This window comes from Anas acuta, chromosome 2, assembly GCF_963932015.1.
Source record: "Anas acuta chromosome 2, bAnaAcu1.1, whole genome shotgun sequence".
Classification (NCBI taxonomy): Eukaryota; Metazoa; Chordata; class Aves; order Anseriformes; family Anatidae; genus Anas; species Anas acuta.
Genome location: NC_088980.1, coordinates 26,582,832 through 26,726,683, shown reverse-complemented (window position 1 = coordinate 26,726,683; position 143,852 = coordinate 26,582,832). Strand labels below are relative to the sequence as shown.

General features: G+C 45.0%; 3 protein-coding genes and 2 long non-coding RNA genes across 6 annotated transcripts; 2 read left to right on the top strand and 3 right to left on the bottom strand.

The window, feature by feature from the left end:
- Nucleotides 1–20,370: 20,370 nt before the first annotated feature.
- SDHAF3 (succinate dehydrogenase complex assembly factor 3) lies at nucleotides 20,371–45,443 on the bottom strand. The gene is made up of 2 exons (XM_068674010.1): nucleotides 45,222–45,443; nucleotides 20,371–21,144 (listed from the first exon to the last, which is right to left on the bottom strand). The coding sequence occupies exons 1-2, from the start codon at nucleotides 45,390–45,392 to the stop codon at nucleotides 20,941–20,943; spliced, it is 375 nt and encodes a 124-aa protein (XP_068530111.1). The 5' UTR covers nucleotides 45,393–45,443; the 3' UTR covers nucleotides 20,371–20,940.
- Nucleotides 45,444–70,797: 25,354 nt separating this feature from the next.
- DLX5 (distal-less homeobox 5) lies at nucleotides 70,798–74,492 on the top strand. 2 transcript variants are annotated; one of them, XM_068674009.1, is made up of 4 exons: nucleotides 70,798–70,970; nucleotides 71,528–72,131; nucleotides 73,385–73,569; nucleotides 73,782–74,492. In XM_068674009.1, the coding sequence occupies exons 2-4, from the start codon at nucleotides 71,777–71,779 to the stop codon at nucleotides 74,112–74,114; spliced, it is 873 nt and encodes a 290-aa protein (XP_068530110.1). In that variant the 5' UTR covers nucleotides 70,798–70,970; nucleotides 71,528–71,776; the 3' UTR covers nucleotides 74,115–74,492. The 2 variants fall into 2 exon arrangements, with proteins under 2 accessions (XP_068530110.1, XP_068530109.1); XM_068674008.1 differs by lacking the exon at nucleotides 70,798–70,970 and having other exon boundaries at nucleotides 71,126–72,131.
- Nucleotides 74,493–80,528: 6,036 nt separating this feature from the next.
- Nucleotides 80,529–86,059, bottom strand: DLX6 (distal-less homeobox 6). Its single transcript, XM_068674007.1, has 3 exons — nucleotides 85,182–86,059; nucleotides 84,162–84,355; nucleotides 80,529–82,326 (listed from the first exon to the last, which is right to left on the bottom strand). The coding sequence occupies exons 1-3, from the start codon at nucleotides 85,537–85,539 to the stop codon at nucleotides 82,075–82,077; spliced, it is 804 nt and encodes a 267-aa protein (XP_068530108.1). The 5' UTR covers nucleotides 85,540–86,059; the 3' UTR covers nucleotides 80,529–82,074.
- A 606-nt stretch (nucleotides 86,060–86,665) lies between these two features.
- LOC137852355 (uncharacterized) lies at nucleotides 86,666–118,259 on the top strand. Its single transcript, XR_011093780.1, has 2 exons — nucleotides 86,666–87,080; nucleotides 114,654–118,259. It is a non-coding gene; the product is annotated as an uncharacterized lncRNA (long non-coding RNA).
- On the bottom strand, nucleotides 89,399–93,886 carry LOC137852356 (uncharacterized). The gene is made up of 3 exons (XR_011093781.1): nucleotides 93,182–93,886; nucleotides 92,811–92,891; nucleotides 89,399–92,452 (listed from the first exon to the last, which is right to left on the bottom strand). It is a non-coding gene; the product is annotated as an uncharacterized lncRNA (long non-coding RNA).
- Nucleotides 118,260–143,852: the final 25,593 nt, after the last annotated feature.

The following is a 143,852-nucleotide window of genomic DNA, read 5'->3' as shown; positions in this document are numbered from 1 at the left end:
GTTACATTTCTCATGTTCATCAAGGCAAGTAAGAAAACCAGACGTGAGACAACAAAAGTTGTACAAAAGGCAAGTGTTTAGTATTTTGCAACTGAATATATTTTATGGAAGGCATTAATTTATGGTGTAGGAGATGCAAAACTCTATGACTTATAAAGGAAATTAAGAGAAATACATTTCCAGGGCAGAACAGAGAACTCAGAACCCTTTATTCTTTGCTTAAATTGTGAAGAATGAGAAGATATCAAGAGATTTGTGTTAAATATAAAGAACAATCTACATTCCTTTAACTAATGGGGGAGAAAAATAATAAAATGTAAACACATTTCAAAGGAGATATCCTCAGTCAGGTTTCTTTTCCATCTAAAGGCTTCATCTACAAACCTTTGAAGGCACAGAAGTCTCAATTCATTGCCATTAAGAAACACTAGAAACTTGAGAAAGACATGAAGGTAAATAATAACTCATTCTGTGGCTGAGGATAAACTTTTTTATTTAATATCAAATTTGAGTGTTTACATTTGTTCTCATCAAAATGCATGGCATAGTACTGAACAACTCGTTATACTCTGAAACAGTGGGATTTTTTTTCTCTTGATTTATATAATTTGTTGCAGTTCTCCTAAACTTTCTGAAAAGAGAAGCCTTTCATCGAGTTTTTTTTGTTTTGTTCTTTTAAATTTGGGTGACTTCTGCAAGGTTTAAAAGCCTAGACATGACCTTGTCACTTTGTATATCAGTCCTGATGTTGCACTGGGTGCTTTTCAGGACCCATGGGAACCAAACTCCAGCCCACACTGAGGACACTGCTATGACATCCAGCTCTGGCAGACAGCTGGGAAGAGGTCTTATTTCTGACTTTCCACAGAATGCTCACATTTGGATGCTACCAGGTCTATTGGCTCTGCACACATAATCTTATAACCTCTTACAGCACACAACTCACTGTCTTTTCAATAGTTATCTTCTCTGTGTTGTTCAGCAGTGAGGTTAAGATCCCACATCTTTGTTATTATTCTCCATTCCATCACCAAAGGGAGTTGTCTTCCTTATTCATGGGCTTTCCATCCCACACTCAGTTGCCACAGCTCTGTCTGTTGGGAGCTACCCTTATAAAAGCTGGCGAGTTGTAATGTTACTTTTCAAGAGGAACAAAATTTTTCATATATGGAAATGACAACACAGTCTAACTTCATTTCAACCCAAGCTTGTTCTGATGTGTGAAAGGGTTGGATTCATTTTCTTTCTTGCAAAATATTTTCATTCCTGAATTTTCAAGTTCAAATTAAGCCAGAAACGATATAATCCTTCAAGACAAGCTGTTCTTTCTGGATTTCTGATGTTTTCCAAATGACCAAAAATCTGGAGACAGTGTGGGTAAGGCTTACCTGCTCAAAAAAAAAAAAAAAACACATTTTTTGTCCATGTCTTCGCTTATTTGCATTCTAAAGTTTCTTGCCAGGAGAAGGCAGGAGAAAAAAAATATTTTTATTTTTGGCTCTCAAAGAACCAAAATTTCATTTTCTTCCTCAGTCAGAAAGCTCTTACCCTATTGTATGGAGACACTTCTGTCACGTGAAGATAGTTGTCAGAGGCTGCCTTAACCCACCAGGACACTGTGCTTGACAGGGAAGGCTAGACTCTCAGGTTTCAGTCAAGAAGAAAAAAAAATAAATAAACAAAACTCATGGAAACCATTGCCACCACTTAAAAGAAAAAAAAAATGTAGAAGAATGTAGAAGAGTGTCTGTCTCATACCGTTAGGTAGGCAGCAATGCTGAAGAAGACTTCATCACATCCCTCACTGATGTAATTACTTCACTTGGGGATGTCATCCACATGCCTCATGATTAAAATATCTCATAGGTGATTTAACTGAAACTTTACTTGTGTACAGCACAAAGAGAACAAATTAATTTGCCCACACACAATACAATGATGCTTATTAGCTGTAATCACAACTACTTACAAATACAAACTATAGTGCACAATGAATACTAAGGGAAAATACTAAAAGCCAAACAATTTGCTGTAACAGAAACATCTTATTTTATAGCAAGGCCTTAACAATTCATACAGTACACACATACTTTAAAGTAGAAAGTGGCAGTGTTATTCCACTGATGTGCAATCGCAAATGAACTGTATTTTTTTGACTATGTTAGGTGCATTCCTGGTGTCTACTACCAAAACACCAAAATATCTCCCACATTTTCCTAAGCCTATCTCCCAGTATCAAGTAGTGTCCTAATTTAACAGTTAGACACAGAGAGGAAATGCAACTTGGCCAAGCTCATACAGGAAGTTCATAACAGGACAAGAACCTGACACGGGTATCTTGACCGGTCAATTAAAATTTTAACAATTTCTGAAATATTGTAGAGTAAGTAATTTGGACTGTGTGATGAAGGCAGGGTAGTGCAGTTTTAACAGTGTTGACTACAGCAAAACTTGTCATGCAGCATGGAAGATACCCTTATCTGTTTATATCGGAGATCACAGATGCCCTATGCTGGTGAATAGAGGTGTACCCCAGTCAGCCCCCCAGGCACCAGTAGGATGATTTGCAGAGGAAAAGAGAGCAGAAGGCTTCATTTAAAAAACATCTTTTTTTTTTTTTTTTTAATAATCTTTTTGTTCTTTTTTGAAAACAAGTTCATTTTGAAGTGAGAAACAGAAGAGTACTTCATACCCCCGTACTTGTAAGCTGAGCATAATTTATTTCATCGTGCACTGCCTGCGTGCTGGTTTTCTCAGTGCTAGATGTTTCCCCTCGGAGTTTTAGGTTGCTGTTCTCACTAATCTCATTCATACAAAGGTAGACTTCAACACCTGCTGTCATGCCATTAGTGTTACTATTTGATTTTTTCTCTCTGCTGGTCTATACCTTGCAAAGTAATAATTACAGACATCCTTCCTGTGAGTCCTGGTCTATAAGGGCTTTCTCCCTAAAGGCAGTTCTGTTTTCATCAAGCTTCTTGTGCCTCACTAGAAGAAAAGCTTCTTGTCACAGTACAGGGGACAAAAGTGAAAAATGCCTGTAAATCTGCTTAAATGATCTGCTTAAAAACTTGTTCACACCTCTAAGTTTGCAATGTAAGTAATTCCCACAGACTGTAAATTAGGCTTTCCAATATAATTTAACTGCTTCTTATATTATTTTTAAAGGCAGTTGAATTTGCTGCTTTGAAAGATCTTTAAAAATAAATCTTCTTAAAGACTCAAACTGATGCCTGGTCAGTGTCTAATGATCTGGAAAATTGCTGGTTCAGAACAACTGACTTCATGCATACAAGTGCAGTGGAAGCTTGTCCAGGCTGGTGAAAGAAAGGCTATAAAATAGTTACATGGTTAGGCTGCAATCCATACCTATTCAGATGTAAACGCATTTTTAACATGAGGCACAGATTTTAATCCCACTTAATTCAGTGGGTCTATCTGAATGAGATCTTATTGTCAGAAAATTGCAATTTCCAGTGATTAATATCCAGTGCTTATTGATATCAGCTTAAGGATGTGCAATTAAGAATCCTAATACATAGCAGTATCCTGTTCATGTCTGTGAATCTTGCCTGGAGCCATACTAAAGGTAGATGTCTCTTAAAGACTAAAGCAATATTGTTTCTCATAATCACATAAATCACCATTTCCCATGAAAATCTGAGTTGAAGAGGTTGGGTGCAGGTATAACAGTCACAAAATACCAGAAAGACTGTATTAATAAGACCCAGGTTATATCAAATCATTATTTTTTTTTTTATTAAAGCCTCTTTCATATTGTTTTTACATCAATTATATAGCACTCTCTGGCAGTAGAAAACATAACACTGTCCTGTTTGTAAAGTATAGAAATGCATTAGGTTAAAAGGATGTGTTCCAATTTCAATAGCTACCATTTGTTTAGAAATTAAATAAAGAAATCATTTTAATATCTGTTCTTTACTCAAGAGTAACCTCTCATAAAAGGTCTATTATTTATTCCTTCAGACTTTATTAAATATACAGCATTTCTTGCATCCTGCAGGTTACTTACTTCAACTCATGATTAGAGAAAAATGCAATTACCTTAAAACAAATTTGATACATATATACATTTTTGGAGGACATAGCCATTGTCATTGTGCTGGAAAATAGAATTAATACCAGGTTCTTCAAAACAGAAATGCTCAGAGATAATGACCTTAAAAACTAATGGCAGCTTGGCTTCATTTACTGACTTTCAATAAGAAAATAAATGCAGTTAGTGCTGCCTGTCTAAATACACGTTTGGGCAGTGGGCATGAATAGCTATGTTGCAAAAGCTTTAATATTTTTGGCCTCTGTTCTTGTCATAGAAAGGAAAAAAAAAAAAAAAAAAAGATTTCTAAATATTGTTTAAACAATCAGCATGTAATACTGTAGGTAACAGACACATCTCTCTAGATCAGAGCAAGGATGTCCTTGAGCAGCTCCATTCCAATATCCAGTACCCGACTCCACAAATCAGTTTTCCAGAGACCATTACATGTATACGCCTGCAACTGCTACAAGTAATTTACTCCCTGGCATATGGTTTTTTTAACTTTTATGTCAGTGACGTATTTCCTGAAATATCTGTTCCCATAAAACTTTAATTTAGTGAGCCATTTATCAATGACAGAGTCACCATAGTTGAACATGGACCCTGTGCATTGCAGTTCACCAAAACAAATCAAGACTTTCCACCTGCTTCAGGGCAGGCAAATATCTATATCAGCCTTTGCTATGAGCAAGTTCCCCTGTGCACAGTTATCTTTCAGCTTTATTTCACACAATTTATTTTAGAGTAACCATAACCATTTCACAGAATCACAAAATCATTGAATTTCTAGGTTGCAAGAGACCTCAAGATCATCGAGTCCAACCTCTGACCTAACACTAACAGTCCCCACTAAACCATATCCCTAAGCTCTACGTCTAAACATCTTTTAAAGACCTCCAGGGATGGTGACTCCACCACCTCCCTGGGCAGCCTGTTCCAATGTCTAACAACCCTTTCAGTAAAGAAATTCTTCCTAACATCTAACCTAAAACTCCCCTGGCGCAACTTTAGCCCATTCCCCCTCGTCCTGTCACCAGGCACGTGGGAAAATAGACCAATCCCCACCTCGATACAGCTTCCTTTAAGGTACCTGTAGAGTGTGATAAGGTCACCCCAGAGCCTCCTTTTCTCCAGGCTGAACAAACCCAGCTCCCTCAGCTGCTCCTTGTAGGACTTGTTCTCCAGACCCCTCACCAGCTTCATCGCCCTTCTCTGGACTCACTTGAGCACCTCGATGTCCTTCTTGTAGCCAGGGGCCCAAAACTGAACACAGTACTCGAGGTGCGGCCTCACCAGAGCCGAGTACAGGGGGACAATCACCTCCCTAGCCCTGCTGGTCACACTGTTTCTGATACAAGCCAGGATGCCGTTGGCCTTCTTGGCCACCTGAGCACACTGCTGGCTCATATTCAGCCGACTGTCCACCATCACTCCCAGGTCCTTCTCTGCCTGGCAGCTTTCCAACCATTCTTCTCCCAGCCTGTAGCTCTGCTTGGGGTTATTGCGCCCCAGGTGCAGGACCCAGCACTTGGCCTTGTTAAACTTCATGCAGTTGACCTCAGCCCATCAGTGCAGCCTATCCAGATCCTCCTGCAGAGCCTTCCTACCCTCGAGCAGATTGACACACGCACCTAGCTTGGTGTCATCTGTGAACTTACTGAGGGTGCACTCAATGCCCTCGTCCAGATCATCGATGAAGATATTAAAGAGGACCGGCCCCAGCACCAAGCCCTGGGGAATGCCACTAGTGACAGGCCTCCAACTGGATTTGACTCCATTCACCACGACTCTTTGGGCCCAGCTATCCAGCCAGTTTTTAATCCAACGAAGCGTGCGCCAGTCCAAGCCAAGAGCAGCCAGTTTCTTGAGGAGAATGCTGTGGGAAACGGTGTCAAAAGCCTTGCTGAAGTCAAGGTAGACCAAATCCACAGCCTTTCCCTCATCCACCTTTCATAAACCCATGCTGACTGGGCCCGATCGCCTGCTTGCCCTGCAAGTGCCGCATGATGACTCTCAAGACAATCTGCTCCATGAGCTTCCCTGGCACTGAGGTCAAACTGACAGGCCTGTAGTTTCCCGGGTCTGCCCTCCGGCCCTTCTTGTAGATGGGCATCACATTTGCTAGCCGCCAGTCAACTGGGACCTCCCCCAATAGCCAGGACTGTTGATAAACGATGGAAAGCGGCTTGGCCAGCTCTTCTGCCAGTTCTCTCAGTACCCTCGGGTGGATCCCATCCGGCCCCCTCGACTTGTGCACATCCAAGTGCCGTAGCAGGTTGCCAACCATTTCTTCGTGGATAGTGAGGGTCACATTCTGCTCCCCATCCCCTTTTAAGATTGAACAACAGGCTGTATGGAAAAGGTGCCTTACTGTGAATTCAGACCTTGCTTTGTGGTAAGAAGAAACAGATTTGGGTAGATACTGGTGGCATTATCATTACTTTTGCAAAGTGTTAATTGTGAGAATGTGCTTTTCATAAAAGAAATGCTGTTCTCACAATACACAAGTCAAAAGCCTTTAAACTACTAGAAGTTACAGTTCCAAGGAGATAACTTGAAAGAAATTATTGTTGGCCATCTCCCCCTGACCCCTCCATAGACCAGCTACCTGAAGAAAGTGTGAAAGGTGTCATTGTAAATAGTTTCTGAGGTAGGGTCAGGGGAAGACGTGTTTTCCTACTTGTTCATTCTCCCTTTCTTCTCCTCCAGGAGAGTTATGGCAGCCTTCCAAAGCTTCAGCAATCCTTGGGATGTTCAGATGAGCACGTTCTCCTCGGTATATCTTCAGAATGCACTTGAGGTTTTCTATAATGTTAAAGAAATCCTTAGGAGTGTAATCCAGAAATGTGTCAAGAGGCAGGATAGTTATGAGTGGCAGGGAGAGTGGGAGAATATATGGTCCTTGATCTGCAGTCCTGGTCCCCGGTCCCAAGTGACTGTTTTCAAAGATTTTTTTCATTATTTATTTGAATTTCATCACTGATCCATTAACTTATCAACGATAATAGGGAACATGTTGCTTCTTGTGTTACAGTGCTAATGTATAGCAGTTGTCAGATTTGGTAATTTTCTGTTTCCAGGAAGTCCACATTTATCAGTCATTAGTCTTTATCCTTTTCATCCTTTTGCAGCAAGGAGTGAACTGCATTTTCTCCAGTGGAGTCACTGAGATTTGTAAGGCATATAGCCTTGAATCTGATATTATTTACAATGGGAACACTCTCTCAAATTAACTTATTGGAGAGAAATGTAAATCAATTATGTTTACAGCTCTCAACAAACAGAATTAAAACCTTCCACCAGTCTGCTTCGAGCTCTTAATCATCTGAGTGATTAACCCAGTGTCTGGGATTTGCAAGGGAGCATGAGATGAATTGGCTTATCTTCGTTATCTGATGTGGTTCGGTTATTCCTGGTGTCCTGAAAGAAACAGGCAAACAAGCAACCCCCCTTAAAACAATTATCTTCAAGAAATGGATAACACCCACTGCCATACCTCAGGACCAGTGCACAGGGTATATGCATGTCCAAACGCTGCTCTCTCGAGACTGCAGATGAAGCAAAATGAATCATGGGCCAAGAACAAACGTATGGCTCTGGTCAGGGTGCTCACTGGGGAGTGTGGGTGAAGGAAAGAGGATAATATAGAGAAATTATATATAATGATGATATATAGAAATGCGGCTCTTAGAAATAAGGAGCAGTCGCCATGCAGGTGAAGCTCTCAGTACTGTTACCTCCCCATTGCAACACTTTAATATTACCCCCTGAAGCAATCCCTGTCAATCTCTCCTTGCTTGGACCCATGTGATAGGCGACTCCAATGATCCCCAGGGTGTCAGCTTTTGCAGCAGTGTCCCACACCAGCCCCATGCCCAGCGTGGTTCCTGGCCACGAGGAGCTCCTTGGGGTTGGGAGCGTGCCCGTGGACAGAGCCCGCTGCCCTCAGCAGCCCATGCCCACCTCTGAATTTCAAGAGCTCAGATCCTCTACATCCTTATTGAAACCTCTGCTCATTCATGAGTTTGAGAAAATGTATACCCTATGTGCAGTCTGTACTGACATCTACAAATACAGCACTTACTGGTTTGGCACACTGATAAAATATCACCTATTATTTATTTCAACCTTATAATCAGAAAGTCAGAATTACAGTAAGTGGAATCTTTTCTATCTTCTGTTTTAAAAGGTCTAATTATTTTATTACTCAATGTATGTACATGTGGATAAGTAATAATTATTCTGAGTATTATCCTGCATAGTAGAGCCAGTTAATGCTCAGAGATAATAGCACAGAGACAGCTCATTATACCAATTTGTACTAAAATAACAGATTTTTTTCTTCTGAACAAACTTGATCTGGTTTGATAATAGCAAGTTTCAATCACTTCTTTATTTGCTGGAAGATTAAACTGTGTGCAGCCAGTATAGTGATTATTATTTCAGAGATGAATCACTGCATGCTTCCATATCAGTTTCAGAGAAGAATTAGCTGTCCAAAAGATGTGAAGACAAATTCATATAAAGCTACACTGAAATAAGGATGATCCTGGAATTATTGCACACCTATTTGTAAACAGCCTGCTTGCAGGAAACATCATTTATGCTTTTGTGTTACTAACAATTGAGAAAACTGTGATATGAGTGGGGAGGAGGAAAGGGTGATGTCTTCCAGCATCACAAACCACACAAGGCTGAGATGCAGACAACCAGTAAGGGCACCAAACAGGTTTGGTTTCAACAAGGCTAAGGTTATACCACAAAGCAGGAGAATGGCAACCCACAAGGTGACTTTTCTTCACTCAGCAGAAAAATGACAGCCTTATTCCTTGATAATCCAGATGCTCAAAGTATTCCACCCTCCAGCCTGCTGCCCTCGACCTGCATAAGGAAGGAAGTCCTGCAACAGGGCAAGAGACCAATTTCATCTGCCCAAAGCTGGAAATCCAGACTAAATTTTTTGTCCAGGCTCCTGTCAAAAGTGCAGATGAGGGGGATGGGATGGGATGGGATGGGATGGGATGGGATGGGATGGGATGGGATGGGATGGGATGGGATGGGATGGGATGTCTCACCCTCAGCAAACACCTTGCTGTTGCATGCACTGTGGCATGAGTCTAGATGGCCAAGGTATTTAGGATTTGCAGTCATTCTCCTTTTTCTAATTAAAATGTAGGGGAATTCTGAACAATGGAAAACTGACTTTCTTTTTCTAAAACCCCACACATTTTTCTGCATTTGTGTTGCTTTGAGATGAACAAACTGATGATGCCAGGTGCTGACTCCCAAGAACCCCCCACCTGCGAGCTGGCTGTCACAGACTGGTGAGGGCAGAAGATTGATACGACAAAAAAATAAGAAGTTGTCCTTTTCTGGGTGTGCTGGAGCCCTTTGCTGAGCAAAACCCCTTTCCTGGAGGAAAGCCACTGTGACATCTCTTGTTTTGGCCCAGGGACAAGAGAAAATGCAAGTGCCCAAAGGTTAAAAAGAGCAAGCCCCTGGAGGTTTCCCAGCTTGCTGTTAATCCTCAGTACGCAAAGTGTAAACACATCAGAGGGCTTAGCATGAGTAATAGGTTTGGCTTCCAATTGAAACTCCCTCTCTGAATCAATTTAGTATTAAAGAAGGAACAACTGCCTCAGTAATTAGTTAAAATTACCAGTGATTATAATCTTATACAATTAGTATGATAAAGGAGTTGCTCAAGGAAAGCAGCAATGGCTTTGGAAAGGATTCAGAGCTCCTCCTAAAGACGTTAACGGGGACAAGGTGGTGGCTAACGAGGAGACGGAGGCACCTCACCTCTCAGCAGACAGATGAGGGTGCTCACCAGAAGTAGGTGTCTGCTGCCCCAGATCTTGTCTGGTCAGGACCTTCAGCCATTCAGCTGTTTTTTTTCCCTACAGGTCTCATCGGCTCCTCTGAAGCCTCCTGGTAGCAATTTAACCCTGTTGGTCCACAGGTGTGTGTCCTACAGCAGCAGAAGGACTTGGCAAGGTGGCCAAGGGATGGCCGCCCCTTGGCCTCAGATCCACACTTAGAGCACTGGAGGGAGCTGGGCCCACCTGTCCCCTCCAGATGATGAATGGTTTCTAACTTGGGTATTTACATCAGAAACGGGGTGAACTTGACTGTTTGAGACTTCTGACATGTACCTGCTTGATTTATTTTCAGTTTACATCAAAATGTTTTGAAAAACCTCCAGACTAAGGAAACCTACCTATGGCAAGAGCCTGGAGCCTGCAGCCTGTGCCTTTCCCTAAGAGGGAGCGTGCCAGGGGCTCCTGGCTGCGCACTGACTTTCAAGGAAGGAAAATAACTCACAGAGGAAGAACAAAAATAAAACCTCCATAGGCAAGGAGGACTTTCATTCGGAGACTTTCTATCTTGCATCCCTTGGAGTCCTGTTCTGCAGAGAAAAGAGAAAATCAGTACTATAATGAACACAGCCTCATGGCTCGATTCTGTTTTTGATGAGAACTCATTCATTTGTGTATTTTTCTGCACCAGCATTTATCTGTGTGACCAGGGAATGGAAAGGGCTCCTTTAAACAAATGAAATATTGTTCCTGCCTCTGGACAGACATTACAGATTTTGTGATTTCTATCTCTCACCAGGGAGGGTTGTGAAGTTATTTGCCTATGGCTTTGCTTTTTTTCTCCATCAGCCACTGCCCTTGCTTTGGCTGGCCCTGCAGCACTGACCCATTTTCCTCGCTGGCACGACCAACACCAGCCCAGCTCCACATGCACAGATGAACTTTGCCATCGCCTTCACTGCACCAGGGATTTATTGGAGGAAAGATGATTTCCTATTTCCTGGATTCCAGATAGTGATGGTGCTGGTTACAAATCTTATTTCCATGGTGCTGATGAGTTCCTTTTCTGCAGATTACAATGGACTTTTTTATCATCCAAGTTGCATGGGCCAGCAGTAAAATTCACTGGAATATATTGCCTCTATAAATATTTCATAGGAAGATGCCAAGCACTATAAATTGCTAGTACGGCCACTTTTAAATGCTTCAAAGTATGTTGCACACCAAAAGAATCACAAGATCTTTGCTCTGCAGCCAAAAAGGAGGTGGTGTCTGTCCCACCCACTGGCAAAGGGATACCCAGGAATTTTTTGTTTATACAGAGACTACATCTCTAGTGACCAGCTCCCTTCCTCAGGCTTGATCCTATTCCTCTGTGCTGTCCGAAAGAGGCAGATTGGGGATGTCACACAGCTGGAGGGGCACCCTGAAAAGCACCAGTCAGCAGGAGCCACCAGGCTTGTCTCAACATAGCCTGGGACCAGCAGAGTCCAGAAGGTTCACTTGCAGCCCAGGACAAAGAGGTGAGAAAAAATCTCCGTTCTGTTGCCCTCTACATTATGTTAAAAATATCAGGAAAAAAAAAAAAAAAAAACACACACACACACACAACCCTTGGAGGTCCCTGCTCGTTTGGATGGAGGTGATCTTTTACGTGGTGTGCTGGGCACTGAGTTTCCTGAATTTTCAGGTATGGTAGTAAAACTGTATCAGTTTTAAAACTCTAAATCTGTGCTGGTTCAGCCCTCACTATATGGGAAGGGGAGAGGGATCAGCCTTCCCCAAATGTCCCAAAGAGGACAGTGTGGCACTGGCTCCCTGTGCCATGGAGCAGAAGGTTTGCAGGCTCTCCGCAGTGGTGTGTGGTGGCAAGACAAGAAATGGCAGACAGAAATTTAACCAGAGAGGTTCCGGTTCTGTATAAAGCAAGAAATGTTCATTATGTGGGTGGAAGAAGTTGTGGGGGCTCCATCTGGGGAGGTTTTCAAGACTGACCAGGTACAGAGCAGGAGGTTGGAGGGGAGACCTCCCCAGGTCCCTTCCATCCTGAGTGGCTCTGTTATGCTGTGACACCTGCCCTGACCACATCAAGCTGATCACCTTCACTGAGTACTTTCAAAAGGGTTTTCCGAGGGGAAGATAAATGCTGACTGCGGGTATATCACGGAGGTGGAGAAGAGGCAAACCTTTTGCAGTCCAAACCTCAGCCGTCTGAGGACAAAGCCTGTCCAGGCTGAGCAGCTTCAGCCCCAGCAGATAACACTGTGATTTCTGCCAGTGGCTTTCTGTGCTGTGCCAGGAGTTCCCTTCCCCACAACATGGGACGGGTCCCTTCTCCCATATGGGGATGCACCCTTTGGGCCATGGAGGTGCTACAGGGGTGTGACATCCCAATGAAATCTGCTTTAGAAGGAAGCCAGAGCGTGTGGTTTAGCTTTTAATCATGGCTAAGCATCATGCCTTGCATTCCCAAAGCATCCATGCTGCAGAAATACGCTGTATAGCATCCTGTTAATCATATCAAGCTACTGCAGAACAGCAGCTGAATCCCACTGGTAGCACTGGTATTTCATCTTTATAGCTCTCCCCGGTTCCCTTTCATCAGGAAACAAAGTTTTGCTCTTACAAGTGATTACATCATAGCCAATTACAGGGTGATCTGTTTGTTTTAGTAGAAGGGGCTATGTGGCAGTGGTTAGACCCAGAAGAGATTACAAATCACACGCAGCGTCCCTGTGACACAGCCACAGAACTGTGCACGCATCTTGTTCCGCACGCTCTCTTTAGGAACAAGCAGTGACATTATTCACTAAGTCTTTTTCTTTTTTTTTTTTTTTTTTTCTGCGGTATAGCCCAGGCACTGATTTCTAGCACCTCAGGTTCTTACAGGAACTTTTTTATGGTTATCTTAGTAGCCCAGGTGGGGTTGGTGACCCTGGCTGATGCCCACCCAGCCGCTTGCTCACTCCCCCTCCTCAGCAGGACAGGGGGAGAAATAGGATGAAAAATGCCCGTGGGTTAACATACAGACAGGGCTATCACTCACTGGTTACCAACACGGGCAAAACAGACTCAGCTTGGGGAAGGCTAATTTAATTTACTGCCAGTTGATAGGAGAGTAGGGCAATGAGAGCTAAAAAAGAAACAGAGGGAAAGACCTGCTGGAAATTGGCTTTGAGAGAACATCACAGGGTGTCAGTAACATGTGGTCAGCTTTTACAGGATTTCCTCCAACTCCAAATACCCCCTGGCATTCCAGGTCAATATTCCTTGTTTGTTTTGCCTTACTGCATAGATTTTACTAAGCTACACAATGAGCTCAGAAGTGAGCTTTTATACCGATATCTTATAAAATCACTATCGCAGTTTGAGACTAGGGTTCAAATTAGTAAATTCCTATAGTGTGATTCCTGTCACTCAATTCTGTTTATTTTTCACTCCGAGAGTCCTTTAAATCAGTGCCAGTCAGCGCAAAAGGCAGGACGTGGTCAGCCTGACTGCCCTCAATGCATGGTGGTTATAGTACATGTTTACAAATAGCCAGGAGGACAGCACTGTCCAGGACAGCCTACGGCACTTTGCAGAGCCAATGTGAGCAAATGAAAATTAGAGAAAACCCAAAGAGTAATTCCATATGATTTGCTTATCCTGGAGCATCCTCATTTGGCGGATTGCTTCTTCTGGGCTCACACAGACTGGTGGGACAGCACGGTGATTCAGCTATGTCCTGTGATGGGGTCACGGTGACAGCCATGGATCTGAAAGGTCAGGGATGGGGCCACACAGCCCTCCCGTGTGTTCCTCCAGCACAGGACTTCAACACTTGTCAAACAAAAGGGGTGATTCTCCATGCTGCTCTGAAACCTCTTTGATCACTGTGTCAGCGACGTCTTGTGCCTCTGCTCCAGGCTTTGGATCCCGTGACATCAACATAGCTTTAGTCTGGCAGGGTCTCACTCAGTGGTGTAGATGTAATATTTTTTGAAGGGGCAATCTGTTGTGCTTAAGATGTGTCTTTTTTTTTTTTAAGTTTCCAAGCTGCTTTTGAAACTGTGCCTAAGCAAATACTGCAATGATCTACTTAGTGTAGCAACGTGATCAGGCACACTTCACACTTTGATCTGCAATACAGAAGGGTACGGACTTCATGCACTGTCATTGTATCGTACTGATCATGTACCCAAAAGGAACAGATATATACTTGTGCCTTACTACGCAGCCATGTAGTTTCTGCAGTAGGTTTTGCCTCAGGTAGTGGGCTAGCATGGGAAGACTCTTCCATAGCCATTTAGAAGGTAAAGTCCCAGAATTCATAGCCAAGTTGTTTTAAAAATGGATTATAGAGAAAATACATGTAGGTCTCAATGTTATAAAGCATCACACAGCTATCTGTAGGCATCTGATCACGACCTGTGCATGATCTGAGGGGCCCGGAGCAGTGGCCAACACTACACATCCTCCAGCCTCTGCAGCAACAATGGGAAGGGCTGCCCAAAGTGATGGAGATGCGAAAGCATGCAAGGACTGTCTTCATTACACTGACTGCCCCACCTCTCTACAGGAAAGTACCTACAGGTGCTTGGAAGACCTTTCTGTTTGTAAACCAGCTCTTCCTAAATCTTTTTTCCTTAAAAGGTGCTGAGGATCAGCAGTTGCATACACTGTGTTCCTGCCCGGGGTATGAGCTAGTCGTGTGTCATGAGGGCATCTAGCCATTTGTATAAAAGGTGTTAATCTCCTGCCTCACACAATCTGAGCAGAGTCCCACCAGCAATCAACAGTGCAACACGGACAACAAAAACAGGCTGAAATACAGATGCATCCAAACAAACTTTATTGTACTTCAAAGCATGTGAAAATGAAGTCAATTTATTTTTCAAGCTGATCTTCCAGTATGCAAACTTGGAATAGCTGAGTTGACAGGCATGGCATAGTTTAACTCAAAAGAAAGAATGCAACAGAAGAGTTGACATTCCTTGTTTCTAAACAAAATCCCCAAATGAGTTTTCCTTTTTACTGTCCCTTAAGGACAGATCCGGCAGCACCTTGGGAGTACTTTAAAATATCATCTTAACTTGATGAAGTTTTTCAGTGATAAAGGATTGCAAGATTTGTCCTAGGAGGCTAAGAAATTCTCATTTAAAGATGTTTAGGTCAGATCCATTTTCCTACCACTTGGTAGCATGCACTTGCATTAGAAAAATCAATAGAAAGAAATACAAATTCTCAAATCAGCTTTAAATAGATCTTTGAAAAACAGCATTTTTTTTTTCTGCTTTGAAAAGTTTAACTTACTGGAGCATAATCAAAGGTAACAGCACTGATGACAGACAGCATGATCCCGTTAATCTGCACTCAAACAGTAGAAAGAATGTCCTGGGAAAGAACCCCTCTCTGAATAGGAAACGTGGACTGTGATAAATGGGATCAGGCTACAGCTCCTTATGCTTTTCTGCAGTACCAAGAGAGAATTCAGGCTCTTTCAGCAGCCCTCTCAACCCAGAACAGGGACACATACCACAGACTTTAAGGTGCTGACAGAGCCGTGGGCAAGTTAAATCTCAGTCTGGTTGGCAGAGCCTGGTGGAAGGTCCTGCCCCAGGCTGTCACCCACTTGGGTTACTCACCGGTTCCTCCACCTCACCATCCATTTCTGATGTGGGTCTCCTGTACAATGGTTGAGCAAAGGGAGCTTTCATTGCCTTGTTGGACTTTCTGTGCTATAGGTTCTGTGCATTATTCCTCCACAGCAAAGCGATACCCTACCTTTCTACAACCTCAACAGCGTACTTGGCTGTATACATTTTACCACTTTTGCTGTTGATCTACCATGATAAATGCGTACCGCCATTTAGATTTTGTCCTGGATGTTTTACCAGTCAAAACAGAAATAGTAACCTTCCGGAAAACGAAAAAAGTTAAATATGTTAGCTCTCTTAAAAGAGGATTTAGCAATTTAGCTATCACTTCAACCCTCCACAAGTGTAATTGGCATAAAACAGAAGGCTCGGCTTTGCTGGAAATGGTGTTGCAAATGGCAGTGTTTCAACAAACTACTTATTAAGGGCTTTACAGTAATAACGCACACTTGTTTCTATGTTCCTCAGCATTTATAACACGTTGGCAGACACTGAGTAACTCAAGGTCAGCTTATTAAATAAGGGATTCTTGTTTTACAGTCTCAAGTACTGGCTTTGAAATTGGTAGGGAGCAGATAACGGAGTGAACTCCCCAGGCACAAGGACGGGCTTGGCTGGATCATCTATCACCTAATGGGGCTTGCTGAAACACCCGGCATTTACTTGTAACACTGCTACAAGCAGCAAAATCTCATTTCAATTCTTGGTCATTCGGAAGTTGACTTACAGCTCGATTTTGATGAACAAATACTTTGTGTTATTTTTGTATAATGGTTGCATCCAAATGAATTTCAATTCTGTGACCTTCCGGAGCTTTAATCAATAGGCACAAATCACTGGAAAAGTTGGAAGAACTCAGCACTGCCGAGGCTGTTCCCAGGGCAGAGCTGTACCCACCGAAATGCTGAATAAATTCCTACCAAAGCCATGGTTTTGCAGCAGGTATGTAATCCGTGAACATGGGCAGATCTTTTTCAAATGCCATTATTGTCACTTCTAACACCAGCCATGTAAAAATATTGTCAGCTTCTGGTGGCAGTAAACACAAACCACCTGGTCAAAAAAGGCTCAATTTGAAATTCCTCATATTATCCTAACGGATTGTTTGGAAGCACTGTGAAGCAGCAGCTTTGCTGGCACTTTAATGATGAAAAGGGTTACTTTCCCTCGGGAGGCTGCACCTTTGAAAGTATTTCTGTTACCCAGATTCCATCGTTGGGCAAATGTAAATGGAAAGACGATTCCAGAAGTGTAAAGCCCCTTACCCGGCAGAGAAATGAAAACTGCTTTCTTTTATAAGCGCACATTCGGTGAATTGCATCACCCATTGAAAAATGCAGGGGTGGCATGAGAAATGTATAATGCTCTAAGGATACACAGTGTACGGGAAGAAGTCAAATCATTTGATTTGTGCCAGGCTTTACTGAGAACTTCCCGACGTGGTTCAAAACGCCTGGATTTCCAGCACCAGAACTCCTCGTCGTGGGGCTGCTTGGTACCAAACACTGCCAGGGCTGGGTCCAGCACAGCGACGTGAATGGGGAGGAGGTGGATCAGGTTTTGAGGCTCAAACCGCTTTCAGTTTCTGAAATGGGTAGAAAGTATCTAAGGGAAAGGCAATGTCTGCTGTGTGAATTCCTTTAAATGAAAGGTACGTATGAGGGCTTTCAGGAATCTGTGGAGAACCAGCCCTAAACACAGCTATTGCTAGGGCAGGTGACTGAATTGGGCACAAATTGGAGTCTGCACCCTCTGGTATATTCAAAAGCCACAGGGATGAGATCAATCTGCTCTAGCCGATCCAGCTGTATTAAATCACATTCCTGTCAAGAGCAGATCTCATAGTTGCTTCTCTGAAAGAAGTAGCTAGCAAGCCATTCATCAAATATATGCTAAAAATTATGTTCTTGGGATGTCTATGGGCATTAAAACTGTAGTCCCTAAGACATGTTACAGGCAACAGCATGCCTGAGAGATCCTCCACTATTACCTTGGCTAATAGAGTAAAAAATAGACTAGATTACAACAGGCAGGGTAAGATCTAATTATTACTCCTTCACTCACTGTTCAACATCGTTACTTAGAAGACAGTGAAAACTTGGCCGCTAAATCATCCGTGGAGAACCAGCCTCTCATAAATACATATCCAAGATGAAGAAATGGAAAGCCCACTACTAATTCAAGAAGATTAAAGTAACTCCAAGTAGCTGAGAAATGTAACTCCTTCATAAATTCTCTCTTTAATGTTATTTATTTATTTTCAGGAAAGAAAAGTCGTGTTTTAACAGTTCTTGCTGTGCAGCCAGTTAATAAATGGATAAGTTCACATCACTGAAATAATAAAACATTGGAGGAATGACAATATTTTGTTGTTCTTTTTGAGATATATAGCTGTATTTTGCACATCAAAAGTGTGGTAATTTTCAATAAGACATATTTCTCAAGACTGTTTGCCTGTTGGCATGACCTCAGCCCATGTGTCTTTCTCAGCTCTCACAACCTTCCCTTCATTTTCATCTCCTGCCAGCTCCTACCAGTTGCCAGGCCATCACGTCTTACTACAGACAAGGTTTAGCCAACTTAACCAATGAATTTTGTCACTCTTTTAACTCGAGAGAGCCAATGACTTTAAGATCACCAAAATTCAAAGGATCTTCCTTAAGGGATAAGTTGAATGGCCTTTTAAAAAAGTGCTAGCAGCTTTTCAATGTTCAGCTGCATAAAAGCAATCCATCCCACTACACATGCAGCACAGCTTAAAACTTTGTACTAATTTCTAATGTGGCTGTAACTATTCTTCATCATCTTTTTTCAATACACTTAATTATATTTTTCAGAAGGTGATTGATAGCTTTTTCCTAAGCAAATATTTTGCCACTCGAAACCACAAGCTGCTAGTAGTTTGGGGGTAATTTTGACGGATGCCTTCCATTGTGTAAAATTCCCCAAATTTATAATTTACACAAATAAAAAATTAAATTCCCCACAAAAAATATCCTATACCTTAAAAAAAAAAATAAACAATCATCTTTGTCACTCTCTATGGACATCATAAGATGTCCATTGCCTGCCTCAACTGACAACCATTAATACATACACTTACAAATCAAATAATTTCACTAATCCTTGGTGTTGCTTGGCAGGCCATCCATGCCTGGTGTTTGTCTGAGTGCTGCTTGGATCATAGCATGCCTTACTGTTAGCACTGGCCGTCTTAAAGCCAGCAATCTTAAAAAACATTTTGTTCCCTCGTGAAATTCTGGCTTTTCTAAGAGTCGTTTGAAACAAGAAAAACACAAACACTATACAAAATATTGGCTTCTATTGGGAATGAAAGAAAAAACTTGTCAGATTTATTAGAAAAGGGGCTGTGAGCTTGCAGATGTTTACCTTATCAACTCGCTTTAGATCTCATTAGAAGCTTAAATTTCTCATACCAAAGAACAATTTTCATTATAAATTAATTTAGCCTCTAGAAATGTGCATTATCTAGGTACAAAGGTACCTAGCAGATACAAAAGTTGTAGTTTCTATTTCTGTATTTTCTAACTGGCTTCATTAAACATTAATCATGGTCCTCCCTATTGCAGTATTCTAAAGAAATCTGAAAGTCTGAATACTTACATGAAAGTAGGGTCATGGACTAGCAATCGAGGAACAGAACCAAACTATGTTGCCAAACACATGAACACTATTTCTGATAGTAAAATTCAGTAGATCTACTGTGGAAAACTACTAGTTACTGTAAACCTGAAGATAAGTGCAACAGAATATATCTTTCTGCCCTAAATTCTGGAGATGGATTAGAGTCTTACAGCCTTTGATATATTAAAAAAAAAAAAAAAAAAAAAGCTTCAGTTACGTGTAAATGGCAGTATCAGAGACAATTTTCAAGCTTCCTGCACACATATCCCATCATCTTCCCACTTTGCTACTGGGCAAGATCTCAGCAGGCAGCAGGCCAGAAGGGAGCTGCACTTCTCCCCAGGAATCTGCCTGAAACACCAACACCTGAGACTTGTGAGCCCCAGCCCTACAGTCTGGGTGTCATCTCACCTCTTTAATCTCTGTTTGGATTAGGAACTCTACAGCCTGTCCGTTATGCTAGAGAATGTTCCTACAGCACAAACTGCCACAGGAAGATGTAGTCTGTAAGCGTACCTTATACAAGAGTCGTGCAATTGATCTTTTAATAGATACGAGCCACCTGCAAGCTAAAATCCCAGCAACGGCTTCAGAACTGGGAAGAGAGGTACGGGAAACCGAAGCAGACTGCTCCCCGTATTTGCCCCCTGTTGGGATCCAGGAGTGTAGCTTTGGCAAACAGCATGTTGTTACAACTTGAGACAGATGGAAATGTGCTTACTTGTCAAAGCTGTTATCCCCAACGAAGCAAGAAATTATGTTGTCTCGAACACTCCACGGGTAAGGAGACAGTGAAAGGTCCAGAAATAGAACAAAACTAATAATATAAAACTAGGTTTGGAATATGAAATGAAAACTGTCTTTTGAACAGGGGGTTGTTTCTTCTTAGCAGATAAAGTAGGATTTTTGTTATTTTTTTTTAGTTACAATAATATGAGTATTACAATAGATATGCATTGTCCTGATGAAGACTTACCCATTACCCCCAAAAAGATGATGTCTGTTATACATTATTATGAACCAGGTGATTTTAGTGATTGAGGACTTCATAAACTTGGTCAATATATTATATATGATAATATAATAATATTGGATGCAGAGCTTATAAAGATTATTTGAACTCTAAACCAACCAATGTATGTGTTTAAAAAAAAGTTCAGATATGAATAATAGCTTTCAAAAATAATTTTCTTCATAAACCAGCAACTCCTTACAAGTCAATTTAATAATGAATCATACCTTTTATTTTAAAGCAAATTTCACAATACAGCTCAAGAAAAAACCAACTTTCAATTTCAACAGCTCTATGTGTTTCTAATACTGCTCATTTCCTTCTGTTGAAATAAACACACTTTAGCACCACACTTTTGTTCATTGTCTACTGAATTCACATCAGAAAACAAATGTTAATTGCATCTTTTCCATCATGGCAGAGGATGATGTACAAATGGAAAGAAGTTTTGCTCTATGGGTGCTTAAATTAAAAATAAAACTTTCTATTTTTTAAAATGTCAATTTAATGTTACCAAATTCTTTAAGTCTGCACCTTCCATTAGGAGAAAAAAATGAAAAAAAAAAACAAAAACCTGCAATTAACATAAAAGTGTTATGATTCCATTTTAGCAGTCATTCTTGCACAAAAAGCCAGAGACATCAGCTTCAGCTAAGTTATAGCAACAGCAGCATCCGTCATTCCACAAAAATCACATTCTAGCCCAGCTGGAAAGGGAAGTTGCAAAATGCTTCCATATGAATTAAAAGAATCTTTAAAACCTTTTTAGCTTTTGTGTTCTGAGTCCTTAGAAACTGTTATTTCTTTATGAGGTTTGGTAGCCTCATCCATCAGTTCCTTCAGCTGCCCAATCTGCTCATCGCGGAAGTCATTAAGTTTTTCTTCTGTGAGCTGGATGCCAAATACAGTCTTTTCTCTTGAATTTTGTTTGTCCTCATTAATTTGTTGCCGTATCAGTGCTGCATAGTTCTAACAAAGAAAGAACACAAAGGTCACAAAAATGACAAATGCAGGATGTCAACTTTTTAAATACCATTTTACTATAGTATCATACTCTTACATAACCTCCTATAATAGTCTATTTACACCAAATGACAAAAAAAGTACACTTTCTGTTGAAAAGTTAAGAAATCTCTAACATCTATGATCAATTTTAAGTAGATAGTTTAAAATATATATAATAAAAGTACTGCCCCTGATGATGGGCTCTGCTTTGCAGCACTCCAAAGTGGCTCCCATCTGGACCTGTCACCCCTGGCTCTTCTTCCCCGCTCATTCTCTAGCTGAACAAAATTTCTGTACATGCCAGAAAGCCACAGTAGTTACGGTTTCACTTCGATTTAAAGTGTAAAAAACAAAAATTCAAAACTGGACCCTGAAAAATGCTGGGGTTTTGTTTGCTCATTACAGAAAATGGTTCTCACCTCATGTTACCAAAAGGCAATGATGCCCCCATGAAAATATCTTTCCGCCTTTACAGGAAGGCTGGAAGTAGAACAAATACACAGTATAGTTCATTTTCTCCGTCTATGAATCCAGCTGAGGAACAAACAAATCTCGGGATGCTTCAATGTTTACACATTATTGTGCTCTGAGAAATTCATAGTTTTTTCTGGTATCAGTGATCTGTGGAAAGGTACTACAAAATTTGCTGGTATGTAGTTCTGTAATTTAAGATTCAGCTTCTGTATAGAAGATGCACCATTTTTCTAACTGCACATGAACTTTAATTCAGATGAAGTTCAGAAATAAGCTGAAAAACATAAAAAAAAAAAAAAAAACAGCCTGCAGACACAGCAGAGCCACACTTAGTACAAGCACAGCACCAGAGGTGTTCTCCCTTGCATGGATGGCAAAGAGTGACAGTCAGGGACTATTTCTGCACCTCAGGATTTTTTTTTAGGTTGGTTGGTTGTCTGTTTGTTTGTGTAAGAAGCTCTGGTAGTCACGATACCTTGTCTGAACCTGCTGTACCCTATCAGGCATCTACATGAAAAAAACAAACAAATGAAACCAAGCCAAACCAAAAACACACCAGGTGAAAGGTAGAAGCCTTTGCCCCTTGTATATGACTGCCGCCAGAAACAAAGACAACCAAGACAAATCAACCTCTCCTGCTGGTTTCACTCAAAAGACAACTACTTATCCCACGGTATGTGGCCATCGGTGTCACAGACACTTGGAGTCCCTCTCCTTGCAGCAAATGCCCCAGGCTGAGAGCAGGTTGTGAGCAGCACAGGGTGCAGGCAGCCAGGTCCCTGCACTGCCATGACACACGCGAGGACGTGGAAGCTCTCCTTGCAGGCAACAAAGCAAGGCAGATGCCCAACCATTAGTCTGCTTTAAAATCCTATATCACTGTTAAATACATAAACTTGTGTTTGCTACGCAAACTCAGAAAGCAAGTATTTGCTGTAATCAATAACCTTTCTTTCTGAAAATAAATTAATTTCCTGAAGTGAATAAGCGGTGTTCCTCTTCTGATTCATAAACTTTCACAGAATGCACAAATTCATCAAAAGGGCATGGGACGGGCAACATCAGAAGTTTTAAAATACCACACATTACAGAAACGGTGTAAGCCTTGCTGTTTCCAAAGTTTAGAAAGAATTAGATACAAAAATAAAAGCGACAACCACACAAAAAATAAGCCCCGTTCCTGACTGCCATCTTGCCCAGTACCTGCTGGTAGATCTGATATGTTGACAGGAAATGTTGATAGAAATTTGTGATTTAATTGTAAATTAATTAATTAAATGGGTTAAGAGCTTGTTTGCATTGGGAAGAATGGCAATCGTCTTTCCTATCTTCTTCAGCATCCTCCTCAAGGGTAGGCATAGCATGTAGTATGTTACATCTTAAACCACTCCCAAAATCTCTGAAAGGCTTTCATTAAGATAGAAACATTCAGGATGGATGTGCCTATTCACAGTAACTACCGGTATGGTTCATTTGGCTGCCAGATTTTCTCTTAAAAAGGTCTAAAGATTTTTAATCTCCCTTCTACGTGATAAGCAGTTAAAGTATAAAGCTGATGTTTTTGTTTCATCCAGACGACCATCTTCACTTGCAGCCGAATTAATGACAGCACTGATCAAACAACAACATTACTGGGGCCAGGTAGGAAGCAGCTGCTCTGTGCCCTGTTTGTTTAACATCTCAGCCAGGCACTGAAAAATGGTATCATCTTATTTTAAACTGATTTCCCAAGGTGACATCGAAAAACAAGCATGGCCTGGCAGGCCACCCTCATCAGTCACCATGAGTTAACTCAAAATCACAGCATTTCCAATTCTCGTTCTGCTGCTAGGAGCGAAACCAAACACATGCTGACAGGACTGTGGCATGAAGAAATGAGGATGCGAACGAACAGCACAGCAAGGAACGAGCTGTTCTTATCTTAACAGAGAGATGCTGAATGCATGATTATATGCACAGATTGCTGCAGGTGATTTACTGTATTTTTACTTTAAAAAAATAATGTATTTGTTTTGTATTCTGTTAAAGTAATTAATTAACAGTAAAAGAAAGTCTTCACAGAAGTGAATTTTAAACGGGGAACATACCTCGTGAAATTCCAAAGCATTTTCCTATGATTTTACTTGAAGCTGTAAATATAGTTAGAAATGTAATAGCAATCCCAGAAAAAAAATTTACCACACATTAGCTCAGCTTAATGCCTTATTTCAATGGATTTTCATACGCTCATGTACACATAAAACCGGAACAACCTACACTTCACCCTTTAAAACCACTTAAAATATCCCATTAAACTTTTAGAAACTGTATACAGTTACTCATTCAAATACAATTACTCATTCAAATAAGTTAGTCGATCTGAATAAACAGCTATTTTAAGTTACACGTCCTCTAACAGGAATATATTAGACAACTTCACATCACCTGTCTTTGTGTAAAGGACACGCCGTGATGACTTCATACAAAGTGAGAATCTACTAGAAAAGTTGGTGAGTAAGCCCTCCTCCTGCTTTTTAAAATACTCAGTTGTATTTGAATGATACCAGAAAGTGACATATTCCCTGCAGCACTCAGAGTTTTTTTATGTGGAGATTCAAAGCAGTAATTGCTGTGAGAAGGGCACAGAGCGAAGGCAGGCGGGTACCCAGCGCAGCCCAGGACCCCTGTGGCACAGCGTGGTCGTGGGCAGATGCCCAGCTCCGGCTGGAAGCCTTCACTGAAGGTGGGAAACCCTTTCTTCTGGAAATGTCAGGCATTTAAACCACCTGAGCAGCCACTATCTTCGTAACACCAGGCCAGAGGCAACCCCTAGCAAAGGGAGCTGTTCACCAGCATTCAGCACTGGCTTAACGCTGCTCCTGCTGGGTGATGCCGTGGGATTTCACACGTAACGTGGAAAACAGCAACATCCAAAAGGTTCGAGGCCAAATATTTTCAGTCCTATTGCCACAGACAGTGCTTACATTCAGAGGCTAAAATAAAGCCTCTAAAATCACATTTAAATGAAGCACTAGAAGCAAGCTGATCTTTATAAAATATAGCTGAGTATATACCTGTTACATTTATAACAGGTCAGAACTACTGGCAAGCTTATTTATGACAGAAATCAGCATTTCGCCTTATGTTTTCTTGTTTTGGCATCTCCTTTATTACACTGCAAAATCCATCAACAAAATGCTTAATATCTACTAGAAAAGGAAGAGTTGTGTTAAGTTACACTAAGTTCTCCGGTTTCCAAATCAGGAAGAGCTTCCCACATCCCAAAACCCCAGCACAGCCCTTCATCAGCAGGGCTGGGCTGAAGCAGATGGAGCTGCAGACCTGACACAGCACCGAGGCTAGCACAGGCTGCAGCAGGTAAGCAATAGGATGTTCCTCAAGTGCCGTCTTCACACAGGTCCTAAATAATATGCTTACCCTCCCTGCATTCATACATAGACCTCTGCTGCTTGAATTCAGCAACACCATGAAGCACATGACAAAAATTGCAGTTCCTTTTTATCTTTACAGAACTTTGGATTCCGTGGTATTTTAGTTTCTGAGGATGAAAGACCATGTCACCATTTCTGATGCACAGGGATAAAACAGTTTTCTCCAGTACAAAGTTACAGTTGTAACGACTGGAAACAGCCAGAAAAAAAGTGTCCTAAAAATTGAGCTGGAAAAAAAAAGCCATGAGAACTTTAAAAACACCAAGTTTTCCCTGGAGACTCGGGAATGATGCTAGAATATGTGATTATCAACCAAAAGTTAAGGGTGGTGAGCACAGCAACACAATGATGCACACACTGCAACTACACTGAACTGTCTTGGGGTTGGTTGGGGTTTTTTTTGATTGCTTGTTTGCAGTTAGGAAGGAGTAAATTAAAAAATGTTCAGCTAAAATGGATCCAGATAACATAATTATGCAATACCTAGTAATCAGCATGGAGAATTACTATTTGATCAGGAAGGTACAAATAGACTCTTTTTTGAACAGAGTTTACTAATGTTAAACTGGAAGAAATGACATTTGTTGAGAGGAATGTGAAACAAGATCAAGGACTAACTCAGCTTTGCTTATAGCTTAAATAATATGTAATTTTAACATCCTTTTCACATGTAAGACTTATGAGATCATAATTTGAGGTAAAAGCGGAAAGCCCATGGCTTGAGCATCAAGGTAAACATACGTGTATACCAATTCTATTCAGGCAAAAGAAAAAGGAATGCAACACCGTTACAGTTCATCAGAGTGACTCTACTGTCACTTGTGGGAAAACAAGCTGTGATTAATCATTTCTTTCTGGATGTACAATACCGATGTAAGTACTGTGCCTCAGGGCCAAAATCTAGGTCACTAAAAGCTTTTTGCATCATCTGGTCACAACCACAGCCTTTGAGATCCATTCCACTTACATTAATAAGCTTCATCGCAGGCCTTAAATAGAAAGCTCGAGCTCATTCTAGTGAAGGAGAGAGGAAAATTCAGCACATACTGGATAGGAAAAAACATCTCTTTAGAAAAAAATGAATTGACCGATTAAGTTCTGAGAAGAGCTCAAGCTGCAATGTAGATACAGCACAAGAAGTGGAGCAGAAACAAGAGATGGGAGGTAAGCCAAAAGAGATGGTCGCATGAATGGGTTCCAACAGCTCACCAAGCTCCTGCAGTGGTCTTCTTTCCTTGGACAGGCTGCAAAATTCAAACTCTAAGCTCCTACTAAGCCAAAAAAAAATTCGCTTACGAAATAAAACTCTTCTCTGAAGCATAAACCAGTGTTTGAGAAGCTTTTAAGTTGGTACAGGAGAGAAAAATACTTGAAGAGAAATACGCTAAAATGCCATTGAACTGAAGGACAAAACACAACAAATTATTCAGTCTAGACCTTATCTGTAAGAATTACGATGAAATTACAGTGCTACATATGACAAGCCCTAAGGCTGTTGTGACTGGACAAATAAGCAACAGACCAGAAATGTCAACCTTCTTTCAAGAACATGGTTTCATATTTTTAAACAAATCCTAATAAATCCTCAACTATTTGAAAGATGGTTATTCCCTGACTCAGTTTATATTTTGATTTATTTTTTAATGCTGCGTGTGGCAGCTCTCAGGCTCATTAAACAGAGCTGTCCTGTGCACTTTTTTCTACTCCTGATGTTTTGTCTGGCAGATCTCATGCTACAAACTCACAGGAAAGTCGAGGATTTATCACATGCAGCTAATTTAAAGCAGGGTAAAGGAAAAGACCTGAAGTGATAGTCTCAGTACATACTTTAGGAACATAACTTGTTCAATACATCCATTATACTGTAATATTACTATTTTAATATTGACCTAGAAAATCCTGGCAGAGTGGTTTACAGCAGGTAATTCCAAGACAAACATCAGCTTAACAAGTGAGTAGAGACATTTTACGTTTTTAAAAAATAAGGCTGTTTTAGCAACATAATCACACTACAATTAAAGCACACAATACAAACCATCACCTACAGACTTCCATACCAATTCTTTAAACAGGAGACAAACACCTGATTTTTATTTTTTTATTTCTTTGAAGAAGAAATATTTATTTCTGGAAGTATAACTTCCAGATTTTCAAGGAAGACAATGATTTCACATCTAGATATTTGCAAAAGGAAAATAAAGCCTGTTTCCAAGACAACCACATTAGCTTCTAGACTGCTAGATACTAACCAAGAACACGTAGAAGATTACATATCCCAACTGATGACACTTGAAAGACTCACCATGCATGTTCTTCTACTCCGTTTATACCCAGTGAAGCACTTCAGTCATACAGACACATACAAAAGATACTCAGCATTCTTATTTTTTCCATTGCTCATAGTCTTGCACACTCATTAGAGCCAAAGTTTTCAATAAACTAACGATGAAAAACTCAGATATAAACAAAATTTTAATCCACAAATAGGAAATCTTGTACTGATTTCAATGACACCACAAATAACCTTCCTGCTGAAAGTGCACTGAATTTTTCACTGTAATGGACCTGCAGAAAAATAATGTGATTGAACGAATTATGTAAAAAACCATGGGTGCTATTTAATAAGCAAACCAGAAGGTCATTAGCATAAAAGTCAGATCCATTCTTCACAACAGACAGAAGCATACCCAGTTTCAACAGAACATTTTTTATGTTCCCTGTTCCCATGCAATACACCGGTCTCTCTCCTAATTTAGCAAAGCAAATTTGGCAACAGATAATCCTGAGTCAAAGTCTGTCCCAGAGGCTCATTTCCTTGGCCAGCCCTGCCGTGGTCCCTCTGATAACTACGGACAGACACAAGCCCAGCCTGGCTGGAACCACCACCCTGCAGTGGCACTTAAAGCAGAGTCCTTCAAGTTTATCTACCTGCTTCTTCACCAGAAATGTACACTCACATTCCAAGGAGTGCTCTTCACAGAGCCTTCAATAAAAGAAAGCCTGTGTACACAAGCTTTCAGGAATAAGAAATATATTGCCACTAGGAAATGCAGGTGAGTTCTTATAAGGGTGCTACTTCGACAAGCTGGACATCCAGTCTAGTCATTTTTAAAATCCTACTCTATGGAAATAACTCTGTGTAGTTAATCACAATGATTTGGTTAAAGTTCAGTCCTTCTTGTTTTCAAATAGCACTAATACAGCACTTACATTAAATTAAATGCATACTGATATAAGTGACATTCTTTAAGACAACTACAACATAGTTTTATTTGTAAACTCATTCTTCTGGTAAAAAAAGGCTGATAAATGCCATTAGCATGTATTTAATAAAAGGCAAAAAGATTAACTCACTAGTCTCTCTGCTAGACCTGAGGCATATTCTTTTAAAGTTCTTGCTGCTGAGCAACAAAAGATGCTAAACGACGTTCACATTTTAGACCAGAAATACATTTTGTATATATATAAACTTACCACCATTTAATGAAATTAATAAAACTGTTTACAAAACCTTCTATGCTCTCCACACAATAGAACAAATCACAGCACTTTTTTTTTTTTTTTTAACTGTACTGCTCTCAAAATTGCAATAAAAGATTATTTACTCTGTTTTGCTTTTCTTAGAACAGGTTGATATAATGCAGCCAGAAAACCTCCTGATATGAAGGTGCAGACAAAAAGATCAAAGAAATTAAAAGTTGCCTTTCTGAAATTAAAAGTTGCCTTTCTAAACATAATTTTAAGATAGTGATGATTTTATTTTTTTTCTGGTTTCTTGAGGTCAAGAAATTCTAAAGCCGGCAAATCTATGCAACCTACCCAGGTTTTTAACTCGCAGTCTGCAGATTTCAATACAACCTCTGAACTGCTTCAGAAGTAGCCATAGAAGTTAACTGATGGAAGCAAGTGTGCTATGGCTGTGTTCAAGAGTAGCTATAAATGAGTACGCATCTCTACTGACTACATCAGAGCCCCAAATATGGAAAATGAAAAAAACCTCTGTAATCATCTGCAATCCACTATCTATTTATCCCTCTACCCAATGGCTCTGATTAGGAGGATTTTTATAGCATCTCTCACTTTATAGCAAGTATGGGCTGAGCTGTCACGGAAGAGCAAAAGACTGGAAGGATTACATACAAAAGGAAAAAGGAAAATTCACTTATCGTGGAATCATAGAATAATATTCCGAGTTGGAAGGGACCCACAAGGATTACAGTCTAACTCCTGATCTGTTGAACAAGTTTCAAAATTCAATAAAGTACTGTAGGGAGAGCTAATTTAAAAGTGCTTCTGAAAAACTCTATAAAATATTCTGCACTTTTCTTCCATAAAATATTTCTGTACTGTTCATCTGAAAATCAAATACATATATCAAATTCAAGCCTGAACACATTCTCCAATAATTTCTCATACAACAAATACTTCAACTCATCTAAATCTTCTCTTATTGCTTCTTTCTTGTTTCTGCCACTGTAAAAGGCTTTTCTACTATTAAAGGGAGCTTGCTTTGAATTATCAGATGAGAGGGAAAACAGGGTGGGGAGTAAGAAAGGTATGGAAATCAAGGAAGTCAAATCATTCAGAGTTGTATTTACTTTGAAATTAACACTCAGATACTAAACCTTAATCCTTCACGACAAAAATTCAGGCTGCCTGCTTATTCCTAAAAATTCTCACGCACTTGGTATTCCTCCTTTCCTCTGTGCAACCAAAGGCTGTCCCCTACCAAGCCAAAATACCCGTCCAACTGGAAAACAAAGCAATTTGCTTCTATCATTTAAAGGAAAGGACAATAAGAAGAACGTGAAAACACTAAAGTCAAGAAAACATCAGGGCAACCTTTCAGGAAAGCAAATACACCCTGCGGAGATTGGTCACACTGGCTTAATCCTGCTCTCTGGTGCTTTCCCAGTGGTACGCTCTCCAGCTTCAGGTGAAGAAGTATTAATGTTTGGAGCAGGAAAGGGCTGCCTGTACGTAAGACAGAAAGAATGGAAAGTGAGGTGTATTAGTTCTACTTGTGGGTCAAAGACTCCTGAGATGAACTACCCCTGCTCTGAGTTAAGTGGTAGCATTTACTCATTTTGGTGTGGCATATCTGCATCCCTTCAAATTTCTCTCTGCACTGATACCAAGACACTTTTATCATTAGTGTCAATGACAAACTGCTGCATTGTTTTATTTGTACTGTATTAGGAAACATGTCCTTCTTCTGTTGTGTATGATGACCTGGAAGAGAAGAGTTTTCAAACTGACTACACAGTAAGTCTACAAAAAAAATCTCTAGTTGTCATACAGTGATAATATGAATAAATAGCTTGCCTCAAGATTTCTACCAGGTAGAGAGTATTTAAAATAGTGAGAGGTCCCAGTTTGTGTTTCAAGACTTCTCAATATTAAAGAATTATCTCAACTCGTATTAGCACAGCTTTAAAATTACTCCAAAGTTGCTTAAAACAATTCAATGCTGTTTTAACATTAAAAACTTGAATTATTTTTGATCTGTTTATACATCAATGATTTCTATTTACTAATCAAGAAAAAAGTGGAGAAGAAGGCCTGATGTGCATCTCAAGCTCACAAGCAGGTAGTTCTCACTCTCCACTCTGTAGGGTGGCTTTTGGACAACTAAATGTGTCTGCTTTGTAATTTCGGCACAGGATTCCTACAGCGCTAGACCAAGACCTAGACCTAACACAAAAAAAACTCAAACAAGTTACCTACAGACACCAGCAAGGTAATCGTGGATAACACTTACATCACCTACCAGAGATGCTTACCCTTGAACCACACTGATGGTAACTTACGGGTTTTTTCCATAACATGGCTTAACATGTACTTTTAATGTCCTAAAGCAGGGCGACACTGAAAACAAAACAGAACACTGGTATGAAAAAGAGACACTAGGAGACCGATTGCTTTCGTGTTTCTTCTACACCCTGCTTACCTCTAAATGAACTTCAGGAACGTACGTATCAGAAATCAAATCGCATCACTACAACAACACAGGCTCAGTCAGGAGGATTTGCCTAATACCCTACCAAAAAAAAAAAAAGTGCCAAGCTCTCCTAAAATAAAGCTTAAGAGAGATGGTAGGGGGTGGAAGAAGCAACGACAACACATCTTTTAAGGCCTTTTGTTTTGGTTTGGTTTTGGTTTAATAGATTGCACTTCAACAACTTGTTTTGGGGTGAGGATAAAGACTGGCTAACTTCTGAATTTCAGCCGGAGTGAATGAACAGACACACTGTCAATGCTGTTTTGAGAGACCAATTTGAGACATGGTTATAAAACCCAAACATTTTATTTAGTTAAATATGATTTCAGCTATAGAAATGTAAAATCCCTATAAAGTTAATATATAGGTTTGTAGGCATATCCTTGTACATATTTTCCTTTTCTTTTTTTCCTTTGGCAGAAAAGCAATGGGATCATTTGTATTCTACTGTATTCATTTATGAGAAAAAACACCAAACAGATCTCCTCATCTTCACTAAACTGCTTGTTATACCTGCTATAGGAGTGATTTTAAAAATAATAGCTTTGCAAAACACCTTTCTTCGCAGAACCCAGCACCACAATGTTTTATTTCCTCAGGTGGGTGTTGAATTTCCCTAGGAAAGTTCTGCCACTAGTGCTGTCAAAATTATCACATGTATTTGAAATAGCTTTAGGATCTTATCTTCCCTCACAAACACTGCCTACAAGCACCTAGTCACAAACGAAAACAAACAAAAAATACTCAGGAGAAAGGAAATCTTTGGCAAATAACTAGGTAACATGCACTGATCCTTTGCTGTACCAAAAGCTTTAATCAGGAAATGGGATATGCTGAATAGCACAAGGGGCTTGAGAAGTCACCTAACCCAACAGATTGGGAACATCTGAAGGTGAAAAGAAAAGACAAAGCCAAATACAACAAGTTCAAAGTGCTCGTCCATACTGCAATTAAACCCATTACACGCTGTTGCTTGCTTTCTGTTAGACTACTGAATGCGTTCAAGTGAAGCCCTGGTAGATACCAATTTAGCTAATGCATCCTCAAACTGTAATGCCATGAAAGACATTAACTGGAACCAGGTCTCTGATATCAGGGAATTGATATTCAAACCAAAAAAAAAAAAAATCTACACAGACTTGTACACCTAATTTAATCCTACCTATACCTGTTGCTGTGCTCTGAAAGTTTGAATTTGTGCAAATAAGTGCACAAACGATACATGGAAAACAAAATAAAAGTTAACAGCGATGAAGACAGCACTTGCATCCTGTGTAACACTGTTTTCCAAGTCCTTGCTAACTGCCATAAAGATTTTTCATCAGAGCTGTGCTTCATAATAACACTGTAACCCTCATTGTTTGTATGTTGAAAACCCACATAATTTGTATGGCTGATTTTGGTGTCATAATATGAAATGTCACATACTAGCGCATACCAAACATCATTGAAACACACAGCCAACACACATCTACATCATCACATTACACATAAACTAAACAAATGATTAAGCAAAAATTAACACAGCACGATTTCAGTTCTTAGGGACGTTGTTCTTGGACTGCAAACAAGCAATTAGCTGCCCCACAAAGGATGCTGATGTGTGCCAGTGACCACATACCTTGAGAGTACCAAGTTCATGCTTGTACTTCAGCACTACTTTGTTGTGAATGTTGATTTAAATTACGACTTTCTGATTGCTATCATTGCAATTTATTTTGCTTAAACTCTGGAAACTTCAGCAATTTTCCCAGCTAACATCAGAAAACTATGCTTTAAGTCAAATCTCTTCTCCATGTCCTCTAAACCAAACTAAAATCACAGGGATAGATATAATAGTATGGTTTGTATGTCAAAAAACAAGTGCTATAAGCACCACAACAACATGCATTTCCAAAAGTAAACTCTTCAGATAAGAAAACACAGGTTTAAATTGTAATCTTACCAGAATGAAATTACACCAAGGTTGTGTCACACACACACAAAAAAAAAATAAAACATTTCAAAATTCTATCAAAGATTTGAATGCTATGAAGCAAAAGCAGAAATGACTTCCTGCTGTTAAGTGCTTAAATATTACGTGCAATTAATCTCATTAAATATGTGAATATTCTTTTCAGTTAATGGATAAATATGACAGATTTCACTAAAACAATTTTTTTTAAAAAGTTGGAAACTAAAGCTACTTTCCAAGGCCTTCCCAAACTCTTATCCAATTGTTTATTCCTTACCAGAAGCAGGATCTTCCAAGTGCCAATGGCAACATGACAACAAAATTCCTCAGGTTTGCTCTCTAGGCGGCATTGTTGCGAAAAGTACCCTCAGTCTTCAAAACAGGCAAATTATTGAGTCAAGCACACATTCGGTAACTGAGACTGGAAGTTTGGAGCAATTCCATTTAGCAAAGTTAAAATGAAACAGCAAGAAAGCTAGGAAGCACTTAACAGATCCCATCCCAACTTCTGTCCCTATTTCAGCCAGCAGTGTCAGAAACCACAGCACACTGGAAAGGTGCTTGTTTTATCCAACATACGTAACAAAACTACAGTAATTTCAAGACTGTTTTCCTTACTAGCCTAAAAGCTCTTCAGACAAATCAGCTTCCTCCAGGTACTGCTGCATACCAGCAGTAATTCCCCGGCAGCCACTAACCTGGTGCACTTTATTTGTCCCTCGGACTTCACTCACCACCCTGGCATCACCGCTGACCCGGCCATCTTCCAGCCTGAGCGACCCACAGTGTCCTCAATGCCAGACAGCTCTGCCATGGTGAACTCGGGGAAAGAGAAGACAAAATTGGCCAATATTTTGTGACTGAACTTACCGATCAGATACCACTGAAATCATCGCCTGATTTCCACATGCTTTGCTGCTGAGCATGACTGTGAAAACTCAGAGAAGTAAGGCACCAAGCCCCTGAAATATACCACACAAACACACGAATACAGAGGGGGGAAATCCTTAAGGGAAGGAATAAGTTAACATCTAGAAATTCAGCGTGTAAAACACCCACTAGCATGGAATAGTCAACACTGGGTCATGCTGCAGGAAGTATCTTCAAAAGGAGAAGCAAGGTGGTTCCAGTGCCAAATGAGGTCAGACAAAAATCTTTGTCCTGAAGACAATGTGAACTAAACAAAATGCAGAATGGAAAATTTGGAAAAATTTAAACAAATTCAAGAGCAAGGTTTAGAACCCTAACCAAGCCCATGTTGTCCTTTACGAAAACAGGTTATTGGTGAAGTAATTGTTAAATGAATGCTGATAAAAAAACTTGAATGGGTCTTCAAACTACACACACACAAAGCATCGCAGAGTATCACTTTAAATACAGTCAGTGGTCCCATTCCTGCCTCATCAATTTGTTAAATCCTATTTCAGACCTTGAATTTTGATATAGAGCCAACCTCTACAGCTTGATGGACACATCGGTCACAGAGTACCTCAGAAACACTATTCCTGATCTCCCCATCTCTTATGAAACATCTTCATAGCTGTTCATCCAGAATCAGACAACATACACTCAGGAGAAGGACCTGTAGTTGTCAATACTGACCTTTCACTTAATCCATCATCTTATCAAAGAAGAATCCCTTTCCAAAATTAGAAAGGACAAGAGTACTCTCGCCTAGGATTCCTTATTTTTAGGGCACTGCTTCCTAGTACTTTCTTGGCAGATACACTAACAACTTGGCCTGTTTTTTTTTTTTTTCAATATGCCTCTTAAAGTTTTATACAGACATGTCCTGCTGAAATTCATTGAGACTTGGGCTTCTAAGTCACCTGCCTTGCTACAGGCTTTCAGCAATCTTGGCACAGGCACCTTTGTACCACAGAGAACCCCTCCATAAATATGCTCCTGGAGTCCCAGGACTCCTGGGTCACCACCTACTCAACCAAAACAGTGCTCTACACCTCCGCACTGAAGACCAAAAGCAACTTATTCTGTGTATTTCCATCTCCCCTGCCACGGGATTTAATGCATCAGCAGGAAACAAAACTTTAACCAGCTCCTTCCTAAAAGATAAATATTTAATTGTTTACAGCATAAGCTGTTCTTATCAAGGAAAACAAGGGCAGCACCAGGCAAACTGCCATCAACATTTCTAAGAAAAAATAAGGTCCACCACAACTACTTTCCTCTATCTGATCCATGTTGGGAAACTGGTCTCCTGCTTTGGAGTGGCATCTGCTGGCAGACAGGCACTCAAGAGAAATCAGATTCACCAAGGACAAAGTAAATAAATCAGCATTCACATTATTCACAAAGTATCTTTCATTTCCTTCTTGACTGCGGACAGGATGTTTCTTCTTAACAACGTAACTTCTTTCAGTTATAATGTAATGATGGTGGAATTGCCATGAACCAGAGTGACACCCTTAACACTACCCATGAAATTTCTTTTCACTAGTCAATTAGCAGCAGAACCGGTGGGGAAAAAAAAAAAACACAGCTACACAAGATCTCATCCTTGTAAAACCACTAAGGACATAATACGTATTTGTTATTTAATTAGAACTCTTCACATCACAGCTCTCAAATCCTTACAATGACTCACCACAACGGGTGTTAGAAACCTTGCCACTATGCTTCACTGAGAACAATCAACTGGATTTAAAAATTCAAGAGGTCAAGAAAACAACTGGATATCGTGTTTTGCTGTACACCTTATATTGAATTCTAAGCATTAAACCAAACTTAAACTCCTGTAAATAAAGTACATACACAGAGCAAGATAAGTCATTTCCACATGAACCAGAAAATACAAATGTGCTTGTAGCACAGCCTAAACCTGATCCACACTTTTCTTGTAAGCCACAGTTCCTCTATCTGTGTCAGACTACAGCTCCTTGGTCTAAAATATCACGGTGTTTCACTGACACATGCCTGTATGCATTCTAGAATGGACAAGAAAAAAGTCCAATATTCAGTTTAAACATTTAAGCCATTCCCAGGAATGAAAGCAGGAATAAATATATATATATATATTATTGTATTTGCCTTTTGAATAAAACATCCTACTCTTAAAAACACCATGCAATACCAACGTACTTTGCAACAGAATCTAAAATTTGGTGTTTTTTTTTTTGTTGTTGTTGTTGTTAGGTTGTTTTTTTTGGTTGGTTGGTTGATTTTTTCGGTGAAGACCATACCCATAATGGGCTACACTTCCAGAGACATAATCAATTTAACACTCAGTGGATCCTTTAAATAAACTAGACTAATTAAAAAAGATTTGTGCCTACATACTGAGGCTCCATCTCCTCCAGGCACACTATGCTGTGGCCCACTGTGGCTGATGAGAATTTTTAATGACTCTTCTCAGCTGCCAGATCAGTCAGATGGAAGCAGTTCAGGAAGCTACAGTGTTAGTCCATCTCCTTCCTGACACCCCAGGAGCAAGAAAAGGTGTGCTTTGATGTCACTGAAGTAGGACATCTGACACCACATCCGCAGGCCAAGAACAGGATGGTTATCCTGCAGAGGACACCTGCTGGAGAACCTAGTAGTGGTCTAGATTACAAGGTGAGAACTTGGAAATACTGACTGGCAAGGGAATAAAATAAACAAAATGCTACAGAGCGTACAAAAAAGAAAACATATCTATGAAAGAGTACAGGAAAATGTAAGTATCTAAGGTAATAAATGTGCCGTCAAGGCTTAAAGAGGAACAACAGAAGCAAACCTATTATGTTGGAGCATTCAGTCACAAAATGATGAGGAAAAAATAGTTCGAAGAACTCCAAGAACTTTCCAACTCCAGGAAAAAAGGGACTCTTACCACGTCAATGTCTGCTGTAAAAGTATTACGTTGTCACACGCTGACAGGTTTTTTTGTTGGTTTTTTTTTGCATAAAGGCTAGCTCAGGGTGCTTATGTCAGGCTGGTTTTCTGTAGCAGGTTTGGCTCAACTGCAAATCCAATTGTGAAAAGCAATCTGAGTGAAAATCCTACCAAAATGAGAGACCAATGGGAGAGTAAAAGAGGGTGAGTAGGAGCACATTACATGGGATATCACTGCAGAGAGGTAAGACATTTCTCAAGTAGAGAAAAACAACCACGGGCTCCAGAAAAGCAAACTACAGCACCAACAGGGAGCCAGAGGACAGCATGCCAGACAAATACTTTGAAGCATAAAAGGGTGCTATAGGTCCCCTTTTCTGTGACAAGGGACCAGAGAGTCACTAAATATTGCAAACTACTCAGGTAACAGCTTTTGCTGCTGGGGAAGCAAACTACCCCAATGCAAGTCAAAACCAGAAAGCACCAAAAGAGACAATTATAGCTACAACAGGTGGAAGGCACGGAACATTTTTAAAATAAAAAAGCCTTCTCAAGATCTGCAGCAGCAGTTTAGTGAATTACAATACGTATTTCAAAACACATTTTATCAAGAAATGAATCTGTGAAAATTCAACTTTGTATCAGAAGATTCAAAGCCCTCCTTGTTCCTGGTATGGGAAGGCGCCTTATAAATTTGAGTATTTGCTGCCATCACGCGCACACTTCAAGAACTGCAGTCTTATGAAGGGTACTCCTGATGTATCAACAAAGTCAAAAATCAGCTGACTACATTATAAGGGCACTGTAGCCTGAAGCTTGAAAGCGCCAAACCCTGAAAAATTGTAAATTTAATATTACAATATTTATTATATTTTTATTTAATATTTAAACTCAATTCAAATCCACTATGCAACTGCAAAAGGCAAGAGACCAATTATGTGCTAAGTGATATTTGGTGGTCTACAGAAAATAACCCAATTACTCTGATTCACTCCATGCAGACATTAATACCACCAACACAGTTCCATACCTCCAGTCAAGCCATCTCAAAAGAAACAATGGTGATGGGGAGATATCTCAAGCCTCACCCTCCTACCAGGCCTCAGAAAAACGGGAAAACAAATTAGAGAACGCTGCAGTGACCTAATCATCTGCCCATTTCCTCTAAATTATAGAACAGAATAATTCAGGAAGAAAAAAAAAAAAAAAAAGCATAAAACTCGTGTATCCATTTCATATTGTTCAGGAATTCCCATGTAGCAAGAGAATAAGCATCTACATTTTATGGATCAGTTGCTAGTCATTCTTGGAAGATGGGTGCAAGATCAATCTTAGAAGGTATTCTACAGCTTTACCTAGTTAAGAGAAAAAAAAAAAAAAAAAAGCCTTAAGATATAAAACTTAGTTAAGTCTACTTGCAAGATTGCTTGCAACTTACTTCTACTATAATTATCATTTCATTACAAAAAAAATCCCATTAACATTACGTCTGGAATTAACCTTTAAAAACCAGCAAGTCCAACATTTTGTCAGACTTAAGTAAGATTTTCAAATCACAGCCTTCAAAAAACGTAGTTTTTAATTAACAGGCATGGAAATAAAAATATTTCAAGATATTTTTTCTGCTCAGTTTATTCCAAGGAGTGAGTTGCAGTATAAACACTAGGTTATCAATTAGGAGATATGTAACTGTAGACAGAATCAGCTTCAGCATTAAAACAGCCAAAGCTTTCAGCATCATGAAAGCCAGTAAAAAATAAATAAACAAATAAATAAAAGATAAAAATGGTGCTAAATACAAGATTATGAAGTTGAAATTTGAGGTTGAGCTTCTTGCAAAAACACAGTTGATTAACTCACACTACTATTAGTGAACTGTATAAAAGAGCCTTGACCCTTTAATGGGTTCAAACACATTAGCTGTATATTCAGACATGCTATATACAAATCTGGGGCTTTAAAAATCCTCCAATTTGTGTATCACTTGTGCAGATACCTCAGTATGATGCTGAAAGGTAAAAAAAAAAAAAAACAGTTCTGCAACAATTATTTAGATGTGCTCCAGATTCTGTTTTAACTCACAGAAAAATACCAATTTTGTGTCTACACAGAACAGAAAAGCACATCCATACAGTATAGGCAATTACAGCACTCATAATATTATTGCAGTAATTACAAAATATGGTACTTGACAGCACTTGTGGAAAGTTGGCAGTGTTTATAGTGTTGATAGTGGAAACGCATTGAAAACACAGTAACACCTACCATGCTTACAAAACACTACAAGCTGACAATATTCACACAAGCACCAAACAAATGCTGCAAGGAAGGTCTCAGTGAAATACAAACAAGCAGAAATCCTGATAAATTTGCAATTCCAATTTATAGCCAGTTTGTCTGTTTGACCCACTACAAAGTCATCTGTCGATCAATTGTCCTGTTATCATCTCCATCTGAAAGCCTACACTGATAAGGATTTTTTAATTCTACTGTAAAACACTTATGTAAGAAAAACAGACACTGCTAGAAGAGCAAAATGAGGACAAAATAATCTGAATACCCATCTCCTCTTCTCTCCTTTTAAGTCACAGAGGAAACAAGAAATCTAGCAAGACTTGTACACATCCAACTTACAGACAACTTTTAAGACTTTTTTTTTTTTCTGTAGACCTGTACTGAGTTAAACTTTTTGAAATGGCTGCCAAGGAACACTGAAAAAGCAGAATGAGGTTAATTTACAGCAATGAAATAAACTGTTAGATTAAAAACTACTCAGGGATCTGAGTGCACACCACTAAAATCACTGATTCCTGACCACTACAATTTTATTTTAAAAATAAGGAGACCCTCAGAGGTATGTGCTATTATGCATGTAATTTTTGTCCTTAGGCTATTTCCTGATTTTTAACCACATACACAAGTACTACGATACGCTACATAGCATGGTTATGCATATGCTGTGCCTCGCATAGCTTGGACAGAATTTTATACAGCCACTAGATGGAAACCTGAATTACTTTTTAAAAACAGCAATTCTGTAAATGTCATTGCTGGTTGTGTTTCTACTGGGTCTGACATTATTGCTAGTTTCTTATTTAGAAATCTAATCACATGCTGACTGTCACAAAGCTGTGTTCATTTTAGAAGTGTCCATGAGCAGGCACACACAGAATTTCCTCTGATGTCCTTGAATCTGAAAGCATTAACGTAAACGTGCCTTGCTGATTTCTCAAGGAGTGAACTGTCAATGCATGTTAGCGATTCAATCTACTTAGACAGCAATTTCAACTCTTCAGCCTAAGTTACAATTAATAAAAATTGCTGTACAGTTTGGGTTTAATAAATACCACTCTTTAAATACCAAAGGCAAGCTATATGCTTTATAAATGGTAAAATCATCCGCAGTTTATAGAACTACTTGCATACCGTGTGTTTCCATGAAGTTCCATCACTTCAGTGGCATTTACCTCACAATTAATTTATTATAACCTGAGGTGACTGGCGTACACAAGGGGTACAACCTGAAGCGACTGGCAGCCATGGCTGTCTGATGAGACCCCAAGGGCTCAGATGTTGCTTCTGGATGTGTCCAGCTCCCAGGCCGTCTGCAGCTTCCATGGAAGAGGAGCAGGTCCCCACTCCTGCTTCTAAACCTGTATTGGAAGGAGCACTGAAAGGATGAGAGTAAAGCCACAATATCAAAAGGATGCTTCATCGTGAAATTCTGTTATAGGGATTTTTGGGTTTGGTTGTGGCCAAAGGGAGCTTTATACATGAAAGATGGCTCAAGGCACTCACCAAATCACGGGTGCTGCACCCAAGGGGCATCTGACAGAGGCAGGCTTCACATCTGACACCAGAGCAGGACACCCCTGGCAGTAAGGCAGAGCAGGGCTGATTCCCTGTGTCCAGCCATACCCAAATCCCACATCAGCCATAACTACCCAGCTCTCAGAAAAGTGAGAAGTTCCTTCCTGCTTTTTGAGAAATATCAGAGAGAATCAAGGAAATTGTCTCCAATTTTGTGCTTACAAATTAAGACCCAGTGAACACCCTAAGTGGGGGCTAAATACGTAAGTCTCAGTAGGAATTTACTCTTAATAAGAAGGTTTTCATCCAGATAGCCATAAAAATCACTAAAAGCAAATTCCAATGTATCCGGTAATGTTACAATGAAATACTACTCTTAAATCCTATTTCACAGTTTTTATTAAAGTCATAAAATGGGAAAAACCTTAAAGTCATATTTCACTTCCCCCAAAAAATGTATTTCTTTGTCAGGCAAAGAAAAGATCACTTATATAATGTACTTCATGGAAACTCAGAATACAGAAAGTTAGCAGCAGTTTCAGACTTATGCAACCTATAAATTTGCTGAAAAGGCAACCCACATGTCCCACTCCTATCCCTGTCTGATTCCTGTACTGGCCACAGCTTCCTCGTCCACCCACCCAACTTTGGATATTTGCTCTTCAAATTCTCTTTTCAACTTCTCAATGTATTTTTCAGTGCCAGAGGCTTAACACAGACCAAAAAGGGGGAGGGAGGATCACACCAGCTGAAAGAATTAAGATGCAAAACATTCAGTACACCCAACCACCAACAGAAAGAGATGCAGCATGACAGCTGTGTCCTGGGAGACATTATGGGTCCATGCCACAAATCATCCAAGCAAACCAAACACTGCAAGCGACAAGGTTGAAAACAAATTTGATGAATGATAATTATTTTTATCACACCTGATATCATACTGACTAGAAAAATTAGCCATTATTGAGAGGCTAAGTGACCAGCTCCCCAGGTGGAAAGATGCAGTTCCACCTTCATTTTGCCAATACAATGCCTGGACACATTACTAGGAATGAAAAATGGTCACCTTCCTTCCAAGCGTACAACAGCAGATGCCAGCTCCCAAATCAGTCGCAGTTAATTTGAAAGCTTATAAAAAGGCTTTCTGAGTCAAGAGAGGCCAAAGCATTTCAAAGGCAATTTATTCAATCTCTCTGATGTGAGAAAATGTCATGTAATTCTGCAGGATGATTCTGCTCATCTCAAGAAAGTCCAGACCTTCCAGCCTACAGGGTCAGACTTTTTAAACAAGGTAAGTAAGAAATGACCTATTTCCAACTCAAAAGAAGAATTAACCTAAATGATATAAAACAAATGATTACCTGAATTACTTAGCTGAATATTCTACACCATTATCATTTGTAACCCGGAATGAAGTAATCAATATTATCTTAATATTACCTATTCTTAAGTACGCGTTCTCATCAGCTACCACACAATTTAGACGACTTGAATGAATTCACTTACCATATCTGTCAACATTAATTCAATAGCATTCCAAGGTAATAATCACTATCAATCTAATTATATCAGCCACCTCCTGTAAATGAGTACCAATTATTTTAATTAAAATATTAAATATTTAGAAAATAGAAAGGAACGTATATTAATAATTTATATACTTAATTTCAATCTACCTGAACAACCATGATTCCTGAAAAACAAAGCTTGCTTTCTTTGCATCTCCCCTTCCTACTTCTCAGCGGGTTTCAAGAGGCAAGGCATTAATCTAACAGCAACGACAGGAAAAATGCAATTTTTGTATTGTTCTATTATTTTTATAACTTTTTATGTACCTGCCTATTTCTACCAGTCTTATTTAAGAACTATTCCAAGAATATTCAAAGAATAGTTTCCCCATTTTGTAATTTCAAACCGGTCAATTTAGATTCCCCATAAAAAATGTCATTTGTGACCTGCCCAAACTGGGACAGAACAATAAATCCCTCACTTTTTCTACGTACAAAACAAGGAGATCCTTTCTCATCTCCTTTAATGGAAACTGACACTGCAGCAACATTAGGGCATAGACAAGTTGTTCTAGAATCATTCACACACCAAGGCAATTATTAATTGGGTGTCTTTTCACCTCTTTTTTTCCATTTCTGTTTAAACTTCATCTCAGAAATCTCTCTTTAACATTCTACTTGTGTTTCTGTGCCCTGCACATATACTCAAAATGACTGTACCCCTGTTAAGACTACACATCATATTGGAGTCCTCATTCAAAGTCAAGAAATGTCAGTGCAATCATCCTATCCACAACTTTTGGTCTATCCTATGAAGAATATACATTAGGATGCACTATCGTTACACAAATTCCTGAATACTATTTTTCTGTAACATCAGACAACGTGCCACTTTGCACCAGATAGCATGCACGCAAAAAAAGAGATGTAAGGAAAGAACTTTTCCCATTGAAGTTGAATATTTATAACACTGAACTGCATCCATTAAGGTACATGAGTACTTTAATGAACAAGCTAATCAGAAAGAAAAAAAGCTTTGCATGCAATACGCCAAAATACTGTTATCTGAGCAGTAACTTTGTTTTTCCCAAAAAAAATGGTTAACCCTGGACATGAAATATAAACATTTTGCATTAATGTGGCAGTGATTTAAGTTTTTTTTTTTTTTTGTGGTGCTTTACTCTTTTTTTTTTTTTTTTTTTAATAAAAATAGATATGTAGACAAGAAATACAAAAATGGTTCATCTATATGAAGTAGCATGTCACAGCTTCAGCATCAATGAGTGAGCAACACACACACCCTTCAAGAACTGGGCCTTCACAGGTACGCTGCTGTGTTTTGCAAGAACTGTTCTGGAGCCTCCAGTCTATTTCTGATCAAAATTTAAAAAGAGTGTCCTGGTGCCCAAGAAAGGCAGAAAGAGGACTCCAAAATGAAGTGGAGCATCTTTCTCTTACCTAAAGCAAGTCTTCTACAGGCTACCTTCCTCAGCTTCCTAGTTCAAGTCTTCAAGGTACTGCAAACCACAGCATGTTGTGAGAGGCAGAGACTCCTACAGGCCAAAAATCTGGAAGTCTGATTTACAGATTCCCCCCATGAAGTAGATAACGATTTAAGGGAGAAAAAATCCAAGAACAAAACAAAAGATTAAAGGAAAGATAAGAGCCACATTAACTACATGCTAGCATCTCCCAGCATCTTGCTAAAAGAGAGACATACTTGTAAAGTTCTTTACACTGACACACTCAAAATAGTTATTAAATTAGCTTCCTTTCTTTGAACATATCATAACTAATAGCACTGCATGCCAGGTTTCAAAATTCAACTTCTGTTCCTTGTAATCTATTTTTTCCCAGTTTTCCCTGTAACCTACTTTTAAAATACTTTTGAGAAACACATTCACAGAAATGGCTAATGCTTTTATGCTTTTTCAATTTAAACATTGTCTTCCTTTAAAAAAAAAAAAAAAAAAAAACTATTTCAAAGAAGATTTTAGCACTGAAAATAGTAACGTACAACTTGTTTTTTTAGCTCATTAAAATTGGAGGCAGTGATGCAGAAACATTTTGGCAATATCAAATAAACTGCAACTGAGAATTATAATAGCGTCAGGCATTTGAGAAAATGATACAAAATTTCCGATTTCAGCATCTATCACTTGGAAAGAGGCAATTAAAATATATTTATTCATTTCCCCTGGAGAGAAAACCAGGCAGCGTTCTCCCTGCCTGCTCGTGACACCCCAGTGCAAGGCTAACGGAGCTGCTTTGCCCCTTGTATTTTAGCTACCCCTGTAGCTAAAAGCAGAAGAGATGGCTGGGCCAGGTGTCTCCCTGTTACTCTTCAGCTGCTCAGTCTGAAGCCCTGCACGATGCCCATTCCAACCAGCTCCCAGGATGGAGTAGAAGAGAGGTCTATTGGGGTCTTAGTGCGCTAGCACCTGCTAGAGCTGAGGAACGTGGGGGGAGCACCTCGAGAGCCTCCCTCCTGTCCCATGAAGCCTGTCCCATCCCAATTACTTGGGCATTATCTGCCTGTCTTGTCCCAATTACTCGTGCATTATCTGCCCTGCCATCACTGCCATCCAGGTCATGGGGGGAAGCGCTCACTTAGGACTTGCTTCCTTATGAACTGCTCTGCAAAGCGAAGAACATTGCTCAAAAATGACCTGAAAGCTCACGTGGGAGCTATTTACACATACATATTAACTGTATTTATACGATTAGCTGCATGTGGAGCTATGCATACACATCTGTAATAACACATTATATGCAAATCACACGTGCGGCTGCCTGGCTGCCGTTTATAATGCATATATAGCTGGTCATATGCTTATAAACATATCGTCAGCTATATGCATATGTGCATACATAGCTGGTTATATGTTTATATGCACACAGCTGCTACGTTTACCCACACATATAGCTGACGATACGTTTATATGCACACAGCTGAGGGCACAGCACACGGGACGAGGAGCGCAGCCCCCCGGGGCCGCCCCCTGCCCACGGGGCGCCCCTCAGGCACTTGCCTCCCATTCCCGCAGGAAGCGCTGGGCCTCAGCCGGCCCCACGGCCCTGTGCCTCCTGAACTCCTCCCTCACGTAGCGGTCACCCAGCTCCCGCAGGGCGGGCGGCAGCGCCCGGTGCAGCCGCAGCAGCCGGCGGTAGAGGCCCCGCGGGCCGCCCGGCCCTCCCGGCATGGCGGCGGCGGCCGGGCCGTGAGGCGGAGCCGCTGCCGGCCTCCCACCGGGCGGGGCCCGGCCGCCCGAGCAAGCGCCGCTGGTGCAAGGGGGCGGAGGGCGGGTGAATAAATGGGGCTGGAGGGGTGGAGGGGATGTGGTGTGAGTCAGAAGTCACTGGAAGGGGCACACGAGGATCGCCTGGTCCCTTCAGGGCGGACCGCAAGCTGAAGCGTGTCACCGAGGGCATCGCCCAAACGTCCCCATGGCACCCACAGGCACAGGGCACCCACAGGCACAGGGCACCCACCGCATTCCTCTCCAGGAGGCCCATCCCAGTGTGTGACCACCCTCACGGCACTGACATTCCTCCTCACGCCCAGCCTGGCACAGCTCTGAGCCCTTCCCTCCCCTCATATTCGAGCTCTGCTACCATCAGAAGAAAACTGTGTTTTACACCCGGGCAGAATTCAGAAGCAATAAAGCAGTCCACTAAAACCAAACTTCATCAGCTTAAATCTACCTGTGTTATTAAGCTTGTATCAGAGGGAACTATGGGGCTGCTGAGGGTTCACGCCGCCGCGCTGTTATCTCCCAGCTCCCGCTTTCTGCTGCCTCCCACATGCAGAGCAAGCTCCATCTCTGCAGCTCGCAATAAGGTTTTTTCAGCTGTTTAACATCATATCCAACCCACCCACGTGGAAAAATCTTCAACAGTCACAGATATTTTGACAAAAGAAAAAAAGGGGTTGAAAATCAGGCAGTAACAGCAGTGACAGAAGTCCAGCCTAATCACACCGTCCTGTTAAGCTCCTTCCAGCCGCTCGAATAATTGACTCTTCAAAACAAAAAGGAAACATTTCCATAGGCCCAGGGAGCATTAAGCTTTCCCCAGGATACCGAGAAATGTAATAAAAATATACTGCCTTGTCAAAAGCCCGGGTCATTACGTCCAAGCAATACAGAAAAGAGTGAACTACAAACTATTACTCCTTACTATTTTTTGATGTTTATTTATTCTCCCAGGCACTTCAGTGAAGGGAAACTGAAGTTCCCAGTAACTAACTGAAAAGTGGCTGAAGCAGCAGAAAGCTCTCACAGATCCAGTTTTCCTCACTGGCAGTTTCCAGTTCTCTTAGTGCCCCTGATGTACCCCGGGCAGACCTAATCCTCAGTCAGTTTTGCTATATTCTCAAACTGCATTTTCTGCAGATATTTCTGTTAGGAAGGATTTCTAAACTTAATGCATTTCATTCACACCCGAGTCCGTCAGGATTTTCACATTTTTGAAAGACCGGAGTTAAAAAACTTGTAATATCATTTGTATTTGCAATGGTGCAGTTCCTCTGAGTTACCTCGGGGTGCATTCATTTGCAGAAGTCATTTAAGTATTTTTCATGTAATGACCCCGGCACTCACACTGCACACACTGACAGCGGTCTTGCTACATTCATCTCATGGGAGTTTAGGAGTCCTTGTCCTTCAGTGGCCTACTTAAGCCCTCTGCTGGACACTTGCTTTGTGGCTCAGATATTAACAAGGATACTTCAGCCAAATCTGTAATCTGCATATTTATTTATTTATTTTTACATTTTGTCTTTCTGTCCACAAGGACCAAAAGACATCTTGCCCATCTTTTGTATTATATTCGTGACATCTCCATGTGGTGAACTCTCAGCCATCTGTACATAGCACACCCATGCCATAAACAGCTTGGGTCCAGCTGCAGTTTCAGCTAACATGAAGGAGAGGAGTGAGAGTAGTCCTGCCTCACTGTGAGCACTGGGACATCTGCATTGCCTTCCCCAGGGCTCCAGCACCTCCTGGCACCAAAGGATGGGCACCTCAGGGAGGCGATACATCCTGCCCCTCCTAAGCAAGTGGAGGCAATTTTTCCCTACTGCGGTTTGTGATTTAGATAAGCCATAAAGAATTCTTCAGTGTCCAGTTGGGCTCATGAGCACTGGCTCGGTGTTAGTTATGCTAAAACTGGAGCAGATCCTACAAAGATAACAGCATATCTCTGTGCTGTAGTGCCTTTGTTTTTGGGGAGGTGATACCAGCTCTGCTACAGGGCAGCACAAAGCCAGGCAAAGTGGTTTAGCCAATATACCGAATATTTATTTCCATGGCTAGGACTGCATGAGTAGCATCTCAGCCTTTTCCCAAGGATGCACAAAAGAGTTGTAGTACAGCATAGCTGCAAAGTCCCAGCCCATTGCTCCAGGTGCTGAGCTGCTTCTGTACCAGCAGCCAGTAATAAAAAGTGGAAGGCAGATTTTGAGCCTCTGAATCTGACAGAGTAGCAATGTTGTTTGCTACAGTCCCAACTCCAAGGGTAGGAAGACTGGAGGAACTTTTCCATGTTTATTTTTTGCTTTTATCAGTAATGTGTTGACTAGAGAAGATGAAGCTGAACTATTTATTGAGCTCTTATAATTGCTGTAATTTTAAAAATTAACAAGACCGTCCCGAGAAGAGTTCTCTTTGTGAATCAAAATAAGTGATTAAATATAGAGTGTAATGACATGATATGCCTTTCCAGAAACTCTGGTAATCTGGATGAAACAAAACTATATTGTCATCTGTTAAAATAACAGGATAATCTGCAATCTTCTTTTCTAGACTGTAGGTTAAATGTCAAAGTACAGAACCCTGGGGTGTTTAATTTCCTGCCATGATCAAAAATAACCATACAGTCCTGTCCTATGCATCCTATCTTTTCATTGTGCAGGTCACAACCAAATTCCACCTCTTACTTCAGAGCTGTGAAGTTTGTAATAAGCCCTCTAAATATTCAAATAAATTCAAGACAGTTCCTTTTTGCATACTATTGCAGACCAAGACAGACTTTTCTGATTCAGAAGCCAAGCCAAAGATCTGTTATGACAGCTAAATGCCTGCTAGATATTTTGTGGCATCTTCCAGCGTGCCTCATAAAGATGCAAAATTATCTCTTTGTGGGAATCAACTACAAAATGAATAGTTTCATAAATGACTTAGAAAAAGCTCCTGATAATTGGAGTTCCGCAGAATGACTCTGCCCCTGTCAAAGTCGAGTAGAGCTTTGTCCTTGATTCAGCAGGAGTGAGATGAGTCCTAGCATGGGATAGCCTGCTTCAAAATTGTACGTGCAGGTGGGTATACATGGAAAACGTATATTTTCCAATGGGCTGTTTCCCCGGGACTTGGAGAAACCCCAGCTGGTGAAGATACCAGCTGTGGTTGCAGTTTGCAGGGGAGATAACTGCCTGTCCGCTGTGAGTCTGGCCTGGGTGAGACCAGGGTTCCTCAAACAGGCTGGGCACAACAAAGGGAGTGGGACAGAGATGGTTTGCATTCAAAAGCTCCATTTCAAGGAGGAAAAAAGGTGCCGTAATAAATGCTGCTTGATGTAACTCGTCAGGATGGCCTCGGGTACTCAGGTATGTGTCTCACAGTGGGATGAAAACAAATAATAGAAATTATTTCTTACGAAATAAATAAACTACTCTATGATTGTCAAAGGGAGACAGAGCCAGCTGTTTCTGGGCTTCCGTCAATTGAATAACTGGTGTGTTGATGTTAAAAGGAGATTCTGTCTTGGTTAAGCTTCTGCCTGAGCTGCTCATTCATTGCAGGATTTCTTGTTCCTTTACCCAAAGCACGTGATTGGTATCATCCAAAACACATTTTTTGACAGTCAAAGCAGAATTTCCAGAGCTCTGCTTGCCTCCTGCAGACCTGAGAGATGCCAAGTGTATTGGAAATCTTTAGAGAATTTAGCTGCCAAACTCCACCAAGTTTCTACTTGAACGTGTGTGAACAGAGCTTTGCAGTGAGACAAATTTAGGCACCTTTAAGCCCAAGGAGGAGTGCTAGGCTCAAACACAGACCCTCAAGCTCTCCATCTCCCCATTTTCCACTCTGCAGCTCTCCTCTCTGAAGTCCAGAGCCAGGCCTCAAGTCCTGCCCATGAGCACAGAGCCACTAATGTTTCTGAGATAAGCACTTCTGGAAGAGTGACGGACTGCGAAGAACCTGTGTTTTCATCTTTTTTTGTCCTTAAACTATTACTGTTTTCAACATTCAAGGTATACACGCAAAAGATTGCCTGGGTTATAAAACAACCTTTCTACTTTTGAAAATTCAAACAGAAATTTAAAATGTCAATATTTAGAATCGCTCGTGTGTCTTTTCCTTTTATGAAGAGTCTTTATGGCAAACATACTATTAATCCATTTGGTTATTCTACCACGTGTATTGTTTTGTTCAACTGCATTAAAATTCTATGAAATATGCAATATTCTCCTGTTAATTCACATAATTACAGTTTGAAATAGCATGTTTTGTTATTCCAACGACAATACGAAGAGTGCACCATTCATTGGCAAAGCTTTGTTTTCCTGGGCTCCTTAATAAGTCATTGTAAAACTTCAAGCCCTGCAAAGATGCTTCCACAAATACATTAAAATTCCTTCCAGAAAAGCACAAAAAGAGCACAGAAATTGTTATGTTGATGGTTGTAATGGGGGAGGGAACAGAGCAAGGGAGGAGATGGCCAAAGCAAATAAATAACTGTTTTGGAAATCTGCAGGGAAAGACCATGCGTGTGAACACAAAACAAGAGTTTAACCTCCTAAAGTCAGGAGGGGAGGGCCGGTGCCCCCCGTTGGTACTGCTGCTTCCGTGGGTGCTGAGAGCCCCAGGTGGTGCTCGGTCAGGGCCCCCCAAGTCCAAACTCAGGAAATAAAACTTGCCAGCCGACATCACTCGTAAGCTTTTAGCCCAGCTCCACATTAACCCAAGGGGAATTTAAAACACAACATAAACATGTGTTTAAACAAAGCTAGAAGAAAGCTTGTTGTCCTGTCTCCTGGTTTAATTAAATGTATTTTATATGAGAAGCACAGCTTACAAATGCAAGCTATGTGGTTTCTCTGGCAGCACTGCAGCTCTAAGTAAATACACTATAGTATTATTTTGTTTGCTTTCTTCCCTAATTAAGTTTTAAAAGTTTCCTCAGCACTCTGTGTGGCTGCTGCAGTTTTGGCAGCGGTACTGTGGCAAAGGGGACTGGGAGGAACATGTGTTCTCTTTCCTCCCTCTCCCCACCGAGTAAAACAACCTCGGCTGAAAATCCCATATCTTTCGGAAGGATCTGCACTCCAGGGGTGAAGCAGGAGCCCTGTCACACAAGCATGAGAGCCCGAGCCCTCCTGCTGCGAGCAGCCCGCATCGGCAAGGGGCGGCGCACAGGGCTGCACACACGCTTTGCAGCAGGAATGAGAGCTGAGATGCTAAATTGCAACCCAAACATGCGTTTTGTTGCACTTTGAGGGTGTTTGGATTTGTCGCTTTACTTCAGCGTGAAAGCAAGGGTTCAGATGTGAGCTTCCCTTAGAGGCTGCGGGTTTTCAGCTTCAAGGCTTTCTTACAAAAAGCTCTTAGCATTTGCTTATAAAATGCTCTTAGCATTAGCTTATAAAATGCTCTTAGCATCTGAAGAATCCCCATCGTTGTCTGCCGTTTAAAATGAAATATGCATAACCCAACACCATTCAGCATTTGGGCATAAACAATATGCTATTGGCAAAACATTTTTCATATCTCAGACTCTTCCTAGCCCTTTGATAGAGCTCCGCATGCATCCGGTTTGTGCAGGGCAATTTGGCCAAGCATTGACCAAGCACTGGAAACATTGACCAAAGTGACAAGCACCAAACATTGACCAACCTAAAAGTCATTACCGTGCTGCAGACTGAGGGGTATCACCATGGTCATTCACCCCGTTTTTGTTCTTTGCTGGATCAGGCAATATTTGGAGATTAATTTCTTGGTAGCCAGGATTTTCCTTTGTGGCTTGTTGATTTAACATCAGGTATTAATGGTTGGGATTCAGGAGGGAGCTGTAGGATACCACATGAAAAAAAGCATCTTTAGCATAAATAGTCAGGGTTCCTTGAACCTGTTTCATGTAACAGCACTATCACTGTTCATCAGTTCCTCCCTCCACCCCCCTCCCAAATCACCTGAGGGCAGGATTGGTAGTGATCAAAAGACACGCTGCATTTCTTGCTATTGAAATGATCACATCTGTGAAATATGGATTTTAATAATGACTTTATTGCTGTTTGCTTTGTGAGTTACGGCTTTGCGCTCCTCCTAAACCAAAACAAAAGTTATTTACAGGGTGCCACAAGAGCAGCTTTTGGCCTGAGAAACAAGTTAGCAATCACAAACTCCCCACTGTTTGGTGAGAGTTGTATTTGCTTTCTACTTCTCTGAGATTTTATTTTACGCTGAGGGGTTGAATGTTGGCTTCTTCTTATATGTTGTGGAGCAGCTCTAGGTGCTACGGAAAGAACAAAGTCTTTCAACTGCAAAAGCAAGGGCAGAAAAAAAAAAGGTTTGACTATTTCAGGCTGACATGTTCGATGGTAAGATGGCCACAGTCTCTTCAGAAGAAAAAATGAGGAGACTTTCCACCAACAGGGGAAAGCAGCTACAAAGTGTCACAGCATCCTTTATTTTCCTGATCCTTTTATTGAGCAGATATCCACTACAACACTTTTACAATAATTAATGGAATAGATTAAAATAATATATATATTTGAAAACCCTCGACAATGAGTATTCCAAGCAGAGTGTTTTATGATGCAGTGATGTGCTGCTGAGGTTTCTGCTGAAAATAGCATTCTGTAGACTGCCAATTTGTCTGTGAGCGCTGAAATTCAAACATTTCCCAGGTCAGGCTGGGAAATCAGAGGATGCCATCCAGGTCTAGGGTACAGTCTGTGTTTCACATGTCAGGTCATCTAAGAAATGGATACCCAGAATGAAACTCACCTTTAAAAATATTCCAGAATTAATATCTAGCAAGTCTCACTGTGTTCAAGGGATCCTTTTTTATTTGTTTTTATGCATGGAGGAACACAAGCACACCATGAGTTGTACTGGAGGGGATCAATATTTCAGAAATTCTTTAAAGGAGTTGTATCCTTTCTGTTGTTTAGTTTCACATATCAAATGGTGCTCCTCACAGCTTCCAGAGGGCTTTGCTCTGACTCATTTACTGTCTTCCTGCATTCTGTTTTCAAAGTTATGCCCTGGGAGCAAAGCTGCTCATTTAAGAGCTGGATTTCAAAGTTCTCTAAAATCCACAGGCATCTCCAACATGTTTTGAAAATTGTTATACCTCATCAGAGCCCGGGGCAAAATTATCCATGCAAGTCTGAAGTCCTTTGGTTTAGCAGGTCTTTGGATAATACCCCTTCTTTACAGCCTTCATGGGAAGGACTGCGTTTAGTACACAAGTTGCTCTGAAATCCACTGGGATATGACTGTCCTAAAAACTCAGTCATGGCAATGACTGCAGGACAGTTTGCAACTGTCCTGTGTATATATGTCGTGTATATACATGTATATATACACGATGGTCTCATCCTGAGCTCAGCTCTTCTGCTTACTGAACTAGGAAATACTTAACACTACTGATTAATTGGAAAAAGAAAAAGTATAAAGCAAAGTCCAGATTTGCTTTTGTGATTCTAGAACACAAATCCCTTTTTCTGATACCCGAAAGTGCTGTAGATTCCTCTCAGCTATTGCCTGTATGATACATGGCTGTTGTGCAAGCAAAAGAGATGCACCATGAACCGTTAGCGTGTGCCTATATGTGCATACACCTATTTTTATATACATACACCCCCACACCCCTCCAAGCACACACACATTTGCCCACACACACACACGCACACGCACGCATGAATGCCCATAAAACTGTTTAAAACTGTTGTGTTATTGTAGCGGTCTGAAGTAACGCCCCGAAACCATACTTCCCTGTTCTACTTTGTAATCAGATTTTTGTAAGGTTTATAATTTGGTGATTTTTTTTTCTTCCTTTCTTTCTGGTAACTCATGCCAGTAGTTCCCACAATATAAACTGTACCCTGTACTTGTATACTCGATGCTCACCGAGTGCTTTACATGCTTGCATTTCAAAATGCGCCTTCAGCTACATGAGGATTGCCTGCCGGTCCTACATCCCCGTTCAACGGATGGGAAACTTGAGAAACCGAGACGTACTGCACGCCCATCATCCAGTAAGACAGTGGCAGAGACAGGACAATAACTTCAGGCATTCCTGGTTCTCAGTTCAGTGCTCTAGCCAATAGCTCGTATTGTTTTTGAGGTTTTGCATAACTTTGTATTAATCCACGCTGTGTCAATGTGATGGCTTTTTATTAAAAACTTTTCGGACAATGCCTTGTCATCGCGTGATAAGTTACCCATGAGACCAGTGTAAAGTATATGGCAAGCTTCGTAAAATCTATGTACAGACACTCTCGAGGTTCTCCCAATGAAGAGAGCACGTAGTTATTGAGGTTTGAAGTCTTAACCCTAAAATGGATTGAAAGAAGTTCCAGCAGCAGAGCCCCAGCAGCGAAAAGACTTGAAAGATGCTGATTGTCTCTGACTGACGTTGAGTAACAGAAATATGTCTTAAGGCAAGATTAAAACATTTATTAAAAGGGGGGAAATAAAACAGCATTACAAAAAATGAGGTTTCCCTCTTACACTCTAGCAGTTACAAACTATACTTCTGCATCTTTAATAGCAGCTTGCAAAGGCTCTATAGCAAGTCATTTAGTTTCTGTAAGTAAAAACCCTGTCCTAGACTTCTTATTGGCATTTACTCCTATGCCACCCACATTGAACTCCAAATCTGGATCCAAGGATTGCTGAGCTGTGAACGCTGTATTTGTATAATTCTGCCAGTAACCACCCATTTAACCTCAGAAGAATCAAAGAGAACTAAAGATATGCTGAAACAGTCAAAAGCCATTTGAACACCACCTACCGGGAGATGCTTACAGGTCTGGGGATATTTTACATGCATCGTATTCCTTTCTCTGGTTGGTCTTTTCAGGGTGGAGGAGGACGAGAAAGGGTCAAAGATGGCTGTTTGTGGTCGGTCATTTAGCAAAAAAGCTTTGTTTTCCATCCGTTTCAACTCCAGACAGTGGTAAATCACATCTCGGCACTGCGCCACGCTGCAGGACCAGAGGAAGACAGCCGAGCATTGCCACAGGGTGAAAAAGCATGTTTAAGGACTAAAAGCTGCTAAGAATAATTAGCATGGCTGTGCTGTTTACCCATTCCACAGTTTGTTCATTCACTACCTAGTAATCTTCCCTTCCTCAGCGGGTAAGTGTCTCCGTTTTGCCTGCTTGCTGAAGAAAATGAAGACATTTACCCAGGGCCAAGGAGAGGTCAGTTGCAAAAGCAGAGCTCTCAGTTCCCATGGTTTGTCTGTCCAAGAGGAGTTTTGTCTTCGCTCTTCCCAGAAGTTGCTGTAAGGCTGGAAAGAGGATGCTCATCGCTTCTGCTGGCTGAGTTCAGCGTCCTAAAGGCTCTGTGCTCCTGAAAAGTGGGTTCTTCCAGGGTGTCTCAAAGTGGGCACCCAGAGGTGAAGAACCAAAACTTGCCTGTAAAACGTCTCCAGATGGAGACTGCAGCTCTGCACATGCAGAGCTCTCTGGCTCAGCTGTACACACGTATGTGAAGAAAATGCCAATTTATACAGCCACATATGCAAGCAGACCTCCATACTGAAAACAAGAAGAAAAAAAAAAATAATAATAATGTAAAGGTCTCTTCCCCACTCTGTTTAACTACCCATAGCGTCATCTGGCACACCTGAGGACAAATACTTTTCCATCTGTATTTTTAACCAGGGTGCTTAGCCCTTCCACCTTATTTTCTGAGAATTCATGAACATTTTTTGAGTATTAATCTGCTTTTCCATATTTCATCATTCTCACAACACAGGCACAACTCAGATAAGAAATGAATTTCTCATCATTTTCTCACCCTACTCCCATGCACTAGCATAAGGCTGCATTGTCTGAGATGCACTGGCCTAAAGGAAGATGTTTATTTGTAATAAAGAGACACCAAAATCCCCTCTGTCCACCAAAAATGATAAACATAGACATATCTCCACAAGTCTTTGGTTTGTTAAAAAACTGTGTTTACGATTACTATCTTTAGCTCCCAGCTTGACGTCACAGCATCCCTTTAAACAAATAACCCGGGCACTGCAATGCATCTCAGAGGGAGAATGAAAGTTACCGCTAACTGGCCTTTTGCTGGTCAAGAGATTCAGCAGACTTTATTTTTTGTTTGTTTGGGTGGAAAAAAAAAAAAAAAAAAAACTTTATTCTCTGAACAGATATTTTTTTCTTAATAGTTTGTATGTAGCCAAGTACATGGGAAATGCAAGTAGAGGTCAAACACTGGAAGACAATAATCAGGTGGACCTCAGAGACATACAGATGTACGCCCACCTGCAAACGTAAAAGGCAGAAGCCATCTTAAGGTTTGTGTTAGCACCAACCCGGGACACCAGTGTCACATTTTCAGGCCACATCTTGGTTACTGCAGCAAGAAAATCAGTAACATGCATGAACACTTACAGAGGGCATGGGTGCCGTGGTAGCTTAGGACAGCAGACCAGAAATCTGCATCTGATTTATTGTTTTATTCATTATTAGGTGTCACTGTGCTTAACACAAAAGTTCGCCGACCATAATAGCTCTGTTTAAAGAACTTACACATATCAGAAAATATGGAAAACATTTTCTTGCTCTTGATTTTTTTTCTCTCAGTACAATATCGCCATTCAGAACCGAGACCCAGGATGGCATATTCAGACGAGCAGCCTAGCAGATACACGCATTCCTGTTTCGTCCTGCACCCTGAATGCTGCTTGTCAGGGACCAAATGCCACATTCTGACACTGAAATTGTCTGAGGAGGGAAATTCAGCCCACAGTTGTCCCATTACAAGCAGCCCTGTAATGGGACAAGCAGGGGATATCTAATTCTGATGTACAGAGGGATAAATATGCTGTATATGGTCTGGTAAGAACTTTCTGTCATATCTGAAATGTCAGATTTTTATTTTATCATTGATTTTTTTTTTTTATTGCTCAGAGGAATACCAAATCTTTATAACAACAGAGTGGACTACTTACACCTTATCATTTTTTTCCTTTCTGAATTTTGGCTTTTATTCTCACACCCCCTTGTCTTTTCTTCCACTTCCCCTTCTCTTTTTTTTTTTTTTTTTTTTTCCTTGAAAACAGCACTGTGAAAAGCTCATTGTTGAGCTGTAGGGTTGTGACATTAGGGTCAGTTCCCTACCCCTTTGCTCACATTCCCTTTTCTGCTCTGTAAGGGATATAAGTGAGAGAAAAACATACAAAATTGTAGAGCTTTAGACTTCTTGCCTGTATCATAAATGGAGCCAACAAGGTGATGCTCCATTTTGAGCCTGTTCTTGTTTCCTGGTGAAATCTATATGTAACTTGTCCTCCAGTCATCCTGGGTTAGGGTGGCTGCTTTTAATGCAGAGCTTTATAACAGCTCATCTTTGTTGACCTTGCTCCAGGGTACAATATTTGGCCATTTTTTGGACAGCTTAGATTTTCTTCTCACCACCTAGAAGCCTGTACAGCCCTGGACTGAGTCTAGTCCATGCTGCACCCCTCAACTCTGGATTGATTTGCCTACTTCAAGTGGAGCCAAAGCTTCCTTTCTGCACAGTATGCTCCTCTTCTGGATGCTATGCCGATTCCCTAGCTGTGTCACATTTCCACCCTAGTGCCTCTCGCTGGGTAAATTGGCACAGCCTACCAGTTTTAGAAAGCAAATATGATGATTTTCTAAGGTGCCGGTTCTGCTGAACTGCATCATCTTGGTGAGGCAACAGAACTAAAATTATAGGAGCAGGGCTGATGGAAGACAAGGGATTTCAAAATAATACACTTCGAACATACAAAGTGTGTGCTGGTGGGAAATCTGTTCCCTCTCCTATCATTAGCATTCACGTTTTCAGAAACAGACATGTTTTGGTTGCCTCCTTTATTTATTTTAATAACATTATTTGCAAGAGAAACACCTTACTGCTGGAGAACCATATGTTTGTGGTATATTATGTATAATTTTCTGCACAAGACTTACAAAGATTGCATCATGGTAAGAGAAAAACACGGTAATAGCAGTGCGGTGCAGAAACCAGGACTGTGTCATTTGGGGATATCAGAGACCTGTGCTTGCACGTATCTCTTGTTCAACAGCAGTGGAGGAGGTGCGTGTGTGCATTTTGGACGTTCTTGGTGGATTTCTTGTGGTTACACCCAGTGTAAGTTGCTTTAACTCCTTTTTTTCATCTGACAGCCAATTCCAAAGACAATAGAGAAACCCTGCACCATCTGAGGATTTGGCCAATGTTTTGTTTGTTTGGTGGTTGTTGTTTTTAAATAACAGTAAACAAACAATGCATGAGTAAAATACCTTGTATTTTATGTCTTGCACAGTTTCCATTGTTTTACTTGGAGTATTTACAGATATTCTTCTGATTTATTATCCTGCCTCCCAGAGTGATGACATCCCCTTTCCTCGCAGAGGCGAATCTGCACAGATTGTTTTGTAAGCCTCATGCAAGCACTCCTACAGCCATCCGAAGCTGCCAGCAGATGTCATTGTGTTTCCACCACAAGAGCACGTCAGGCATATTCGTCTGGCTGCAAATGCGTGTCCAGTCCTGCAAACAATGCTGTTGACTATTTAGGACTTTTTCTAGCCCGAGGCAAAATATTTGTTAAAGATGCTTAGCCAGAAAAGAGTGAAAATGAAGTTCAAGCATTTGATAGCTGTGACTAACTAGCCAGAACACCCTTGGTCTCAGCCAAGATAGTGCCAATGGCATTATACAAACACAGCTTTCTCAGCAGGACACAAATCATTGTTAATAGATTATGACAAAAGATGCCAGCAGAGGAGGGCAGAAATTATGTCTCCTGGATGAGCCAGCTTCTTTAAGTAATCAGCTTTCTTTGCTGTGGGGAATCTGCTCTTCGGTATTTGAAGAGATGGGATTGAGGAGTTACACTTCAAAACTTTTCAGACTTTCCGAAAAGTCGCTGCGGCCTTTTATTTTTCAGCTATTTCATCCTGGACTACATCAACAGCTTCCTAATTTGCATGATATAATAATATTTGTGATGTAATTAGAAAGTTCCATCCAAGGTCAAAATATGGTAGCAATCGAGCCTCTCTTGGCATCCATCCCAGAGGTAGGGTTTCCCGGAAAGTCTGACATATTTTTTATCAGCAAAAGCTCCTGAGACACCATTTTAGGTGCTATTTTTAACCATCTTTTCACAAACTTAATTAATTTAAACTGCCTTTGGTATCTACAAAGCTACAGTCTCAATTACAGAATCTCATTTTTCCAGTTAGAGAACAAGCCCAAGATGAACCGGGGGTGAATTCAGCTCACGGCATCGCACCCGAAACTGCACAGAGGGCCTGGATCCTCGCTGGTGGCAACCAGCAACGTGACACCAGTCCTGGTGACATGGGACACCCTGGAGAGCTTCAGCAGAGACCTGGCCTTTGGCAGCGTGCTCCGAGTCCCTGAGGCCGGCCTCTGAGGGAGTGAAGTCAATGGAAATCTTGTGCTTGCTGGCAGCAGGCTGTGGGTAAAGCCATGAATCAGGTTTTCTGGAGGCTGGGCGCTGCACAGCTGCATTGGGGTGAGGCAGCTGAGAGGAGCCTGCGTGGGGTGGAAAGGATGGGCTCCATCCCGTGAATCTCTCCTTGCTCAAGCTTTGCTACCACAGGAAAACCCTGAGATTATGCCGTGATGAATGATGTTCTTCCCTCGCCTAAGGGAGATGCAAGAAGAGAGGTTTGCCCACTTGTTTGCTTCTGGAAACACCAAAACCCCTTAGGCCTGAGGACCTATTTGGCTGTCCAGACCACCAAGCCTTCACCCTGGGCAAACAGAAGGATGCTCAACATGAGACACGTGAGACAAAATTTGTGATTGCCCATCAGCCAAGTGGCAGGGGATGTTATATTCCCCTGCATCTGCCACGTTCCTGTCACACATGGGTGCCTCTTGCTGTCTGAAGCCATGTGCCACCCAGCTGAGACCGGGCCCGGTCTGCTGCACCTCCAGACCCACACATTTAGCTGGGATTGCTCATCTCAGCGAGAGGATTTAGAGTTGCCCTCAGATGACTTTTTGATTCACGAAAATATGAAAAGAAATATGCAGCCACAGTCTTGAGATGCCGTATTCCAGCTCCCTGCTTCCCCACCTGATTCCTCTCGCTCCTGCTCCCTGACCCACCCGCCAGGGCTGCCTGCCACATCAGGAACTTTTTGACTCTCAATTACACCCTATTTTCAGGCCACCTGCAAAGGGAAGATGTGGACACCCACAAAGAGGCAGAGGCACTGGTGGGATGGGTGAGGGAGCCCAGGGAGCTGACATGCATCTGGACTCCAAGTCTGCTCTGTTTCATCCCTCCATCTCAGTCAGGGGAGGTAATACTATTCATTACCTCATTTAACCCAAGGAAAAATGCTACCAAGGTATTTACATACTACATATATCAGGCAGTTCACACTCCTGCAAAAGATTGTGAAGAAGTGACCAAGCCTACTTGTACCAAATGCAGTAACCAAGGCAGAGGATGGCTGTTTTAAAATGGCAGGGAGTACGCTGATCTATCTCACTTCTTAAGCATGCTCTGGATATTCTTGCCAACACAAATGTTCCAATTAGAAAAAAAAATTGTGTGCAATGATGTTTATAAAAGTGTGATGATGGAATTAAAGCATCTCCCTTATGGAAGTATGATCTAACACATGGAGACTTTCTGAACTCTGTACATTTTGATACACCCAAGGTTCGCTGCATTGGGAGCTGGATGTCACTGCAAGAGCACAGCAGGTGGGACTGGTGTCCCCACATCATATCATGACTTGCAAGGTGATCAATCTGTAAGCTACAGCACTGAGAGGCATAAAAAGAGATGTGCTGGTTTGTGGATTTTTTGGTTTGGGATTTTTGCTTCTTTTTTTTTTTTTTTTTCTTTCCCCATGGTATTTCCCCCTGTCACAGGGGATGCTGGGGTGCTGGGCATGCTGTGCTGCTCACTTGGTGCACTGCTGTGCACCAGCAGCACACTACACCCTGAAGCTCATGGCTACCTTCACCTTACCCAGAATATTCAGCTAATTAAAAATAAAAAGAAAGCATCAAAATTTGCAATGACTGGGAAAAAAAAAAAAAAAAAAAAAAAAAAAAGGAAACCCACTCACTTTCATTCACAATAGTTATTTTCAGCATTTTTTTTTTCCCAGCGATCGTGTTAATAACCTATTTATTCTAACTGTTCTTAGTATAGTATCATCACAAAACTCGCTTGGTGTGCTCAGTGTGGAAAGTCAGTTGAGATGCTATAATGATGTCGAAATGAAATGCTGTCAGCGCGAATCCACAAAATGACATAACGGTGTCAGAAATGAAAGGGAATCATATCAGAGTGTGTTCCAGCACCGCTCAAAAATTTGCTAGAGGAAAGGGTGCCAGCATTTGGGGACAATGTTTGTTATGACAGAAATCCTCAAACAGCTTAAAAGGGAACCTGCATTTGCCAGCCACATCACTTTGTAATCCAACAGATTTATCAAGAAGTTGTGTTAATTTCTTCTATAAATATCTCCATGAGCAGAACAGCGCTTTGTGTTGTAGAAAATGTATTTTTTTTAAGTAATCATAACTCCACGTTTCTTCTGAAATGGAATGGAATTTACACTTAAGTAAATGGGCATGGCTCTTCCAAGAGAAGGAAAGGGAAAAAAAAGCTCTCATTCAGTTACTCTCCTTGAGGAAACCCACACCACAGTGCCTGTCACACCCTCCTAAAGAAAGGGCTGTCAGCATCACAGGTCAGAAAACTCTGTTCCTTTTTTTGTGCTTTCTGGTGGCTACAAGTCCTGAGAAGTTCTGACAGCCTTTGAGGAAGGATGTGTATTTTGCAACTGGTCACATCCAAATTGAATAGTTGGCAGGAAATTTCTCAGGAATTTGAAGTTTTCAAGCACATCAGGGAACAACCTCACAGGGCTTGTTGTCTTCCAAGGTGGCCTTTGCATGGAGCCTGGCTGGGCGTTGGGCTGCCTGCAGGACATGATGAGTGATTGCCTTTGCTTCACTTGCTGTTTTTGTCTCTTTCCTTCTCCTGTCAAACTTTCTCTGTCTTGACCTATGAGTTTTCTTGCTTTGCTCTTCCGATTTTGCCCCTGCCACACTCACTGGGGGCTGTGGGGGTGCATAGCTGCTGGCTGGGACCAACCCACCAGAGGTGCACATGCAGAATACCAGGGACATGACTTGGCTAGCAACTCAGGGCACAACACTTCTGAAGTGCAATTTAAAGCCAAGTGCTGCAAAGGACATAGCAAAGCGTGAAACAGCATGCTACGAGGGCAAGCAGCCAGTGGGACCTGCTGCAGCATACAGACATGAGACCAGCTGGTGGCTCCTGTCCCTGCCCCATTCAACAGCTGGACTGCAGCACATCATGGTAAGCTGGAGATTTCCAAAGGCTGGGACCATGGCTGAAGCACAGGGAGAATGCAGGCATACTGCTCGGAGTGGCAGGCTTGCCAGGGAATGCTTTGGTTACCTAAGTGTGAGGACTCACACGCTGAGCTGATGGGGTGTGCACAGGCAGCAAAGCCACCTAGGTGAGCTGCATCCCATGTAAATGAAACTTCCTGACCAGCCATAACAGATTGCATTGACGCTCAGATATAAAACCTTCAGAAAAGACAAAAGAGGTTGCCTAAAATTTCATCTGGTGAGAGGAATATTTCCAAGCACCTACTTTAGGGGCTGACACTCCCTTTTCAGCATTAAGTATAAACAACAGAGTGGGTTCAGATGTCTTCCTTTCAGCCAAAGTTGTCTTCTAACAAAAACTGTACATTTGGTTACTCAGAAATATCCTGAGACTTCATTTCAGAATTTTTTTTTCTCCAACAATCCATGCTGAAAGGAGACAACATAATGTGGAAATTTAAAAATCCCACACAGATGTTTTAAAACACATTTTCATTCTGTGATTGCAAAATTTCTTTAATTTCCTTTATATGGAGCTAAGGGCCATAAAGAAACACTCAAAGCTGAAGTAAAACATTTAATTCCAGGTCAAGCAAAACATGTGTTTTACATGACCTGAAAAAATTTATCAGATTATTTGATTTCTGCAACATTCAGAGTAAATAATGACTGATCATTCAAAGCAAGTTTATAAAAGATCCACCAGTCTTTCTGGTGCAATAAAGTCCTTCCTAAATTGCCCAGATTTTATCAAAAGTAGCTGCCTCATATCACCAATGGCTGAAAATTGGAAGCAATATTGCTAATTCCAATTGAAAGACATTTTCCTACAATGATTTTGCAACTTAGTTCTGTTCTAGAAATGGTGCCAGGAAAAAGTTCAATTAATTTCTAAGAGGATATTCAAGCAGATTAAAACTCCTCAGGAGATCTTGGAAGATGCTGTCAATTTTGACTAGATAATATTTTTCAGATATTTGCAATTTTGACAAAATATTTTCATTTGAGTAGAATAAATGATTAAGCTTTCATTTGTGTGAAATATGCTCCCCAAAGTAGTAAAGAAAGTGCAAAATAATGTTTCACATTATAGTTAAATGCATTTTAAAGTCTTTCAAATAAAACTTGAATTTGTTTAAGGGAGGTTTGATATTCTTGTTTTCTGTCTATAAACAGGATTTTCACTGAAAGGAACTCTCCGAGGTCTTCTGTACGTTCATATATTTAAAAAGTAAGTCTATTACTATGTCAAATGTGTCTCACTGGAAAAAGCTATTGACTTTTCCATTCTATTGCTTTAATTTTCCACTACTCTTGTACATTGGAATACTCCAGGTGGGTACTGTGTGTGCTCCTGATTATGCTGTGTTACACAGCAGGGAAACCTCTTATCTCAGACTGGTTGCCTAGTTGAGAAAAAAACACATTTAAGGTAGTAAACACAGCTGTGGAAGAAGTATTTTCTATTTCCTTGCTGTTTGTTTTAATGTACCAAAATGACATAATTATAGAAGTTAGCAAAAATGCCAAAATGTAAAACACAATAATAATTCTGTGTGTTTCTATTATAGTCTATATGTACTCAGATATAGCTTTAAGCAGTTCAAGATAATATTTACAACTGTCTTTTCTGCCTTATACTCTGTTTTGCCATGATAACTAAAATACAGAATTTCCGAGAAAAGGAATTTAGAAATAATCTGTTGGTTGTGCTGGTACTAAGAAGTGTTCACATCTCGTTCTTGCCATTTTCATGCCAGCTTGGAATTTCCGGCTTGAAGATTTTTGTTTCTATTGTTTTCTTTTTGACTCTGTGCAAACTCTTTAAAGATAGGAAATTTGCAGATCTGTAAAAAATAAAATAAAATAAAAATAAAAGAATAGAGGTTTTGTAAATCTAACCACCGCAACTTCATTTGAAGAAAATGAAATCTGAACTCTGAAAGAGGACAATGCCTCTTATTTATTTATTTTTCCAGCTCGCAAAGAAATAGAGTAATGCAATCCCTTTTATTTCCTATTCAAATGAGGCTGAAGTGTTTTCATCTGTGGCGTGTAAAGTCTGCTTTGCAAAGAATAAATTCGGAGCACACACATTGTAAGTATTTGCCAAGAGCACCGGGCTTGTATTGGTTGAGTAAACAGCACTATAATGTCATAATTATGAAAACAAAACCTGCAGAAATATGTGATTGTCATTTTTATTTTGGCACTCCATTACTCTCTGAAGTCCTAGTGGGGAAAGATGAAATGTTAAGCAGTCAAGAAGTTCTGCTCTACTCCGACCTATAGCCGTTCCCCAACAGCCTTTCACTAGAAGAAGAGCCAGGCTTCGACAGAGATCCTCAGTGCAAATTCTGACTGTAAAAACCCACAGCTATCCCCCCCGAAACCCTGCGTAAGATCACACCAATGAGGTCCTGGCCACTTTGGACTATGGAAGTTTTCATCTTTTACACCAACATGTGTAAGAACACAAAGGACTTCGTGAAGTTCCTTTGAATGTGGCTGGAAAGCCTCGCGCTGGCACCAGCGCACCTTTGGATCACACTGCACCATCCTTTCACTCAGCCCAGAGCTATTATTTTGTTGCCCAGAATTGTTGCAAGATGACTGTCTCCCTCTGTAATCTCTGCATTTTATCTAACTTCTTTTTCCAAAGCCAGAAAGGGTAATAGCCAGCTTTTGTACTCCACCACAAAAAAAGCCTGGGACAGGCTTTGGAGAAATGGCTTTCTCTACTCTCCATCCTCCTGATACCTCCTCTGGACCTGAAGTGCCTTGAGACACAGAGCAGCAGCAGGCACAATGAGGATTTCTGGTCTGCCTACAAGCAGTAAGTGCAAGAGGAATAAAAGATTTTATGCCAAACCCATCACAGCAGCGGGACTGGGAAGAATGAGCCGGCAAGCGAGCAGCCCTGGCAGGAGGCTGATGGGTGTCTAAAGCTCAGGAACCAAAATGGGGAGGCTACGGCAGAAGCTACAGCGATGTGCTTCCAGCTGTTGATGAGACAGAAGGAGCATCAGCACACAAAACATCCATCCACCCCCACTGAAACCCTTTCTACTGGTGTTAACAGGACCTGGATGAAATCTGTGTTTCATACCAGGTAAGCCCCACCAACAGGCAGGCTCCCCATGAAGGGGGAAGAGGCAGCCACGCACACCTTGTTGCAGAGAGCCCTCGGGTTCACTGCCGGTCCTTCAAGAGATGAAAAGTCCCAAATCCAAACGTGGGCATCATCATGTGCCCATCATTCCTAATACAGAGGGAGTCTGAAATCAGAGGGATGTCACATGAATACTTCTTTTGGCAGCACATGAGAAAAAATATATATATATAAAACCGGCAAAAATATTACTAAAAATATACAGGTTTGAAGGCAAGAAGGAACCACAGGAATCATTTGCTCTGATTTCCTGCACAGTACAAGTCATACAACCCTATTTAGTAATTTCTGCACCATTCTTTCATTCTCTGCTTGACTGAAAGGTCCCACTTGGAAGGGGAGTCCATCTTCATGAAAAAGTACAAGTCATGAAGAAGCCACCATGGCCCTTTGTTTTTTCCAAAGATTAATTTACCCTCTTTGTAAGAAGAAATAAAAAATAAATTAATCAATCAGATGCATCTTGTTCCTTGTCCAAATGCATTTTCAGCTAAAAATCTTTAATAAAAATCCTTTTCCTTCTGTAGGTGTTCATCCAGGCAGTACTTTACCTCACAGTACTCGCCTGCCTCAAAATAGTGAGTGATTCTTAAGAAAAACACCTTATTTCTCAGTCCCATATCAAGGCATTTTCCTAATAATAAAAGAACTAGCAGGCTCACGGAAGCACAAAAGATAAAGCCCCAAGAGCTATTTTTCAGTCACTGACTAGAGAACATCGTGATGAAGAAATCTGAGCTGAAGAAGAAAATAACCTCCATTTTCCCAATAAATGAAGATCTTCACAGGAATGTAAAATGAGTGTTAAAGCAGAGCATCTTGATGCTTCTTCCAGCAGGGCCTCTTTCAGGGACAAAGATGTAATTCAAACATGGAGACCAGAGAAAGGAAAGTCTTTTCCTCTACGCTTATGACCATGATGGTGACCTTACGGAGCCCCTTGAACAGCCGGCACGACAACACAGCCACTGACGTCCTGCTGCCCTGCAGGGCTGCCTGCAGCTGCAGCCCGGGCTGTGAAAGATGAAGGAGGAGAAGGTTCCCCTGTGCTGTTTTTAAGAGACAAAGTTTGGAACATGGCAGCATGCTTTTCTGCGAAGGGCATAAAAGTTAAGGAAGGAGATAAAATAATACAGCCCTGGAATTGCAGTCAGGGAAAGTCTAGTGTGTATTTATTTTAAAATAAATAAATAAATAAAGGCAAAGCTGTACTAAGGAACTGAGTATGAAGTGTATTTTGTATGACAGTCACAAGTTAGTAAGACTTATTATACATATTATCTGCTAGATATGTGTACATGAGTACACATTGATAAACTGAACAGGAGAGGCCGGTAGGTCATGTGTTGGGAGTACTGAAGACAGAACGGTACGAAAAGAGATGTGTTTTTTCTAGCTTGATCTTTAACCTGCAAGGTGTCCCGACCCCTTGTGAATGTCACTTTTTGTCTTCGCTGCCTGAGCAGCCTAATTGCTGCGGTTTATTACTGCATTGATTTGTATGCTTTAACGTTGCCTGATTTGTGCTGATTGCACAGGCATTCGAACCTCACACCAAACGCGGAATTAGCTGAACGGGATTTTCTGAGAGCTTTTCCCAACACTGCCATCATCCGCAGATCTGTCAAGGTCTAAATTATGAAAGTTTGGCTGACCTCTGTAGGATAACACGGTATTAAATAATTACGAAATGAGCAAAACCAAGGTGGTAAGCTACACTCCTGAGGCTTGCAAAGGAAGATCCACGCGCCGTGTTGTGCATGGGCTTTCATGAGCGTCTCTGCCAGCAAACCTGCCCGGCTCTGCCCCAGCCACAACAGACCAAAGGGAAACTACAGCCCTGGAAAGCTACGCCTCAAATTCTTTGATCAGTCAGTCATCTTTTAACGGGGATGTCAGCGATCTGGGAAAGCATTCCTACCGCATCGGGATGCAAAGAGACTTATCTAAGTATCTGAAGTCCTGCAGAGAGGCAGCCCTGCTCCTATCTGAGGGACCGAGAAGTGAGTTACGGCTGAAGGAGATGTGACAGGCGGGAGAGAATAAGCAGAGAGAGCTGCCGTACTGGAGATGAATCAGCCCTCTTCCTTGAGGAGCAACCGCCTGTGGCTACTTGGAGCTGAAAGCTACAGCAATAAATTTTAAGGCCTGAAAAGATCATTACAGTCATCCAGCCCAGCTGCCCAGTCACGCAGGTCGCCAGGTTTCCTGAAGCCATTCCTCCTGCCCCTCCTGCCTGCCCCATGCCTGCGGGGCAGCACCCTCAGTGGCCGAGATCCTTTCCTCCTCAGCTCCTGGTCCTTTCCCCATCTGCCCTTCCCCTCGTGCCGCTGTCACAGCCATGCCAGACCTGCCCGGTGGCACCGCAGCCGCTCAGGAAGGGCAGCTAGTGTAAATATTTTCTTGGGAGCGTTTCCCTGCTGTCCTCCATGACCTCAGAGAGGCCGCTGGCGTTACACCGCGGTGGAAGCACATGGGCTGGAAATAGGAAGAAGCCCTGCAAGGGTCTTTTCCTCACCGCCCAGCCCAGGGCAGGTCTCCTTTCCTGTAAAGATGGGTCATGTATGTGCCGAGATGAATCGAGTGAGAGCTCCCATGTCACCAGGTCGCAGGGACGGAGGTCAGAAAGGCCGGGCAGTGGGCGAGGTTGCCAACTATTTCCCATTCTGGAGGCGGAGGCCGTGGGCTGGGCTGTGGTGGCAGGGCAATGCCCTGCCTTGGGAAGGTTGTGATGTGTCAAGAGATGTCTAAGCAGCCCCTCAGCGACCCTGGAGAGGAGGGACAGGGGTCTTGCATCTCCTCAGTATCAGCTTGCCCCACACAGCCCATACAGCTGAGGCTAACATGGAGCCCTGGCTCTTCCCTTCAGGGGTGCAGTTTGGGCGAAAATAAGGAAGCATAAGCTCCTTGGCAAGTAAAAGAGACAGCCCCAATTCGCCCCGAGTTTGTTAAAGGGCAAATTCAATCCCTAACACATTTTAGGTGGCGGTCTTTCTGCGGGATGTGCTTTGCAGGCCAGGCTGAGCCCCGCGGCCTGGTCAGCTGCAGGCCCGGCGCCTCCTGGGCACTCACAGCGGCTGCCACCAGAGCCTGGCAAGTGCTCTAATGGGAGGGCAGGGACAATGTCCACCCAAAAACACCTGGGAGACCTCATGGGCTGTGAGCCCAGGTTCACATGTGCATCCTTCCGTCAGCATGAATGGTGACATTCAAAGGGGCGCCCCCAAAATCCTGCTTTTTGAAGGGCCACAAGTTCCCCAGAGCAGTGTGCATCATGTCTGGGGGAAATGCCCCTTTTCTGCCTCCTGACCCAGCAAGGCTCTGCAGAAACCTACTGAAATCTGACCAGAAAGTCCCAGGGTCTCTGCCTGGATTTTCTTTTGGGTTTATTTCTCTTTCCCACTCCCAATTCTTTTAATTCCAAACCCCTTTCTTGCACGTTTCCCTTCTATCATTGCCCTGTGAACATCCTTCTGGGCAGCCCGCTAGCCCTTGCCATTGGCCTCCATCTACCTTTCCCCCATACAGAACACACCAAGATTTTTACTTTGAAGCAGATGCAATTTTTTCCCAGCCTTAGGCTGAACACGAGGACTCTCAGACCCTTCACCTTTTCTTTCTGAACAACCTCCCCTAGCCAAGCAAGCCCTAAGCCAATGCACTGGATGAAGCTCCAGGAAAGCCCTCAGGTTGTCCAAGCTCTTCGGAAATCACCATTTTCTGATGCTGTAAAACAAGAGTTAATCCATATTTCCACTGTGGAGGTTGTGTGTGTGTGTGTGTGCGCTATTTTTTTTTTTTTTAAGAAAAAGGGGGGGGGGGGGGGGGAGGGAGAATTCCTTTCATTCTTTGCCAGCAATTTCCATGGAAATACAGTTTCCAGAAAAAAAAAAAAAAAAAAAAAAAAAACTCGGTGCCCAACCTAGAATATTTTATCCAGAAAGCGAAAAGATTTTCTCTGAACAATTGAGAAGACTTCATCCAAAACTCTGAGAGCCTTCTCCGAAATACTTCGCCCGTCGGCTGGAGAGAGACAAAGCTCCGAGGGGCGAGAGGGGACGGAACCCACCCCCTAAAACCCTCCCCAAAACCCACCGCGAACCCTCGGGGCTCCCGAGCTGGGTGTCCCCCGGCACCCCACGCAGGGCTGGCGTCGGGGGTGCCCCGTTCCTTTGCAGCCAACCCCCCAAACCCCTTTTAAACCCCCCCCAAAACCCGCGGGGCCGGCCCGGCTGGGTGCTCCCGCTCCTCCCGGCGGCGGCAGCTCGGCGCCCCCCTCCCGGGGCCGCCCCCGCTCGGCTCCCCGGGAACAATCGCCGCCTTGTCCGCCGCCCCGGCCCGCTCCCCGGTGCCCGTGCCCGCCGGGGCCGGCGCTGGCGGGGCCGCCCGGCTCCGCGCCCGCCGCCGCCGCTCAGTCTGGGCCCCGAGGGGGCGGCGGCGGCGGCGGAGCTTTGGGGAGGTGGCGGAGGGGTGGAAGGGGGGGGGACACACACCGCAGGTAGCGCCGCCGAGCCGCTCCCACGCGTGACCGCGGCGTGGCGCTCTTGGCACGGCCACGGGGAGGCTCCGAGGTCCCCCCCCCCCCACGCCGTGTCCCCCTCCTTCTCCGCCCGTTTCGGCCCCGGGGTTCGGCCCGGAACGGGGAAGGGGGGGCCCGGGGCGGCGCGGGGAGCATGTGCGGGTAAACAATGGGCGTATTGTGGGGTGGAAGGCAGGCGCCGGCTCCTGCCCCGCGAAGGCGCTCGCCCCACCGGATGTGTTAAATAAAAACCGCTGGGGGAAAAAAAAGCTGAAAAACAGCAAAAAACAGAGCAGGCGGAAAGTCCAGAAAATCGGGTGCGGGGCGCTGGAGGCGGGGGGCAGGAGTCCCGCAAGGCGGGAGGGGTTGCGGGAGCGGGGACGGCAGCGGCTGCGGCTGCCTCCCGAAAAAATAAATCCGCGTGGGGCTGCTGTGGGTATACCTGGCGGATTCCCCCCTCTCACGCTTGCTTTTTAACATCCAAACTTTTTTTCCCTTTGCTTCTGAATAAAGGCAGAGCACCAGCTGCCGCGGCGGGCACCCCTTCTCCCCTCGTTCCCCCTTATTCCCCATTATTCCCCATTATCCCCCATTATTCCCCATTATTCCCCCTCATTCCCCCTTATTCCTCATTATTCCCCCATTTCCCGGGGCTGGGTGCAGAGGCTGCCGCCGGCCCCGCTCCTCTCCCCGGCGCTCAGGCGGCACCTTCCTGCCCGGGCGTGTTGGAGAGCAGTGCCCTGGAATTTATGGCACCGATGGGCTTCCCCCCGCTCTCCCCCTCTTCATCTGCTCAAAATCTCTCCGACTGGATGCAAATCGGGAGCTTTAATAAACCCGCTTCCCCCCTTCCCCAGTCGTAAACGTGTCCCGCTCCGGTGCCTCTCTTTAGAGAAAAAAAAAAAAAAAAGAAAAGGGGGGGGGGGTATTTCCATAGACCTAAGTGAATCATATAATGAAATGCTCGGGGATTTGTTTAATGTGATTTTATATGAGCTGTGGACATTTCCAAAGCAAACAATGAGTTCAAGTACAACATGCACGGTTGTGTTACAAGTGTTACCCAGCTGGCTACGAGATCTTCGGTGAGCAAACAGGCTAAATCTGGAGGGTAAACAGCTTCAGAAAAAAAAAAAAAAAAAAAAAATCTACAACTCCAGGTCACTGAAAACAGCCTTTTATTTGTTTTCCTTAGTGTCTTGTAAAATCCGAACCATTTTTTTTTCGCCATAGAAATCACCGCGGCCGGGCACAGCCGGAGCGCGGCTCGCCCCGTCCCGGCCGCTCCCCGGTGCCGGGGCTCGGAGGAGGCGGCTGCGGCTGCTCGGGACGGGTTTTGGGGTGCTTGGGGGGCGAGGGAAAGGGGGGCGACCCCCTCACCCCCCTCTCTGGGGGGCTGCCACCCCCCAAACGGGCTCTTGCGACGGCGGTGGCGGAGGTGCGATGGGGGATTTGGGCTCCACCGGAGCCGGACCTGCCTGCAGGCGGCCCGGGGCGGTGGGGATGCAGGAAATGATGCAACCAAAATCCGAGATTTTTTTTTTTGATTTTTTTTTTTAGGGGGGGGGGGGTAAGAGGGTTTATTAGAGGGTTTATTTCGCTTAACGCACACACTCCGGACCACGTCCCCCAGGAGGGGAAGAGCAAGCCGGCTGAGGCTAGACGCTAACCATTACCGCCACCGGAGCCGAAATCGCGGCGGGGACCGGCGGGTTGCTCCCGAGCCACCGGCGAGGCCGGGAGGAGCGAGGCAGCACAGCCCGGGGGGGCTTCTCCACTGTCCCCCCCCTCCGGTGCTGAGGGCTGGGGGCGCCGGGGGCCGGCCGAGCCCCCTCGGAGGCTGCACGGTGCTGGGAGAGGGGGGGGGGAACGGGACGGAAACCTCCCCACCGCTCTGCCTCGGATGTTGCTGTTGGTATTCACTTTAAAAGAGCTTGAATGGGACTTTTTTTTTTCTTTTTTTTTTTTTTTTTCTTTTTTTTTTTTTTTTTTAAGCCGAAGCTTTGTTGTGCTAAACTAGTTGGACGAGTTAGGGTGTCGCTGCTCCCGATTGCTCTGGCCAATGGAACCCGATCCACCCTGCTGTGCGTAAGAGCGCAATTAAGGATTTAACCAAGCCTATGCTGCGCCCCAGCCAGCAGTCTGCCGGAGACAGACACAGCGCCGCAGCCTCCTCCCCCAGCCATGGCTGCTTAGCCCCGAGCAGCCCCAGCAGCAGCCCCAGCCCGCAGCCGGCTCCGAGCTATGACAGGAGTATTTGACAGAAGGGTCCCCACCGTCAGGTCCGGAGACTTCCAGGCTCCTTTCCAGAGCGCCGCAGCCATGCACCACCCGTCCCAGGAGTCTCCCACTTTGCCCGAGTCCTCGGCGACGGATTCCGACTACTACAGCCCGACGGGGGGAGCCCCGCACGGCTACTGCTCGCCTACCTCGGCTTCCTACGGCAAAGCGCTCAACCCCTACCAGTACCAGTACCACGGCATGAACGGATCCGCCGGGAACTATCCTGCCAAAGCCTATGCAGACTACAGCTACGCCAGCCCCTACCACCAGTACAGCGGGGCTTACAACCGCGTCCAGGGCTCCGGCAGCCAGCCAGGTGAGAGCTGGGCTCCGGGGGGGGCGGCCGGAGGGGAGCACCGGGGGGGAGAGCGTCCCGTCCTTGCTCTAGGGACGGCGGGGATGCAGCTGCAAGGAGAGGGAAGGGGAAAAAAAATAAAAAGAAAGAAAAGGGAAAAATAAAAAGGAAAAGAAAGGAAAAGGAAAAAAAGAAAGGAAAATTTAAAAAAAAAGAAAAAGAAAAAAGTAAAATAGAAAGAAAAAAAAAAGGAAATAAAAAAAAATAAAGAAAAAAAAAAGAAATAAATAAAAAGAAAGAAAGAAAAAAAAGAAAGAAAGAAAGAAAATAAATGCTATTTTTTTAAAAGGGGGAAGGCTGGGTGTAGTTTTCCTGCCCACCCCGCGCGATGCGAAGCGCACGAAGCCCGTCGGGAAGGGCTGCTGCTGGTGGTGCTCCGGGAAAGCAGCCGTCGGGCAGCGGCCCCGACCCCCCCCCCCCCCCCAACCCGGCTGCCTCCCTCCTCCTTCCCCCCGCAGGAAGAGGGGGAAAAGAGCCGAGCCTTGTTGTGCGCCTCCGCCTCGGCTTCGCGGTGGCAAAGAAAGTTTTTCCTTCCCCCTGCGCTCGGAGGGGCGGGGGAGGAGAGTGGGAGGGGGGAGCCCCGCGGCGGCAGTGCTGCAGAGCCGGAGGATTTTTTTAATTTTTTTAGTTTTTTTTACCGCCTTTTTAGCGCTTTGCTGCTTTGTGAGATGGGGGGGAATAGATAAAGGAGGGGGGAGGAATTAATAAAACCGGCGAGCCCCCAGCCGAGCGCATGGAGGTGTAGGGGGGGGGGCTCGGCTGGGGACCAGAGCGGCTTTGGGGAGGTGCGGGGGAAGCGATCGCCGCCGGGGGCCGGGCTGCGGGGGCCGGATCCGCGCAAACCCCACGCGTGGGGGGCGAGGCCCCGCGCTCCCGGCCGCTCGGCGCCGCCGCCGCCCGGGGCTGCCCGGCCCGGAGGAGCCCCGGCGCCCGGCGCGGCCGCAGGAGGCGGAGGAGCCCCGGGGGGGTCGGTCCCGGAGGGCAGGGAGCGGCCCCCCCCCGGCGGAGCCCCGGCGGGAGGAGCCCGGGGGGAGCCGCGGGGGCCCCGTCGGGCCGGCGCCGCTGCCCGGCCCGGCCCGGCCCGGCTCGGCTCGGCCCGCGGGCGGGACACCGCCGCCGTCGTGTCCGGGCCCCGCGCCTTAACGTCTGCGTGTCTGTCTTGTCTGTCTGTGTGTCTGTCTGTCTGTCTCCCTCCCGCCCTTGCGCCCGTGCAGAGAAGGAGGTGGCGGAGCCCGAGGTGAGGATGGTGAACGGCAAACCAAAGAAAGTGCGCAAACCCCGGACTATTTATTCCAGCTTTCAGCTGGCGGCGTTGCAGAGGAGGTTCCAGAAGACTCAGTACCTCGCCCTGCCCGAGCGGGCCGAGCTGGCCGCCTCGCTGGGACTCACACAGACACAGGTACGGCACGGCTCGGCACGGCTTGGCACGGCTTGGCACGGCTCGGCACGGCTTGGCACGGTCTGACACGGCTTGGCACGGTGGGATGGGGAGCTGGGAAGAAGAGGGTCGAGGGGCCAAGGGGCTGCGGGGTCTCCCCCGGCGCTCCCATCCTCGGGCTGGCAGTAACGGTGTCGCTTTCCTCCCTCTCCTCCCGTCCCCCCCGTTCCCAGGTGAAAATCTGGTTCCAGAACAAGCGGTCCAAGATCAAGAAGATCATGAAGAACGGGGAGATGCCTCCGGAGCACAGCCCCAGCTCCAGCGACCCCATGGCCTGCAACTCGCCCCAGTCGCCTGCGGTTTGGGAACCTCAGGGCTCGTCCCGCTCCCTCAGCCACCATGCCCACGCACACGCTCACCCTCCAAACTCCAACCCGTCCCCCGCATCCAGCTACCTGGAGAGCTCCTCTTCCTGGTACCCCGGTGCCAACGCCATCAACTCCCACCTCCAACCCCACGGCTCCCTACAGCACCCGTTAGCGCTGGCCTCTGGGACAATTTATTAGAGCCTGACCCTTTATTATTATTAATTATTATTATTATTATTTGTTCCTTGGACTCCTGTGTTTTACTGTTAAGGAATAATAACGAAAGGAATGCATATGGGGAATTTTTAAAGGGAAACGAAACAAACAAACAAACAAACAAAAGATTAAAATGTGTAAAGCTTGTGCATGTAACTTATTGCATTTCAAAGGAAACCCTTTTTTATACGATACGGACATTTTTTGGCTCAGCTGTGGACACTATCAATGGTGCCTTGAAATCTATGACCTCAACTTTTCCAGAGACTTTTTTTCAATGTTATTTTAACCCTGTAAATAATTGTAGATAGAGGAATTAAACTGTATATTCTGAATAAAATAAAATTATTTCGACCACGAGGAGCGTTTCCAAATTCCCCCTCTTCTTCTGCCGGTGAGAAAAGACAAAAAAAAAAAAAAAAAAAAAAAAAAAAAGGAGGAAAAAGGAAAAAAGAAGGCCGGGTTTTTGCGGAGAGGGATGAGGCCGGAGGGTGCTGAGCAGGGCGCGGGGGCTGGGCAGGATGCGGCCCCTGCCACCGAGGGGTTGCGGCGCGGCTCCCCGCAGCCCGTGGGGTTTTTTATGGGGTCGCGGGTGCTGCCGAAGCGAAGCTGGAAGCGGGGCTCTCTCCTCCAGCCGCCCCGAGAGCAATTAGCGTCGAGAGCCGCGCACTCCACAGCCCGGCTAATTACACAAATTGCCTCTCCGTCCGAGGGAGCCGCTGAATACGAGAAAAGGAGAAAACCGAGGGCTCCGCTCCCCCCGTTCCCATTAAAAGCCGGGCTGGGGCGCTCGCAGCGGGTCCGTCTGAAGGAGGGACTTGGCGGAGGGACTTGGCCGGCTCCGCACGCACCAACACCCGGAGAAGGATGCCCGGGCTCCGAGCTGCCCCCGGCCACCGGGGCTCGGCGGGGACAGAGCCCTCAGGGCTTGGAGGGGACCCGAAAATGTGTGTGTGTCCCAAATCCCGGTGCGCTTACCTGCGGGGGGCTTGCTCCCGCCGCCGTGCTGCGTGCGGTGCGCTCCCCCCCCAAGGAAAGCAGCCCGGGGGGGCTGTTTTGTAACAGGTCTGGGGGTTGCTAAACGCTTTGCAATACAATAGCCCGGGCTGCTCGCTAAAAGCTTCGCCCTGAAAGCCGGGGAGGGTGCGGGGGTGCCGCCGGGCACGGTGCCGGGCAGCGGGCAGCCCTGCCGGGGGGAGCCGGGGGGAGCCGGGGGGAGCCGGGGGGAGCCGGGGGGAGCCGGGGCCTCTCCCGCAGCCCCACGGCGGCTCCGGGCAGCGGCTCCTGCTCGTTTCCCTCGCCGGGTTGCGGGGAGTTTCCGCGGCCGTGGAGCTGCCGAAACGCTCGGCTTTGTCTCTGCTGCTATAATTTCCACCTCCTGAAAAGAAGAAGAAAAAAAAAAAAAATAATGCTCGACCTTTTCATTTTCTCCCGTTCTTCTCTTCATTTCGCTCTAGCCAAGCATTGATTTATTTATTATTATTATTTTTTTTTTTAACCTGCAGTAAGAGCTTCCCCCCCCTCCCTGCGATTCCTTCCCTTCGCGGAAAGGCTCGGACACAGGAGGTGGAAGTCTCTTCCCCAGGTCGGTCCACCCCCCCTACCCCCCCCTTTCCTTTGAAGAGCTGCCGGGCTCTTGTAACCTGCAGGGGCAGGGAGCTCAGGAAGGGCTGCGGGGCAGCGGGCTGCGGCCAGAGCTGGGGATTTGCCCCTCCGGGGAGCCCCGGCTCCGGCACCGCTCCCCTCGCCCCCCTCCAGCCTCGGCTCGGTTTCCCCGTGGCCCCCTCTCCACCTCATATTTTTTCCCATATAGAGGGGCAGGAGCCTGGCACGGCGTCCCGGGGGAGGGCAGCCAGACCCGGTGAGCACACGCGAGGTGTCCGCCCGCCAGCCCCCGGGGATGCTCCGGGCCCCCCCAGCCCCGCTCCCCCCGGCGCCTGCCCCCGGCCGGGCGCACCCCGGGGCTCCGGCGGCGGCCGGAGGGAGCCTGGCTTGTCCGGGCCTCCCCGGGAAGGGGATGGGATGAACTGTCCTTTGTCTGACGCTGGGTTTGGGCTCGGCGGATTGCTGGCTCGGGGCTTTTTTTTCTTTTTTTTCTCTTTTTTTTTTTTTTTTCCTTTCTTTTCTTTTTTTTTTTCTTTCCCCTCTCTCTCTTCCCCTCCCTTCTCTTTTCCTGGCGGCTACTTCCATGTGGAGCCGGGGCAGCTCGGGGAGCCGAGAGGAGCCACATTCCTGTGGGTGCCGAGCGGCTCCAGGGCTGAGCCGCAGGGCCTGACACACGCACACACACACACTGCAGCCCCGGCTGCCCCGGCCCGAGGCCTCCTGACACTGCCCGCACCCCTGGAGCTCTCCCACCCTCGGCAGACCCCCCAACACACGCACCCAGCGCTGACCCAGCCGAGGACAGAGGGGAATAAACCCCAGGGGAGCCCCGCCGTACCCTGCCCGGGCATCTCCGCATCCCCCGGCACGGAGGAGCCTCCACCCGGGGGAGTGCTGCCTCCTCGGGAAGCCGTTCCCTTTCCCTCCCCTTCCATCCCCGGGGATAAAAACCCACCCCCTCCAACCTGTCACGGCGTCGAGCAGCCCTCCTCGCTTTTTTTTAGGGCTTTTCTTTCGCCCTCTCCCTCCCCTCCGGCTCCCCCCGCGGTGCGCGGTGCCTGCGCGGGGCTCCGGGCGCTCCACGGCGCGGCCGGCGGGAGCATCGCAGCATCGCCCATGTGGCATCCATTAGGGATTTTCTGCCACGCAATTTTGCGACTGACAGACTTTTAGGTGGTTCGGCTGTGGATTACGGAAAGGGGATCTATTGCTGGGGGAAAGTCGGGCTGGGGGGGGGGGAGAAACCCCTCTTCTTGCTTTCGGGCGTTTCAGCGGTCGCCTGCAGTAATATAATAACCTGTTTTATAGGTCAGACAAGAGCCGTGAAAATAGGAACTGAGGAGTTTACATTAAGCCTCCCTTTCTGTCTCTCTCTCCTTTTTTTTTTTTTTTTTAGGGAGAATCTGTCTTCCATCAATTAAATGTTTCTGCTCTTTGTTCTGCGGTGCGTCTATTTACACGCGAGTTAGGAGGCTGAGCGATGGTTTATCTGCCAGAAACACCGACCCGATAAACCCCGACGCCCACGCCACGGGTGGCTGCGCGTACATCCCCCACGCACTCGACCTTTAAGGCCGCAGGAAAAACTCCCGAGCCCCCTCGGCCTCCCTATTCCCCTCCAGGTGAGGGCCCGGGGAGCCGGTCCCGGCCAGTAGCTGCGCCTGATTCAGCACTTGGCAAGGAGGAGCCTGGCGGTGGCTCCTCGCTCTCCTCCCGCCGGCAGTCCCGGAGAGGTTGCCTAAACCTCAGCCCGGGCTCTGCAGCAGCAGCAGCGAGCCTCGCCGGGCCGGATCCTGCCCTGACTCCGTGCCCTGCCCTCCCTGCGCCCCGGGAGCCTTTTGCAGGAGCCCCTCCGTGCGCACCGTGCCGCGCCTTCATGGGGCTTCCTCCTCGCTCTCCCCACCGAGCTTCCCTTTCCCTTTCTCGGCACCGTTTTTATCGATTGCCAGGGGCTGCTGCTGCCCGGAGAGAGGAGAGGGGGCCGGGGTCTGTCCCCCCTTGCGCCCCCTCCTCGGGCAGCAGCGCGCAGCCCCTCGCATGCACCCGCCGAGCGGGTCTGCGCGCTCCGCGCCCGGGGTTAAGGGAAGCTAATCAGGAGGGGAACCAGCCCAAGGAGTTAACCTCGCTAGCCGCAGGTAGTTCTGTTAGCCAGGCTCTTTTGGCTAATTAATTCCAATTAAGCCGGGGCTGCGCTAATTTCCTTAAGGACCCCTGACGACCGGGCCAGCGGGCGCGCAGAGGCTCCGCGCCTCTCCGCGGAGGGTGCCCGGCACCGGCCCCCCGCGCCCGGCAGCAGCCCTGGGGCTCCCCCCGGGGCCCGTTCCGAGCCTTGGGGCACCTGGGAGGGGGCCCAGGGCAGGAGCGAGGCCGCGTTTGGGGCTGGGGGAGCCTTCGGGGAGCCTTGGGCCGGGAAGATCCGCGCTGCCAGGCGGGATGGTCCCGGCAGGAGCCCGGAGCATCAGCCCCCGGCTGCCAGCAGCCTCGCACTCCTCGAGGTTTGGGCACGTAACGCCGCAGACCACTGATTTGCTCTTTTCTTAATTCCCGCTCTTCTCGTTCCCTATGAATCAAACAGCCTTTTGTCCTTCGGAGTTTGATTTGATCGCTACTGTTCGCATTTCACTTTTGTATTTTTCTCTCCCTATACCATTACTCATTGAGTGCCCCGTGAAATTACAATCGTACATTTTCAACTCAGCAACCCATTTGCAGTGCAAAAATAGGGTCTAAATAATGGCTGAATTAGCCCTACTGGACAGTTTCAGATGTAACACTCTGTAATAATTATATTGCAGGCTGGATTAGGATGCTATTATCATAATCTGGACGTTTACAATTATCTGTAATTTGCAAAGATGCGCCAGGTCTTGATTACAGCAGTTTTTTTTTATCAAGCTAACCATCACTAAACAGTGACAGTAATAACAGCTAATTTTGCTGGCAATATAAGAGGTGCTGGGGTGTGCAAACAATTTCACACCTGGATGTGCTCACTCAACCAAGAATATAGAGAAAGAGCTTCTGCCCTGAGACTCAGAAAAATATCCTACACCGCTTCTGGTCGGTATAGGTTCCTAGACCCCGATCCTTGCCTAACCGATTGGCGCAGGGGGTAAGTTTGGGGGTTCGGCTCGGGTTGGGGCTGCTTGGCGGCTGCTTCTCGCCTCCCTTCGAGGCGCGCTCCGGCTTTTTCTCTTTCCTCGCTGCCTCCCTGCTCCTTTCCCCCGCCGGGGCCGGGCGGCTCCGCGGCTCCGCTCCCCTCGGGCGGCGGCGGGGGGCTCGGGGGGGCGGCGGGGGCGGCCCCGGGCCGGGCCGGGCTCCCGCAGGGGCTGCGCGGGGGCTCCGCGCCCGGCGGAAAAAACGCGCTGGCCCCGCAGCGGGGCGGAGACAGCGCACCGAGCCGTGCCGAGCCGTGCCGTGCCGAGCCGTGCCGAGCCGTGCCGAGCCGTGCCGCGGGGGCAGCGGCGGCAGGGAGGCGGCCTCGCCCAGCCCTGCGGTGCTCCGCGCCCCCGGCACGGCTCGGCACGGCTCGGCACGGCTCGGCACGGCTGGCAGGCAGGCAGGCGCGGGGAGCTGCCGCCGCTCCATCCATAGATGCCGCTGTTTCATGAGAGTCTCCCTGGGCGAGGGGGGGAGATGGCTCTGCCTCCGCTGTCATTCGCTCCCCATCCCGCCGGCGCCCGTGTCACCTTCTCCCACTGCGCTCCGCTAATTGGGCTGCTTTATTAGCTGCTCGCTCGCTCGCTCGCTCGCCGTCGGGGCAGAGGCTGAGCCTGCCCTCCGAATCGCGCGTGGGGTGGGCGCCACGCACCCGGGGGCTGCCCCGCGGCAGCCCACGGGGAGCAGCGAGCCCCTCCTCGGCCTCCCCCAGCCCCTGCTCGGTGCCGAAAGGGTTAAAGCGGAGCGGGTGGGGGGGTGGAGGGGGGGCCAAACAGGCTCGGCTCGGCTCGGCTCGGCCCGGCTCGGCCCGGTTACCGGCCCCCGGGGCTCCCCCGAGCCTCATTCCCGTTCTGCGGGAGCTCGGGGAACCGGCGCGAAGGCAGCGCCCGCGTGCGCGTGTAAACGGGGCTGATGCGGAGCGAGCAGGGCGCTCGCACACGCCCGCACATCCCCGCGCAGGATGCTGTTGGTTTAAATGTATGGTAGCTTTCTCTCCAGTGTCATTTGAATAATTCAGTGAGCCCCACTAGCAGCTGTACTTCTGAAGCCTCTTCCATTCTTTTCAGCATTATAATTTTGGTTAATTTTCAATTTTAGGCCCTACGTCTCTGCAATTTGTGTATGAATAACAGAATAATTTTCCTCTTTTGTTTCGCCTTTCCTGTTCCTGAATCTAAATAAAGATGGCTTTTTAGTATTAAAAGTGGAAGAAAATTACAGGTAATTATCTTTGACGGTAAAAACGCTGTAATCAGCGGGCTACATGAAAAATTACTCTAATTATGGCTGCATTTAAGAGAATGGAAAAAAACCTTCTTGTGGATAAAAACCTTAAATTGTCCCCAATGTCTGCTTCAAATTGGATGGCACTGCAGCTGGAGGCTTTGTTCAGAATTGATCCTGGGGAGCTCTGAACCCAAAGTTTCACAGTGGGAAGGGGAAAAAAAGAAAAGAAAACATTTTTCCTAATGTAACAATACGAATGGTAGAAAATGACAAGACTGATCGGTTTTAAACCACTCTGAAGACTGACTGAGCGTGGAAGTTGCTCAAAAAAAAACAAAAAAACACCCCCCAAAAAACTGGTATATTGGTAAGTAGTCTTTGCTTTGTGTCTAATTATAGTGACTGTCCTTTTGCACGACTGTGTGTAGCTGTCATTATACGGAGCACTCTGAGGATCTCTATTGACTTCTGATAAATGGCTCAGTGGTTTCAAGGTTCATAATTTGCAGGATGCCCAGGTCTCTAGCCATTAATTCTCGCAGTATGGGGCACCCAGCTCGGATGAGGAAAGGGCTTTGCATTTGCGGTGGTCGCCGTGCTTGCCACCAGCCAGGAGGGCTGGAGCTGGCTGGCCAGCGTGGCGTGTGCCTAGGCACCTTTCGAGGCTTTGCAAAGCATTCCTCGGCTTTCATTGTCTGCTGTCGAAAAGAAAAAAAAAAAAAGGAAAAGGAAAAAAAAAAAAAAAAACACAAAGGAGGGCGCCTCCTTTCCTAATAATTTTGCTTCTCCGACCTTCCGAGGCAAAGCTGTCCTCGGGGGGGAAGCGCAGCGGGAGGGAGCGGCGCGATCGCAGCACCGGCCGGGGGTTTCTGAGGGCTGGGCTGGTCCCTGCCTGCACCGGGACCGGCTTTGGGGTCGGGATTGGGATTGGGGTCAGGATTGGTTTGGGATTGGGGTCGGGGCGCTGCCGCGCTGCGCGGGGCCAGGGGGGAGCGTGGGGCCGCGGCAGAGACACGCGAGGCGGGCGGGCGTTTTGTGGCTTTTACTCTCTATATATGAAAGAAGACAAAACCATACAAAGTATATGTACAACTAAAATTCAACAATATATACAGAAAAAGGTTGCTCGGGAGAAAGGTCCCTCTGGCTTCACGAGCGGGGGAGGGACGCCGGCGCTGAGCCGCCCCTGGCTCCGTCTGTCCTGCCGCTGCCCGGGGCTGGGGACCGGGGACCTGGGGGGCCGTGTCACCCCCTGCCCGTGTCACCCGTGGCCCCACGCGTGTGCGAGGGGCTGTGGGCGGCGGAGCCGGTGCTCGCCTCCAAGCCGCAGCCCGCTCCGCTGCGGGAAAGCATGCAGGTTTCGCTGCGTGGCAATGTTCGGGGCTTGCAGCGTTATTTTCATCGTCAAGCAGTTCTCCTTCTTTTTCCCCTCTTCGCTTTTTTTTTTTTTTTTTTTTTTTTTTTATCCCTTCTTCTCTCTTTTCATCTTTTTCCCCAGTCCGCATTTGGTGAATAAAAATGAAGGAGCTTTGACTAGTCTCTCTTTCATCGTGTAATGTCTTTAGCTCATTAAACAAGTAAAAACGGCTGCCGCTGTAGATTCAGGTTCTTCTTGTGGGCAAAGTCAGTAAAAAGTTTGTTTTGACGTATACTCCACAGAGAAAGAGGCTGGTGCCTTGGAGTCCAAATGAAAATATCCTAAAGAGAAGTGTCTTCTGTGCGCCAGGATGAAAATTGTGTCTTTCTGGTCGAGATCAATCGCTGAGGTTACTTTAAAAAAAAAAAAAAAAAAAGGAAAAAAAAAAAAAAAAGGAAAATAAAGCCACTCTGTCTCTTTGCCGCATCTACAAGTTCACACAGAGCCTGCTAGCTGGCACGGCTTGGCAAAGCAGGGGAACTTTTTGCCATGTCGAGACGAGGCGTTCTTGGGAGATTATTTCTCTTGGACAATTCACATCATTTGTGGTCTCTGCATTGTGTCTTGATGTGGAGAAGAATACCAGTGAGAATAGCCAGGCATGTAGCTGTTGGGAGGCATATTGACTCCCTTGGCAGAAGCTGAAACGTCCCAGACTGGAGGCAGGGCTGGCGAGCGAGGGGACAGGGCAGCGGAGCCGGGCAGAGGGTCGCTCTCGTGGGGGTTGCTGCCCTGCTTCAGCAGCTTCTTAAATTTGGAGCGTTTGTTCTGAAACCAGATCTTCACCTGTAAGCAAAACGCAGCAAATATTAGGCTGCCGTGAGCACCCAGGGCCCGGCAGGGAAGATCCCGGGGGCTGTGGTTTTTGCTCCGAGAGAGAGGGTCTGGAGAGTCCACGCCATCCGGGTGTCAGGCTGGGGGTGGGCAGTGGGAGAGGAGGGTGAGCTACTGCTGCTCTTGGGCTCTGGATGTGACCGGAGAGAACAGCAGAGGAAGAGCGGAGCTGGAAAGCGAGGTGGACGCAGGTTTTAAGCCGGAGCGTGATTTTGCCTGGGCAGGCCAGATTGATCAGGCTGGAGTAGGGGCCGTGCTCTGAGCCCTCCTGCTTTACATGTGCCCGCGTGTGTTAATGCCTTCCCGTGGGTGCCCCGGTCAGGGTTTTTGGGGGGGTCACTCGCTCGTTTGGGCACGCTGTTGTCAACCACAGGCACTCGTGCGGGTTTGTGCCAGGAGAGGGGAGCCAAGAGACAAAGGGCATCTGTACGCGGAAACCGCGCATCCCAAAGCATGCACGGCCAAACCGGCCTCGCTTAGGTGACAGGGGAGGAGGCACAACAGAGCCGGGACTGCAGCTTTATTTTTAAAGTCGGTTTTAAGGGAATGAAAATGCTCTTTTCTCAGAGAGCCATCGGCTATCAGGGTTGCTCTGGGTCCCATCCTGCTCCTACCCCAGCAAAAGCGCCGAGGAAGGAGTCAGCCCCCACAGAGGCGTGCCAGGATCGGGCCCGCTGTGGCAGGTCAGGATTATTACGCTAGGGATGCTATGGATGTGAGCCATACGTATAGATATCTAAATACACGTCCCAAAATCAAACAAACAAAGACAACTCCCGAATGTGTTGTCTCTCGACCTTGCAAACTTTGCAGATGTAATGGTAGGACAAGCAGGGGTGCTTGCCTGTCTGCACATTCAGGATCGGGCCCGTAAATCTACATGAGAGGGAGAGGGAGAGAGAGGGAGAGGAGTGCCTGCTAAATACACCAAAATCCCATTTGTATGAGCATCAGGTCTATTTCCGTGATTAATGTTTGCCGAGCATTTAAAAATCGCTGGCTGGAAGCGGCTGTTATCACTGACAATGATAAAACAGCCAAGTTATTTGTTAAGCTCATAAATTCACATGATTACATTTTGCCCGAATTGATCCCATCTATCCGTGCGCTCCTCCGCAAACCCCAGCTCGGGAAGTCTGTAATGCCTCATGTGTCTCTCAGGCTTAAATTAGCAGAATGGCACAGCTACTCCAACCACACTTAACTATGGCTTAACCTGCTATAATTTCGTACATGGCTGCTTTGATCTTCAGATCTATTATCACCTTCTGTACATTTTGCCCAAGGGTAACCACTGCATTTGCGTTAGTCATCCAGGATGAATTAACTATTGATTTTACAGGTATTTCCTAACGTGTTCCTGCTTTCTCTCTACCTCTAGGTTGCTACGATGCAGCTTTCCTTTGCTTTTAGCTCTACATCAGGCCCAAGGCTTCCTCGCCTTTGTTTTGTTCTCCTTTCCACAGCTGGGCAATTGCACGTCGGTGCTGGAATTAGTCTCATCCGAAAAAAATATAGGCAATTTAAGAATTTTATTTGTGACATCAAAAGGGGAGCGTTTGCTCAGCAGGCGGCTGAGGGAAGGAAGGGCACGTTCAGTTACTTCAGCAGAAGACCGTTTTCTCTGTCGTGCATTAAATAAGTCCTATCGCGATAGATACGGGGCCGTGTGCGTTACCTTTGCTACCGTTCCTGTACAGAGGCCAAAACGCCTAGGGACCAGCGCACCGTGCTTGGCCTTTATTGCTCGAGCCGGATTTCAGTGATTTGGGATTCCCAGTAATTACCTGTGTCTGGGTAAGTCCTAATGAAGCTGCCAGTTCAGCTCGCTCTGGAAGTGCCAGGTACTGAGTCTGCTGAAAGCGATGATTTAAAGCCTGAAGTTGTAGACTAGAGTAAATGGTTCGAGGCTTCCGAATCTTTTTCCCTTTGCCATTGAATCTGATTTCACCGTTTTCGATCACCGTTGTTTTTTGCTGATCTGCAAGCAAAACAGCGCAGTTGAAATCTCGGCCGGGAAAGCCGCACGACCCTCCTTTAGCTATTAAATCGTGGTTTTTGCTTTTTTTTTTTATTTTTTTTTCGGTCGGGACGGCTCCTAGCAGCCCCGCAGCCTGCCTCGGAGCCGCTTCGGCAGCATCGCTGCGGGATCAGCACGGCTCCTCGCGGGGGTCCCCTTGCAGGGTGGGCACGCCGCCCTTCCCAGGGGAAAAAATAAGAGGAATAATCAGAAAAAAAAAAATAGTAAGCAAAAAAAATAAGCAACGGAGCGCCGCGCCGGCTTGGCGAGGGGATTGCTGCTTCCCCGGCCATCCAGGTTTTCCCCCGGCTCATCGACTTCGCGTCGCCAGTTTGGTGGTCGGGGAAGCAGCAGCCCGAGACTGCCAACAATGCTTCCCCCCCCTGCCCCCCTGCCTTGCCCCTTCGGGTGAATACATACAAACCATCGGCTCCCGGATTATTTTAAAGGAAAAAAAAAAAAAAAAAAAAAGAACACCATAAATCAGGCGGCCCCAAAGCAAAGCGGAATGCGACCCACTCGCCCGGAAACTTTCACTCCTCAGGTGTTAGCAGGAATTTTGCCTCCAGCCGGCCGCAGCCGAGCCTCGCCGAGCGGAGCCCGGAGCCCGACGGGGACCGGGTGGGCTCCGCCGCCCCGCACCGGGGGCACCGCGGCCGTCGGGGGGCAGGGGGACGCCCCGGGGGGCTCCGCGCGTCCTGCTGCGAGCGCCCCGGGGGTCGGGGGGGTTAGGAGGGGATCCGCCAGGGGGGGGATTCTCCGGGAGAGCCGGGCCCCCCCCGCTCACCTGCATCGTCCGCCCGCGTCTGGCTGGCCGCGCTGCTGTTGTGGTAGGACTGGAGGTAAGGGCTGTGCTGCGAGTGGCTCACGTAGGGGTAGGCGGCCAGCGAGCGGTGGTTGTAGGAGCCGGCGGTGCCGGAGTAGGGCGAGCTGTGGTGGTGGTGCTGGTGGTGCGGGTGCGAGCCGGCGGCGGAGTGCAGGCAGTGCAGCGGGTAGTGGGCGCCGGCCATGGCCGGCGAGCTCTGCTGGGAGTGGGGCGGCGGCGGCGGCTGCGGCGGAGGCTGCTGCTGCCCGAACTCCATGAAGGCGGACTTGGAGGAGTCCTGCGCGTCCAGCCCGTCAGCCATCGTGGTCATGGTCATCATCGACGCCGGGGAGGCAGAGAGCGGCGCTCTCCGGCTCGCCCCCCGCCCGCGGCCGCCCTGCCCGGCCACCACCGCGGCACGGCTGGAGGCGGCGGGGATTTATTTTTTTAAGGCGCCGTGGTGCGAGGGGCCTTGTTAACCGAGGGAGGGAGGGAGGGAGGGAGGGGAGGAGAGGAGAGAGAGGAGAGGAGAGAGAGGAGAGGGGAGGGAGGGCGGTGTGTGCCGAGCGGGGAGGGGGGGGGGGGAGGGAGGGCTACTCCCGGCGCCTTTCCTCCCCGCTCCTCATTCCCCCCGACGGGTGTTTTTGGGGGCTGGCGGAGTCCCGGGCGGAGGTTTTTAAGGTGGCTTCTGCCAAAGTTGGGCTCCGGCGCGCCTGGGCGCGCAGGGCAGGGACGCCACAAGTCGAATGGTTCGGCTCCGGAGGGCAGCGCCTCCCCATTGGTCACTCGGCCCCCTGACGTCACCGACACGGCGCGCCGGCGCGCGCCTCTGCGCGCGGGGGCGCGCCGCGCATCCTCCCCGGGCGCGCCACAACCTCCCCCCCCCCCCCCGACCCCTCCTTTTGCGCGCTCTTTGCGCGCCCCGCGCTCCTGCGCGCAAAGCGGGTGAGGGAGGGCCGAGGGGATGCGCGCCCCCGCTCGCCCCCCTCCTCCTCCTCGCCCTCCATCCTAAATCCGCGCCCCCCCCCCCCCGCTCCATTTTTCTCCCCCCTGCGCGGTATTTTCGCGCTGCGCGCCGCCGGCGGCCGGGCCCGCTCCGGCGAAGCGGCGCATTTTTTCCGCCTGAAAGCAGCGGCTCCCGTAATCGCTTTCAAATATATGCAAATGGCTACGTGCGGTTAGTGGTTTTGGCAAAGCTTGATTAGGATATAAACGACCCAAGGAAAAGCGCCTTCGCCCTAAATTTGTCTTTAGATTACAATTCCGGTTGATTTTATTTTATTGTCAACATTGTTAATGATAAAAATAGAGTCGTTTTACAGTTATTTTTACTTTCTGGAAGGAGGCAATTAGACTTCTAATCAGGAATACACAAAAATCTCCCATGATTAACTGCAGTACTTTGTTCAAATTGCTGCTATAAAATTCAGAACAATTTGCCTGTAATGATTATGGACTGGGTTTATTTTGGGAGGTGGAATAAAAGTGGATATAGCATAAATTATCCTCTAATTATACACCAGTGTCGCCTCAATTATCCTCTTATCAAAATGGTTGTCTAACTGCCGCATTTAGTTTCAATTCTCTCCTTTTTTCTATAAAAAGAACTTCATACCTTGTTATTATTAATCCATTTATTATTTGCAAGGGGATTTATATCCGAGCATCCAGGTGGTATTACCACTTCTCTTTCAAAGATGGACTGGGGAAAGACATTAAGTTTGATCCAGCACCGCGGAGGATCTCTCTCTCCTCTCTCTCTCCCCTCTCTCTCTCTCCCCCTCTCCCTCTCCCTCTCCTTTTTCCCTTTCCCTCGCTTAAATCTCCTGGCGTCCAGCTAAGCATGAACTCCAGAGGCAGACCCCACCGCAGAGGACCGAGGTAGGAAGGGCACGGCGGAACCCGCCGAGCCCCGAGAAACCCGCAAGTTTCTGCGGGCGGGGAGATGGGGCTGGAGGCTTCGGGCTCGGAAAAGCGGCACCGGCACCAGCAGCCGCCGCTCGCAAAACCCCCGTGAGCCCCGAGCAACCCCCAGACCACTCACAGGTCCTGACACTGCCTCTCACAGCGGCAATCCCAGGGGACTGGTTTCTAGATTTCGCCGATTTTTATTTATTTATTATTATCGTTATTATTTTCAACGCATCGCTTTGGGAAATCTTTCAAGGGTGGTTTTATTATTATTGTTATTATCAGATTGTTGTTTTATTTTTTATTTTTTTTAATTACTAATATTTTTTCTCCGTTTCCTTTCCTCCTTCATCCATTTCTGCTGCTGGCTGCCCCGCAGCCCAGCGGGGCGGGTGGGTGCCAGCCCCCCGGGGGTGCCCCGCGCTGTCCCCGGGGGAGGACGGGGACGCGAAGCGACCTTGGGCGGTGCGGGGCAGGAGCCGGGCTCAGCTCGGCTCGCTTGTTTGAGGGGGATCCGCGGGGTCTTTTGTCGAGGGCTGCCGGGCGCGCTGTGCCCTCTCGCCCACCCTCTCATCGCCGTTTCACTTCTTGAGCCTCTGGAGTCGGTTCAGTAACTCTGAATGCAGTTGTAAGTGTCTTGCCTTGTTCTCCGGCTTTTAACAAGAGTTCCACTTTAACACGCGAAAGGGTAACCCGATCCAGGCGTTTACAAACCTACAGTGAATAAAAATATAGAGAAAGGGGAAGAGAAGGGAGAGAATTCCTACTGGGACTCTTTATTCATAGGTGGAGGTAGCGCGCTCAATGGGAACAGGTACATTTGGCAGTTTTATTGCTTTATACCCTCCAGCTCGCTGTTAACATCACGAAGGCGTTTTTTCGCAGGTGCACACACACTGGCATTTTCTTCGCCGGCAAGAGCACGCGTAACAAAAGGTGTCAGCAAATGGGCTAGGGAGTGCTGGCAACACGTCGCTCTCTGCTTCCCAAAGAGCTCCCTCGGCGTAATGGATGCTAACCGGGGCATCGGGAAAAGTTGGGCACGACCGGAGACCGCTTTGCGGCGGTACCTAGGAAGGGAGAAAGGCGGCCGAGACGGGAAACAAAAAGGAGAGGAGGAGGAGGAGGAGGAGGCAGGCACAGCCTGCCGGGGCTGCTCCTGCCGCAGGCAGCGAGCGCATCGCATCCCTCCCCGGTCCCGGCTCGGGTGCCGGGGGCGCTCCCTGCGCTGCGGGGCGCGCACCGGGGCCGCGGGGGTCCCCCGGGAGCCCCCCCCGGCCCCCTCCCGGTGGGCACCGGAGGAGGGATGCGCTCGGGGAACGCCCGTCCCCCGCCGCGTTCAGGCATCCTCGTCTTTCGGCGGGGCAGTTGACTCCATCCAGCCTCACCCCGCTCATTTCCCCCCAATTTAATTAGGCAAATCTCCCGCTATGGAGCTGCCGTTGATTGGTCGCTGTTAATGACTCGGCTGCAAGGAGTCACGCTGCTTGTCAATATTTATTGTTGTCTTTGCTTTTTCTCTCCCCCTCCAATATCCCCCCCGCCCGTTTTCCTCGTGGCCTCTGGCACGAAGGGACCGCGCTTGTGGGGAGGGGGAGCGCGGCTCGGCACGGCTCCGCTGCCCTGCACCCCTCTCTTACCGCACCTCGGGGCGGAGGATAAGGGGGTCGGGGACGCGGGGAGGGGTGTGGGGGCCCTATGGAAGGCCCAAGCCTTGCTGGGGGGGGCAGCAGGTGTCGGGGGACGGCCACAGGTTGGAGAAATCAGACCTCGGTCAGCGGGGTTGGAAGGCACCGGAGCAGGGGGGTGACTCGTGAAATAGGGAGAGGGGGGCGCACCCCGGCCCCTCTTGTGCCCAAAGCGAGCCGGAGGGCGCGGAGGCCTCTGCACCCCCAGCTCCTTCCCTGCTCCGCGGTCACGGGTGGAGAACCGCGCGTGGCACCGTGCCCCGGGCCGCGGTGACTTCGTGCCGCCCGTGTCGCGGTGCGAGCCGCGCCGCCCTGCCGAGGGCTGTGGGTAAGGCTCGCAGAAAGCCCCGAGCGTGTGCGTGCCTGGGAGTCGCGTTCGTGAGCCGAGAGATGTCACACAACAGACACAACAGTCAGAAGGAGCTGACGAACAACAGGAAACGGGGTTCTATTTTTAGGGTATAATAGGAAGTTAATATAAGCGGCCAGAGGCTTCCTATATGCCTCGGAGCACCTTCTGTTCCATTCATTCATTCATCCATTCATTCATGCGTTCAACAATAACAACAGGGGAAAACAAACATTCCCCTTTCATTTCCCATCCCCTCCTTCCCCCGAAGTCCTGCTCTGGTGTTTGTGCGGGGGGGCTCTGCAGGGGGATCCCCTCTTTCGGCTCGTTGTTTGGGGGGGGGGGCTGGTGGCGTTCAGCAGCTGAGGCTCCCCAGGAGCGCGCTCCTTGGGGTGTCCCCGGCCGCGCAGGGAGTGCGCGGGGCTGAGGGATGCTCTCGGCGTGTGTCCCCCCGTCCGACCCCCCCGCAGCTCACATCAGAGCCAGGCAGAGCATTTGCTGTCCCAGCGTGGCCGGGAAAGTCCGGGAGAAGCTGATTTCAGGAATGGTGTTAGCGTGGCCGGTTGCTTTTCTTTCCTTTATTTTTTATTTTATTATTATTATTTTTTTTGTTTCCGCGGGAACCCCACGCACATGCCTGAGGCAGACCTTGCTGTTCGATTTTCAAAGGGACAGGGAAATGCTGAAAGTTGTCTGCGTGGCCGGGGGGTGCCTGGCCCCCTGATTTTTTAACACCAGAACCGAAGGAACAAAGGGAGCGAGAGGCGCTCGGAGCTGGGGTCTCCAGTAAAGTGGTGGTGGTGGCGGTGGGGAAATCCCAGGAGGGGCGCAAAGCCAGGGAGCATCCCTCCCGGAGGCATTTCTCTGCTGAGCCGGTTTTCGGAGCGCCCCCCCCGCAGAATTGCGCGGGGAGCTGCCCCGCGTCTTTTGCAGCCCGGAGGGGCCAAACCCAAACGCCTCGCCCCGCATCCGCAGATGGCGTTATTATTATTTTTTTTCTCCCTTTCCCTCTCTCTCTCAAGCCTGTTTGCCCCCAAAACACACGGCCAGCATGCCGCATCGCCGCCGCCTCGACAGGCGAGCACAAGGAGGGCACCTCCCCAGGCTGCGAGCGAGCTGTTTGGAGGAGAGGCTGGGGAATAAGAGCGCTGCCAGCGCAAAGAGCGGGAGCGGAGGCTCCTCCGGCTTTCCAGCCGCTGGATTATAACAGACAGGCAGGCGTCGATGGCTTTCCGTACCGCGAGTGTGAAGGAAGTGGCAGGGAGGCGGGGGCGGGGGGGTAAACCCCAGCCCAGCCCCGCAGCTGGATCACACACGCCGCTCTCTGTGCTGTAGCGTGGGTCAAAATAATGGGAGTCAGAAGGGGAAGGATCCAGAGGGAACCAGCCACTGTCTCTTGTACAGATTTGTAGCGAAGGCTTCGCTGTAATTAAAACCTTACAGGCAGATTCATTCAATGTGTGGCTCTGCAGAGAGCCGGGGCTCGGGGCTTTTTGTTTGGGCAATGTTTTGTTTGCTTGTTGTCGTTGGTTGCTCGCCCCGATGGGATGGGGAGCTGTGTGTTTTTGGGGGCGAGGTGGGGGGGCAGATATCTGCTTTGATACGGAATTAGGCTTCGGGCTGCTTGGCTGGGGACGGGAGCCCGGCAGCCGGGGCAGGGGGCCTGGCCGGCTGCCTCCCCCTGCACCTGGCCAGGTGCGCACCCAAACCACATCCCTGAGCCAAAAAATGGGGAAGGGTCCCCCCCCCACACACCCTGCGCACACGGCCAGCCCCGTCCCCTTCGCTCGGGGTCCCCGGGAGCAGCCCGAGGGGCTGGGTTTGAGCTCCGCGCCCCTCCGCGGGGGGCTGCTGCCCTGCCTGTGCCAGCCGGGGCCCGCCGGGGGCCCGTCCCCTTTTGGGGTCGGGGGGAGCCTCCCCTAAAGGCAGCCGCAGGTTTGCAGAGCTCTGCCCGCCGGGCTTTTATCTGGCGTGCTTCCCCGGCCGCTCGGGCGCTGCTGCAATAGAGATGTTGGTTTTAGCGGGGACTTTTGTTGTTTTGTTTTCTTTTCAAATGAAAGAAGAAAAAACAACAACAACAATAAAACCCCTTGCTTCTGGCAGAAGAAGAAGACGCCATCCAATTAAACAAAAACATAAAAAGAGGAAAAAATAAAAACAAAAAAGAACCACCGCTCTCAAGTGCCCATCTTGGAAGGGCTGAGAGGCGGATGGAAACTCGAGGCTCTTTTAAGTCAGGACAGAGGCTGCAATTTCTCCTGCGGTCGCGGCCGCCTTCTCTGCCGAGCCAAACGCCGTGCCATGCCGAGCCGTGCCATGCCGAGCCGTGCCATGCTGTGCCGTGCCATGCCGAGCCGAGCCGAGCCGAGCCGTGCCGGGCCGAGCCGCAGCCGGCTCCCGGTGTCACCCGGCCGCGCTCGGCAGCCCCCGGTGCGGGCGGGTGAAAGCAGAGGCTTTAATCGCAGCGAACGAGCGCGATGTCCTCTCTCCAGGCTGTTTCGCCTCCGTTTATTTTTAGTACACTTCAGATGCCTACACATTTCCCTTGTTGAGATCAGTGCAATTATTTACTCTACCTTTAGGGATGCATTTACCCAAGCATTGAATAGAAATGTAGTAAACACTGCGCAAAGTCAATGCAGTTATTGAGGTTTATTTAATAGGAAAAGAAGTAAATATCTCGGCTTTACTTGTTCCTTCAGGCAGCCTCGTTATCTAGAGTAGATTGCAAGGAGAGTTCCTCAGTCGTTCCCGTGTAATGAGATTGCTTTAAATGTTTATCTCCTATCTCCATCGAGCTATAGCCTCTTTTGTCAGGGTCTCAACAGACTATAAAAACAAATCTAAAAGTTAATTTAGAGAGGTAATCCGGAGGGATCCATTATCTGATCTCCCTGCAGAAACTCATCTAGGCGAGATCCCGTATCTGAGGGCGCAAAGAGGAGCAGGCGAGCAGAGAGCATCGCCTCCAGCGCCCTGAATTCCTCCTGCGCCCAGCGGCCGGAGGGGCAGAGCTGCTGGCACCCAGCGCGATGTCCCCGGCACCGCCAAACCGCGGAGCCCGCTTTGCTCATCCCAGGCTCACCACGGCTCTGCCCTCCACCTCCGCCCTGCCAAGAACCGATTTCATTTTATTTATTATTATTATTATTTTATTTTTTATTTTTTTTTTGCGGGTGGAGATGGTCGCCGCCGTCCACCTGCTTGCCCCCAGCCCCAGCGCCCTGCACACAGGCGGGGGGGAGAAGGGGGCAGCACGGGCAGGCTGAGACGCGGGAGGTATCCCGGGCTTCTGACAGCTGGATCTGAAACAAATCAGATCTGGATTAACTTGCCTGTTTTGTGAATTGTCTGCATTTGAGCGAGCAGCCCTCACCCACTCCGCTTCTGGCAGGTTTTGTTACACGTGCCTCTATAAATATATTATCCCAGCCCTCTCTCCTCGTTGGAGCTCTCTGCTCAACAAAACAGAAACCAGAACGAGGAGAAGCGATTTTCCTTTTTAAATGAAGACATTTATAAGTAACCTAATTTCGTATCGTGGAAGTAAATTTCATGCTAGGATATATTTTGCACAACATGTAATCTTTTAGAGCCGGAAGACATTTAATTAAAGCCATATTCGGAGAAGTACAGCTTAAAAGCAGCCGTACGACCACATACCTCATTCATATTCAGGATCCATCCGCGAATTCATATTGTTTTAATGTGGGACATCGCCTTGATGGCAGAACTCGGCGAGGCCTGGGCAGCACGAGAGATAACACAAAGGAGAGCAGAGGAGGCACAGCTCGGGGGGCTTCTCCCGGCGGAGAGGTGCCCGTGGGACCCCAAATCCCCGCTCCCTGCGTCCCACCGCCCGCTTTGGGAGCTGGGGAGGGGGGGGACACCCACGGAGGCAGGGTCAGGGGGAAGCTCCCGGGGCTGGGTGCTCATTTATTGCCCTGGCAAACTCGTGCAGAGGGGGAAGGCTGGGGTTGAACCCCTCTTTTCGCCCTGCCTCCCCCCCCCCCCCAGCTTTTGGCCACCTCCACCTGGGGAGCGCTGAGATCTGCCCCGAGCCGGGGCTCTGCTTCTCCGAAGCAGCAGCGAATGTTGCTAAAGGACCGAAAACAAATTTATTTCCTTCTTTTCTCTCCCCAAATAAATATCTCCCCGTCCTCCAGGGGAAGCCCAAGCCGAGGTAAAGGCGCCCAGAGGAGCCCCCCCCCCCCCCTCCCGCTTCGTTTCACGGGGGGCGAAACGCGTTGGCCAAATCGAATCAGGAAGGCTCTGGTTAGTTTCCTTGTAGGGGTAATTAAAAGTATTAATTGGTTGTGTCGACAGCTCAAAATGACAGGTGTTGCTAAAAAAGCCTCATTAATCTTCCAGTCAGTGCCGAGCGGCGGTGGGAAGCGGGCTGGGACAAGGAGCCGGCTGTTTCCAAGGGGGCTTCCCAGGGCTGGGGATGGCAACGGTGCCACTGCTGGTGGCACGGCTCGCTGTGCTCCTCTGAAAGAAGAAAAATAATAAAAATAAAAGAGAGAAAAGGGAAATCAAACGGCCTGCCCGCCAGAGCGGGGCAAAAAGCGCGTCGTGGACGGTGAGGTGTGAGGGGCTCGGGTGGTTTCCGATAGGAAACCGGGATTAAAGGGGCTCTGCTGCTTCCCAGCGAGTTATCTGCGTGCTTGGGGCTTTGTGCCCCGCTTCTTTCCCACCCCCGGCCCGTCAGGAGGGCGAGTGGCACACACACCCCGCGCTGGGCTCCATGGCTGAGCCTGGGGGGGGGGGGGGGGCTCAAAATCCCCGAGCCCAAAGCGAGGGGGGCACAACACCAGCCCCACATGGCGCTGTTTGTACTCGGGGGAGGGGGGGAATTTGGGGAGCCTCTGACCGGGGCTGCGGGGCCCCTGCCCTGAGGGAACGGAGCCCCCCCCCCGGCGGGGTGCGAGTGAGGGAATGGAGGTGGGGGGGGGGGGGGGGGGCGGCGGTTGCCTCTCCTCAGGGCCCTTGGCGCGCGGCACGTGACCGCCGCGCGGGGCATGCGCGCGCGGCGCCGGGCCTCAACCGCCCCAACGGCCCTAACGGCCCCCCGTGGAAAAAAAAATAAGAAATAAAATAAAATAAAAATAAAAAAATAATGAAATAAATTGATAAAGAAGCCCCCCGAGGAGCCGCCCGCGCCACCTGCGGCCCCCTGCCCGGGCTGCCCCCCCCCCCCACCTCCCCGACGGCGTGCTCTGTGCGCTGACAGAACGACGCCGGCTTACCTGGAGGGCCGAGGGGATTTTTATTCTTATTTTATTTATTTTTTATGTGATTTTTTATTTATTTCCGTAGCCGGGGATATTCCCCGCGTGGCACAGAGGCGCTCAGCAGCCAATGGAGGCGCGGGGCTCGCTGCGCGGCTGTGACACCGATAATTGTTGCAGCGTGCAGCTTCCCACAGCTCGGCTTTAATTTGCAGAGAACCAAACAAAGATATTTGCAATATTTTTTTATTTTTTATTTATTTATTTATTTTTTTAAAATAAGCGCTCCGTGTAATAAATGGGAACATTGTGCATGAATGCTGTTTCTTCCCCTTTTCTTTAGAAGACGTTATTAGCTCTGACAGCATGCAGCTCAGGTTTGGAGGAGAGGATTTTGTAAAGGGATGACAGACAGGAAGGGCAGCAATCATGGGCTTCTTGGGCTAAAGCTTTTTTTCTTTTTTATCAGAATGTTCTGTTCGATGCCATTTATCCTTGATGATAGAAAATTGCTCTGTTGCCAGGACGCTGCTGCTGAAATAGAGGGCAGGAGCCACATTTCCATTTTGCAGCTTGAAAGCTATTCAAATGAATTTGCAGAAAGGGGGAAAAATCTAGAGATAAACAAATGAGAATAAATCGAGTTCCCCTTTCCTCTCCTTTCTTCCTCTCTCTCTCTTTTTCTCCCTCTTTTTTTTTTTGGGGTGTGTGTGTGTGTGTATGCGCGGAGGAGCCATTCATTTCCTCCATCAGGATTTTGGTTCATCAGTGTTTGCAGCACCTGGGAAGTGCTCTAAATCAGGGAACGCTTCTTTTGCTGCGGTTCCAGCCCCTGAGCACATAAACATATTAGAGAAATTTATGTACGTGTGTGCAGATATGCAGCCACCTACCATTTCCTCGTGTGTGTGTGTGTGTGTGTGCAGACAGACGCAGGGACGCGGTGTTTGTGAGAGGCAGAGGGGATACCAAAAGGCAGACGAAATCCTCTCTCGGGGTGATCGCTCCCAACATTCAGGCGTCGCTTCTGGAGAAACAGCTCCTCGTTTCAGAGCGATTAAAACCTGAAATGCTCAAGCCACGGCACCGTCCTGCCGTCCTAACTAACCCAGGGGCAACTCTTCATTTTCCCTCCTGGTCCATTTAGATATTTCCGGGGTCCCGAGGAGAAGTGACAACGCGCCTGGCTATAACCCAGCACGTAGCCCAAGGGCTAATTTTTAATCATTATTATTATTTTTTTTTAATAAACGTTGAATAAAATAAAGCCAGAAACATTATTTATAAATCGGAATGAATGGTGATTCGAGGCTCAGCTCCGCTCCTCGGCTCCAGCCCGAGTGGACGCGAGGTGCGGGGCTCTCCTCTCGGTCTCCTGCAGCCGTGTCAGGCCAGAAATATCGGGCACACGGGGCCGGGGCCGCCAACACCCCCCAGCTCCGAGAGCCGGGCAGCCACAGGAACTTTAAATGAGTCCTAATTTCGCTGCCTTTAGCTGAGGAAGAGCCGGGGCCGGCGAGTGCCGGGGGCTGGCAGGTTGTGCAGCGCGCCCCGGACACCGCATTTCGGGTGACCCCGCCGCGTTTGGTGGCACGCTAAATTCGGGCAGCTCGGGCTCTTTCACCGTGTCGTTTCAACAGGGTTTTACCCCTTATGAACCTACAATTAGCACTTTGGCTTCGGGAACGATGCGTTTCACCGCGGCACCTTGCTAGAGGAGGGCGAGACAACTCCGGGGACGGGGGAGAAACGAAGGGGACGGGGGCAGCAGGGGGAGGATGGATTTTTTGGCTTCTCCATGGGCAGCCAGGCGTGCGGCCGCCTTATCGATTGGCGGACCCCCCCTCAGCCGAAAGCACCGCCGGGCGGACACCGATAGAGCCTAATCCCGCTGCGAGGAGCTTAAACCCGGGGCTGGGGCTGTGCCCGGCCCGGGGGGCTCCCGGGGGGCTCCCGGGGGAAGGCAGCGCCCGCACCCCGCGGCCGGGGCCGGGCGAGAGGCGCACCTGGGGGCACGGCCCGGCCCCGAGCCCCTGGCGCCGGGCGGGCGGCGGCGGCCCGCCAAGGCGGCGGGGAGGGAGGGAGGGAAGCAGGGAAGGAGGCAGGCAGGGAGGGAGGCAGGGAGGCAGGGAGGCAGGGAGGGAGCCGCCTCCCTCGCCCGCGGCCGCCCCGCCTCAGCCTGGCCCCGCCACCGACCGGCCCCGGCCCCGGAGCTCGGCTGCGGGCGGCTGCAAATCTCAGCCCAAAGGGGCTGCGGCACCCAGGGCGCTGGTGTCGTGAGGACTGCTTGGGAGGCTTCTGCTGGAGAAAGATTTAGGCCTAGATGAGTCCCCGCTGGCTGACAAGTGGCTACGTTGTTCAGAGGGCTAGACAAGCAAAGATTGCTAGACCTGGGTGTAAAGTTTCAAAGGCGCAAGGCTGAACAAAGAAATATTTAGAGAGGAGGTGGCAAAAGCCACGGGATTGCCACCAACCCTCCCCTCCGACCCCAACAAAAATATTAGGAAAAAAAAAAAACCACCCAACTTTGTCAGTACTGTACTCATAATGTGAACCAGATTGCCACAGAAAATAAAACGGGTCATAGGCTAGGGAGCAACCTTGGCTGCAGTCTAGCCCTTTTTGTCAGTGATTCCCTCGGTGCGGTACCCACCACACAGCTGCAGCCGCAGCCCGCTGCCTTCCCTTTCTCCTTTCCTCCTCACCTGCCCGTACAAGAGGTCACTGCACGGTGGAGGGAAAGGACCTGTTGCCACCACCGCAGGGCAGTTCCACAGCATCCAGGGCAGAGCTGGGCTGCTCTGTCCATTCCTTTAGCAGTCACACAGACTGCTCCAAGTGTCTTTTGTTAAGACTGTCCAGCACAGCACAAGATATGATTCCGCTGTTCCTTATGACTTTGCTCCTCTAATAAATCTAGCATATGTTATCGTTGTCCTCCTCATGGAAAAAGTGTATGTGTCCATGTAATTAAAGCATGTCTAATCATGAGCTCATATGAGGAACTCAATTTGGGTTGCATATGTAACCTCATGTCTGGCACTTTCTACCTTTTGAATGACTAACTTCTCAATCTTATTGTTCTTTTAGCTTTGAGGGATATGTGTGTGAGAAAGATTTTTTTATGTAAACTAAAGCAGAATAAGCAAGCCCGACATTCTGCAAAGCTTTTTGAAACTGAGGTTGTCCACAGTTTGGGTTCATGCCACGAGAGCAGAAGTGTGTCTGCTGTTTGGATTCTGGCAGACGCAGCGCCTACAATTCTCCTCTCTGATTTGGGTTCACACATAGCCGAAGTCTCATGAGAACGGCTTGAGACACAGCATGGTTATCGCTTCATCTCTGGCGCCTTCTCTTCCCCACAAGAGAATTCGAATGCCTCTTTTCTGATTACTGTCATTTAAGAGATTAGGTGTTGGAAAAATTAAAAAGAGAAACATTCGAATATGCATCTGTCTCCTTGCTACCACTTTAAAATGGGCAGGTTTTAGTGGTACATTCCACCCAAACCCCATCATTTTCAGTTTTAAACCATAAGGCTTTTGTTGCATAACATCTTCTTTTCAACAGATTTACATTGTTCATGCAAGGGGCAAGAAATCCTAATCCCACGTACTGCATGCAGCGTCTGTCAGCCATGAAACTACAGAACTGTTTGGTCCTCTGAAGTAACACTTGCTTGAACGAGCTAGGTTTTAATATCCCAACAGGTTCTTTTGCCCTTTTAAGTCGCAAGCCATTCTAGAGTCAGCTGGTCAGAGCTAACACTAGTGCCATGTAGAACTTCAAAATGTTTGTAGGTCATGAATTGAAGGAGGGCTGTGTGCACACCACAGTGCTTTCTGGCCCTGGTTTGTCGTGTCTGGGACCTGTCTGGAAGGTATTGCAGATCCCCTTGGGTATGTCCTTCCCCAGGTGGCAGCGATGTTTGGGAGAGCGACTCTTACCCTGGGATGGCATCAAGATAAGGCCGGGGCACGCGTTCAGCCTGGTGAGCTTGAAGGGCATTCTAGACCCATCCACGTGCAGTAACTACTTCTCCTTGACCCAAATTGATAAGGCTACCTTTGCAAGAGGCCTGTTGTATGCATTTGCCATTGTTACACAAATGGTAAAGCTTCTGGTCTGTTAGAGTGTCTGTTTTGCACTGTGTGATTCCAAAAAAAAAAACACCCAACTTTATAAGGTGCTTTTATAGCCATCCATCACCTGAACACAGCTCTGTGGTAATCGCCTGTATCTGAAGACCGATTTTTTTACAATCAAGTCATGTATGGCTCAGATGAACTGTAAACAAGGTTAGACACCAAATAAAATTTTGTAACAGTATTATTTGAAAGCATCCGTGGCAGAAAGTTGTCATGTTGGCTTTGGCTGGCTCCAGACAGTCCAAACTGATGCTTGTATTTCCTAAGTATGTAAAGACCGTGGAGTTAAAGAAATTAATCTAGTCTATAATGAGTATTTTTTCCTGTGACTTACTAAGTCACAGGAAAAACTACCCCAAAGTGAGAGCTCATACTTCAGGTTAAAATCCTGAAGAATTTTGTCACTTGACCTACAGAGAGGGTTCCTCTACTGAAGACAATCAGAAAACCTTATGTTGTCCATGTGGAACAACATAAATCTTCATGGGCAGCTCCTACCCCTTAGCTGAACATTCCCACCCCTCGGCTAGGGTGCATTAGCTCACCATCTGCAGTGTCCTTCCCTGTTGTAAATGGGAAGGAAAGTGTAAGGTGGCTTTGCTAAAGCCAAACACTGTTGACTATTGGAGGATAAATTACATCTGTTCTTTCTACAGATATTATAAATTAGATACAAATTGTAATAATTGTACTTAATTGCTACTTAATTACTGATTAAAAGAAACCTTTTTATTTTTCTTTATTGCAGTCCCATGCTTGTTTTTTCAAGGATGTTTAATCAGGCAGACAGAAGAAGAACAGCCGCAAATTGTATTTTAGTTGAAGGATTAGAAAAAATAGAATTCCATACACCATGTTGAATAAGAGCAATTTGCATATTACCTAAACTTCAATACAGTTGGATCGTTTCCTTCCAAGTGTTGCCAAAGAAGTACGCAGCTTTTTGGAATGAAGATATTTGGATGCACAGAGCACACTAACTTAGATTTTTTTTTTTCCCCATATCATAGCCTTTGTTAAGCAGACAAACTGTGGAGGCAGCTATGAGGGAAAAGAAAATAACTCTTAAAATACCCTCAGGATTTTTACACTTCACAGTAAAGCCCTTACACCAATGAATCAAGAGGAAGAGGTGGAGGAATCTTTGCATGCCCTCTTGTAGGGCAGGGAAGATAGATGGGGATGTTATGGAGACACAGACAGAAAGTCTGAGAAGTCCTCAGGCAAGACTGAGATCTGGGCTCAGTGGCCTTTTCTGTACTGGGTTTTCTATTTGCATGACTTTGTGAAGTCACTTAGGCCTTCAGACTCATGTTACTTGATTCGAGAGGCAATACCTTTGAAATCGTATGGCTCGGTTCCCCAGCTGCTAGGTGGGAGAGTGGCACACTCTGCTCTGAGGGGTTTCGTAGAGATGCATGGCTCAGAGACCACAAGGTGCTTACGTGCTGAAGTGGGAACAGTCACCCAGCGCTCGCAGTGCCCATGCAATCATGTTCAATGAGGATTATGTAGGCAGAAGTCTGCTTGAATTCAAAGTGCCAGGTGAGTCATTAATCAAGATCATGCCTAGATAACTGGCTGAACATCTACAGCAGGGTTGGTTTATGGCTCTGAGAGAGCCACTTGTGGATAGCAAAATGATTTTGACTGTGCAGCAAGTACTAGTCTGGGACAGTACTTTTATATGTGCAAACTGACTGTCCTTTTGGAAGTCAGTGCAGGTATGGTGGTAACAACTGCTGAGATCTGACCCGAGCTACTTACAGTCTAAAAAAATCCGGTTTTGTAGATATGAAGTCTAAAATAATTTTCCAAGCATTAAAAGAGACCAACTGCTGTTAGCTGTTTAAAGGGTTGGAGTAATTATGCCCATGCACTGCACAATATAAAACCCTTATGACTACTATATGGATTGTTTTGTTTGGGGAGGGACTTGTCATTTGGAAAGGAAAAATAATCACCTATTCTCTTCTCTCTTTGCTTGTTACAAAGCCCATTGAAGTCAATGGGAGTGTTGGCATTGATTTGTGTGGGCTTTCGTCAGGCCCTGTATATGCTACTGTAAACTGGAGGGTGAGAAAGGGTATGGTTAAAGGGAAGAGAAGAGAGGGGTGGAGTTAAACACAGGAAAAGAATAGAGCCCTTTGTCTATTAATTAGGGTTTACACAGCTTGTGGAAAGCAGCGTTCCTCCAGCACTGCATCCCTTTGCCCCACTACTTCATTTTTACATCTCCCATGTTGGCTCTAGAATGGCAATGAGCTACGCGCTGCATAGCGCTAACCACGCAGCCCCTCCGCTGCACGGGAGGAAGGCATTGAATTGAGAGAGCTTCCCTAGGGTGAAAAACGCTTCTTGTTTCTGCAGCTCATGTCCACTCTCCTCGAAATGTATGGTGTGGCAGCAACTCCTGTATGGATCGCAGGAGCTTTCTTGGAGTTACTCACCAATATCTAACAGCTTGTTGTCTTTGGGGAGATGGGACCTGGTGGAACCGGGCAGTTCTCCTGGTGAAGCCCTGCCAGCATGCCTCTGCTGAAGCTGGAAGGTCCCACTGGACAGTCCCAGTTCATTCCCATGTCCATTTTCTCCTGGTTACACCCACCAGAAGACAGTGACAATTGGTTGCAATTAGAGAGGAAAAGTGCCATTGTATTTGACACTAGGCTGGACTCCGGAGATGTTGTTCAGTCGCTGGGTGTGTCTCAAACTGCTGGGTGACCTCGGGTAAGCCAGTTGGGACTCAGACTTATGATCAGTTTATGACAATTTAACAAGCTATTGTGTCTCAGTTGAACAGCAGTGACTGTCCTCGTGTGCACTCTTACCCAGGGCAAACACAGGCTGATGTGATCCAAAGCGTAGTTATACCAGCAAACCAAGCCAGTACAACCAACTCTGCTGCCATGAGACTGTATCCTTGGCAGGGGAACCGATCTGATTCAAAATGTGGGAGGTTTTTGGTTTTGCTTTTTTTCTGGATTGCTTTTAACCATCACCAGCTCCCCAGCGCAGGGCACTCTGCAGGAACAGTTATTTTGGGAAGTAAAAAATGTCTGGCATGCAATGGCAGGGCTGTTGCTTGAAGATATATTAACGTGGTTGTGAGCCTGACCTATTAGATCCAAATCAGCAAAGCACCTACGTATTCTATGGATTAAAGCATTTGTTCCCCACGTAAAAGGGAAGGAACAAATGTTTCCTTTATTCACTCCCACCCCTATTCTCTGCCCAGATCCTAAGCTATATAGTGGAGGTGCTCTTGCTCCATGTTGGTACAGAATCCAACATAATGATGCACTGATCTTATCTGCATGCAAGTAAAAATAAATCACAAGAGTAATAGAGGGAGCGGTGTGCTCATCTGTCAGTGGAGAAAGGCAGAAGGCAGCAATCAACTCCAGGTTCATAAGCTTTGTTGTCTGCCAATTAGCTCTGACCTCAGAGTAGTGATAAAGGTATAATCCAACCCCTCCTGAGCCCCCTTTCATAGGTTAATTTCCCTCAGTAGGACTTTTTTATTATTATCATAAGTGCTATTTTTATAGAGTAATGAATTTGCTACAGAAACATTTATCTTAGTAGCACGGTAATGTTGAGTTATTATTTCACACTATGCTTCCTATTCTTAGGTCAATGTTTTAGTCCAATTTTCTACCTCTTTCGGTGTACAGACAAAATAACACATGTATTGTCTGTGTGAGTTAAGGAATTTGTAGGACCTACCTGTGAGCACTGAAGAAGAATGAAGTCAAAAAAGAGTTTATGGAGCAGAAGATGGGTATCTGGCACCACAGAGAGGAGCCAGCCTCTTGGGGGTTGCAAGGTTTTATCTCAGAGAATGGGGAGGATGGAGCCCAGCCACCACCAGGCTGGGAAAAACAAAAACAAATACAAAAACACTTATTGCGTAAGAAGCTGTACATCAATTTTACTACATAGATTTAATTTCATCTCTGGAATTCTGCTGAATTGATGTGCATTAGCTCTAGAGAAATTGTTCTTTGCTCAGCTGGCTTGCACTCAAAAGCAGAATATTTGCAGTTTGTTCTTAGGTGCTGATTAATGACAGCTATGTGTTGTTTCTTATAATGATGATCACATTTTACCGTGACAGTAAATATTGGAGTTAAAAATAATGTGCGAAGAGTGGGATATGTATGGGTCACAGTCAGGCTGCCACCTGACTTCTCTAACAAGAGCTTCACAGCAGCATGTTCCAGGTCCCCGAAACGGCTTCTTTTCTGATGCAGTAGCTACTAGCTAGCAATTAAATCTCTGTCTATAGAAAATGAGTCCAGCTGGCTCTGCTTCCTCTCTCTTGAGAAACTCTTCAAGGTTCTAGGTTCCCACAGCCAGGCTTCCATGGCTTCAAAGGCATAATTTGGCACCTGCCCCCTGGGCATGCGTTTGTCAAAGTACACGTACAAAATTTCACTGTTGAGGATTTGTGCCTCAGGGCAACTTCCACTCTGAGGTGAAATTACTTCTTTCCAAATGCCATACTTGAACTATGTAAGCATACACCCTTTAGCATAATAATAGTGACTTCTAAATGCAAAGACATAGCCTGATTTGCAGCAGGCATACCTGCCACAGATTACCTCTTAAGATATCTGAAGGCAAAGTATTATAGCAAGAGCTATTTACCCTGGATTCTACCTCATTACAAATCGTCCTTACACGTTATGCTGGAGGAACAATAAACCAACCTTCTATTACCCCTTATAGACTGGCAGACAGATCGAAACGCTCTCATTTTTTACTTCTCCTCTTTCAGACAACCATGGTGCTCAACTCTAACCTCCAGAACAAGTCACACCTTTCTGACACAAGTACTTTTCTTTTTTTTTTTTTTTTGTCCCCACCAGACACATTTTGCGGTGGAGGAATACCAAATGACACATTGTGCTGCTTCATGGAAAGAAGCCAGGTGAGGTTTGCTCCCCAGATGAAACACTGAGGCAGATGAGACTGAAGCAGAACAGACCCTGAAGCACTCTCACTGCTGAGAGCTCTCCGATGTTCTGCTCCTATAAGCTCACTACCTTTGGCAGTGTCTTTCTGACACACATAAGAAAAGTTTCACAAGCAGCATCCAAACAAATGGTCCTCCAAGTCTGCACTAGCCATGGTGACACAGATGCAAATGCAAAAGCAGGTGATGGTGGGCAGGCAAAGAAAAGTTACATCTGGGATACCACAGGTGCTCTAGAGAAAGGTTTGATGGCGCACCATGTCCCAGTACACAGGAACCAGTATTTGTGTCACTTGCCTTCTGCTGTCACAAAGGAGAGCATTTAGACCTACTTGCTGTCTAGGCCCCCACTGCAGTCAATGGTGGTAGAAAGATGGGCTGTACTATTTATCAGAGATACCTAACTTAGGTTTATTTGTTCGGATATGGCCAGTTGTTTCCTGGAAATAAGCATGTATCTCCATAACTGTAAGGGAAATCTATGAAACAAAGTCATCCTAGATGCCTATCTCTTTGACAGCTTGATCTAAGCAGATGAATCTTATCCAAGTGGATGAAACAAGATACCTAGAGAACAGCCACACAGGTAAAATAAAGGTGTGTAAAAAAAAATAAATAAAAATCAGCTGAGACTTATGTTTGGCATCCTACATATTTTCTTCCATGCCTAGGCTCTGAAGGATCAAGATAATTTCCATTAAGAGCAATGTTGCTTTTCAGTAACAGCTGCTGAAGGGCTGTATGGTTTTAGCAACAGAGATCCAGATGAACTCCTGCCCAGGAGGGGATGTGCACTACCTGACGCTACACGGGCAGTATAACTATGTAATTTATACACAGTATAAGTGTACATGGGCACGTACACTTTGGGTTACTGCAGAGGTCATCACGGTGATCATGTGTCCAACTAGTTTTCATCTCATCTGAGGGTTTCAGAAGAGAGGCTTGTCCAGGAAAGGCTGAAACCAGCAAAATATTTAGACCCATCTACTATTTTATGTACTGCTGGGTACATAAAATCCAGTCTCCTTGGTTGTTTTAGGGGAAGGAGAGGATAGGACTCTAGATACCTAGTTATGTGTTAGCTGTGTGAGCTACTTTTGAGGATGAGGCCTAAGCACCCACGTAGTGAACCTGGAGATGGTTATCTCAGAAGGACCCTGCTCTGGAACTGGCATCCCACTTTGGCCTCATTGGACCTGAACCTCTCATCCTGCAAAGTACTAGCATCTTCCCAGACTCATTTCTGAGGGCTGGCTTAACCTTCAGAACAGTTCCTTTTACTGAAAAAAAAATTGCTAGTGTCAGTGTTGCTATCTGTGAAAGCATTTTGCATTTGTAATAATTTCTGAACATGTGGCTTTTGATTCATTACAGCATAATGAATTTAATTCATTACTACAAGATTTAATTCATTACAACATCCTTAGCTTTCCCAGGTCACTGTAGGCTTGTCTGTAGTCTTTATTTTAGTCTGTTTCACTACCTGTAATGCTCCGTTCTTTGACGCAGACGGCCACAAGCCTTGTTCTGGTTAGGAAGCTAAGATGTTGATGGAGTCAGGTCTTTCTTGAATGCAGCTCTACCTACTTACACACAATATGCAGACTCCTGTTTCTCTGACTGCAGATGCAATCAAACCACTAAACTTTGCTTGTAATACCTTTTTTTTTTTTTTTTTTTTTTTTTAAATCAGCACCCCAGATAAGGTTTCCCTTTAGGCGTTTATGCCTAGGTAGCTTCCTTTCAGCTGCTGTGCTTAAAGCTTTCTTTCTTTCTGTTTCAGCTGGCTTGTTCTCTTGTACCTACATACACACAAATACATCCTTACTCAATGCAGTAACCAGCAGTACCATCTGCCCACATTGTTCAAGATTTAGGGTGTACTTCTGCTTTGTCTTGGAAACCTGTATTACCTCATCAAAGAACTACCTTGACTCTGTTATCTTAAATGAAGGGTGGTGGTTACTTCCATCAGCCTCAATGACTCTTCTCCCAGTCCTCAACAATAATACAGCATATTCACCCTGCCTTTGCCCTTACAGGGTTTTCTACTTGTTTATCTTTCATTTATCTCTGTATTGCTTTGTGTGCCATTAAAATACAGACTGGAGGTGCTGGGACTGGATTCACCTCTCACTGACAACAGTTCCACAATCATCTGTCTCCACCATTGCTAGATAGTGCAGGTATATTTGATGCATATCTATGAAAAAAAGAAGAGACAGAGCCCTGGGTTTTCATTACTTTTTCCAGCTTATTTGTTTGTTTGTTTGTTTATTATTTCTCTGATACCTCAGCTGTTTTTAATTGACTTTTAAAGAGAGCGGGTAACTTTAAGGAGCACTAAGGGAGAAGACAGAGCTATCTGAGGACCACAAGGAAATTATATTGCAGTTAAACAGGAGTTAAAGCCAGTTTTTTTTCCCATCACTCATCTCTGGAATTAAGCAAATCATGCTCTCACGGTTAGGAAGATATTAAATGAGAAAGCTTTTAGCTGTTTTCCCTGTCAAACAACATCTGATGACCAACAGCGATGCTGACAGGGATTCACTTACGTCACAGACTTTCTTTGGGGTGAACTACAAAGAAACATGTGGGTCAGTGTGACCCATCCCTTCATTACAACTGTGGAAATGCATTTTTTTTTACAACAAAATAACATCTCTGTGATACCTTGATTGTCAAAAACCACAATTATAGTCATTGTTTATGCATTAGGGAAACCTCATCCTAAATCTGGCACCATATGGGGGTGAAAAGAGCAGCTGCTGACATTTCAGTATAATCATTGTGATCTAGCTGCAGATATGACTCAGCATGATGAGTCTGACAACAAGAATGGGGAAAAAAAAAAAAAAAAGCAAAGCAGCATGGGCAGGTTTCAAATGTCACTTCGAGGCATCAGTCCAAGTGCATTTCCAAGGGGAGAGACTTTCAACACACAGAGTGGGACAGCTCCATACTAGCTCCAAACGGGAAGCCGGCACAGAACTGCAGACCAGCATAACCGAAAGGGTTGTTTATGTTTGTGTGTGTCGTAATCCAAGGGAGAAAAATAATTAATAAGTGCCTGGAAGTGTTTTAGGATATTGTTATTCTCCCCACATTTTTGTGAAAAATGAAATCATGCCAAGCTAAACTATACAAGCAGCCCCACCTCCCTGTTTTCAACCCCTCTCGGAAGCACTGGCTCATTGCTTTTCACTGAGTTTGGAGTTCAACTGATTCTTTTTGATCAGAAAATAACAGAGATATTTCATTTCTACCATGCAGCCCCACTGGTAATTTTCAGTTTCCCTGAATTCTTTCACCTGACCACTACCTTCTCTGCTTTCATTCTATCTATTCCCTTCCTATGATGCCTACAAAAAATCTCACTGTTGATGACCTTGAACATTTTAGCCCCAAACATGCTTTTGCCCCTCTGTTCTCAGAGTGCTGACTTCCCAAAGCAAGGCTGCTCCTTTCCTGCATACACCTGAATCACATAGGTTTTTGCTATCATGAATGAATCATTGTGACAAAAAGACACTATTCATGTTCAGGAAAATGCTAGACTTGCTACTTATCTCCAAAGCCAAGTTCTGGTGCATTACATCTGGCAACACATTATAATTGTGTTTACTCCATAAATATGTACTCCACATACCTTGTGTCAATCCCAGCCCTTTGGTCTAGAAGATTACATCTTCTTTTATGAAGGAATTAATACACTATAACCTCTGGCATGATAAGAACATCCATTAATCAAAATGCAAGTGCTTCCTTCACAAAATGATTATTTTGGGAATAGATGAGGAGGTTCAAGCACGGCCTGTCACAAGGCTGAGATTTACACACATTTTTGTCACAGGATTGTTCTCATCGTGTGGTAGGGACATGCCTGGACTAGGACAGATGCAACTCCTATCTTGCAGTGGTGTAGAGGCCATAGGACGCTGTGCAAAAATGATGCTAAGACTAAGCTGCTGGCCAACTCTTTGCCAATTTAACAGCTTGCAATTTATTGCCACCCTGTTACTGAGGGCAGCAGTGAAGGACGTGTCAGTAAAGTGTGGCTATTGGCTGGTTAAGTTACTGTGGCCTTTGGAAGCTGGACCAGAGGCTACCCAGCCTATGGTTGTTGGGTATTTCTCCTTTATTCTAAAAAAAAAAAGTCATATATAGGATTAATTGAATAAGAAATTGAGGCCTGCAATTGATTTGTAGGTACATGTTAAGCACTGCATAAAACTGAGATGTGTCACAACCTCTATTGTCCCGTTTTGAAAGAAAGTCCTTGCTGTTCTGACTGTTTTTGTAGATTCTTTCATAGCTCATTTTTTTGTTTGTTTTGTTTTTGTCCTAATATTATATAAACTCCCAGATATAAATTAGCAGCCTGACTCACCAAATTCCTATCATACCAATTTGAAAAGACACTACTTACTAGCTAATAAATGTATTTCAATAATTTCTGTGTCTACTTTTGGCTGTGTAGGAAGGGAATGAAGCTAAAGAGTCTATGACCTGTGCTCTTCTTCTCTTGTAGACAGCTGAATATTTATGTGTCTATAATGGATACATGTTCAAGGTTCATTATTGCTATCTGTACCTATTATTACTGTTGTGTTATCATCATTATTATTTCACACTGTGGTCGAGGTCCCCCTAAAGATCAAAGTCCCTCTGTATTAGAATCTGCATGAAGAAAATGAGAGGCCTTGTTCCCATGCTAATCACCTCTTATGCTTCAGCAGCACAAGGGAAATGAGTTTCTATGGTGCCATGTGGAACAAAAATATTTCCTTTGCACCCTTCTGGGTTGGACCAATGTGTGAAGCCTATACAATGCTTCTTCTTTCCCATACTCTCTAAAACATTTCAAGTGATTGAGGAGAACTTGCACAATGGCAAGCCAGGGTCCATGGACTGATATGCAGCATGCAGACAAGTCACTGACCATGTTGTGCTGGCATACTGTTCCGCTTGAGGCCCATTCCTTTATGACTGGTGAGATTTCATGTCTTGTCTCATAGAGTTCAGCAACACAGATAATTTCCAGAGAAGAGGTGCATTTTGCTTGCAAAGTAGCCTTTGAATGCACAGTGTTGGACATCAGAGATTGAAATTATATATCAGCTGAACTACTTACTGTCATACTGTTCTTTTTGGAGAGTATGTCTATGGCTAGATCTCTACAGATGAATGGATATGTGCGTATTTATACAGATTGGACTTTTTACCTGCTCTATTGATTGCTCTAGTGATGGCCTATTAATGACCTGGCACATTCTGTCTAATGTGTTCTTGCACAAAGTTGAGATCTTTCCTCTATAAAGTCTAAGTATCACATGACTTGATTGACATCAGTGATTTTTTTTTTTTTTTTGAGACAATTCTTTGCAATTGAGGACAAGGCATGTGGTTGCCTTATTCGTGCTGAAAGTTTAGACCTATACGGGTATGGAGTTTTTGTCTTCTACAGTGTGTTGGAATGAGCTGATGTTTCACTGCTGTTCTGGAAAATCTGTTCTTCTGCGATGCTAGCCAGTTCTGGTGCGTAAAGAGAATGAACATAATTCTCCTTGCAGAGGAGCAATATGTGATTTTAATTTAACATGGAAGCTCTAGATAATTCCTCTCATTACTGTCGGAAAACCAATATATTTCCTTCATAAGTAGATGACATCCATTGTGCATTGGAATGACCAGTACTCACGGGAAGGCCATTTAGGTAAAGCTGTGCTGTATTCTGCAGAACTGTTAACTCAGAACAGAAATACATTTATGTCTGAGGTGTCATGAGTAACTGCTGTGCTGCAGTCTGCCCATGAGGATTACTGCTTCATTTATTTCTTGATCTCTAGGGTGAGTTGTTATAATTCTTGATTTTTACTGTGATCTCTGATAAATAATGGGAAAAAGTACAATGCACTGGATATAAAACCCCATACATTTAAAACACAGGCAAGACCTTGCATTGTGACTGGATAACATGCTCTGTCAGAAGAGTGAAACTGGTGTAAATACACATAAGGTTTTTGCTGAACATCAACAACACTGAAAAAATTGTTGCAATATTTTAACTAAACCTTCATTCTTAATCTAGATCTCCACGGCCTACAGCGGGACAACTGTATTCATTGCAGCCATGGTTAGAAGAGACAGCTGTTTTTCCAGCTGAGATGTTGCAATCATGACTTAGATGCCAAAACACAAAACTTTTTTTTTTTTTTTTTAACAACAATGGTAGCAAAAACTATCCTTCTAACAAATGTATGGTATTATTCCTCAATTCGTTTTTAAGACATTATGTTTCTCTTCCTACTTAACAGTATACAGAAGGAAACAATAAAACTTGCATCACAGATCTGAAGAGTAGCTTTTGGGCTGTGCCCTCATGCTGGTCTAGAGGAAAATAAGGAGCAGGAGGCCAAGCCAAGAACATGTGTGGAGACTGGCACCATGAAAATACTCCAAATTCCTGGTCAGATCCCCTCTGCTTTTTGTATGCCCATTCTAGGCAATGTGACAATGTGTTTGCTTACTGGTTATATCACCACTGGAGACAGAATGTCCTCTGGGGCTCCTCCAATAGGAGGATGATTTGTTGGTTTAGCAATCATTAACTCATCCCTATTTTTTTAACGCAAATTAAAGTCGGCAGTAGAGTAGGCTCATGCTGCTCAGTGGCAGCTCCTTGGCAGCTCCTTATGCTTTCTGGTTAGGTCCCCTCTGCCAACCAACACATGGACTTCAGCAATTGTTTGGAGTGCTTCAGCTGGCTTGTAATCAGACTTACCCGAGCAGAGCTATACTGGCAGGTAACTTAAAGACCTCTCAGAAAACATCGAGGGTTTTTGCTAAAACCACTAATGCGTATATTAGCTGAGTTATTTGCAACTGGAAGTAAGCAGCTGGACACCATGTATGCATGTATCAAATCATCCAGCAAGCCAAGAATTTTAGGTTAGTGAACAGTTAAAGCCAGAAACATTATTTAGGTACATGCAAATACTTTCAGTTTAGGATGAGGTCAGTAGTCTCCACTGATTTCTGAGGCATTGATGGGAAGGTATCTGTAACATTCAAAAGGCTGCTGACAACATCAATCAAAACCTATTATGTGACACGTTATTTGCTTGGAGATTTGCTGTATTAAGATGCCATGTGGTTGGAATCAGATCATTTTAATTGTTATCATATGTAATTGTCAGCCACATAATCGTGTCTGACCAAGCTTTAACAGTGTTTGTTTTTCAGACTTCTTTCCTGCAGCCTGAGCTCTTTTTGGATAATTTCAGTGTCATTTTTTGATATTGTTGTTTGTTTGTTTTTTAATATCTAAAGAAAAACTGAAGTTTTCACAGATTGGACATTGCAGTGACCTTACATCTGAACAATAGAGGGTCTGATGTTAAACAAACATTGTAATCTGACTTTCCCAAAATTTCAGAATACATTATAAAATGCTATCTAGCTGTAAAAGCAGCAGTGGACCTTTTGTTCTAGTCACGCAAAAGCAAACACACAGAATCTGCTTTTAGTCACATTGTTTTGAATGGATTTACTCTCTGTTGCTGCTAATGTAGCTGGCTCAGCAAGTTTCTGGGAGATATAATATACTACAACGTGGAAGAGAGGGGAGGATGCTAACAGTTCTTAATTATTGTTATTTGATAGAAGCAGAAAATATCTGAAGTTCTAACTATTTTAAAATTAACACAGGCACAATTTAATGTCATCATGCATTTCAGAAAATACATGGTTGTAGAATTTTCATGATTAGTCTATTAATATCTGCTCAACTAAGATTAGTTGCATTTCTTCCCTCTATTTTACCTCAGGTTTGTAGCTAACAAATAAGGGCTATTCTCTCTAGCAACTTGCCATGTTGCATGACAATTTGTGTTGTAGACTTTGTTACACATTCTAAATGTCTCATAAACTTTTCTTTTATAAAATTCCTTAAGGTAAGACTAAACAATGATAACCTGCCTCCTTAGAAGACAGTGCTTAAGTAACTGAACATGAGTTAAGAAACAAATAAAGGCTAGAATTCAAATGTAAAATAAGCTTGCAGAATTTTGCTTGAATTCTTACATAGATGGATAGGAAAGAAATTCTGATATTTTTCCATTCTTTATACCAAATACAGATGTGGAAATGTTGACTCTGGTAAATTTGTGTAAAACCATACACACAGAATATGATCAACTTGTCTGTCTAGATGTCTTTACACTATCTCCTGTTATTCTTATATTAAAACAACAACAACAAAACAACCGTTTTTGGCTAAAGCATTTCTTCCTCTTGTTTTTAAGAGATCACACAGTGTATCTGGCATATCTGTGGAAAATGTTTTCCAAAATACAAGCTCTTTTATTATAAGAAAGGCACCTTACTTTCAATTTTGTTGTATCTGGCTTAAGTTTCCAGCCCCTGGTTATTTGGCTAGATGGAAGAGTCTTTTTTTGGTGTTTCTCCCTGTGAGTTACATATATATACAACTCACCTCTCCCCATCTTCTTTCTGATAAAACAAAACAAAACAAACAAACAAAACCAGAAGAAACTCTTATGTATGTATGTATGTATTTATTTATTTATAATTTTTACTGCAAGGAATTATCCTTTGAATATTTTTGTGTCTCCTTCCTGTACCATTCCTGATTTCTGTTTGAATGCCCAGTCTTCATCACTGTATGCTATCCTGCCAAACTTGTGTCATTCACAGATTGTATTCAGGGATATGTTTACATGACCATTGGTGAAGTTGCTAAAGAATATTAGGCCTTGTACAGAGCCCAAGGGAACATTGGGAACATTCAGACAGTCTCAAATCCCAGCTGATGCTTAGTTTTTTTGAGATCTGTCAGCTAGTTTTTAATCCATTTGATATGTGCTTTATTTCTATTGCACAATGCTAAAATCATAATAGTATGTCAGTTTCTGTGGATATTAATTTAACCCTTCCTTTCTCCTTTTTCCTTATATACCACTGCAGTATCAGAGTGACTCCCACATAGAGTTGTGGTGGTTTCACACTGATGGGCAGCCCAGCTCCACCATGCTCTCTCACTCCCATTCCTCAACTGAACAGGGGGAGAAAATATGATGAAAAAAGGCTCATGGGTTGAGATAAGGACAGGGAAATCACTCACCAGTTACCTTCACAGCTGAGACAGACTCAACATAAAGGAGATTAATGTGATTTATTGCTCACTAATAACAGACTAGTGCAGTGAGAACTAACAGTGAAGTAAAGACACCTTCCCCCTATCCACCCTCTTCTATGTCCTCCCCTTGAGCATCTCAGGGGAATGGGGAATGGGGGCTGTGGTCAGTCCCTGATGCTTTGTCTCTGCCGCTCCTTCACGGTCACTCTCTGCCCCTGTTCCATGTGGGGTGATCCTGCGGCGGCTGCCCACAGGCAGCAGCTCTTCAAGTACTGCTCCCACATGGCTCTGTACCATGGGGTCCATCCCCCGGGAGCAAACTGCTCCAGCACAGGTCCCCCACGGGCAGCAGCTCCCCCCAGACCCCTTGCTCCTGCGTGGGCTCCTCTCCATGGGCTGCAGCTCTGGCCCGGGGCCTGCTTCTGCGGAGGCTTTCCATGGGCTGCAGCCTCCTCCAGGCCACATCCACCTGCTCCACTGGGGGCTCCTCCATGGGCTGCAGTATGGAGATCTGCTCCATGTGGGACCCATGGGCTGCAGGGGGACAGCCTGCTCCACCAGGGGCCTCTCCACAGGCCGCAGGGGAACTGCTGCTGTGTTCCTGGAGCACCTCCTGCCCTCCTGCTGCACTGACCTGGGGGTCTGCGGGGCTGCTTCTCACTCCTCTCTCCCAGATGCTGTAGCATCTCTGGTCAGCTCTGATCATCAGAAGGTCCCTCTTGGAGCTGGCTGGAGCTGGCTCTGATCTAACATTGGGCAGCTGCTGGGCTCTGCTCTCAGAAGCCACCCCTGCAGCCCCCTGCTACCAAAATCTTGCCACATAAGCCTAATACAATAATAGATATCATTAAAGAAGTACCATTAAAGAAGACTTCATAGTATAGCTGGCACTTTCCCCACATTGGGGGGTGTGAGGGTGTGTGTGGGAAACAGCAATTAGTTCATTTTCATTAGTTCATTAACAGCAATTAGTTCATTTTTGTATTAAGCATTTTTTCCCCTGCTTAAATACCGACTGGATTAGGCTGGTAACAGTAGAGGTTCTTGTGGTGTCAATGCTTACCTGTGTATATGTATTGTGAATTAACTTCCAGTCTTCATCTTGATTTGAGCAAAATATTACAGTATACATCCAGAAAGTACAAAAAGAAAGGCCATTAATAACACACAGAGAAAATATTACATTTTAAATTGTGACTCCGAATTTCAAAGTATGATGCACGTAGTGTCTCATGCTAAAAGCTGATCCATTGTTAAGTGCTAAAACCAGCATACGTACTATTGAAATTGGGAACCTATGTTGTTGGTATTCTTCAAGTTACATAATTGAATGAGACGTGCGTAACCAGTTTAACTATAATGCAATGACAGGGAAATTAGCTTCTACAAGCTTTGACTATTCAGTATGTTTAATGTACCTAGAGCCCCAAAATACATGTATTTGTTACCAAACCCTGTAGATAAACAGAAGTAAATCGGCCCTGAAAAACAACCTAGTGATAACAGTATTCTGTAGCTGGCATTCAGATAAGTTGTTTTCAGTGTTACTACTCCATAGTATTGTACATAGAGACTGAAAGACATTAAATGTCAGGCTAAGTAATGCTGGAAAACTCAGTCCTGTAGCTAGTATATATTAATACTAACTGCATGTATGACATAAGTATGCCTACATACAGTGTAATTAATACAGAATTTTATAACAGATTCTGCTCAGAAAGTGAGGAATCATTATATCTGAGTGCAAGACTTCATTTGAATCTGATTTGGTTGCTGGACAAGGAGATGGACCTTGTTTTTGCTTGTTTGTTTTTACATGCATATCTCTGGCAGCTCCTCTCTAGTTAGTCATTTGAAGAAGACAGATATGATTTCATTAAAAAAATAACAGAGTAAATTAGGACAAAGTCTAGGAAAATATGCTATTTTAGCCTATAGGGAATATCAGTTGACAAAAATCTTCACTCTGTTTGTTAACAGATTCCTTTTTGACTGCAGCAATCTCAAAGTTGGACATCAGGCAGACCAAGTGAATCCTGAACTCTGGAGGTCATTGATGCTCTTCCAACTTCAAAAATAAGCAGGGATGATATTGGGATATTGACTACAAATCAGATGACGGCTCTCGATCATTTTCTTCTGGATCACTAGTATGAAAAGGAATTTGTAAAACAGAAATGTCTCCATCTCCTTTAAATAGTAATAAAGATAAATCCATCAAAACAAACGAGCAGCTAGTTAAATTCTTTGTCCATATACACGTGCCATTTCCCATTTGTAATCAATGAGAAACTTCTGTATACACCCCAGGGCAGAATCTCACTCATCATATATAACACTTTATTGTTAATTTAGGATGATTAATGATCAAGTCAGTAGCTGTGTAATATTTGTGAATTCTATTCTACCACTGCTTAATTTTATATTATTTTAAAATTTACAGCTGCCATGGAAAATGACCAGAAATCTACAATCTGAGAAAACCCATCCATCATCTTCAGGCAGTCTTCCAATCTGTTAACTTTAGCTGCTACTAATAAGTGTGTCCAGGAAAAGCAATTATTACAATGTTTCACAGAATAGCTTCCAGATAGCATATGATGTAAACTGCTCTTGGGCAACATTTCTTCTAAGGAAGCAGCCTTAGAAGCATTTTTTTTTTTTTTCTTCAGTAAGCAACTTCACTGATGCCGGTATTATAAAAACAGAAATGGAGATCTAGAGCCTTACATGTTGGAAATGGGGATTGACCATAGGTACTGTGCCCACTTACACCTTCCAAAGACTCGGATCACTATGCTTTGTGAAGTGCTCGCTACAGGTTTGATCAGTGTGCAGACTCTTTCAGTAAGGAAGAGTTCTTACCTGGGTCTGAGATGTGGCCATTAGGATAATATATCACACAGTGCCAAATCAGGCACCCTGTTTTGACTTTGTGTTCCCCTCCAGGAAATGATATTTTATCTACTATTTAATGTATATTACCAGCAATGGAAACCAAGCCCAAACTAGCGCATGAAGATCTCTAAGACTGCCTCTCTAAAATCTCTAAGTGCATGAAAAACCATGAAGATTGCCATTCTGAGGCCCTTAATAAAAATTCAGCATCACAGCAGGCTGCTCCGAAGTAACACCTCCCCAGCTAATACCTCCCCAGCTAATTACCTTCCCAAAGTAATAATGGAGCATTGTGACAGAGGTGGATATCCTGCAGTTGTAGAGAGGCCAGTGCAGGAACTCAGCTGAGCTCCAAATACAAACACCTTCCTCACAGAGAAGGGGGCCAATGCTAGAGTGTGTGGCTTATCTGGGTCTACTTTCACTGTAGCCTGATTTCTATAATGAGCAACCTCTGGCAAGGGATTGAAGAGGAAAACTTGAAAAATCCATTGTGATGAAAAATATGCATTAGTAAAAGTTTTACATCAGGACCTTAGAGCCAAAGCATTCACCAAAGCATTCAGGATCAGTCAGATAATCATACTGTGGCATCTCATCAAGCCTCTCTGATTAGTTTGGGGGCTGGTTAGTATCGCACCTCTGTATTGGAAGTTCCTCACTGTAGTTCCTGGCTGTTCTTCACTTGTCCTTGTAGGCAGATGTTAGCTCATGAGTAACTTTGGAAGCATTTCAATATGCCTCTGCTAGGCTCCTTGATCTTGATGGCTGTTGCTAGCAGATGACATTCAGCATGCTTCCAGACACCCGTCTAGCTCATTGGACTGAATGACTTGTCTTTTCAATTCCACTTCTGCAGCACATTATAGATCGTCTTGGCATGTTTGGATTTTGGATTGCAGATTTGCTTTCTGAACCATGAAGAATTTGACACTAAGAGGAAAGCATGGTCTGGACTGCTTCTGAAAACTTCTGATTAATGTGCTAGATCTTTCTGCATAATATGTAATCCAAACCAAGACACCCATCTAATTATTATTTTTATTTTATTATTATTTTTTAATCTTAGTCATGAATACCATCATTAAACTGTTTGCTAGGAGAAATGAGATCAATAGGATCATGGTATGCTTATAATTTTTGTTTGGCAATTGGTTCTTTTCATGAAGAAACTAAGGAGATACACATACGGGAAAGTTAGAAACTGTAATTTGCCTTGCTTAAAAAAAGCTGTTCAGTGTATCAAGATATTTGCTTTAAATCATCAAAGCAGTTTTGGCCAGCAGATGCACATACACACATATATATCTGTTATTAAAATATGTGTAGGCATTCATCCTTATATATATATATATATATATTCCTTATATATATATGGTTATAATCTGTACATTCATGCCTTCATATAAATATGTAAAATTCCTTCTTATATATACATTCACATACATATACATGTGTTCCTCTTTAGTATATCCTCTTGCCTTTAATTGTTGAAGATTGATGGATGCCAGCATGATTGATGTCTAATAAGAGGGTAAGGTACCTTGCTGAAAGGTCAACAAGCAGTGTCTGGGAGTTCTTGGTGTCCTTGACACCCTGAAGATAAGTGGCTGGAAAGGCTGATCTTGCGTAAGACTTCTGAAATGATCAAATTTTGGTTATAGAAAGGGCTATATTCCACATGCAAGTCATAGGCAGTTTGAAATGTTCATCAGCTTGGTTACATGTCCTCTGTTCTCTTGGGCAGTAGCTCTACTGTAGTGAGTTGAAAGGCTGTTAAAAATACTTATTTTCCCTGGGATAGGGAGAATGAGAGCTTAGAAACACAGAATCAGAGAATATCTGGAGTTGGAAGGGACCCACAAGGATCACCAAGTCCAACACTTGGGTCTGTACAGGACCACCCAAAAATCAGACTGTATGTCTGAACTTCTGACTTACCAATTTTTATTTATTTTTTTCTTCATGTGAACTTGTTTTGTGTGTTAATAATGTAAAGTGATGATGTGAAGTGTGATGATGAAATTGTGAGCTGGAAACGTGCAATGGTAGCTGTTTGATTCCTGATGGCATAATGCTATATGTAATGATGAGAAAGGTGAAAATAAAAATGACATTTCCTATTTGTCAGATGGTCTGTAGCACTAACAGAAGTCCAACAGTCAGAAAATTTCTAAGCTAGAAATTATTGTAGGCCTACTAGCGTACTTCTTAATATCAAGGATTCTTTTAACTAAATGTGTAAATTAAGATGTGTCTGAGTAACAAATATCAAGTTTAAGGTCATGCTTTGCTATTAATTTTAACAGAAGCCATCGTTGTTTTCCTAGAGACAGCAGTTTGCAACAAGAATGACTCTGGTCTTTGTGGAATTACTCTGTTATTTTACAGCAATGTGCTCAGTGTGGAGAGCACATGCCATTAATGAATATATATTTTTTTTAAATCCAGATACTCATTTTATCGTACAAGAAAATCTCGGTTCCTAAATCTTTTCAGACGTATCACTCAGTTTATGTACACAACAGGTTTTTGACTGTTCTGTATCTCTTCCTGAAGTGAAAAGTCAGAGAAAAAAAAAAAAAAAAAAGAGGAGTTCTTATGTCTAAGTATTTGAAAATTACTCTGGTCTAGATGCTACTAAAGCAGAAGTGTAACAGCACATGTTAAAAAATAAATAAATAAAAATCACTAGATGTAGAATACAATGTTCCAGACACACTGGATTATATTCAAACTCATATGAGCCTGTTGTCTGATTAATTTACCCTCTTGAGAAGTACTAGAAAACAGGTGGCGTTTTTTCAGTTTTGTACTTTGCTACTTACTAAAGTCCCCAAACACGTTTCCTTATATTGTTTCTCTGTGTGTTCCTCTGGGCTTGTCAGAAGAGATGTGTGAATGAAAATAAACCTGAATTCTGTGTTGCTTATAGGGCTTGGTTCAAAGAGGATTGGCAGCCACAGAAGGATCTCACCAAGGCTTCCATGACTTCTAGTCACGTCATTAATGAAGACCTTTTGAACGTTTTGGTCTTCTACCTTCTACGTGAAGAGAAATAATGATCCTGCCTTTGAAAAATGACTTAAAATTGACAGGGATGTAGATATTAACCACTCTTATACCTCCTTAGAAGCAGTAAGAAATGAAAGAGCATTTACAGAAAGACTGTGTTTTATTATATTTACAACAATGGAACTGGAATATAACCTTTTTATTTAAAAATCAAGCTGCAGATTAAGTTTTGATTGCAGTATTTTGTACTGAAAATAAGAATAATGGAAGCAATTAAGTATTCATAGTCCTGCTCTCACACAAACACCTTCCATGGTGAGCCTGTTTATGCAACTGAGTGTGCCATACAATTGTTTTTATTACCTTCTTATAAAACAGCCTGTATAAAACACTTTCTTTTTGATTGTTTCTTTGTGTATTGTTGAGCGTGTTTGCATTCTAAAGGGCTTTGCCTCATTAAAGCAATTACTGTAAACTTGCTGTAGTTTGTTGCTTTTTTTTTTTTTTTTTTCTCTTCTCCCTCTGAGCACTAGAAATATCCATAAAGAGCTCTTGCCCAGTCAGGATGTTCTGTATCTACCAAGGCTAGCAGTGGGAAGCTTCATTCTGAGCACAAAAAAAATCGGCGGAGATTTTCTTTAGCTGGAGCATCAAAACAGCGGTGAGCCTGAGGAGGGAACGTCGCCGAGCTCTGCCTGCTCTGACAGCCCCCATCCCCCTCTTTCTGATACAAGCATCAGAAGAGCAGAGATTTCCAAAGACAAGCTCTGCCATGTGAAGGGAGGAAATAAAAGAAAGGTAGATGGGTGTGTTATGGGGCAAGATTTTGATCGATTCTCTTATGGATTTTGTGGTTTTAGAGGGGGAAGGGCCATACACCACCCCTTCCCATGATAGTTCCCATGCTCTGCCCACATCTCAGATTCACTTAATCAGATGGAAGGAACCTCCAATTTTCTCCCCATACTACATCAGGTACCCCCGCTCAGATGGTGAGATATAGCATATGTGTAACACCTGCTCATGGTTTCAGTAATTTGCTTCCTCCTGGTGATGGGGAACGAAGAGAGACCTTCTCTTTAGGGTGACAGCTCGGTTAGCATAGCTACAAGCTGACCCTTCACATGGTGAAAATAAAAGGCCAGCTTATGCTGTGGAAAGGCCGAAGTGGTCTCTTATATATAACTTAGAAAAACAAAGATGCACAGGTGGAGGAACCTACTGAAGATCTGCAGGTAAGGGTGAGATGGAACACAAATGGTTGAGAACTTTCTGAAAAAAAATGTCCTCTAATCAGAAAATGCTGATTTGCCAGACCCGTAACTTTCAACAGGAAGTTGAACACTGGTTCAGTAAGTTTCTGGTTGAAATAAGAGACCCTTGTTTGCTGTCTCAGGGCAGCCAGAAGTTCCTGGGTGGGATAATCAGATCCCAAACAGCACACTGCATGTAAGGCTGTAGTCCCTTTGAGTTGACCCGGGGAGGTGAGAGTCAGCACCCCACAGCCCAGGTGGGTTTGGCATTGCTGACTGTTTCAAAAGGAGAATTTCTCCGGTTGGAGCAGCTCCAGCTCATGTACATAACAACACAACATTAGGCAAGAGAGTGAAAGAGCCTGGGCTGGTAGTCCAGGAATTAGCTCAGCGTGCTGGGAGGAGCAGGTGGAAGTCCCTGTCTCCTCTCAGACTGACGTGCCATTACTTGCACAGAGTGAAACACCTTCAGCTGGGGAGATGAGCAAAGCACCACACCCTCCTCCAACACACCGAGCTGATCCCGGGCTACAGCAGCCTTTTATTCTTGTTCCTACAGAGAAATCATTTTACCCAGTTCTCCAACAGCTCCAGTGAGACTTAATCCCAGGCTGTTTACTGCTCTGAGCAGGAAAAGAAAATATGGCTGGCAGCATGCCTTGTTTGAAAGGCCTTGGTAGCACGCTGAAGCGGAACAGGCACAGGGACCTTCCTGAAGCTGTGAGATCTTTCCCCCTTCAAGGGAACCATTTTTTCTACCCAGCTCTAACAAGGAACAAGTAGTTGAAAAAAATAAATAAAATAAATAAGGCCAGGGAAGTGTATAGCACTGTATCACTCAATAAAGTGGCCCTATATTTTCAGGAGTACGCTTAAGTAACCGAGTCTCGTGATACCTGTAGAAATGCTAAACAGAGCCTCAGGGAAAAGAGTTAGTCAGGGACGGAGCTTTGCAGTGCACTTGGAGCCAGCCCCAGGTGAGGAAAGCTGTGATTGTTACTGCTGTCAAACAACACGCAGTACCATATCCACAGAGGTTTCTCCCTTCAGATCACAAACCGAGACAGCTGGAGATACTAGGGCTTGTTCCTCACTGTCCCGAAGCCCATTCAGCCGTCCCTTTCTGCATATTCTGCTTACAGGAGGTTTAAAGGCAACTGCTTGTGCCACTGAGTGGTCATGCCTGCTGTGTCTATGGTCACTTTGATGAGAGCAGTGGGAAGTTGGCTGCTCTGGGCTCTGCTTCCATCACTTCACTGGTGGTGCTCTAATGTGAGTGTCCAGCGTGGGAGCACTGTGTTGGTCTGGCAGCCAGCATCGCTGCTTTCTCAGCCCCTTGCTCTCCTAATGGACACCGGGGGCATATTCAATGGGGGGGTGCAACTGGAGGGCCATTGCTGCCTGGGAATTCAAGGCTGGTACCAGGATTGAGGTGCCACATCCAGTTAACCCAAGAACCTGGTGTTGCTGGTCTTTCCTGCCCCCCTGCTCTGCTCACCATGAAGGTGCTGTGAAGAAGCAGCACACATGGGAAAGGGCCACAGAACAAGCCTGATGGGCATCATTAGGAAGCCTGAGGAGAACCTTCAGTGCACAGATGTAGGAAAACAACTTAATCCTGCTTTCCCATTTCACACAAACTCCCATCTAACTGGATTTTTACCATGTCATATGCTCCTCTAGCACTGCAAACAGCGGGCTAACTGCCTGCAAACCAGCCCTATTCCAGTGATGACTACAAAGGGTTACTCCAGCAATCCATAATCTCTCTTCTTTCCTGGTGTGTTGCTGCTCATGCTGTTGGCTCTAATCCCTGGGAGGTGCTGAACACCTACCTTTCAGCATCCGACTCCAAATCGCTATTCTTTAAATACACACAAACCATAAAACCACCAATAATTGTTTTCTTTATGATCGTATAACTTAGAGAACATAATTCCCTCCAAATACCCACGTTAGCTCTGAGTTTGCCTTGACGTTGTTTTCATTGCAGTTGTGTTACTTCGATGCAGGATTGTTTGAGGCATCTGCATTGTTATTATGCTATGATTTAAATTTCAGTAGCTGCGAGTCTGCCCGTGAGCTCTAAAAGCGCTCACGTCAGCATCGCCTCTGCTTATCTCTGCACCGTCACACTATATCTAGTGCTAAAGAAGTGGTTTGTGTTTATTTGTTGGGTGTCTCAATCATTTTGGAAGCTGCCAGTGACTTTCCTAATTCAATAATGCTGCTACTACAGTATTAATCATTCATCATATCCCGAAAGCAAAAGTGTAGTGATTTAAGAACAAAAGGATTTAAAGAAAAATAAACACATGACCCACTGTGGCTGCTCTGGGGAAAGGAGCAGTATATGCATGGCAGAGGCAGTAATGAATAGCATCTGCTTTATCTGTGGAAGAGCAAACAGTTGTAGACATTGATCATTTCTCAAAAAGAGTGGTGTTGACCAAAAACATGGAGGAAAGCCATCCAGAAGCTATTTTGTGCAAATGAAGTGCAGATTTGTGTATATGAGTCGATACCCCATTTGCTGTTTCCTTTCATTAAAACCACAACATTAGCACTGGAAAATGATTATAATGGTTACAGTCAAAGCCACTGTAATGCTCAATTCACAGAGAGCTCAGTGAGGGCAGGGAAGGGAAAAAACAGAAATCCTTCAGATCTTAAAAAAGTGGGCTTTCATGCACTGGAGCTATAGCGGAGCAGGCTCAGGTATTGTCTCTTGTCATTGTCTCACTAGGCTGCAAGTAAGTCACTGATTGCGTCCTCAGGGCCATGCAACAGCACAGTGCCATTTCCCAAAGCACCCTGTCACCACCTCTGCTTCCCGGCTGTACTGAGGCCAAACCCTGGTTCTCACAAGAGCAGCTCCAGCAGGCCAGAGGAGTTCACGGTGTCCCTCGGCTGGCTCTATCCCAAGAAACATTTCAGCCCCCTGGCTCCCTGAGGCAGAGCTCTGCGACCCCCTGGCACCCCAAACATCTGTACACTCAGCGCTCAGTGCTTCCCCCCGGCTTTGTCCCATGTGCAGGCAGAGGGGTGTCCAGGAGCTGTGCAAACTAATAGCAGGGGAATGGCTTTGCCTGTGGGAATGGGTTTCTCTTCAGGCATAACTGACTGAAATTCCTCCTCGTTATTCAGTGCTGGTGTGCGATGCTTGCAGGAGGAGGGTTGCAGGTCTGTGTCCTGTGACAGAGATGTTCAGCCTTGGGCAGGTGACTGAGAAGCATTTCTTTTTCCCCTATTTACTGTTACCTCGTCACACACTTTCCCTGTTATTGGGTGACTCCTCCTAAGATTACCCATGCTTTCAGTGCTGGTCCTGAGCTTCTCTCCCAACATAACCAGCAGCCAAACTTCCTCTGCTCTCAGTGGCATGGGACAGGAGCCCATGCTCCCCTTTGCCTACAGCTGTCCAGGGAAATCCTCCTCAAATTGCCTTTCCAAACCACACCTTGTCCCTGGAGGTGCCCAGGACCAGATCCCACTTGACTCTCACCATCAGGCAAACCTTCCCAAGCCAACAAAATCCTTCTTTCCCCGAGCAGCAACTCCTATTCAGTATCCCCTCGCTAATGAGGGACCTTTCAGAAACACAGCCCATAATTGCGCTTCGAAAACAGGGATGCAAAATGTCCATTGACCAATTTGCTGCCCAGGTTGCCTACCCCTTCCCTCATAAGACAGCTCTAAAGGGAAAAGGGAAAGAGAGATCCTTTGGCATCGCTTTCAAATGAAAGTTGAGTTCAGCTAATGGCTGGTCCCGAGAGCTGACTCCCCTCTTGCCTCGTGTGCCGGCTCTCCTATAAAGTTGCAGCCCCACACTTGAGCATAGCTGGGGTTTGGCACACTAATGCTCTACCTCTGCATTGCTGGGAGAGGCCACTGAAAATATACAATCCCCAGACGGGAGCGATTTAGTGAAATTAAAAACAGACAGGGGGCACTGGAACAAGGAGGTGTCAAATGTTCCCCCTGCCCCACGAAGAGTTTGATGTGGCTGCTATGTATACCTGTCTGTCTCCTCTTCACTGCTGTCTAATTTTGAAAGTTAAAATGCACAGAATGAGAGGAATTAGAGCAAAGACACACACACAATCACAGACACGCACATGCGCTTTTAATTGTGTGTTATTACCAGTTAATTTCGGCTTGTCCAAAGGCAGGAAGAAAACAGCCTACAGTGGGACCTGGGCCTCCAGAGGTATTGTAAAACATAACATCCAAAGGCCTTCCTTGACTCCGTTGCTTCCTCTAGCCTGCAAAGAATGTATTAATTCACATTGTTTGATTTTTCCAGATGCTGTTGCTTTCCCACTGTAGTCCTATTTTTTTTTTTTTTTTTTGGTTAGAAAATAGCCTCTAATGCACAAGTGAATGATAATGGTGTTGCCTTTTAGCATAGAACCAGCAAGAGAAAAATTAGGGAGTCAAGATGGCTTTTTAAAGGCCAGAGTAGCTGAGTATCTCAATAGGAAGAGTGAATAAGAATGGTTTATTTGAATATATCAGAAGCTTGAAGGCTTCAAGAGAATCGCAACATTGCTTGGGCTCATGGGAATTGAAGGGTGAGCTATGAAAGATTTTTATTACATAAGGTTTTGGAAAGTTATCTGTTCTCCACCTCCTCTTTTCTAGTAGTAGTAATGATAAGAGAATGTGAAACAAAGGTGTCACTGAAGCAAATGGTAGAAGAAAAGCAAACACATTACCATACAGTACAAACCTATTACTGCCAAGTGATAGAATAAAATTTACATTTCCTTATTAATGATAGGAGTAGAAAAAATTGTAGACTTAGACTTCCAGTATTTAGACATGCAGGATGATCCAAGATTTATGGACCAGTGGGAATCTTACTTGCTCCCATTAGATTCATCAAATGCCACCTAAAAATAAAATGGTAAAAGATCAGGAATATGTGTGCAGGTAAGGCTCGACGCAGATTTTGCAGAGATGAATTGTACCTCCCTAATCTCTCTGAATTTTTACCCATGCCTCTGGGTGGTGGACAGAGGCAAGCCAGCCCACCATGCTCCTGGACTTCCAGTAAGCCTCTAACAACACACACAAAGTTATGGAAAACAACAAAGCACCATGCAAGTTAAGCTGAATCTTTCTATCAATCAGACCTGGCTTGAACACAGGAAGCAAAGCAGTCTTTATACCTAGTGAATAAACAATTACTCACATAGGGATTAAATGGCTAGCTTTTGACAAAGTCAAAGGTTTAGTGGCATTGAGATGCTCCATTTACTAGGATCAGTGTCATTATTTACTATACTACTACTACGATGTTACTGTTACTACCATGCCTGCTGTACAAGTGGGCATTATGATGAAAAATGAACAGTGGACATAATATTGCTTTTTCAGCCTGTGAAAAGAGCATTTTGAGAATATTCACATGGCTACAAGCAGACTAATGAGTAACGAAATGACAGTGGGAATTCAGGGTTGATAAAATATTTCTATATAAATATTGAAAACAAAACAAAGAACACCTTTTTCCAGAGACCTACATTTAGATATGGATTTAGAGGGGAGCCCTAGGAATCCTAGTTAGCAGTTCATTGAGGATGCTCTACTAACATGAAGCAGTAGATTGAACCCCTGGACAAAATAACGGGGTGCATAAAGAACGGGATAGCAGAATGCTGTTATGTAAAGCACTGCTAGAGCTTCCTCTGGCACTGCGTGGATGGGACTGGTTGTTCCGTCTGCAGAAGCAGAGGGGTTTGGAAACGAGCTCAGAAATTACTCTGACTCACTAGTGGAGAAATTGGAAAGCTGGGGCAGTTTCTCTTTGAAATGGATAGAAGGAGAAAGGGATATGATAAATGAAGAGAAAATAGTCAGTGTACACCTCTCACACACAGCAGAGAGTGGGCACGATGGCAATGAAAGGCAGGTAATGCCAGAGCACGAGAAGGCATGCCTCCTGCCCCCTGGGCACTCTGCCTCTGGACCTTTGGCTTTGCCAAATGGGTACTGCTCCAGCCACAGATTCAACACCATCCAAAGGTTCTCGGAGCTTTCTTTTGGACAATAAGGCTCTCTGCAATGACAGTAATTAAGGCTGAGGAAAACAACAACAAAGAAAAATAAGGAAACATACTTCAAGCTGGTCACTCACTATTTTAGAGATTATTCTGACATCTTTGTTAGGCCGTGGACCAGGCAGGTAATACGTCTGGTTATTGTGATCTCTATCAGGTACAGAACAGTGAGCAGATGGATCTGGGGGATGTTCCAGAAAAATAATTCCCACATTATTATCCTGCCTAAGCTGTAAACTTACACTTTTGTAATGCCATCTGATAGCAATTGAGTGTCAGTTTTAACAGCCATGGCTTTCCTCTGGTATTTTGTAATGCATTTTTATTAAGACATAAATAACTAGGATTTTCCAGATTGAAGGCTGAGTATTATTTCTATCTGGAGAGCTGCTGATAAATATATATTTTTAAAATTGCTAACCTCATTTTAAAATCAGATCGATTCATTAAATGATGGAAAATGGCTCAAGAAAGACATGCCCCGCTTTAAGCCCTCTGCTTCTGTTCTGTAACTTTTTACAACACACCAGATCCGGGATCCAGACAGATAGGACGCTTGGTATATTTTATTTTCTTCAAATACTCTGTATTTAAAATACTACTCCAGTGGTTTCTGACAACTGCTTAGGGCAATTTTGCTTAGCCTAGCGGAATGTCCTGGAAACTACTGGCAATGATTTAGCTCCCAAAATTGGAACACATTTAGCAGAGACAGAAAGCCTATGAACAAATAATGGACAAATGCCAGAGTAAATAAATGTGGTTCATGAGCTGTGGTCAGAAATGTCTCTCTTTCAGTATGCAGTGCAAATCTTTTGCCAACATTTACCATAAAGTTATTACACAAAGCAGTTTTTCCTCTCAGTAAGACAAACTCAATGAAAGACTGCTTCTAGTCTAGCAGCCTACCATTAAGGCTGCGATAGCCTGTCATGCCAGAAGAAAACCTGTGTGCAGCGGTCTCATTTCAAGCTGCGCTGTTCATTTTGTTAGTCAGGCTTCTGTGCAAAACAGAGAGGGAGCGAGGCAGAGGCTCCTCACGGTTCAGCACTCCTTCAGGAGACCACGACAGGCCCCGGAGTGAATCCTGGCCCTCTCATCTCCCAAACCCAACTCTTGGCCTGGCTGCCCAAGTCCTTCTCTAGCACTTCGTGGGGCTTTCCTCACAGAAGAAGGTGTCCCCGACATCCCCACCATCTTGCAGCACCACTTTCCTCCTCATGCACCCTGTCTGTGGCCTTGAGATGGGAAAGGGCAGGGGTAAATTGGCATCACGCCGGTGTTGCTATTGTTTTCAGAAGCCAGCTCCTTCACTGTATTTTTCAGGATGACTTCAAGCCTTGTATTGTGCAGTCCCTATATAGTCTGCTGGTGTTTTGTTCTGCTCTCGGGTCATGGGTCTCAGTGGATGGGACTTCTGCTCTGCTCTCCCACAGTCACAGCCGTCCTTGGAGGAGGTGACCGATGGCATCTTCATAGTTCTGCAAAGAAACTGAATTTGCCAAGCCTCTCTGTAACATTAGGAATCCCGACTCAAAAGCTACACGGCCAGAGGTGGCTGTAATTGGCCATTTCCCCACCAAAAATGCCCTTCCAGCTACCAACTTCCCACTGAAATAATAGAAGGAAAAAACGGGTGGAGGCAGGGCTCAGTCTGGGGCTGAACCAGCACCATGTTAAAATAGACGAGGAAGCAAAATTACATTGTTCTGCTCTGTGTAGTTTTCCTTGTACTAATATGTGGAAAAGCAGAAACAGAGCCTAAATTCATCTCTGCAGGCTGCCTGTCGGTGTCAAGCCTGTGTGTCAGCCTGGGCACACTGCCACGCAGAGCAATAATGAGCCCCATCTCTTGGCACGTGAGTGAGAGGGCATCTGGTTGAAGAAGTGTAATCCTAATTATTGATTAAGTAATCTGTGTTATCACCCTATCTTTCCTACCGCACGTGCAGATATATGGCCACACACTGACCCCTAACAGCTATGGAAGCACAGGAGTGAAAGCAGAAGAGGAATCCTATCTGAAAGAGTTAATGGGAATCTTGTCATTTGCAACTTTATGAAATTATTAATAGATGTTGTTCTAGCAGTTTTCTGGATTTTCACTGCTGACAGAATCCAGGCAAACAAAGCTAAATGATTTCAGTGACACCAGACAGAAGCTGAATTGCAGCTACAGAGTTAGAAACCATGCTACTTTTTAAATTCAGAGCATTTCTGTATATGAAAATCTCCAAGCCCACTCAAGCTGTCTCTAACTAGAACTGAACGAATTTGCTTTACTCTAACCCTATTCCTCTAATGAACATACATCATTCTGTGCTGTGCCCGGCAGATGTAATAATAGCAATGTCTGGCGAGCTTCTGCAAGGAGCCCTGCAATAAAAGCACCTTCCCCTCCCGCCAAGTTAAAAGAGAACAGGCTGACATGTATTGGAAATGCACGGGCAGTATAATGATAGCAAATTGCTTTGAAAAGAAAAAGGTTGCGCGGCGCACATGTCATTTCAATCCCCGGCTATGAGGCAGTGCTTCAGCTCCATCCTTTGTGCTTCCCTCCAGACCTACCCCCTCCCTCACCCTGCCTTTGGGGAGAGCTGTCCCTGCGCTGTAGATCAAAAGCAGCATCCTCACTACAAAGGAGAAGGGAGCCTGCAAATTCCTGCCACCCCCCCAACTCAAGAAGAGGCAGCCTGGTCTCCCCTTTCATTATTATTTTAAGAGGACATTGGAAAAAATCATTCCTTTTGGTGCCTCCCGATGAATTCCTCTGACTGGGACGTTCCTGCTAGTGCCTGTTTTCCTGCTAAGCCCCATCCAGGCTGTGCCATGAGGCTTTTGTCACAACAATGGTTCTTCTGAGATGGTGACAGAACATCTTCTAACACCCAGAAAAATGGGGCTTAGCCATTATTGCTAGAATATATTTAAGCCCTTTGGGAGATTGCTATTGAAAAGGCCACGGATGCTGATTATCGGTTTTTTTTTTTTTTTTCTTTTCTTTAATTCTGATGTCTAACAAATATAAGGATCATCCACAGCAGTAAGGACGAGTGTAGCTATCAGTATGCCAAGTGGGCGACCGCCGTGGTCCTGAGCTGCTGGGCACGGAGATGGAGATCATGTTATCCCCTTATTTATCCCCCTGTACTCTTTCCTCATCCACCCTCTACTTCCTTGACCCCTGGGCTGTGTTTGTGCAATTCTGAATGCATTTTACAAAGCACTGTTTTTATTTTCGCTCAAAACTGTTAGGCTTTTTCAGCTGCGTGAAAAAAAAAACCAATTGCGAAATGGTGTAAATCACACTCATCCACCTTTCTGATGTGTAATGCGGTCAGAGTATCTGGACATTGTCAGGGCATTGTAGCACATATCCCAGAGTGACTTTGTTATAAGAAAGGAGTTTAATTTTTTCCTCTTTTGTAACCTTGTGAAATTTCCACATTAAAAAGCAATCACATCTTTCAAACCAGCAATGATTGTGTTTGGCATAATGGCTGTAAACCCCCAGTGTGCAGGGCTGAGCTTGTTTTCACTAAAACGAAATCAGCTTTCAAAATAAATGATCTGCAACAACATTATATTCCCCAAATCTTATAATCCTATTAACAGGGTTGATTTCTTTTTTTTTTTTTTTTCCTTTTTTTTTTTTCCTTGCCACCAGACTGACAAGATTGGCCCCATTTCAAGGGATAGAAACAGAAAGTCGGTTGAGGATGCAGCCAAGACATGCACTGAGAGCCTAGGACCAGCCCTGCCAGGGCCTGTGGTTAGAAGCTCTTAACGACTATTGTAAGCCCTTAAATATAATCATCTGTATTTCACCTCCACCTAATGTACTTCATGTGTAGCATGTTTATCTGTTCGCACAGCCTTCCGAGAGACTCAACAAACAGCCCTGCTGGACGGAGCGGGTTGCCATGACTCTCCCGATGAATGCGACTTCTATCAAAATGACATCGCGGTGCCAGTGCGGTGGAGGAAAATGTGTCCAAATTAGCCCGGACACAAATCTCTTTGCCAGAAGTGGAAATTACGTGGTAATATCAAAAGGCGACCTTACTTATATGTAATTCCAGGTTTCTCTGCAAGTGTTTTTTTTGGAAGGAAGCCAGGAGGGCTGAATCTTGTGCTGCTCTCGCCGGTCCTGCCCGCTGTGCCTTTGCCGCCGAGGGACGGGGCCCTCTTCTCCCGCAGGCATGGCACACCTTGAAGCACTTTTCTATCTTATGCTGTGGCCAAAAAGCGCAGTAACAGGCCCAGGAAGGAGAAATACGTGTGATGATGTCAGAGCCCCCTGCTCGGAGGCTCACGGGGTGAACGGAGAGAGGTTATTGCTGCGTGCCCTGCTGCTGCTGCTGCCTGGTTTGTTCACCAAATGGCTTTGTGACAGCTTTAAGTGAGATATAAAAGTATAAGGTAAAAAAAAATATCTATATCTATATCTATATCTATCTATCTATATATCTATATATATATATATCCAGGTAAAGAAATAAGATTATAAAGGTTAAAAAAAAAGGATTGTAAACAAAAAGGTACAGTCCCCTCTATGAAAACACACCTGCTTCTCTTCCCCTTGCATCCTGCTGCCACAGGCAGCTGAAGCACTTGTGATGACTGCACGATGAACAAGTTACTGACCTCCGGCCAAGCCTGCTCCCACTGCCACCCGGGGGAGGTGTGCTTTTGGCAGTGCTGGGAGCCCCTCAACTGGTATCGCAGTCCCGGTTATTTAAATACCAGTGCTGAGAGCCCTGGCATACAGATCTGAGCTTAAAAATCACGAAATCTAGGAAATGGGGACTTTATTTTATCTGATTTTTGAGCCTTTAGAAGATTATACAGCTGGGCTTTTTTTTCTATAACCAAGAAGGTTCGAGTCGTCAGAAAATAAACAAAGGAAAGCCGATATTTTGCCAGCCTGTTTCTGCCAGGAGCTGTGATTGCAGCAGGGCAAACTATCCCATGCTTGCGAGAAAACCTCCAGGGCTGCAGCATAAGCAGGCCTGTAGACTGATCAACATTTTCACATCCGGCTGCAATTCTGCAAATAAATGACCTTCTGGGGAATTGTGTGCAACTTCCCGCCCCCCCGGCCGTGAATGGGATCCTGTATGTAAAACTGCTGCTTGGGCAGGTAATTTCAGGATCAGACTCAAAATTTCTTATAGTCTCTTCCACTATTATGATTTTAATAACTGCAGCTAAGGGTAGGAATTTTCCATGCGAATTGCTGTTTGGATGTTATTATTAGCTTTCCGATAATAAATAAACACACTGTGGAGAATGGGTCCAAGCTGCATGGGTTTGCTGTATTCATTAAATGCCTGTATTGTTCCTCAGGTGTGAGCCCAGATACTAAAATTAATCATACGAATAAGGCAAGAATTTGCTTACAGTTTCTCCTATGCACTCTGCTTAGACACAGGCTCTTTTCTGACCGAATATTTTATTGCAGTGTCCATACTCACAGGCATCTCAACTCGTCTTCTCTGGACTTGTCTGCATTCTCCTTGCAGACCTCCCGGTGAGATCACAGTGAGGATTTGTTTGGAAATTACATCTAGATAGTGCCTGTTACATAGTTCATTTTTTAAATTTATTTATTTAAAAAAAAAAAAAAGATAAATGATTCAAAAGGCTGCCTGGTTTCAAGCATTGGAAGTTACTAAGTCCAGTCATATCAGTGGGAGCACCTAATGGTGTGTACAAAACAGAGCAGATCCCTCACAGGGCTTCTGCCCTTGTTTCAACAAAATGATGAGTGCTTCAGATCACTTAATATCTGGATCGGTTAGACACGGCCTCGTTCCTCTTCCTGCCAGAGCAAACCCCTCCGTGCATTTTGATGCTGGAGGGGGCAGAGCGAGTGCAGACGGCTGCGTGCAGAATTAGGCATTTGGATAAATATCTTGCTGAACTGGAATCTTTCTGTGAAAGGCTGGATGTGAGCACTGAAGTGTGGTGCTGACAGTGGGGCTGTATAATCTTTTTCTTCTCAGAGCTCCCCATCCAAGAGCAATGCTGTAATAACAAACTAACGCAGGCAGGCAGCAATCTGGGGAGAAATCTAGGTGAGATTTTCAGAGGAGCAAAGGAGATTGAGATGCACAACAAGTCTCACTTTTTATTTGGGTTTTGGTGAGTTCAGATCCTGAAACAGGTACGATAATGTCAGTTTATATGCTAGTTCCTAACTATCGAGATTTTACCATAAACAATGGTAGAAAAAATGCACGGGAATAATTATGAAAAATATACTGACATTTTCCTTTTAAGAAATTTCAGCTTTTTTTTTTTTCCTGAAGAAACAGTTTTCTAAGGCAATTTACTCAGACAATAATAGAAGTGTATTTATGTAGCTGAAAAGATTAGTAACTCTCTTGAGAGAAAACAACAGATTCCTTCCAGCCGTCAGGAAAGCACTGCAGGCTGCAGCTGCAGAGGGGAGGAATCAGCTCCCGCGCCAGGCAGGACCTCCTTACACCCCAGCGCTGCCTTCCACTGGCAGAGCCCGGCGGCCGTGCGTATAGGCGAGGAGCCCGACGGCTGGTGTTTGCACTGCAGAAGTGTTCAGTCAGCACGGCATAAACTTCTGAAGTGCTCTCCAAACAGGCGGAGGGCTCGCTGAAGTTTCCTCTCCGGTTGTTCCGAAGCCCCAGCCAAAAATCTCAGTGGGATTTCCCGGAGGAATTGCAGACCGAGTGCCTCCGTGCTGCGGCAGAATGGGGCTGGAGGTCTGTGCATTTGCTGCCTCTTTGGAGGGCTCCTGGGACGGATCCTGCTCGCCACGGGCTGGCTGAGGCTGTCACCAGCCCCACTTTGCACGTTCACTGTCATCCTGTGTCCCTTGCCCCAGTGTTTTCTCTTTTGTCGTCCCTCTCACTGCATTATTACCGTCTTTCACCGCTTCGCAGAGACTCTGCAAAGGTTATTTTCCTTAAAGTTCAGTGCCAGGAGTCACTTAATTACATGTAATCTCAGCCTTTGTTCCAAATTAAAATTCTCGGCCCTAGTGATTGCAGTGCAAAGGTTGTACATTTGAGCACTGGGGCTTGTGGAAGGCAAATAAAAATACCTAGTGCATATATATTTAATTTCATGGTTTAGGGGTGGGAGACTCGTGTTTCGGTATCACAAGGTTGGCAATAGTGTGTTTGGTTTCAAACCAAGCTAAGAAGGCTTTTATAACATAGTTCCAGCAAGACTGACTTTTCTTCTCTTGGCCCTTGTTTATTTCTGGAGCATGATGTGCTTGTGGCTTGGCAAATAAGTCTCTCTGGACCATTGTAATACTTTATTGGTGCACACACAACTATTGGGACAACAGCTGTAAACCAGAAGTGAATTCTCATTTTCTTTTTGTTTCATACTCTGGCATGGTAGACATTATAACCTTGGTATTTTCTGAAAAGGCAACAAAATGGTTTTAAAAGTCTTACATTTTCTGGTATGAAAAATATGGGCAGAGAAAACAAACACCTCCAATCAGCAGCTTTTTCAGCCTAATGGCCCATTCTGGGGTGGATGCCTTGTACCTCTCTGCGCCTGCAAAGCCGCATATTTCTTTCTGAGTCTTACTCTAAATGTAGGGGTTATACTAGGCCAAATATGGTTGTCCTCAGCTAGATTTTATCTGCATTTTGTGGTAGGAGAGCAGGCTTCCAAGAACTCTGTCTGTCTGGAGAGCTCACTACCTTTCTGCAGCTTTCTTAGCTTACTGGCTCACATTTCTCTTTTCTCCCTCTGTTTGAAATGCATGAAAATGCTTTTAGATGATAACAAAAATCAGTTTTTCAATACAAGTACAGGTAAAATAACAAAAGGCATAAGAAAATGCTCAGCAGGGAGAAAGGGAGAGGTTCAGGTTGCGTGCCCCATATGGGCTCCATAGTCACGAATGACAACTGGAGTGCTTCAGAGATTTTTCCATGACACATTTCCACTCCACAACCTTAACAACAGAATTACCCATAACTCTTCCCTGTTTGTTGTTGTTTCTTCTTTTTATTTACTTATTTTTTTCTTTCTTTCTTTTTTATTTCTGGTGGATGTCAAGTTGTTAGTACAGAGCAGCCTGATGCCTGCAGTTGTCCATGGCACAGCTGTGAGGTGGGTTGGGCCCTAGGGCTCGAATACAAGTTTTTTCTTACACTTTTGTCCCACCCCATGAGCTGCTGAACTTCAAAGAAGCCCTTAAGTATCCAGGCACTGTAGGATGGGATCATGATCCAAAGACCATTGCCATGCTTTAGCCAATTTATGTGCTATTGTAATTTGCCATCGATACTTGAGTTCCAGCCAGCAGTGACCAAACTTCATCAGCTACAGGCATGTGAACATGAAAAGAGAACCAATAACCACAGATGTGTCAATGCTCAAGGGTTAATATTGTCAAAAAGAGTAGGCATCTCCGGATGAAAAGGTGAGTACCAACATGACATATCCAGCTGAAGAGAGGACAGATTAGCCGTGGATGATGGGAATCCCTTAACGGTGCTTTTGCTCATGTTATCTGCTACCAACCAACCTCGATCCTTTTCATCAGGGTTGATGTTATGGTTTTTCTCCTTCTCCCGGTTGGCTGTGTCTTGCCCCACCACATTTCTCTGACTCTTTCCTCAGGGTGTGGAGTACTGCAGAGACACAGCTCTGGTGGGGAAGCGACAGTGAAGGAAGGAGCAGAGGGTATCCACGTGGGTGACACTGGCCTCTACAGAAGATGTGATTTATTGAGACACCTTCCTTTTCCACCAGAGTGGTGGGAGGAAGGCAGACCCCAGCAAGGCTGGAAAACATTTTGAGAAATCTTGGTAAGTGTTTTTTTGGCCTCAGTGTGGGCTTTTTCCACTTAAAGGTACAATTTAACACTTAAACTATGAATTGCTTGCTTCAGGAATTTCTGCCTTATGCCTTAAACATTGATGACACTTAATAAATAAAGTGCTGCCTCTCTTCTGCCCTGCTCCCCACTTTTTTATTTTCTCGTTGATCTCTCTCTCTCAGTATAGCTGCAGAACTCATACACTTTCACTCCAGGCAACCTGGGATCACCTCTCAATCTCTCAATCTTCCCCCATGATAACTTCTCCCTCTGAGTTCTTGATTTTCCGTGCAAAATCCCGCAGTGTGTGGAAAGTGACAATATGAAAGCAGGATGACTGGAAGGATGGTAAAACTGGAAGGCATGGGATCAGCTATGTTGACTTTTGTTCAGTGTGCATTTATTAAAGGCCTTCATATTTAAGAGGTAGAGGAAGCTGGGCAGAATGTACCACCTCCTGCACAGATAATCTGAGACTCCCAGAATATCATTTGTTAAAGCTAGTTTAAACTCTTCACGGTGTATGCTCAATTTGGAGTATGCTCATTAATTTTAGATGGAACGTCTTTTCATTGAACATTTATTTGGTTGGTATTTGACTAAATTACTTGGTATCGTTTGTATTAAGACTAAAATTATTGATATTAAGGCTAAAATACCTTAATGGAGATCAGGCTCCCTTGTACCTGGCGCTGAATGCATAGGGAGCTCTCTGCCCCCAGTGCTTCACCTCTCAGTACACAAGAGAGCACAACTTGGGAAAGGAAACACAGGGATAAAACGATGCAGGAATTTGTCCTAGGACAAATGGCAGGACAGTAGCAGTGATTCGATGAGAAGCAATGTCTCCTAGCACCTAAGTCAATGCCCTTTCCACTGGGCCACAGTAATAACAGCAATGAGTCCTGCTAGTAAGGAGGTAATTTTGGTATTCATAGCAAGATTAACCAAAAAACTGTGTCCAGTAGAGACAATTCAGAATTCATATATACAAAGGGCACATTTGTCACAAATTCACTGAATCCTTTTAACCTTTTTCCATTTATGTCTGATTATTAACACTGTGAAATAGTCAGGACTAGGGTTTAACAAGCTAGAAGAGTTAGATTATGGATTTTACTGTGCTCCTTCAATTTCATTAAATGGCACGCAAAGTAATTATCAGTCATTGAGTTTCCCCTCCTCAGAGACAAAGCAAAGGGGCTCAATTATTGCTGCAAAACCAATGAGGAAAATGAAAAGAGAGACAGATTTAAAAAAAAAAAAAAAGTAGTAAAGCCATAGTGCAAGTTGGTTGTTCCAGGATGAGCATGGACCTCACAGCCCTGAAAAGAGATCAGCAGTGATGCTGTATGGATGTGCACAGCTTCTGGATAGCCCCCAAGACTTTTGGAATGAGACATACCTAATGTCCAGAGGTCAGAGTGAGCGGAATTAAAGTGTTGGATGTGACGCAGGGAAAACAATGATTTTCTTAGCTCCCCCCTCTTGCAGGTGGGCCAGAGAAGGACAGCAGACTGCCAGTGGCCTGGCTCACAGAGGAGCTGGGGTTCATTTCCAGCCTGGGCAAGTCCCTTTGTGTCTCAGTGTATATCTCTGTGGCAGCTACATCCTTTCTGAGCACCTTGAAGGCTCTATGTGGGAAAGCTGTGTGTATGGCCTCCTATTTTATGATCTGGTTTTGTCCAGGGAAAACTCTGAGCAGAACTTTGTTTCCAAGCAGCTACCATCTAACTAAATTGCTTTTCTGCTAATGGTGCTGGCTGCATTCTTGATCAAAAGATGCATTTTAAAATAAAGCTCGTGTTATTTTTCTTGGGCACAAATAAAGCTTTAGACCATTTCCAGATGACCACTGTATAAACAATACTGTAAGGAAAACGGCGAGTTTTGAATGTGAAGTTTCAAAGAGCTTCTTCACAAAGGAGAGCCATCACAGTTTGCCTGCGAGGAAATTGGAGGGGCAGGGCACGGCCACCTACCCCTGAATGCAGCTCCATTTTATATGTCTTTTTCCTTTTCTTCTGGCAGGCCATTAGTCATGATGACAAAAGTATTTACCAGATAACTTGAAACAGGCAGCATTCACAGCAACGGGGAGGAATTCGACAAGAATTCCAAATCAGGCATCTTTCATCTGAATTCCTCCACTTGCTCAAAGTGCCTGAGCAGAGCTGCCTGCACTACAAGGACAAAGCATCACTGGCAAAGCTCCTTGGTCAGCAGAGTCACCTAGATGACTCTCTAGCTCTTTCCTGACACATCTAGCCATGCTGAAGCGCACACCTGAGCAGGATGTAGCTGTGCTAAGATGCAAAGAGAGAACAGCAGGGGATGCCTTCACTCTTGGGTGGAGTGGCATGGAGATGCTGGATGAAGATGCATCCAAATTATGTCCCTCTCTCCAGCAGGATCTGAGCCTCTTGTGGGTTCTCTGTGGCAAGCCAAAGAAGTTCTGCAGAACTTCAGAGTTTAAATGCCTCCCATGACAAGGAGGTGGAGAGAAGGTTGCTATGGCCAACTGAGAAGTGAAACCAAACATGTAGTAAACTGGAAGAAAAAACAAAACAAAACAAAACAACACCTTCTTTCATATCCTGTGACCCTTGTGGATGTCTGCCCTGAGACCATTTGTTCAGGTGCCTGTATGAATTAGCTTGTGGACACCTGAGTGTGAAACTCTGGTTACAGGACCTGAGTTCACCATTACAGGTGTTTTGTACCACTTGAAGCACAGACTCACACTGTTTGTGTAGCCAGAATTAAAGCCCCTTTCCTAAAAATGTGTCCTGTTGAAGTCATACGCTGCCCTTCTTAATATCAGAACATGAGGTATCTTCTATGTGGCATTGCCTGAAACAACTCTAACAGTGATCACACTACATCTGATATATTTACCATGGAGAAAAAAGTGGCCCGTGATAAGATGGGATACAGTTAAAGGTTCAGCTGGTAGGTTTTCAGATCTCATTGTGTAAATACAAATGGCCCTGAAATAAATGCTTGAAATTGTGAAAGTTCTGAAGCTTAGTGAGGGCAGCTTCGGGATCCAAACCTAGAACTGGCCACTCCTGTGGCTTGTCCTGCCCTCTTCCTGCCCACAACCAAGAAATCAAGAGGAAAAGGCAGATTTCCAGCTCCAAAGCCTGGAACTACCCTTGACAGAAAGAACAAACTTGATGCTGTCAGAGCACACTGGAGGTCCAAAGACCTTGGCTCCTTTCCTAACATTTGGACTTTGCTAAGTTGCTCTCTCCCCCAGTATTTTTCTTAATACACTGAAAATGAGCCACAAAAAATCTAACATTCCCCAGTGCTTGCATTAAAAAAAAAGAGAGTGTACTCGTAAAATGCAGATGACGGGTGGCTTTCCTGTAGTCACAAGTCAGTGTAGTCGAATCACAAACATGTGCTGTTTGCTAAAAACAAACACATAAAATCAGATTGGTTCTGGCTCAAAACTAGTTTAATTAGCGATTTAAAATATGACACCTTGTTCATCAGCTCTCAGTTGTCATCTGAAATAGAATTAAAGTTAATTTGAATGCCAAAAGATCTCTCAATTTCTGAGTTGATTTTTCTCCTACATTCAGAGTCTCCTATAATTAAGATTCTCTGTTATTATAACCTTTACTTATCTCCATTTTTTGTGATGAACATTTTTTTTTTTTTTGGCTACTAGATCAGCAGTGGTAGTAGGGTCTTCCCTTCATAATTGCTTTGTTTATGTCAACAATATTTGGGATCCCTATGGGCTTGCATCCCATCACTGTTCAGGTCCACAGCATTTAAACTTCTAACATCAGGCAAGGATGGAGCCATTATACCCGGTAATGCTAAGGCACAAATAAGATTAAGGTAATAAATATCAAATATCAAAGCAGCTTCAACACAGCATATATCAGAGTTGTGGAAAGAAAGATTTTTTTCTGATTCATCAGCAGATCCAAATAATAAAAAAGCTTCCTGACCACTTAAATGAAATATTTTGTTTGATCCCCAAATGAACTGTTCTATTTTGAAATTGAGATTTTAAAAAATGTTTTCAATTTTGTTTCAAAGAAAGTTGAAAGGCATCTCAAAACAAAAAGTCGTTTTGCAAAGAAACACTGAATCCTTAATTTTGAAAATGTTACCACAAAAGATTTTGATTTTCAGGGAAATTTCTCCTCAGTTTTGTGTGTGAAAAAAATAAAAATAAAAAAAAATATGGTGAAACGGGACATTCCTGGAAAGCTTCAGTGTTGACAGATCTGCATTTTTGATTCATCAGAGTCCTCATGAAAAAGTATTGCCCACTCTATTTAGTCCACAGTTTCTTAAACCAGATGCCATTCCTTCACCTTCCCAATAGTATCTACATTTTTAAGGTGAATGCAGTGCTTTCCTTAGAGAGAAGATGGCCATTAGGAGGACAAAGTGTTGCATTCAAACCCAGGGTGGCCACGTCCTGCACCACAAGCCATCGAAGTTGCATTGGCTCTATGGAAATAATGCAACTCAAAAGAATGTTTACAATAACAGGATGGTTTTCTATCAATGGCAACTCATCAAAAATGTTTCCTAGCCTAACACAAAGCAGGTTAATGACCAGCTGACGTTAGTGAAGTTTAGGCTTCCTGTTGCTCTTCAAGATCTGCTAACATCACTGGACCTTGGTGGGAAAGCTGTGCACCCTTGGACTTCCTCATACCTCAGCTATGGGGAGCCTACAGAGGGATACAAACCCCAATCCATCCAAGAAATGCAAGATGCTGCCTCACTGTAGATGATTATGCCATTAACCTCTTAACTAAGTCTAATGTAAGAACCTTTTGATAAAATTTGAGGATTCACTTTTTGTTGTCATTACAATGATTACTTTCTCTGAAATGAAACTCACTTTGAGACAGAATCAGTTCTGTATTTTCCACAAGTTTAGCAACTGTGTTAACATTAGCTTCCTTCGGTGTTTTGAGGAACGGAAAGGTAATTTCGGAGTATGGAGTGTTAGATACACTTTTGTTTTGAATACCAGACAGAAGGATTTACTAATATTAAAAAAATGGTAAATAAGTAGGAAAAATCACAATTGTATGATCTGTGTATATGTTTTTTCTTCTGAGAATCTCAAAGAGATAATTATACCTACCCCTACCCCACAGAGGCCATGACAGGGGTGTCTCATGTCAAGCATGTGTGGATGCCCCATCCCTGGAGGTGCTCAAGGCCAGGATGGACGAGGCCCTGGGCAACCTGGTCTGCTGGGAGGTGTCCCTGCCCATGGCAGGGGGTGGGAACTGGGAGATCTTTTAGGTCCCTTCCAACCCAAGCTGTTCTGTGATTCTACGAGTCTATGTCCTGCTGGAAGGCTTAGAGAAGAAATCCTGTAGCAACCACACTCATCTTAGAGAGCAACAGGCAACGGCTGCTTTTCAGATTTGTTTCTTTCCTCTGGTTCCGTGAAGAAATACTTTATCTCTAATTATTGTTATTTATTGTATCAAGAATGCTAATGTCAAGAAGATTAATGGACAAATGTTACCAGCTTTGTGTTTGTGTGAAAGAAACAGACCCTAGGCCATCTGGAGAGGTTTGGTTGGGTGTTGGGCAATCTGAGAACCAAAGTTTTTGTCTGTGATTCCAAAATGCAGGAAGAAAGCATGCTGTGCAGCCCATTTTGGAGCTTTTTCATTCCTCAGGTCCTCCTCCCCTGAGATGATCAGGTCGGAGCTGTGAACTTGAGCCTTCTCCAGTTGAGCAAGCCCTGGTGTCCAGGTCTCTGTCTTCCTGCATGAGCCCTGGGCAGGTGCTATCAGCGCCTCTGCCTCCTTTCCTGGCACTGGCAGGAGACGTGTGTACACCAGCTGAGTCCCCTGCTTTATTTCTGAGCCAGGCACCCCGCTTCTTGGTGTGGGCACTGTCTTGCTCCCGGGAGAAGGGCACCGCTCCTCCTTGCCTCCGTCACTGGAAGCTCCAGCTGGCCACATTGAGGCCTTTCGCAGATGTGAGTTTGATCTTTGGAGTCTAAGTCAGCACCGTGAACTTCACACCTGCAGCGGCTGCTTGATTTTTGAGTAGAGCAGGACAAGGTCTTGTGATGTCTGTGTTGCTCTTTGGATTAAGCCTCGAGAGACTGCTTTTAGGACTGAAATTGCAGTCTGTCAATCATGCCCAGCTTCTAGGTGCGTAAAAGGAGAGAAAGAAGAACACGCTGAGCCTGCCAAAATCCCTGTGTCAGCATGTGCTTTTTCATCACGAAATATCAAAGTATTAAGCGTTCAAACTTAATCCTGCAACTCTTCCTGCAGGACAAACAAGTCTCTGAGTCAATTGTGCACACAGAAAAGAGCCTCTTCCCTTAAAACTGGGAGGTGTTGTGTAGCAGAAACCCTGCCAGGCGCACGCATGCACGCACATCCAGCAACACACTGAAATCGGAGAACAACGGTGGGGGCTTTTTTTTTTTTTTTGCCTCTTTGGCAAAACGCGAGAGGGTGGAGACAGACACTTTGGCTCCACGTTCACCTAAAAACCCTTTCAAACTCCCCGCACGTTGAGCAACACGGAGGCAGGAGTTTCTGTGCTCGTTCCTGCGTGTTGACAGCGCGAGGGGAGAGCTTTAACAGGACCAGCTAGTTTCCTGCGGCGAGGCACAGCCGGACCGGGCGTACCAGCAGCGAGGCGCGGTGGCGAACCAGTGCTGCCGCGACGCTGGGAAGCAGCAGCGAACTGGGACGTGTTTTCATGGGGCTGAAGCTGTAGCTACCGCTCTGAATCCCAAACTGAATCCAAACCCAGGGCCACCACATGAAAGCAGCGTGAGGCTCCAGGTCTGGCTCACACCACCCTACGATGCACAAGAGATCGCCTGCGCGAGTGGAAAGGCTCTGGAGCTCCAAGCCACAGGGAAAATGGCTGTTTTGTGTGATTCTAGCCAAAACCACTTCCATACAGCGCCTGCTAACGAGGTCTGTGCTATGATAGTGTTACGTCCTGACCGTCTCTGATTTTTGTACAAGTTCTCAACTAAAAGAAGAGTTGTATCATTTTCTTGCTTGGACTGCTCGCAGTTGACCTTCCTGCCTACCTGAAGAAAATGTCCAAGAACAAGAAGTCGATGTGGTTTAGAGTAAATAGAAGAGAAACTGGCCCCCAAGTGGGAAACTGCAACATGCTGCTTTCTTCTAAGGCAAATTTGCCAAGATGGAAATGCTCTGGAGGCGAAGGGATTACACCAGACATGAACCTGTCTTGCTGTGTTTTGTAAAAAATTGGGTGTGTAGAGTACAGCTGCCTTCGGGCATGTTCAGCCTGCAAAACCTGTTCACCTTGGTAGAAAATAGGATTTACTGCCCTCAACTGCATCATGAGAGCTCTACTCCCATACAGCACAGTATTTATGTTATTAAAAATCATTTATAGCATTGCTTTAAAATGTATACAAATGGAAAGAGATGCTTTTCCTGCCTCAGCAAGTGTTGGAGAAAACCCTGACCACAAAGATATGAAGCCAGAGCACAGCGGTCACCTGAGACTCACTGTGCATACGCAGTGCTGTAAGTTGGATCTAGTTTGTTACATGAAGTTCACACAAAATTCACTGACGTGAGGCCGGTGTGACTATTCCTTGCAAATGGAGCATCTGCTGCTGCCAATTTAAATCCAGAAGTCCACATGCACATATATGCATGCATCCACACATGGACAGCGAAATATTGTTGGCATTTATGATGCAAACTTTTCCTTAATGACTGAGTTTCCCTGTTCCTTTTAATGGTGTACCAAGAGCACCAATAGCAAAAGTTCATGCTTCTGTTCTGTGATCGTACTGCACCTCTCTATTGCAATCAATGCCAGGTACATCCCTAGATTAAGATCCACCTTTAAACTATAAATAAACCCTCCATCTCTCTGATGACAATTCAGTTCTTTGCTCTTTGTTCACTCAGAGACATCACATAACATCACAGAAGAAAATTTTTATTTACCGCTTCAAAAATTAAATGTATGTCAAACTCTCCCCCCAGACCCAAATGAAAAATAAACAAACAAACAAACAAACAAACAAAAAAATAAATAACTACTAGGAGATACTGCTGGAAAGGATAAAAACCCAGATGTGAATATCTGACCAGCTAGCCTGTAGCTGGCCCAGTCCCCACCGTCACATGAGGTGTCTTTGCAGTGCTTCATGCTTGGTGCCACAGCTTTGAGATCATCTGATGCACTTCCCATAGTGACTCACAGATGCATTTGGATTTGAGGGGAGGAGGTGAAAGGGGAGAAGAGATGAGCCTGTGTGTGGGTACATGCACAATGCAATTTGAGGCATGCAGGGCAGGTGATGAATCAAGGCAGGTAGGCTTTTCCAAACAGTCACTGGGAAGAGAAGGCTCCCAGAGGACAGCTGTCAGCAGCCTATCATGGGTGCACTGCAGGAAATACTGCCTATGTGGCCAAGGTCACTGGTGCTCTGACATAAGTGTTATATGGGATGCTTGGGATTATATGATACGAATATCCCCATAACCCTCCAAAGAGAAAAAACAGCACATCGTTTTTTCAAAACATCCCCTCAGCACATTGAGAGGATCAGATGCCTTTGATATGAAGGAGTAAGGGCCTGGATACAGAGGGTTACCATAGCTCTGCCAGCACAAGGCAGCTTGCTCCACTGCGGGCGATGGTGTAGACTTAGCCTGGGGCAAGAACACTTTCAGAGGAGGATCTGGGGCTTGGTGGTGCAGGGCTAGGAGCTGAAATCCTCTCTGGGAAAGGTGGGATGCTCCACAGAGAAATGGGTGGTGCTGAAAGCAAGGGCCTAGGGGTGGGAGTTTGACAAACTTGTAGAAGAATTTAAGATTCTGCTTCTAAATCTGTGACTTCACCAACAAAGAGAGCAAGGGCCAGATTCTGATCTCAGTGATGTCACTGCAAATATGGATAATTCCTCTCACGTAATTCTGGAGGTGATAATCTTGCACCACTAAAGCTAATGGTGAAACTCTCTGTGATTCAGTGGAGTTGAGAAATCACGTCACCAAGACACCAGCAGCATGGCCTCAAAAGCCAGTGTGTCAGAGTCCAGGAGCCCAGTTATGCTCTTGCCTGCATCTTGATCAGTAGCTTTAACACA

Bases quoted from the DNA above. Each gene is read 5' to 3' on its own strand.
- SDHAF3 (XM_068674010.1), bottom strand. From the start codon at position 45,392: ATGCCGGGAGGGCCGGGCGGCCCGCGGGGCCTCTACCGCCGGCTGCTG. The intron at 21,145-45,221 runs GCAAGTGCCTGA...TTTCTTTGTTAG, and splicing joins GCTTCCTGCGGGAATGGGAG to AACTATGCAGCACTGATACG.
- DLX6 (XM_068674007.1), bottom strand. From the start codon at position 85,539: ATGATGACCATGACCACGATGGCTGACGGGCTGGACGCGCAGGACTCC. The intron at 84,356-85,181 runs GTGAGCGGGGGG...TTTTGCTTGCAG, and splicing joins GACGCGGGCGGACGATGCAG to ATCAGCAAAAAACAACGGTG. The intron at 82,327-84,161 runs GTAATTACTGGG...TTTTGCTTACAG, and splicing joins TAGGACTTACCCAGACACAG to GTGAAGATCTGGTTTCAGAA.
- DLX5 (XM_068674009.1), top strand. From the start codon at position 71,777: ATGACAGGAGTATTTGACAGAAGGGTCCCCACCGTCAGGTCCGGAGAC. The intron at 72,132-73,384 runs GTGAGAGCTGGG...GCGCCCGTGCAG, and splicing joins GGGCTCCGGCAGCCAGCCAG to AGAAGGAGGTGGCGGAGCCC. The intron at 73,570-73,781 runs GTACGGCACGGC...CCCCGTTCCCAG, and splicing joins TGGGACTCACACAGACACAG to GTGAAAATCTGGTTCCAGAA.